Raw genomic sequence first — 132,431 nt, forward strand, 5'->3', positions numbered from 1 at the left:
CGGAGAAAAGTTTGAAAAATCTTTGATTTCATTTAGTGGAAATTAGACTTACAAAATTAGACCGAAGCTCGATTACAAATATCAAAGGCAAAACAAAAAATAAAAGAATACAAAAACAACAGAGCAGACACTCCGACTATTTGTCAAAATCGACTTTCTGCATCGGGAATAGTTCAGGAGCAACCAATGTACTCACTCGGGTCGGAGTGGGATCGGAGGTTGGAGCCACCTCACCTTCGGCAGCTCGTTCCACCGACCCAGGGTCGGCCTCCTCCGCAGCCGTTGGATCCTCCGGCATTGGGTCGGCCTCCTCCTCTGCGGCTTGGTCCTCCGACCCCAGAGGGACGACGCTGCTCTAGTCGAGCTCCGGGTGCAACCTCTGAATTGCATCCCGGGCGTCTTCATACACCACCCGGTAGGAAGCGAAGCCGCTCTTGAGAAGCTCCTCTTGGTACTCGTCCGAGCCGCGAAAGTCCTCCACCACCTGGCTCAGCGCCTCTTTGGCCGACTCCACCTCCGCCTTCGCTATGTCGGCGTCGGCTTGGGCGGTGGACAGGTTCTCCTCGGCCTTGGCTAGGTTTTTCAGGCTGACCCGAAGTTGTTCGTGCTCGGCCTCGAGCTCACTAATGCAACCGTCCCGCTCACGCCATAGCCGATGAACGGAACAGGTCTTGCACTTGACCTGCTCGCGGACTGACTGAAGTTCGACCTTCGAGGCAGCCAGACCGTTGGTGAGTCAGAAAATCTCCTTTTCGAGCCTGGCCTCACGGTCGACCGACAGCTTCAGTTGGTCCACCAGCATCGCCTTCTAGGCTTCGACTGTTTCGACCCTACTCTTCCAGGTCGTCCGAACGTCGTCGAACCTCCAGTACCCGACCTCCAACTCGGACACGTTGTAGATTAGCTGCAAGTAGAAGGCCGATCATCAGAAAAATAAAATGATAAAAATAATAATGAAGAAGAAAAAAAAAGAAGAAGAACTCACCTGGATCATGGTCGGATAAAAAAAAGAGAGCATCTCGATCATCGACCGACTCTTCAAGAGCTCCCGATCGGTCGGGAGAATGGTTGCCTGACACAACCTCCTAGCCAAATTATGGTTGGCCAGGGCCGACGCTCCTTCGAGAACCCGAATGTCGGACGACGCAATGTGGACCGCCGACCTTGTGTCGTCCGTCGGCGCCATCGGAGCCTTCCCCTGATCAGTCGTCCAGGCTTGGAGATCGGAGAAGGATGGGAAGCTTGAACTCGACTAAGTTCACCCCAAGGGCGCGACGGGAGCTACTGCGGGTCGTTCGGGCTCACGTGCTTCGACCCGAACCTCTTCAATAGGCGGGGGCACCGACACTCCTTCGGCTGTCCCCTCTGCTACCCCTTCCTCGGACGGCACCTCGGGTGGCACTGCCGGTGCCGACAGGGCGATGATCGGTTCAAAGCCCGACGCCCGTTCGGTGTCAGGCTACGCGGCCGCCCTCGCAACGACGGTCGGGGATGATGTCTGGGGCCTCTTGGGTGGCAGTGAAAGTCCGACCCCCGGTGCCGGTCTCTTTCTCGCCGCATGCTGCCGAATGTCGGCATCTGTCAGTCTTACTCTCGGCGGCATGCCTGCAATTTCAATGAAAAATTAGCACAAGTCCGAAGATGGATGAAAAAATCAAAAGATGATCGACGGACCGAACTGTACCTAAGCAGGGAATCGAACTCAGCCGGCATCATACAGAGCTTGCTTGGTGACAAGCTCTCTCTGCTTCGGCACCGACACATCCTTCAGTCAGTGAAAGTCCTCTCGATCTTCTGCCTCCATCCGACTATTTTCGTTCGCCTGAGTTCGAGGGTCGCCCAGCGAGAAGGAAACCCCCAGGGTAGTGAAGAAGAAGCAAAAAAAAATTGGTTCTTCCACCCGTAGATCGACGATGGAAGACCGGTAATGAATGAAAGGCCATTTCGGGGATTGAAGAACCACCACCCTCAGACTTTCGGGTGAGGTCAGAGGACGAAGAACGTCCGGAAGAGAGAGATACGGAGAAAGGTCGGTAAGAGCCGACACAACAAAGTAAAGCTGATTATTAACCGGATCGAGTTCGGCGCCAGTTGCACCGGACAAAGCCCATAATAATTCAGGACATTCCAGACGAACTCCAGAATCGAAAAGCGAAGACCTGCCCGAAGGTCCTCGACATAAAAGGCCACCTGGCCTGGAGGCGGGTTGTTAACCTGACCCTCAGCCCCAGGGGCGAAAAGTCCGAACTGCTCCGGGATACCATACTGCTCCCTAAGCCGTTCGACGTTCGGCCTCGAAAGTGAAGAAGCCTCCACCTCCGAGGTTGACCGAGAATCAACGGTCGAGTTCCCCGACTAACTTCCTCGAGGAGAGGTTCTAGCCATAACACTAGCCCCAAGAAAAGAAAATAAAAAGAAAAATGCAAAGGGAGTGAAGATGCAAGGGGACAAGAATGAAAAGCTTCGAGAAGAACTTTTAAAGAAGGAGGACAAAAACAGCTACCTGAAACTGGGAGACAACTCGACAGGGCCTCAGTGCCAGAAACAGGGCAGTAAAAAGTGAAGCTTTGGATGTGAGTGGCTGCATATCATAAGGCCCTTCAACGGTCGAGATGAAAGCACGCCGAACGAGGATTTCTCGAATGTTGACACGTGGCGATGCCTGGGTCCTTCCTCGTTCCGATGGTTCAATGTATCTGCCCCAGATCGAGCCACGTCGCCTCCATCCGCGCGAACGGTTCCGGCCCAATAGCTCCTTGATGCGTGGCGGAAAGACCGCGTCTCGGAATTAATTAACCGACGGTGGTTTGTGTTCCCAATGAGACGTTTGACACCGAATCGTCCATTGGTTTGATCGCCAGAGTCGGGGCATGACGTGATGGAAAACCACTCCTTTCGCCTGAGGCCATCGCCCATGTGTTAACGTGGCCAACACGACATCGGACTCAGGAGTGAGGGGGGTAACTATTGGGATATACCGACCGATCCCTATATGCTGACTTATCCTCAGAACGGTCCGACCGACGTTCGACTCTACCCATCAGACGGACAGACGACTCCGACAATGACTGGCAACGATATCCGACCGAAGGTATGCTGACCGAACAGACCAATACTGTTTCCAACCGACCGAGCGGTCGAATCCATATCATCGACTCACTGTCGGGGGTGGCGGCCGACGTCCGACTTTCACAAGGCACCAGATCAGCCGATGGTATTTTCGAGTCATCACCCGACATCCCGACAGCCGAATACCGACATATAGTCGGCCAGCCCATCTAAATGCCGTACAACCACTCTGGGCTATTGTCCTGTCAAGGACATGCTGTGCGACCGTCCTGGGGCATTGTCCTGCCAAGAACATGGGTTAATTCTGATGACTTGACAACTCACGTTGATTTGATAGCTTCCGACGATTTGACAACTCCTCAGTTGTCTGCACCATTAATAGCGGGATCATACTGTATTCTACTATAAAATGAGATAAGGCAACAGTTTTGGTAAGCTTTCAAAAAGCTCTCAAGCTCTCTCTCTCCCGCTGAGTCCCTGGGATTTTTCACTGTTGCCTAATTTCTTCTCTGACTTGAGCGTCGGAGGATTTTCATCGGAGACATTTTTAGTCAGTGAGAATTTTTTTTACAGATGTGCATCCCCGACGATCAGACGACGAAGTGATTGGCTGTAACAAATATTGATGCATTTAATGCTATCAATCACGGTGATCAGAAAAGGAATGGAGCTCTGATCCTAAGATACCCGGTGAGGCAAATATTAAAAGCTCTCTCCCTCTCTTCTAATACGCTTGTGATTAAATAAAGAGCGTAATCCAGGAGCACATATCTCATGCACGCATCCCCTATTAAAATATAAATAAAAAAAATAATCTATGAGCATATTTCTCAAAAATACGTTCAGACCCCGTTAACAAAAACAAAAAAAAAAAAATCCCAAAACACATTTCTCATTACAAATTTATATAACAATAATACCAGTTGTCCCAAAATGATAAGACTAAGGATCAAATGCACCTGGACAATCTACATGGCATCATGAAAGCTGACCTAAACCCATCAAAGCCCTCCACACATGTACATATATGGAGTAGAACTTGTATTCTCTTCACCGTTATACTACGCAGTAGGATGATTTTTTCGACCATGCTCATTCTGTAAAAATAAATAAATAATAAAATATAAAAAATATAATATAAATAAATATTTATTTTATTATCATAAAAAATTTTAGTAATGTAATTACATTGTTAGAAAAACTTTCAAGATATAATGATTATTTATTATCTTAAATTCATGTTTCTCAATTAAAATAATAGTTATTACAATATTCACTATTTTTCATTTTAATGGAACAGATAACCTAATAAAAAAACAACAAAAATTATATTACAAAATTATGAGTCACAAATTAAATTAGTATCTTAATAATCTTTTTTTTGATAAAAATTATTTGAAAAAAAAAAAGTATTTGAAAAATGCAAAACAGATGAAAATCAAAGTAAAATAATAGTCATTATCTTTATCATGCAGCTATCATTCCATATCTTCCGATGAGTATTATTTAGATCTCGACATATCCATCATATTCTAATGCTCACGGCACATTTGGAGTATGTAAGGCTCTCCTTGCCCCGAGCAACCCCAAAACAAACAAACTAATTGAGAAGCGAAAAAAAGACCTCTATTTGTAATAAGATTTTCATCGTAGGAGAAGAAGAGAAGACGGCGGTGCTATCCCTCAAATCTGATAGAGAGTTTGTTGGTTTTAAGGTTTCTCATCGATTGAGGTTCTCCTATAAAAAAAGAAAAAAGAAAAAAGAGGATTGCTAGTGTGGACGAGGAAAAAAATAAATTTGATGGAAAGTATATTTTAATTTTATATCATTTAATTTGAATTTATTGTATAGAAAGATATAATTAAGCTAGTTGTAGTATGACCATCATTGGTGGTACTTGATAAAAATAATAACTAAAAATATATTTCTAAACACTCCAGAATATGGTATTAAAGTTACTTATTGATAAGCCTACCTACCATTGTAACAAAATAGCTGTCAGATATTAATTTGCTTATTTGAATATTAATTACTAAAATATACAATAGCTCGCCGTTGAAACTTTTGTAATAGTGTTATCTCAAATTGATTTCTGAAATGGCAGCGGGAGGATCCTTTTGCACATTGAATTAGTAGATCTGTCCAAGTAATAAATATCGTTGTATTTAATGCTATCAATCACTGTAGTCAGAAAAGGAATGGAGCTCTGACCCTAAGGTCCCCGGTGAGGCAAATACTAAAACCTCTCTCTTTCCTAATACACTTGATAAAATACAGCGGGTAATCCAGGAGCACATATCTCATGCACACATCTCCTATTAAAATATAAATAAAATAAATTATAAAAATTTTTCAAAAATTAAATTGAAATTATATTTAAATTTAATAATTTTAAAAAATTATACCTATATTCTTTACGTTTATTTTAACTTTATAATTTAATTCAGACCGTTAAGCAGCCCATTAATCCAAAGTGGGACTTACGTGCCATATAACAAAATTTTTCTACAATGACCGAAATGGCTTTCAACAAAGGATGAGCAAAATAAAAATCCTTCTCCCTTTCGATTTTCCTTAACTCCATTGTTCTCTTGCTTCGGTGCTGTTGGACGCTCCATTATTCTCTTATTTTGGTGCTGTTGGATGACGATGGCCTCATACTCCAGTTGCTTGGAATCGTTTGCCAACTTGGACTCTGCTCAGGGATAGAGCATGGAGCTTCTAGCTGACTATCCAATCTGCAAGCTAGAGGATGAGTCGATGGAATGTGCCCTGCTTTTTTGCTTGAGGCATGTCTGATTTGGGGGATGGCTGGTGGTTAGGGTTGGAAGGCGAATACTGGCTTCTGGCTTTCTTTCTTCTTGGATACGATCTATTGGAGCCTAACCGCGAGAGCACTAGGGGGTGGTAGGATAGTGTACATTACCTACTAGATTTGGTTGTCCAAGAACAGTCTAATCTTCGAAGCCGAGGTTGTGCCTACGCATCGAGTTTTGGAGAGAACCTGCTATTTAGCTGAGGAGTATAGTCATTTTGATACTACCGACATATCTTTTATAATTCTGAGATCCTGGGACTCCTTTACTGTACTTGCATCCGAAAAGTTCTTTTGATTTTTTGGGAGCTCCTTCCCTCGGAATTTGTCAAAGTCAACTTTGATGGCAGTATTAGAAATGATAGAGGTGGTGCAGGCTATGTTATCCAAGGCTCAGATGCCAGGCTGTTTGCTGTAGGGGGCTTTTATATTTATAAGCCGTCTATCCCTCGTGTGGAACTCCTAGCTGCCTGGGCAGGCATCATTTGGGCAGAGAGGATCTTCGTTAAGGGTGACTCTACCACTATTGTCGGCTGGATCTGGGATGAGACGAGCTAGGCATCTGAGAGCTCATCCACTGCTCTGTGATATCTAGAGGTCCCTTCATATTTTCACCACAATGTTCGTTCGGCATGTCTTTCGAAAGACGAACAATACTGCGGATTGAGTAATATTCTTTATCGCCGAGCACATCGGTGACTAGATCTGGCGTCAAGACGATGACTACCTATGGGCACTACATGATATTTTGTATTCTGATTTTCTAGGTTGTACTCATCCTAGAACGATGTGATCGCCCATTTGTATCAAGAAAAAAAGACATCTTGCCAAGCTACCTGCACTTTCTCCCCTCCCATTGGAAACCTACTTTGCCCTCCCATATGCCAAACCCTTCTCCCCTCCCAATGGGCCCACCAAAGCCTTAGACTAGTGTCCTACATCGAAACCCTAGGACCGCTCCCTTTATGGAACTCTAACCCTTTGTTTTTTGACATGAAATATGTTAGAGCTCCACTTTGAATTTGTTAGAAATTTTCATATTTGTGTTGTTTGAAATCAATGTTACTATATATATAGTATGATTTAATAAATTTTATTGGGTCTAATTGAATGTATCATATGTTTAGTGTTTGAATTTAGCTGAATGTAGTAGAGCATGTCATGTTGATTTGAAATTAGTAGCTCTATTTTTTTTTTTAATTGACATGCAATGTATTAGAGCTCTACTATAAATTTTTTAGAGATTTATTAGATTTGTGCTGTTTGAAATTAATATTACTAATATATAGTATGATTTAATAAAATTTATTAGGTCTAATTGAATGTATCATATGTTTAGTATTTGAATGTAGCTGAATATAGTAGAACATGTTGTAATGATATGAAATTAATAGTACTTCATCTATCTAGTTTTCTTTCTAACTAATATTATCTCCCCAACTAACTTCCTAACTAATGTAATTTGTTTTGTTTTGTGCACGATATCCTAATATCTCAACTAAGTTCAAATTCTCAGAGTAGCTCATGTTGGCTCAATTATTCTAATAAGAGGTGCCATTGCAGTTGCATAGCATTAATAAAAATTTTAAATTCTCAAAAAAATTCAAATAAGTTATATTATAGTTGTAAAGAATATCGTTTTATAAATTGGTGTTTATCTACAAACAATCAATTAAGAACTCAATCATCAATATCTGTTGATGATTCGCTTCGAGATATAAGAAGAAAAATTAGTGATTTAAAGATGGAGTCAAATAAGTTGAATTGTAAAATTAAAAAATTAGATGAGAATAGTGCTATGGCAAATAGACTTATAGTTGGAATGATAGCACTACTTATTATTGTAGTCATGTTTATGTTAAAGTGAGCTATCATAGTTTTCAAAATCTTGTTATTGTAATAAATGTTAGACTTAAATTTGTATGGTATGATTTTAGTCATATTGTAATGAAGTGTGAATGTTAGGAAGTATTTAGCTCTTTTGTTATGCAAACAAAACACGATGACCAGTAATGTATCATATGCTCTATTCCTACTAACTTTTTCTAAAATTGGATCATAAATGAACAATGAATTTATGTATTATAAGAAATAGAATATATCATAAGAAGCAGAATTAGAATGCCTTGTCCCAATTCTAATTAAAAGCAAATAAGATGGTTCAAATACATCAACAAACTCATGTTTATATATACAAGCATGAGTTTATAGCAACCTGCATTACACAAATAAAATTTTATAACAACATGAATTACATGACATGGATTTTTAACTACCTAAAGCTCAGCAAATCTAGTTACATAATAAGAATTATCATATCACCTTTCACTATTTCAGACCATATCATCTTTCAATATTTTAGACCATAACAAGATGCATCATAACGAAAACCAACATGAATTACTTTTTTTTTTATAAGATGGTTCATTCAAATAAGTCATATATGAATACAACCAAGAGAATCAGATAACAAAATATCTTGAAGTCGCCTCGGAATAACCACCTCATAGTTCAAAGAGTTTCTTCAGTGTGCTCAGCTACAAATAAGACCATCCAATCGGCTATTGAGTTCACCTCACGGAAGACATGTCGGATGGTTAGCACAATTCACCCTCCCAGCAACCTAACAGCATCACCCTCCACAGTAAGCTAAGTCGCCCCCAAACTTCACCTAGCGAAGATAATCCCCATCCAAGCAACCCGAAGCTCTATCTCTGGGACTGAGGGTTTCAAGAGATGGTGCCCCCCATCTACTACAAATATAGAACCAGGCCCCCGTATGATAAAATCAGCCCCATCATACCTGTCTCTGATACTCTTATCAAAGTTGACTTTCAGATACAATAGAGGAGGGGGCTCCCAGGAGATGAACATTCGATGGATCGCTATACGAGCATGGTGGGAGCTCCAGATCTTCGAAGGTCTGACCAACACATCGATGATTTTCACTGTCATAACCAAGGCTTTCCCAAAAATGATCCTCATCGAGAACCGCTTGAAATAAACAATCAGGCTATTCCTGGGCAGCCAAATGTGAAGAGCCAAGTAGGCCACACAAATCCCTACCACCCTGGTCTGGTCGTCTCTGGTGTTGTGTTGCAAGAACTGCAGAAAGATCTAAGTAGGGTCCTTCGCCTGAGCAGCCTACAAGTCCAACCCAGCTAAGGACCAGATTGCTCTCGCTCTTATACATCTGAAAAAAGTGTGCTCCATGGTCTCCTCAGCCTCACAATAAGGGCACTCCACCTCGATATCTATGCCTTGACCACATAGGAGGGATCTAGTAGGAAGCCGACGTCAGGCCACCTTTCAGAGAAATAAGCTCATCCTTGGGTGCACTCCCATCCTTCAAATCCACTCAAGATCTCTGAGTCTACTAGGCTCACTCTTGTAAATCTGATAGAGATCAGCTATCACAACCTACAGAGTACAAGATCGACCTCATACCCTGACGTCCAGACTCCCAAAGATGGGAGTCGCAAGGGACAAAACCCACTCTCCCAGTTGCACGCCAAGTAGCTGAGACACTATCATTGGATCCCACCCCCCACCATCAGAGTGGTGAAGATCAGCCACTCTCATACTTTTCGTCACCTCTACACTGACGAAGGTCGGCCACTGATTGAGCGATAGATCTTCAATCCAAAGATCATGAAGGATCCCCATAGAACACCCATCTCCCAACAACCATCGCCTGGGGGAGGACATCAGGTGCATGAGTGCAAATCTCTCACCATAAGAAGGAGGCACCACGCCTCAGATAGCCCTCACCCCCCTTAAATAATGGGTCGTACTTGGCCAGCATGATGGAACTCCATAAAGAATCCAGACTGAGAAGAAGCCATGCCGTATGCTTCGCAATCAGGGCCTCTCTGCTGATAGCTAAGGGATGCCCAGGCCAGCCTCCCATCAGGGCTAGCAGACCACATCCCAGGCAAACAAGCGAGCCCTCCCCCTCCTCTCGGACGGGAACCCCATAAGAATCTATGAAAGTGCTGCTCCAATCTCACCACCATGGCTCTAGAAAGAACTATGTGTGAAAGCATGTAAACAGGGATGAAACTTAGAATGGACCTCATTAGGATGACTCGCCCCATCATAGACAGTGCCCGAGCCTGCCATCTCTCCAGCCACTCCTGGATCTTCTGCTCCACATCTACACACTCCACCCTCCTCAACCTGCAGTCGATGATAGGGATGCCCAGATACAACAAATTTCTACTATGCTCACCAATCCCAAGGATATCCTTAATCACAAGCCGCAATTGGACCGATATCCTCGGACTAAACACCACCGTCGATTTAAGGAGGTTGACTCTCTGGCCTAATGTTGCATAATACTCCCCCAAAATCCTTCAAAAGTCGATCGCATTCTAAGTAGAAGCCCAGTCAAGCAGTAAGCAATTATTTGTGAAGAGAAAATGCGAGATCGGTTGGACTTCAGATGCCGACAGATAGGGATCTAAGACTAGCCCCTGGGCCACAGCACAAATAGCTCGTGAGAGAGTGTCAGCATAAATAATGAATAGATATGGAGACAGAGGACAACTTTGGTGAAGCCCAATCCTAGAGTAGAAGAAATCTTAAGGCATCCCATTGAACAGGATGGTGAAGGAAGGACTTCGAACACAAGCTAATATCCAGCCAATCCAGGTGAGATGGAAATCAAAATCCATCAAGGCTCTCTCTATGAAGTCTCAGCTCATGCGATAATAAGCTCGCTCGATATCAAGCTTAACCGCCATGAGCCCTCGATGGGGAGTAGCTTGCCGAAAGTTGTGCATGAACTCTTGGGTAATAAGAATATTGTCGAAGATGTTGCATCCACCAACAAACCCCTCTGCTCTGGACATATCAATCGAGGAAGAATGAGCTTCATCCTACACACCATCAGCTTAGCATAAATTTTATAAAGAGTTATGCATAAACTGATCAGCCAGAAGTGACTAGGCTCCGAGGCATCCAACTTCTTCAGAACTAGGATGATAACTATTTGCTTCCAAGCACCTGGCATCTGACCAGTGGCAAAAAACTCCTACACCGTCACAACAATCTCAGGCTGAATGATCAGCTAGTATCTCCTGAAGAAAAATGGGGGAAAACTGTCCGAGCTTGGGGCTTTGTCCTCTACTATGGTCTAAAGAGTCCTCCACACCTTCTCATGGAAAACATCCTCCATCAGATGCCTATTCTGCTCCTCTGAGACCACTACCCGGGGGGGAGGGGGAGGTAGGCAGATGAAACCCCTCCCAGCAGCACTATCCAATCAAGTCTAAAGAACTGAACAACCTCCTATCTAATCTCCTCCTCAGTGATCCTCCACTGTCCTGCTGTGTCTCTGATAGCCTTGATCTGATTTCTATGTCACCGGATGATAGTGGATTGATGAAAGAATCTCATATTCTAATCCCCCTCTCTGATCCACCATATCCAAAATTTCTACCTGTAGAAGATCTCCTGCTACTGCAAAAAAGAATGATGGGTGGACATAAGTCAGTTAGCTCGGCCTTCTCAAGACCCCCTAGCGATCCTCCCATGCCTGGAGTTCTAAAATAGAGGCCTCAATTGCCTCGAGCCATCTGAAAATATCCCCCACCTTGATTTTGTTCTATCTTAATAGATGCCTCCTCATCAACTCTAGCCTCCTGATCACTTGATACCTGGCATCACCACAGACGGACAACCTCCAAACCTTCCTAACAATCTTTCAAGATCTGGGATGTACTAGCTAAAACTTCTTAAACTAAAATAGACTTCGATGAGAAGAGGAGGTATCGGTGACCAACAATAGTAGGTAATGGTCCGAAGCAATCCTCGAAATGTGGTGAACTTGGTAGGTAGAAAAGTCCTAAACCCAGCTAGTGGTAGCAAATATCCTGTCGATCCTCTCCCACACTCGAGCACCCCCCATACGATTATTATATCAAGTGAACCGCTGCCCAACATAACCAAGATCCATCAGGCCAGTTGAGTGGATAAACTCCCTAAACTCCCCAGGCCCCACATTGTCTACACAACGTCGGCCTCCCTCTTTTATCCTTCGGGTCTAGAACATAGTTAAAGTCACCGGCCATCACTGTAGGTATCCCCTGATCAATTAGGCTAGCCACCTCATGCCACATAATCCTTCTACCTCTGTACTCAGTGCTGGCATACACAGAAGACAAGAGCCAAGTAATCCCATTTATTTCAATGATAACCACACTAACATGCTAAGTACAATGATGGAACACATCAATAGTAGCAACCTTGATATGCCATACAATAATAATATCCCCCAACGGATCCTGAAAATCTATAGCATAGAACCCCCAATTTGTAGGAAAGTAGTGGCGAGCATGGGCCACACTCAGCCCCAACAGTCTGGTCTCCATCAGAACATATATTTTTGGATCATGTTGTTGAACAAGCCCCTAAAGATGGATCGAAAACAAGGATTCTCCGCTCCTCAAACATTTCAGATGAGAATCTTCATGAGTGCAAAAGATGGGAGGAGTGGGAAGCCAGCAAAGTTCTCCCCGATGACCCCATATCATCTCCACATCCCTCACAACCTTCCATGCTGCCTTCCAGTGACACTACTAACCACAAGGCCTTTTGGAGTTGACCCATCACCTCCTTGTGGTCTGACTGCGTTCCCACTTCCTTCTCTTCTCCCACCACATCCATCACGCTGGTCTCCCTGGTCCAATCCATCTAGAAGAAGGTTACTGGCATTCGTCGATCACTCCGAGTCCAGCATTGCCCCAGCTCTATCGCATGCCCGCTTTCAGCCTGCCCAGGCTCCATCCCACACAAACAAGAAACCCCCACCTTACCCCCAGCTCTTCTGTTGTCGAAGAATCTCCCCTCCATTGAAGACCCTTATTGTTGAGGTCTAGATCGCTCCACCTTCGGATCAGAAGCCCTCGATGCTAGAGAAATCATGGGGGTCAGAGCAGAGCCCTTCTCCTCATGGCCCAGCACCCAAGACACCATCCCGACCCTCATGCCCGCTACCATTGGAGATGCTCCCCTCCATCAAAGACCCCCCATCGATGAAGCTTAGCCCACTCCATCTTTGGAATAGGAGCCCCTAATGCCAGAGAGGTCACATGAGTTGGAGCGGATCCCTTCTCCCCACTCACAGGACCACAAACAAGAGGCCCACTATGTGGCCAGATCCCAAACTACCATCACGACCCTCATTGTCACCTCGAGCTAAGGCCTGGCTAGCATCCCAGATTAGGCTCCTGGCCTATTTTAACAAAAGCCTAGTAGACTCCACCATATATTAATCAGTCGGGCCTGGGCTTACCACCAGGCCCACCTCTATAGCTTTCTGACCTGGGCCCAACTCAGTTAACATAGTGAATGCTGATTCGGTTTCAACCATTTCGACTCGGTTGGCATCCGATTCACCCCTATGCTTCACCAGTGTGTTAGATGTATGACCTGAAAAGTCAATTATTGGCTGACCATTATATTAATTTTAAGACATATTCTTGTATTTGATTTATTAAAATTAATAATATAAATAATTATTTTTATTTTAGAGTAATATATCCTAAAATCATCCAAAAAATTAATGATCAATGATATATATTCTCAAGAGTTAAGAATTTGAGATATGTGTCATTATAGATTAACTCCTGCATTACTCTCAATCGTTAAATCATCATGAAGATGGTGATTGATCTATTATGATTGGTGCATAGATCATTTTTCTTTGGATAGATAAATCTTGAGTCTACAGTGTGGGGACACTGAAGTGAGAGTGCAGGTGATTTTTAGAGAACAACGATACTGAGCGTGATAAAGAACGAGAATTTATTTGGATGTCTACTCATTTGTCAATGACTATCTCGATGATGTAGTTGTGTGAGTAGTTCTTTGACCTACGATATTTCGATTGCTCACAGTAGGATTACTGTAGTTTGACAATATATAAACATGATCCCTAGCCATTTGGGGTCTTGCGGTGTTTGTTGGCTGCAGTAGGTTTGCTATAAGAGTAGGAGCACACTTATAGAAGATCTATCGATCTCAGTAGTTGAGGAGTAGTCCTATACGATCTAAAAAGAAGTTTTCATGAAATTCATGATTGGACTCAAGCTAATTAAGTCTGACATATGATAGATATCTAAGATTTGATGAGTTTTCATGACCTGCATCCTATCGAAACTCTCGATAGAAGAACTTGATCATATGGTAACTACACCTAGGGGTTCTTCTTTCTGTTCTGCTGGATTGCCACTATATACTGCTAGGTATCACTGGTGGATTGTGAAAATTCACTAAAAATATTTTTAGATCAATGATCTTATTGGACTGAGTTAAAAATATTACAGCTTTTTGAAAGAAGTTTCGATGATACTATGATGGAGATCACGGTATGTCTCACTACCAGACAGAATAGAATCTGAGGGGTCACACATAAAAAGAGCATGACCTGATCAATAGCTTAGATCATAATCAAGTTATCAATTGGATTGATAATCTAAATTAAGAAATTACTAATTATGTAAAGATTACATATTTAGTAATTGCTAATTATTTACAAAGAGACTTAATTGCAAGTATTACAATATAATTGGGCTTAATTAAATTATGGATCAAAACTTAATTAATTTAAATTAAATTAAATTAAATTATATTTAAATTAATTTAAAATTTATTAGATTTAATTTTTCAAGTTGGACTTGGATTTCAATCTTGATTAGATCAGGTTTGACAGTCTTTTCGAATGTAATTTGAATCGGGCTCGAATTGGATTCGAATCAAACCTAATTTGAAATCTAATCAAATTAGGAAGCCAACCACTAAATATTGATTTCTCTCTCTTCTTTCATACAGAAAGAGAGATAGCACGCATGAAGATGCGTGCCTCTTCTCCCTTGCATGCGTGAAAGGGGTGCCAACTATTGGTGCCCCTCCTCTCTGGGTCTCTCTTTCTTTATTGGACTTTAATTCTTTTTGAATTTAATTCAAATAAGAAATAAAATCCTATCCTTATTAGGTGGGGCATTGGGGTTGTTTGTGCGACAAAATAAAAGAAAGAAAAGAAGGCATGCGTGATGGTTATAGGTGTGAGTTTTTTTTCTTACTGCCTCTCCTTCTTAATACCACCCCTCCTTTTTTCTTCCATCTCCACGCCACGTCTCCTCCACATATCAGATTTAGAAAGAGAGATTAGAGAGAGAAAGAGAAGAAAAAGGTTTTTTTTTTTTTCTTTTTGGCATTCTGTTTAGATCCCAACAGATCAGCGTGAAGGATTCATGCTGTAAATTTTTTTTCTTTGAGTTCTAGAAGAAGATTCAGATTCAAGTCAAGGAGCGAGGTCTGTAAGGTGCTAGCACCTCGATGGCCTCAATGATTCGATCAGACCATCTTTATGTGGATACCAGTAAAGGTCGGGCACTTACGTGGCTCCGATAAAAATCTTAAAAATATTTATTTTATTCCTTCTCTGATTTTATTTTTAAATCTGAAATATTTATTTCATAGCATGTTTCAAACGATCCATAGGTGATTTTAGGATTAAATCCAAGCATGCTTTAGATTAAAATAATTTTAATCTTACCTTTCTACTACATAGTTTCATGAGATGAAAAATATGCATGTTAATCACCTAGAAATCCAACATGGTGACCATCGTCGGACAATCTTGGTCAGCTTTTGCCAACCATTGGAGTCTGATGGAGACCTCGGAGAGCTCTCTATTGACCGAGGAGAGCTGGGATGCGATGGGGAGGAGCTTAGGGCCGAGGAGTCCGAACTTGAGCTTCTTGCTTCGAAGGGCTTCATCGGAACCCCGACCGACTGTGGCACCTAAATCCGAGAGGTCACCACCCACGGGCCCATCCATGGATGAATGATGGTAGGCTCTTCATCACTCGATGCCACCTCCTCCACCATCGGGGAGGACATGAAATTCTTTGGCTACAGTGCTTGACTGCCATTCTTCTTCCTCTCTGATGAGAAGGTGCAGCTTTCATCAATGTGACCCATCCGGCCATAGCAGTAGCAAATGGTCGAAATATTCTCATACACAAAGGTTTGCCAAAAACTCCCCTAGTCTCATACATAATGGCAGTAACATGAACTACTTTTAATGAGAAATAGTCACTGAATGTCCATATATCCTAAACTAGCAATATGTGCTATACATTTTTAACAATCTGAACCAGACCATATAACATGTAACACAACGTGTTTCATAGAACATCTTTCGAAAAAAAGAAACATTAATTATATTGAAGATAAATAGTGTTCAACATCAACTATAATAATGGATTAATCACAGACAACCCACAATCATCATAGAGAAACATAAAGCATAGACATATTCTCCAACCTAGTGATTAACAAACAAAAAATATGATCATTACAGATAGCCCACATGACATCAAAAGTATTATCCATCCTTTACATGTAAAAAGATAAAAAAAAGTTAGAATTCCAATAGTGCACTTTAACATTCCACAATGCTACTCTGTTGGCTATGCAATAATTCTACACTCCTCCCTTTTAAAGCAAATCCAGCACTTTTACCACCCTCCCGAGGCCTCTCCCTTCTACCAACTCCATCCTTCGAAGTAGATGAACCCGTTGAAGCATATCCTCCTCTTGAAGTAGATCCACCTCTTCCTTGCAAAGCAGATACACTTTAGGTGTTCTATCACATGCTTGGGAGTGTTCTTGTGTTTTCTTTTGCAAAAATTATCAAAAAATAAGGTAAGTAATTTGATGCAATAATTTGTTTTAAAAAATCATAATCTATATTTTTTTCACCATAGGAGCATGCTAACCAGTCCTTCTATTATGGCCAAATCCTTTACAATTATTACACCTCATAGTAGTCGACCTCTTTCTCTAAACAGGTTCGTTTTCTTCCTGTCTCCTCTTTTTTCTTAGCCTTCTGGGCAATCTTTTGAGAGGTGGAGGTGGCAAATTCTCATTATTATTTCTTAGGCCAAAGTTGTTATTAGATAATTGATGAATCACCGAGCTATAGATTTTTAAATATTTTGTTACTATATAACAATCATCACATAATTTCTCTGAATTTTTTCTTGTATAACCAATACATAGCACAATATGTTTATATGATATTTTAGTGATCTCCCACTCACCACAAGTACAACTCTTTTTACTCAAACCTATAACAAATTTTCTATCCCCTTCTAGTACTTAGAACTCTTGTTTGCTTGCTGGTATCAACTTATAGACCCAGGAGGCTTATATGATTTTATCCAATCTAGATCTAGTATATGAAGTTAATTTGTCCTCTCAACTACATTCCTTAGTATAACCCTTCTATAACCTACTCATCAACTTCAGTCTCATATTCTTAAGCAATCCAAACATATGCTTGTTTCTAAACTTCTCCATCCATTAATTGAAAGATTCACATATATTATTTCTAATTTGGTCACTACAAGCTTTCAAATAAAAAGCATGCCTTGCCCACATTGATAGTGATATATTCATCATGTGTGCATGAGCCTCGATATTGTCCTCCTCCATTCTTTTTAATACATCTTCAAAGAATATCTGATCATATGCTTTTACAATATTCCAAAGTCAAACCTTAGCAATAACCCAAAAAGTTTTGCTTTGAAATTGTTCTATAGATACCTAGTACAGAATCGATGACTAGCATCTGAGAATGTTTCAAAAACTATCTCAACCAAATCCTACACATATATTAGGTAGCATGAGTAAAGCATTCAAATAATACAAATCAAAAAATTTATAAGCAACTTTAATGCCCTAGCACAAGTACTACTAGCACATGTGTTAGTTATTTATTAATTTTCATAGAAACTGAACATGTTTAAGATGTAGCTACAAGGATAGATTGATTATGCAAAGAATAAAAAAAATACAAAACTATAGGTGGGCATCGAACTAAAACATTCAAAATACAAGGATTGATTGATAATGCAACTTGGTACATTCAAATCCAAATGTATATAATGTTTACTTTCTTTAATATGAATTGAACTAAAACATGAAACAAATTGACTGTATATATTAATGTGAAAGATCTAAAACATAAACCAAATGATGAAAGCATATCTTTTGCTTATCGGTCATTATAATTAATGGGTTATCTATTGTACCAGCACCAATGCAAACATATAGATATTTCATAAAGAACTTCTAACTATCCTTACACTCAACCTCCACCATACCATAAACCACAGGGAGTAATCTCTTGTTCTCATCAATGGAAATTGCAAGTAGTATACCACTAAAGGCTCCCTTCAAATAACATTCATCTAACTCTATGGAGGCTCTGCATCCTCCTAAATAATTCTTCTTCATTGCATCAAAGCATAAAATATCCTTTTAAATATAGAGAGCTCTTTGGATTGCATAGACCTTTCATATAAATATATTTTCACTAATGTACCAAGATTCTTTGCCGAAGTAGTTCAACATTCTTAGATAGCTTAGAATAGGTCTTATAGGACACTATACTTTCTCTCAACCCCTTCTAGTGTCTCTTCTTTTGCTCTATATAGCTACATTATGTGAGGCTCAACATTATACTTCTCAGCCAAAATTTGATATATTAACTCATAACTCATATATGAATTAGCTTTTAAGTGATGCTCTAATACTATAGCAAACTATTTGGAGTTTGCATTGCTATTCTTCATAGGTCTCACACATGTATGTTATTCTTGTAAAATTTTTTATCATGAAGGTCCTACGATCAGCTATAGTAGATGCATGAATTCTCCAATTACATCCTTGATCAAGTAGTGGATAGTAATTCTCTTAGGTTTATTTTTAACTCTCTTAAGTTCATAACCACTCAAAACTGCATAATTTCTCAATGCAATTCTAAACCCATTCACATCTATAAATAGTTGTCCTTCCTCAAATACAATTTGCCCTCCCTCTGTAATCTTAAATGGTTTGCCCTTTATATTCAATGAGAAGAAGTTCTTTTTCTTTATCTTAAAATCAGACTCCTCATCACTATTCAAGGGATCAACTGATTCAATAGAGTTCACATCACTCAGTTGATCATCATGCCATTATACTTGGATTTCTCATCGTCACCCCCATCAGTTGAATCATTCCCATCCTCATCATTTGACTCGCCCTCCATCATCCAATCAGCATCATTTAAGTCATAAAAAGGATAAACCTCAACTGATAATCCAGACACATCATCATATTTTCTATCATCAACTTCTCCTCCTACTTGACCTCCAACATCCCCTTTAAGTTGCTCTCTTATTTGACATCCAACATCCCATTCAACTATCCTATTGTGCAAGATCCGGTACCACACATAGTAACAAGAAGAAAGAAGAAATAAAATAAGAACACAATTAAATATATGAATCAACCAAAAGACTTACCTCCATGGGACATGCAAGCTTCACTATGAGAAAAAAAAATTTACAAGAGGAGTTCATACCCTCAACTTTCATATACCAATCTCTCTCTGTCAACAAAAAGCTCTGCCTCACAAAAGCTCTCTTTCTAGGAGATCCCCCTGAAATGATCACTGTCTGTTGTCTAACAGTCTGCCTGAAGCTCTTGCTTTTGCTCTCTGCTGGCATCTCTCCAGGATCTGCCTGTCGAACTCTCTCTCGACTATTGGTGTCTCTCAGGTCCCTATTGAATGCTGCTACCATAGTTCGCTCCTCTGCTATCACAGCACCTTTTAAAGGCCTCAATCCGAGTCTGTATCAAAAATAGGATTGAATCAGGACTCTAATAACACCTCTACCATCTGATCAAGTATCTAGACCACGCTGATCAAGATCATTCACACCGACAGCCATCCGATCATGCAATTACCTTAAGAAATGCCCAAAAATAACCTTTAGTCCACGGTAGACTGTAAGAAGATGCGGTTTGCGCCCGAGATCGACCCGCACGCGATCGTGCACCAGGCCCACGCGCATGTTGGGCAGCGCTTGCATGTGGGCCGCGTGCCTGCTCCACCGTCGGGCCTAGTCTACTCCACTGCCGGCCTGCACCGACCCTCCGACAGCTTGTGGGCCGTACCAGCCTCTGTGCTGGCCTTTCATCGCACGTATCTCCTCTGTTTGGACTTTGTTTGGACTATTTTTGAGCTCATTGGACTCTACTCGTCATCCTGAATCTCATTTTGGGCTTATTATGGATCGAATCTCGAGATATTTTTTCAATAATTTTTACTTCGACTCGATATTCGATCTCCTTCTAACTTTGAGAGCTTCTGGATCTTCTCACCCCCATGCCCTAGGGCAAATGCTTGCTGATCATGGATGGATAAATATGAGAGTCGAGCCAAACTGCTCTATCCCATCTCGATCGTATGATGTGCTTTTCTTGATCTGAGATCTGTTCGAGGTAGCCTCCTACGATAATAGGAACTTCACCCTGCGATATCATCTCTCATTCTCTCGAGTCTTACATCTCGTGCTCGATCCACCTCGATCTAATGCTCCACCTTGCTTGGACTCCCCTTGACTCCTGAAGCTCCACCTCGTACTGGGATTCCTGCCAGATAGTAATTTTTTTGTCCTCTTTTGTCCCTCCAATATCACCTTATCATCACACAAAATCTTTAAGATTCCACTATCAGCTCTCTACCTATCTCTCTACCTGTCGGTTGAATCCATTCTGCTCAATAGGATAAGATTTCGTCTGAAATTGGATATATATCGAATCTCCCCTAATCTTCTCACCGCACCATCATGTATCCTCCAGCTGACCATTCCAACGCCTCTGATTGCACAGCTCGATTCATTCGATAGATGAACAGTGATATCATTGCTCTCCAGAGAGTCAAACAGTTTCTCTTTGTAATATACATAATAGGTACATGCAGAATCTAAAATTCACTACAGAGAAGAAGAAGAAATATCATCAGATATCTCCAAGATATTATCTTCGGACTCGCTACTGACTGTCACTGCAGTAGTCCTCATCTGATCTCTTCGTTGTGGGCAATCTCTGGCTAAATATCCTAACTCATCGCATCGATAACATCTGATCTTGCTCAAGTCCCTCATCCTGGACTTGAACCGTCCTCATCATGATCTCTTGTCACTCTGTCTGCCACCACCTGCTCCTTTAAAAACTACCAAAGCTGAGCTGCCACCGCCTAAGCTTGAAGCTAGGTTCTCTCTCTTGAGAATCTCGTTCTTGAGAATCACCATGGTGATCTCGTCTATCTTGATGGTACTTTTTCTCGCTAGAAGAGTAGTCACCAAGGACTCATATGAAGAAAAAAGTGATGCTAGCGAGACCAACATCCTAATCTTCTCAACTTTTTCACCAATACTGAAGAGGTCAGTGAGGATCCTCTAGAAATGATTGAGATACTCCAACACGTTCTGTCCCTCAATTATCCACAGTTGGTAAAACTACCTCTAGAGGAAAAGATGTTGGTAAGAGACTTCACCATATAAACTCCTCGAGCTTCGACCACCTCGCCATCCGAAAAGTCTCGCCAAGTAGATGGATCACCATGTCATCTGTTAGGTGCAAGCAGATCATACTCACCACTTGCATCTAGAGCTGCCTTCAATTCTGCACCTCTATGGTAGTTGGTTTATCCTTGCATAAGAAAGCATCGATTAATTCTTGCTGGATGAGTACGTCCTTCACCCTCGCTTGCCATAAGGAGAAATTATTCTTTTCATCAAATCTGTTGATTTTTATCTTAATTAAGTCAGTCTTCTCCATCCTCAATCTTGATCACCACCACCAGAACCTGTGCCCCTATTACCACCTAGCTCTGATACTATTTATTGTCCAAAATTTGGCACCACACATTGCAATAGGAAGAAAGAAGAAATAAAATAAGAACACAATCAAATATGTGGATCAGCCAAAGGCTCATCTCCACGGGATATACAAGCTTCACTATGAGAAAAAAAAAAATTTTACAAGAGGAGATCACACCCTTAACCCTTGTACACCAATCCCTCTCTGTTAACAAGAAGATCTCCCTCACAAAAGCTCTCCCTCTAGGAGACCCCCTGAAACAATCACTATCTGCTGTCTGATAGTCTGCCTAAAGCTCTCGCTTCTGCTCTCTATTGGCACCTCTCGAGGATCTGCCTGTCGAACTCTCTCTCGACTGTTGGCATCTCTCAAGTACCTACCGAATGTTGCTACCACAGTTCACTCCTCTGCAGTCACAGTGCCTTTTAAAGGCCTCAATTCGGGTCTGTATCAAAAATAGGGTTGAATCAGGACTCCAACAACATCTCTACCATCTGTTCAAGTACCTAGACCACGTTGATCAAGCCCACTCGCATCGCCAACCTTCCGATCATGCAATTGCCTCAAGAAATGCCCGAAAATGACCTTCGATCCATCGTGGACCGTGAGAAGACACGGGCCGCGCCCCACATGCGCTCGCATGCTGGGCTCGCTTGTGCGCTGGGCTGCGCCTGCATGTGGGCCGCATGCCTGCTCTGCCATCGGCTTGTGCTGGCTCGTGGGCCATACCAGCCTCTATGCTGGCCTTATATCACATGTATCTCCTCCATTTGGGCTTTGTTTGGGTTGTTCTTAGACTCGTTGGACTTTGTTCATCATCTAAGACCTCATTTTGAGCTTATCATGGATCGAATCTCGAGATATTTTTTTTACTAATCTTTATCTTGACTCGATATTCGGCCTCCTCCTAACTTTGAAAACTTTTGGATCTTCTTGCCCCCATGCCCTTGGGCAAACATCTACTAATCATGGATGGACAAACATGACAGTCGAACCAGGCTGCTTTATCCCATCTCCATCATATATTGAGCTTCTCCTGACCTAAGACCTACTCAGGGTAGCATCCTGTGGCAATAGAAACTTCACCCTGCAATATCGCCCCTCATCCTTTCTAGTCTTGTATCTTATATCCGATCCACCTCCACCTAATGCTCCACCTCGCTCTGGGCTTCTCCTGGCTCCTGAAGCTCCACCTCGTACTGGACTCCCCATCAGGTAGTAATGTCTTCTCGTCTTCTTCTTCTTCTCCATCAGCTCTCCACTTATAGTTGATTGAATCCAGTCTGCTCAGTGAGATAAGATTCCATCTGAAATCGAATATATATTGGACTTCTTCCAATTTTCTCACTGCACCATCATATATCCTCCAACTGACCATCTCGATACCTCTGATCGCACAGTTCGATTCATCCGATAGATGAACAGTGCCTTTACTGCTCTCTAGGGAGTCAAACAGCTCTCTCTGCAACATACATGATATGTGCATGCAGAATCTAAAATTCACTACTGAAAGAAAGTAAATACCTCATCAGATATCTTCCAAACATTATTCTCTAACTCACTACTAGCTATCGCTACAGTAGCCCTCATCCGATCTCTTCGTTGTGGGCAATCTTTGGTTAGATGCTCTAACTCATCGCACCGATAATATCTGATCTTGCTCAAGTTCCTCATCCTGGACTTAGACTGCTCTCATTGCGATCTCTTGTCACTCTGTCTGCCACCATCTGCTCCTTCAGAAATCGTCAAAGCTGAGCTACTGCCACTTGAGCTAAAAGCTAGGTACTTCCTCTTAAAAATTTTATTTTTTAGAATCACCACGGTGACCTCATCCATCTTGATGGTGCTTTTCTCTACTAGAAGAATAGTCATCAAGGACTCATATGAAGGAGAAAGCGATGCTAGCAAGACCAACGCTCTGGTCTTCTCAACTTTCTCACCAATACTAAAGAGGTCGGTGAGGATCCTCTGGAAGTGACTGAGATGCTCCTGCACGCTCTGTTCCTCAGTCATCTGCAGTTGGTAGAACTATTTTCAGAGAAAGAGAATATGGGTGAGGGACTTCGTCATGTACAACTCCTCAAGCTTCGATCATATCGCCATCAAAAAAGTTTTGCCAAGTATATGGATCACTACGTCATCTACTAGGTACAAATGGATCATACTCACCATCTGCATTTGGAGCCACCTTCAATTCTGCACTTCCATGGTAATCAGCTTCTCCTCACATAAGAGAGCATCGATCCATCCTTGTTGGATGAGCACATCCTTCATCCTCACTTGTCACAAGAAGAAATTGCTCTTTCCATCAAACCTATTGATCTCCATTTTGATTGAGTCTGTCTTCTCCATCCTCAATCTTGATTACCACCGTCGTAACTTGCACCCCTCGTACCATCTAGTTCTAATACTACTTGTTGTCTAAGATCCGGTACCATGTGTTGTAATAGAAAAAAAATAAAATAAAATAAAAATACAATCAAATATGTGGATCAGTCAAAAAGCTCACCTCCATGGGGCATACAAACTTGACTATGAGAAAAAAAAATTATAAAAAAAAATCACACCCTCAACCCTCGTACACCAATCTTTCTCTGTCAATAAGAAGCTCTTCCTCATAAAAGCTCTCTCTAGAAGACCCTCATGAAATGACCACTGTCTACTGTCTGACAATCTGCCTGAAGACCCTGATTTTGCTCTCTACTGGTGCCTCTCCAGGGTTTGCCTGCCAAACTCTCTCTCGATTGTTGGCATCTCTCAGATCCCTGTCGAACACTGCTACCACAGTTCGCTCCTCTACCGTCACAACACCTTTTGAAGGCCTCAATCTGGATTTGTAACGGAAATAGGGTTGAATCAGGACTCTAACAACACCTCTGCCATTCGATCAAGTACTTGGACCATCCGTCAGTCGTCCGATCATGCAATTACCTCAAGACATGCTCGAAAATGGCTTTCGATCCATGGTGGACCGCGAGAAGACACGGGCCACGCCCTATGCGCGCCCGCTAGGCCTCACCCACGGTCGGCCCACCTACACCTGCGCATTGTGCCGCTCTGCCGCTGGGCTTGGCTTGCTCCACCGTCGGCCTGCGCCGGCCTGTGGGCCTCTCCGACAGCCCATGGATCGTACCAGCCTCTGTGCTGGTCTTCTGTCGTGCATATCTCCCCCATCTGGGCTCCGTTTGGACTGTTCTTAGGCTCGTTAGATTTCGTTCGTCATCTTAGATCTCGTTCTAAGCTTATTATAGATCGAATTTTAAGGTATTTGTCGACATATCTTTCCTCTAACTTTTCTTCCAATATCTCCTTCAACTTGATCTTCAACTTCAACCTCACTTACATCCCATACAAAAGGCATGACTATAAAAGAAATCAAATTATTAACATTATCTTCAATAAATAAATAGATCTTCTCAACTCCTTGCTGTGTGTTAAACATACGCATCATATCATTATTATTTTTAATTAAAAAGCCACTACCACAAGAGATAATAAGACTGACATCCCTCTTATCAAAAGAATTTATACACATCAACCACCGTTTCTAGATATGAATAAAGATCTTCATATACATTGTCGATCCAATATTATCGATCCCCATAGTTCACAACCAAATTATGATAAGCCATTACATTTCTACCTAAATCAATCACTATATTAGTTCATATCAATTTAATCATTAGGCATTTAAAAGATGGTATTTCCTTACATTATAAATAATTTAAATAATTATGAATAGTATTAACAAATTCTCATTGAACTGATAAATCCCTTACATCCATGAGGAGAATTGATGTTATATGTTTAATATGTTGAAGCAAAATGTGAAGGTCATTCATTTAATTTGATCACAAAAAATTTTACTAGTGCATTATGCTTTATATCTAAACACCATTACCACTAACTAACAACTAACGTCATGGTCTTTTAATCTTCAGCATATCAATTACATAAATACAATTTGTCAGCAAAATCACTATTTTGGCTAAATGCATCAGCTCTTAATTTACCACAGTAAGTCGATAAAGTAATCAACAGGTAATCGACCCCCTACCTTGTATTTCAAAAAGAGAAGAGAAAAAAAATACTTGAAAGAATCTATTAGGGTAGACTCATGTTTTCCACATACGAGTGGTCAAAAAATATGGTTTAGGCCAATTAATCTGCGATATTGGATAACTATAGGGGGAAGGAGACCACAAATGGAGTTCATTTACAATACCAAGTTTTATTTTTATAAATACTTGGACTTTATTTGTCCATGTAATGAAGGGGACTACATGTAGCTAGATTTTAAAAAATGTTAACCAAAAATATTTTATTTCTACTACTAAAATAGCAAAATTGAAGAGAAAACTATAGCTCTCGAAAAGAATGACAAAATGTGTGCATGTATGCAGTTGGGGAAAATGCATGCATTATAATTGAAAGGAAAATTCACATAAAAAACCCCAAATAAAACCTACCATACACTAAAGACAAGAAGTCAACCCTCAATCACTTTCAAGGCCTTAATCAAACATGCTTCTGTGATTCTATGAGATTAATCACACGATATGGGTGGATTTGGCAAGGACAAACCCTATTCTTGGAGAAAAAGAGAAAGATGAGTTGGAAAAGGGGGAAGAAGATGATGAATAAAGATTCGGATAGATTCTTTTTACTGATTTATAATGGATGGCTATTTGGTCATTTCATATTTTTGAAACTGCTTGAGTATCGTCATTATATTTTGGGGCTGTAAGTCTAAGTTTTGAAAACTAATGGGTGTAATTGTAATAAACACAAATCTCATTGGGATTTTTATAATTTATCCTATAAATAAAAAAGTAATCTAGGAGTATATTTTTCATAAGCACATTTGGACCTCCCTAAAAAAAATAGCATATCTTGAAACATAGATTTCTCATTACAATTCATATAGTAATATTACTAGTTGCTCCAAAATGGTAAGATCGAGGATCATATGCATCTAGATGATCTAGATAGCATTATAAAAACTACTAACTCTAAAACTGAATCAGGAGACTATCTACAACCCACCACTTAAAGTAGTTGAACATATATGAAGCCTCCCACACATGCACATATATGAAGCAGAACCACCAAAAGTGCATAACCTAATCGGCTCACAACTATTTTGTATTCTCTTCATCCTCGTACTAAATAGTAGGGTGACCTCTTCGATCATGCTCATTCTATAAGAATAAATAAATAAATAAATATAAATAAATATTTATTCTATTTTTATAGAAAGTTTTAGTGATGTAATTATACTATTAGAAAGACTTTCAAGATATAATAGTGATTTATTATTTTAACTTCATTTTGCTTGATTACAATAACAGTTATTATAATAATATTCATTATTTTCCATTTAATGGAACAAATAACCTAATACAAAAAAACAATAAAGATTATATTACAAAATTATGAGTTACAAGCTACATTAGTATTTTAATAATCTTCTTTTTGATAAAAAATTATTTTTAAAAAATATGTAATTGAGAAAAATGCAAACAAGAATGAAAATCAAAAGTAAAATAATAGTCATTACCTCCATCATGCAGTCATTACTCCATACCTTCTAATGAGTGTTATTTAGATCATAGTACATCTACCACACTCTAATGCTCCCTGTACATTTGGAGTATGTAAGGCTCCCCCTGCCTTGAGCAGCTCCAAAACAAACTAACTAATTGAGAAGTAGAGAAAAGACCCCTATTTGCAATGAGGTTTTCATCCTCTATAGTAGAAGAGGAGAAGAAGAGAAGACAACAGTGCTATCCCCCAAATCTAATAGAGAGCTCGTTGGTTCTAGGCTTCTCGATCAAGGTTCTTCTAGGGTTCCCAAACATCTCTTCCCATCTGGATCTCACTTTAGAGAGCTGTTGATTGGTGGAGGAGGATGAGGGAAGGGAAGGGGATGGGGGGTCTCCTTCTAGGTCTTGAAAATCAGAACCAGATATTAGCCCAATGCAAAAATTATGCCAAAAGATTAGGATCATATCTCCTTCATTTCTTCTTCTTTTCTTTTTTCGTTGAGCGAGAGAGCTAGAGAGATAACGTAAGAGAAGAGAAGAGGGAGTAGAGGGAGGTGATCGGTTGGCTATGCTAACCACACTCAGGAGAGAGTCTTCTATCCCTACCCCTCTGTGTCTCTCTTTTTTTTCTTTTTTATTTAATGTAAATTCACTCTTTGCTTAGTTCATCACTCCTAAGTCTACCTTGTGATAATCCAGATTTTTGAGCTTATGAGCCAGCTTGAAGAGGTCCGGACCTGTGGATTCGCATGTGCATGGCACATGCTAGAGGGAAGAAGAATTCGATCAAAATTCTTCTTCCCTCTTGACTCTAGCGGAATTGAGAGTCCTAGAGTAAGCCAAAATCAAGCTAAAGTCCTAGGTTCTCATCTATAAAAGGCTCACTTCCTCTAAACTCCATCGATTTTTTAAGAGGTTTTCATTGATTTCCATATTTTTCTATGTTTTCCTTAGTTTTTCTATCAGAAAAGATCGCTGAAATCATCCTTTTGGTCTTGCCGAAGTTGGCTAAAGGGTCGGACCCTTGATTCCCTTTCTTTTCCAAGCTTATAACTATTGTTTGGAGCCAACAAGTTGCCAGATTGATCATGAATAGGGCCTCCCCTATTTCGTGCTTTCATTCTTTTGTTTTCTCCAACCCCCATTAGCTGTGGCCCCTGTTAAGGTCGTCATTTTGCTATGTTTGAAAGAAAGAGAGGAGAGAAGGAGAAGGTCCCTTATTTTGAAAAAGAGGAGGGGAAGAGAGTGTTGGTCTCTTCTCTGTCTTTTCTTTTCTCTCTCTCATCTCTCTCTACCTTTCTTTCTTCCTCTCTCTATTCTCTCTTTACATGATTTGCCAAACCCAGTAGAGAGTTCGAGACTTTTGCTTATGAATTCTAAGTTCACCCCTATAGAGGGTCCTAGATTGAAATCACGGTGATCTTCCTCTTGTATTGATCTCCATCTTGAATTTTATAGAACACCAATCATTGACAGTACTTATCATATCAGATTTGAACTTATTAGATTTTTGATTAACTGGGCGAGTCATTAGGATTTGATCTACAAGGACCGTCAAACATCATTATTTGAACAGTTGTGTCCTTTGTCTCTCCTAATCTTTTCGTCATGATTTAGTCATTTTATAATTTCCTCTAGTTATTGGTTTTGGCTATACATGGAAATGATCCACTAGATGATAAGATATTGAGCAAGAGATTTATGCTTTGATCCCTAAATCAAGATAAATTTTTAAATTTTTATTTATTAATTAATCATATATTAAGTAGGGTCAAGAAATTTGGGATTGAGAATAATTCGGATATTAGAATTTTGAAGATAGAAATCTAATAATAATTTATTATTTCTTATGCTGATGGTTGATCATGGAGAAGTTGAAATTATATTAATTGATTAGATATGCTAGGTTTGGACTAGTAAATAATTTGATTGAGTTTATCGTCAATAGAGATAAGAATCCATGTATATGATTATCATTATATATATTATTTATAGATTTATATATTAGATTTATATCATTGATTTTATATCATTGGATTCGTGTTGATAGATTTGGCTTTACATGATATGATATTATTCTTATATGATTTTTGTGTATGAGTGCATTATTTGTTGACAATATATATATATATATATATATATATATATATATATATATATATATATATATATATATATATATAAGTGATTGATGATATGGTTATATGGATATAATATGCTTATCTTGAATATCTTATTAAATTAAAATTGATTTGATAAAATTAACATATAATAATCTGATGGATAAGCAATAGTTTGGACTAACCTTATCATGTGGATAGTCTTCATAGGCTTACATATGGGACAGTCTCTAAAAGCTTATGTTTGGATAGTCTCCATGGACTTATATGTAGGATAGTCTTTAGAAGCTTATATTTGGGATAGCCTCCACGAGCTTATGCATAGGATAATCTCTAGGAGCTTATACTTGAGATAGCTTTTAAAGACTTATGCATGGAATAACTTTTAGGAGCTTATCATGTCTATAATAGCCTCCATAGTCTTACATATGAAAATTTGATCAAACATGGACTGGGGCATGATTTTGATTAGTCCAAAGTTGAAAAGAAAAGATGCTATCAAATCTGGATATATGATAAGATATATGAAATCAATATTGAATAAATGTTTCATTTGTTGACATATCATAATATATCTCTTTGATAGGACAGATATTTGATATATATTTATATAGATATTTGAATTATCCTGGATATTTGATGTGAGCTTTTATGCATTATATTTTTCACTCAGATATTATTTTCTACTATTTTCAAATTAGATTATTATATTGGTATGGATGTGTAAAGATTTCTACTAAGCTGTGAAACTCACAATCCTCCTTTTTCTTTTTTGGAGTTATAAGATGCATGTACTGGACTATGGTTGGGATTATGGTTAAATGGATTGAATACATAAAGCATACATCATCAACAATACCAATTGAGTGATTTAGTTTTATAAATTGAATAAGTTTTATTATTTGTTATTATAGAGTATTTTATTTTGAATTGAGATCGTCAGTGTTCATGAAAATTGGAGGATTATAATAGATTTTAAGATCTTGTGTATTCTTTAAGGCTTTGCCATAGGGAGTATACGATGGTGTTGCATGGCCAACTCAGACATTGGATTCGGAGTGTGACACATGTTATCTCCTTCTCCTTTTTCATCACTGCTGCCTCCTTTACTCACTTCCACCTCCTCTCCCTATCCCCAACCTAGATTCCCCATTAGAGTTGCAAAGAAGAGAAAGGGAGAGTAGGAGGTTTGTGGTGGCAATGGTGGTGTTCAATTAATTATGAGGAAGGAGAAGAGGGGGTGGAGGGCAGGGATGAGGAGGGCAAGAAGGAAAGAGAGTGAGAAGAGGAGAAATAGGAGAGGGAGACAGCCTTCTCCATCCCTTACTATGGCAACAGGATTATGGCCACATTGGCCATATCCAGCTTGATGTGAAGAGAGGAGGGACAAAAGACAAGATGAGGGAGGCATGTGAGCTTGATGCAGGTACTATCATCCATGTACAGAGGAATGAGGGAGGGGGTGATAAGCGGTGTACAGGGCTGGAATTGGCTAGACTGGGCTGGGCCACATCCCTATCCGAGCCCGATCTGAAATAATTTTTCAGACTTCGAACCGAGCTTAGACTACATTTTTTGAGAAAAAATCAGTTCGAGCCCAAATCCCAACCCAATTGGGCAAACCCGATGTCCTTACCTTTGCGTCGCTAACCTCCACTCTAAGGTCACTGCCTGCACCAGCCTCGATTCCATCTGTAATCATTGGGTCCTCCTCCACCTTGTCAGGTCCCTCTTCGACGATTGCCGCTATGTTGATGCCCTCCTCCATTCCCCCTCCATCAACAGCCTCTTCGCCCTCTCTCTCAACCCATGAAAGGCTGGCAAATCCATGAGGGCCATCTGATCCATGAGTCCCAAAATTTTGATCTCCTCCAATATCGCTGCCGCTTGGATGATGATTGCTGAGGTCTGGTATGGATCAGCTAGGGATCAGAGAAGTTGAACCCTAAGGCTGTGGTGTCGAAGGGGTGGGAGAGGAAGAGGAAGAAGAGAAGAACCAAACTCTAGCGCCCCTCCGCCCTCCTCCTTAATTCCATGGGTATTAGAGATTCTCGGATATGTTGAATCCGAGCGGACCGAGGAACAAATCTATAATCGGGCTCAGGCCAGACCAATAGTACATTTGAGCCCAACCTGAGAACATAATAGGTTATATATTCGATTTCAAATTCGATTTGATTTTGTTCAGATCTAACCAATAGTCTGATCCAAAGTTGGACTGATCCGACCCATTTCCCACCTTATGGGGTCAAGGTGGTGGAGGTTTTGACCTCTACCATCCTTCTCAATGGATGGTGGGTCCGAACCGATCAATGGATCCGGGTCTACATCTGGATACCACCATGGTGAAGCGTTAGTTAGGCGTCTGATATATTAAAATTTTGATATTTGACATGCTACGAGGAGAGCTGTCCTCTAATAAACAGATATTAATGCAGTACACTCGTGTTTTTTTTTTTTTTTTCTTTTTTGGGTGGAGAAAGAAGCTGAACGCTAAAATTAAAGACGGCACAAAGATAAGAAACAAAAGGTGTTTAATAGCACAATACCTACAAAGATAAATAGTGTACACATGGTAATCTCCATCGCCCATGTTCCATGTCCCTGCGCTCAATGGCATCTTCGTAATTTCATTAGAATATGGTGGCACTTCTAGAGCCATCCACTGTTTTATTTATATCGAAACATCGGTGCCTCTGGGCAGAGAGAGAGAAACAGGATGAAAAGATACGCAGACCTTCCCAGAGGAAAGAGGGAGTGTGGGAAAAAAAGGTAAAGAATTAGAAAAAGGAAAGAGAGACCTGCCATAGCCGGAGATGTGCCCGACGACGAAGAATCCCGGCGCCGAAGCGCCCACACCGGAGTCCGGGGAGGAGTCCTACGACTGGCGGGAGGAGGCCATCAACGGCGGATCTCTGCGCCACGTGGACCTCCACACGGGATCCAACGGCTGGGCGTCCCCGCCGGGCAACCTTTTCGCCCTCCGCGGCCCCCACTACTTCTCCCGCCGGCAAAAGATCCCCTCCGGCGACTGGCTCCTCAAGCCCGCTGGCGTCGACTGGCTCCGCTCCGCCTCCCGCCTTGACAACGTCCTCGGCCGCCCGGACAACCGCGTCGCCGCCGCCCTCCGACGGGCCCAGGCACTCGGTCTCTCCCGCAAGGTCTTCCTCTTCGCCGTGAACCTGCAGATCCCCGGCCGCGAGTGCCACTCCGCCGTCTTCTACTTCGCCACTGAGGACCCCATTTCCTCGGGCTCCCTCTTCTACCACTTCGTCCACGGCGACGACGCTTTCCGCAACGCCCGCTTCAAGATCGTCAACCGGATCGTCAAGGGCCCGTGGATCGTGAAGGCCACGGTGGGGAACTACGCCGCCTGCCTCCTGGGGAAGGCGCTTACTTGCAACTACCATCGCGGGGAGAACTACCTCGAGATCGACGTCGACATCGGGAGCTCGGCGATCGCCAACGCGATCCTCCACCTGGCGCTGGGCTACGTGACGGCGGTGACGATCGACATGGGATTCCTGGTGGAGGCGCAGGCGGAGGAGGAGCTGCCGGAGCGGCTGATCGGTGCGGTGAGGGTGGCGCAGATGGAGATGGGGTCGGCTACCTACGTGGAGACTCGGGGGAAGGCGGTGGAGGTCGGCAAGCCCGGGTTCCGGAGCGTGGCCAAGGTCAATCACCACAACCAGAGCCCGAGGGTGTCGATGTCGTCCAGATCGGGAGAGGCTAAGGAGAGCGAAGAGGAAGGCTAGGAAACTTTTTTCCTCTTCCTCTCGTTTGTTCGATTGAAAGGAAAAAAAAAAAATGTAAACTTTAGCCGCTCTGTTTTAAAAAGCCCCCATTTTTAGGGTTCGTAGATAATAACCTGTGTCGCATTGGGGAGAGAGATCGCTGGAGATTGATCACAGTTTGAGGGATGATTTATTTGTTTGCCTTGTGTTTGATCTCAACTTGGCATTTGCTGTTTGATTATCTCCTTCTCTCTCTCTCCAGTGGAGAAGTAAATTTTAATCATCTCTCTTTTCTTGATCATGTTTATGAATAATAATCGCACTAGATTATCATCCATGTTAGTATAATTGGTGTTTGTGTTGGAATCTTCTAGGTGAATCTATGATGATTATTTTCTTCTGTTTGGTGGGCTTCCTAATCCTTTGTCTCTGTGTACATTCTGAAACTTTCTTGAGATTTCATCTGCTGTTGAGGGCTTGTTGCCTTTTGAGCCTTCTGTAGGTGACTTGTTCGGTTGTTGGAAAATGTAGATTTTTCTCTGGTCCCAGAAGCCCACTCTTATGTTCAGGTATTGTGAGTTATGGTGTGCATCAGATCAGATGGGTAATGATGTTTACAGATAAATTGTTGTTATTATTATTATTGTTGTTGTTATTGCTATTATAGGCAGGTAAAGGTTTGAGAGATCGAGCTAATGGGTTCCTAGATTGGGAGGGTTCTCAAATAAAATGTCGAGGCAGGGAGAAGGGAAAAATTTATATCGCTAAATTAGGTTTTTTAAGGTGTTCTGAATGGTTTAGAGTATTGTAATACATATGCAATTACTCAAAACAAGTTTTACATGAGTGAGCCAAACAACTTTGCTCTTATTATCTTCTTTTAAAATTTCATTCTTAAGGTAGATCCATAGAACTTAAAACACATAGAATAGCCATAAAACATTGGCAGAAAGCCTCTATCCCATCAATAGTGTTAAATTTATAAAACCTGCCAGCATGGGATTGTATTAAGTTATAAATGTTGTAGAAAACAAGGAAAAAAGAAAATGAAATGCCTGGTGATGGCAGTAAAACTCAGTTCGGTTAACATTAGACAACCCTGTTGATTAAGGCAGTACTTGGATCAGATTTTACTCTGTTCTTTGGAACCACACATCAGTGTATTTGTGATAGATGAATTAACTGAGGATCATATGCTAGAAATCCAGATTTTTATCTTGCCTTTTTGTAGATAACAAGGAATGAGATCTGACACTGAATGAAAGATATGAGTAAGAGGTGCTATATTATAAAAGTTTCTTAAAGCTCTTGCTATGTGGGGTTTAGGAAGAGTTAAACGAATAAAGTTTTATTCTGCATGAGGCTAATTTTATATTTCACACCTGTGATGTCCAGATCATAATGGAGCAATCTTATCATTGCACCAAAAGGCCTGTCCTCTAAAATTTTTTCATGATTGAATAACTGGAACGTATGCTTTTGCGATAGAATACAACCTGGGTGCAAGGTTCGTCCAAAATGTGAAACATCCGGTCTCTCTTAATGTTTGATTAAAAGCAGGAACTGGGCCAGGCAAGGTGGCCATTGATTTTTTGGAACATCCATATCACGTCAAACATCAAAAATCAAACACAGGTACAAAGCCTTGTCACTTTCTTTCATCGGATCATTATGAAAATTCTTTTGTTTGAAATATCGGCAGGAAGTCATTTGTCTGTTATTGCAGTGTGCCTAACATTATTAGTCATCATTTCGGTTTTGAGAATCGTATGATTAACATCTTAGGCAAACATTTACTTCTACTTGCTCAGATTTTTTTTCCCCTTTAATTTAAGAATGATTTGGGAAGTTTTAATAATTCAGAGGGTTTCACTCCTTTTCGTTATGATTGCAATAGTCTTTGCATTAATTGCATAAGATAATGCGAGCCTTTTTCTTGGTGGTGGCTTGGAAGACACCTGATTTTTCAAAGACACTTCTTCAATGCCAGCCTTTCAGCTTTACCTCTCTCTTAATATTGGGAATTTTTATCCCTAAATTCTCTTTTCTTCTGACTTCCAAAGAAACTATTATATTCCTAAAAACAAAATGAAAAGGCGCCAAAATCTCTAACTTAAACTCTTTCCTACTTTTGCTTCGATACGTTTTGCTACAGTTTCTGGTGATTGCTTTCTACAAATTGCCCTTCTGCTTCCTAATAATGACATTTTTATCATTCTTTCCTCAGCCTCACCGACATAATACATGAAATATCTTTGGAGCTTTTTATTTTGTCCTATAGGTCCCTTGCACCATGAAAGTACTCTTTGGAATTGCCCTTAAAATCTTTTTAGTGTCAGTAAAGGGCATGGGTGTTGATCTGGTAGCAAGCTCGATGGTCCTTGAAGATGAGTTGGGTTTCTATCGAGAGCATCAATGCTGGGGGTCCTACTGGGCTGGACAATCCAATTAGATAGCCCCTCGACCAAATAAAAGAAGGGGAAGCCCAGGCTGGTTGGATAAACAACCTTAGTAGTGCAATCAGTGGACCTTACTGGCATTCAAGTTTAATCTGTATCCAAGCTATGCTGCACGTGTAGTAACGTCAGGCACGTGCGAAGCTTTATGTATAAATTAAGTTGCAGACTTTTGTCTAGGTTGGAAGCATCAAATTGTAGTTTGGAGTTAAGGTTTGGGAGTGCTTCGAGGTGTCATTTTGCACAAGAGTAGAGCATGTGTTTCATGCTTATGTACTGTTTGTGTGCAGGGGGGAACATGGGGGAGTCTGGATTTTTGTTTCCGGAAGTTCCCTAGGCAAGTGCTGCTGCAAGCTAATGCGTATGACTTGATCGAAAGGAGTCCCTGTGCCTGTGTCTAGGATATTGGAGCAGTAGCCCAGATCCTGTGGTTCTCGTTTCTTTGGTTAAACCAGGCTTGGCAGCTTGAATGAGCTCCCAAATTGATTTGATCACAGGGATTGGCCTTGTCTGGTCCGGCTGTATTTTGGTTCATCTTAGGCCCATTCATTGGAGCTTAAAAGCTTTTATACATTGGAAAATGAGTGGAGTCTATCACCTATATTCATTTGCGTCACTACTTTTTGGGTGAGTTGTTAAGATTCTACCCATATTTCCATATTATGCTTTATTATACAAATATTATTGTATTATGTTATATTATATATTATAATATATTACATTAAATTGTATTATGTTACAATGATATATTGAAATAATAACTACTTCATTTTAATATTGCAATCTATTATAAAATAAGATAATATCATATAATATAATAATATATTATAATAACAATAATATATTATATTATTATAATAAATTATACTATAATAAGTAGTAACATGTTATATTAGAATATTATATATATATATATATATTATCATTATTATGTTATTAAATTATTATATTATTATAGAGTTAGGGATGTTTTAGAAACAAAATAAAAAAAATTATTTTTTCAATTGATGAGAAATAATTTTTTTTATTTTATGGATAAATGCTGTTCATAGAAAAATAAGTTATTCATATAGAAAAATATAAGATAAATTGGTTAATGGAAAAGTAACAAACTTTTTTTTGATATTTATCTACAAGAATGGGCCCTCAGATGCCAAGATAAGGTTCTGAGAGAACTAACTTGGGCCTTTCTACTTGATGCAAATACATACATTTTACCTGTTCCAAGGTAGGTGCCATTGGGCACTGGCTTATTAGAATGGTAAAACCTTGGCTTATAGCGTCATATACCTATGTTACCATATGGTCTTTATATTTCTGAAGTATTGTTGATTGCATCCTTCTAAATTTGTTGGATATGTTCTAGCTGGACAATTTTTTTTTGGTAAGTTATAAAAAGGAAAGTTTTACAGCCTTAAACCTACAGTAATTATACATACACTGAAGAATTACACCTGTACACCCAACTGCAAAAGGAAAGGCCACCGGCCCAATACAAAATATTTCAGGGTTTTTCCGCATCCAACCAGGGCAAGGATATCTGAAGCCATTCAGAACGTTCTTCTTCACATCACCTATAGGCATCTCCATCTGGGACTCTTTGAGCATAAAGTCTGGTTGACCATGAAGCCAAATCAGCACATTCTCCTGAAATAGCATGCCTGCCACCATATCCATTGCCTATCCAGAACACCCCTTGCTGTAGTATGGCACAAATAATTCACCGGCCCCTTCATCCTTGCACACAAGATCCAGCTGGGAAGATATAGTATCATCCATTAGAGATAAATAACATAAAAAGTGTTCCTCCCATTCAATCATTATAACCTTCCTCTCCTTCCTCCAGAACTTTAAGTTATGACATTCTATTTTGTAGTCAGGCCCTTCCCAATATACTGGTATAGTGCAGTTAACACCCAAGAAAAAGGGGCCAAGGCACCAAGATATTATCTCACGTTCCCCACCCCATATGATAAGTCAGTTAACTGTGATACCCAACCCAGCTAAAACGGACCACATGACTCTTAAGGCGATGGGGAAAAAAAGAAAAAATTTGAGAGGAGATTCCCGTTGGAAGTTGTCTTCTTCCAATTGACTTTTAATCGGAATCAAAATCGATGTCAGGAAGGAGTTGAACTCCTCCCCTCTGATCCTATTTGAAGGGAAGAAGGTTTCCCTCTTCTTCTCGGCAAAGATCGACACCCCAAAAGAAGGAGATCGTGGAGTTTTCTTCATAAAAATCATCACTGTGCCCATCGCATTTCAGTCTAAACATCGCGAGAAAGCTAGGTAACGGCCAGCAATCTTTGACTGACCATCTTCTCCTTCTTCCTTAGTCATTGGACCTTAAATTCTAGTTGGTTATCGCTGGATTTTTCTTAAAAAAGATGAATCCCAAATTTTTCCTATTTTTCTATAATAATTTTAGATTTTTCAATGCCAATTGTCGCCATCATCCGTCGGTTAGACAGCTTCTGTTTGCACTATTATGGTCTACATCGCTGGCCATAGCTGCCGTCGATAAGGTGCACTCCTCTATTCGGGGGAAAATAGGGAGCAAGTGTCCTCTATTCTAGAAAGAAAAAAAATGAAAGGAAAAAAAAAAAAAAAAAAAAAATAAATAAATAAATAAAAGAGTCTCTCTCTTTTCTCTTTCTCTCACCGTCATCTCTCTTCCTACTTTCTCTCTCCATCTACTCTCTTTACTTTCTTTCTTTACTTTGTCTCTCTAGAAAATTTTACTTTTTTTTTCTACAAGTTTCTCTCTTTAAAATTGTTTCTTTATCTATGAAGGTTATCTCTCTAAGATTGATCTAATAAAAAAAAAATTTTGATGAGTTAGACCGATTTTAATGAAGAGATCCTGATCCATAGTCGGATAGTGTTCCGACACCTACCTTGATAAGATTGGTTACTATTAGATTAGATCATCCATGATTTTTATTGAACTATTTATATACTAATTTCATCATAATTTGATCATTTTGATTGGATCGATTAGGATGCCAGGCACTATCACTTGATCTACTTTATTCCATCTTATTAATTTCTTTCTTCTTTGACATTCTCTCTCTAGTTGATTTATGAACTTAGTGAAGGGACGTCGGCTCTATTTCTTTGAATTCGAGTTGATCTAATAGAGAGACTTCGATCACCTTATAGGTCAGACGGCTCCATACCATTTGAGCTTTTGTTAAATATCATAGGATCTAATTTTTGTTAGCCTCTATCGAATTCTTACAACTTAAGCGATCTTGATTAAATAATGTTATTTGATGGAATTGATTTTTGATCACCGGATGACATACCAATCTTCATATTGACTCTTGTTTGACATTATTGATTTGATCATGTTCGATCTCTATTGAACCACCTATATCCTAATTTGATTTCGATTGGATAAAGTTATAATGATCAAACTAACTTGGATCGTTAAATGTCACCACTATCAATCCTATCTTTCTATAGTTACTCATATTCTTTTTAATTATTGCGGCTCAATTCTATATAGGAGAATAGTCTCGATATGAAGATGTCCAAAGCAAAATATTACGATATGATCTATAAATTAAATATTTTGAAAGAAAAATTTTTAGAATTATGTAGATTTATTGAAATATGTGTAAGATTGTTTTACTTTTTCTAGATTTATTAGTAAATTATAAAATATTTTTAATATTGAATTATTTATGATTTACAAATTTGATGCATGATATTTTGGGTTGTCGAATATGTTTTTTTTTTATATGTCAAATGATTTATAATGGAATGCATTTAATTTGCTATAGATTATGTCGATTGATTTCGATGTCATTTGGTTTATGACTTTTTATATTGAAATAAAAAAAAATATTTGATTTGAGATGAATTTTAACTCGTAGCTTGACTATATAGCGGATCCTGCAAGAGTTAAATGCTAATATTTCAATATATTACTAATGAGGATTGTGCACTGATATTTTGATACTTTACCAATGGAAGTTGTATGCTGGTACTTCGATACCTTACTAGTTGAAGTTGTACGCTGGTATTTTGATATTTTACCAATGAAAATTATGTACTAATATTTTGATATCTTATGATTGAAAATTATATAATGGTACTTTAATTAAGTTCATGGCTGTCGAAATGAATGCGTTGTTTTAAAAGAAATCAACTTATGAATAAAATTGAATTTTGAAAAGATTGCATTCATATGCTTGTTCTTTGAAAAATGTCATATATATGAATCAGATTTTAAATTGATATACCTTGCATGCTTATTTTTACTATGTTATTATTACTTGATTTATCTAATCAAAATATTCATTGCTTATTAGATTGTCTAACTCATTATTTTATATTTTATTATTTTTACATATTCAGATGATTAACTTAATTTGGGGATCATTATTAGAGAGCAAATTAGAAATAGAATTTGATATCTTTATTTTGTAATAAAATTATTAAAATTGATAGTAAATTATAGAATATTATTTAATAAGATATTTGATTTTATTATTTAAATTATATTTGAACGTTAATTTATTGATTATTTGTTCTGCTATTGCTTTGTGATATCATGAAGAGATGCCTTATATATTTGTAGGAAGAGTTCTCCATGAGTGTACGATGGTTGCCGTAACTTCTAGCTCAAGATTTCGAATCAGGGGTGTGCCATTAATAAAGGAGTTCATTCCCAACCCCTTCAAGTAGAGGCTTTCAACATTCTCATAGAACCAGCAAATTGGGCTATAGAAGGACAAACTCCCATATGATACTAGAGTATAGTCCCTGCAATAGAAACCAAATACATGCTCCTAAGATATAATGCAAGTATAAGAGTAGCTGATTTCCAAAGATCCAGGTGTAAATACAAATATTTAAATATATAACACTTTCATGATTGATGTGGTATGATTATATCCTTTGTATCAAGGATAGATATATAGCAAGAGGTTTTGAAAAGATTTAAATTCAAAAATTGAATTCTTTGCAGGCTCCAAATAAGAAAGTAGATCACAATAGATTTGAACATAGATAAGGAGGCTACAGCAATTTCTTGATTTTTGTCTTTAAATCATGATGGATCTATGCTCCCTCCTCTATATAAATAGGACTAAGAAGACGCCAAAAAAAATAAGCTCTAAAAGAGAGAGACTTGCGTGGCCCAAGATCTCATGATGAGAGGCTCTCTAGCCTCCATCCATCATTTTGCTCCTTTTTCGTAGATCAATAAATCCATGAAGTGTCAAAACTGAGGTGTTGCCAAAGATCAAGCTATTAAGTTCGACGTCGAGATCAAGATGATGCCCGAGATCAAGTTACTAAGCCCAAGGCTGAGCCACCAAACTCGAGACCGAGATGAAGGCCGAATATGTAAAGGCCGAGATCCAAAAAGCTGAGCATCCAAAGGTCAAGCTCCTAAAGACCAGATCGGCCTAGAAAGCGACCAGATTCAAGCCAACCATTTCCACATTGACCAGACGTAGACCAGATCCAAACCGACTATCTCTAGATCGATCGAACGTCGATCAAACTCGATCATTTTCAGATTGGCTAGACATCAATCAAATCTGATTATTTTCAGATCGGTCGATGTTGATCAAATTCGATCATCTCTAGATTGATCAAACACTGATTAGATTGATGCCGACCATCTTCAGATCGGTCAGATGCAAATTAGATCCGAGCTGACATTCCTGATAAGGTAGGAGGTAACAAACATATCTCACCAGATAAAGCAGAAAATAACATGTATATCTTATCTGATAAGATAGGAGTAACAGCATTATTCTACTTTCTTCTTACGGCATCTTCGTCTCTGTTTATAAATAGAAGGCCAAAGGGGACTCCAGGATATGCTCTTAACTCTCTCTTGCTCATTTTTGCCCTCCTATTTTCTAGTTTTTTGTCTTGAATGCTAGAGGATCTCCATCGAAAGTAACTCCGAACAGAAACTTATTTTGCAGTTAAGCCATCAATGCCCAACACCAGCCATATCTCTTTTTCGACCGAGCGATTTTGATCAGAATACAAGTGGCAACAGTGACATAAATTTCTGAAGGTTCAGGTGCAAGCTACCTGGCCGACTGGCTCCTCTCTCTTCTTTGGAGAGGTTGCAAGTTCGACTCAAATCGGCAGAGCTCCCAACATGTTTAGTGTTTACAATGACCATCCAAGCTTTTGTTCGTATATGTCATCTCAATTACATACTAGTCAACATTCTCTGAAGTTTGGAGTTATGGTCACGGGCTGACATCTTACTCTCAAGTGTCTACAAGTAATATGAAGGTGAAACCGTGAAGAATTGAAGGGAAACTTGATTTGTACTCTGATAAAAAGTTAAAAACTTCACCGTTCTGCAAATATCCGTTTTGATGCACTTTTGATTTGCTTCGATAATTGCAAAAAACTTTAGACACATGTTTCGTGACTGAATCCAGAATGATAATAACACTTCTCTCAACGAAACATTTGGAATGGGAGCCACTTCTTCTCGTTATAGGGTCCAATTCTTTCCAACCAAATATACCTTAAAAATTTTTTAAAGCTCCAATGATATAATGACCTTAGGCATTTTTTGACTTTAAAATTTTATATTCAACGTCACCTCACCTTGCCCAATAGAGTCCAATACCCTATTTTCTCCTCCTACTCATCTATCTATCTTCAAGAAAAAGAATTGCGGTGAAATGGAGAGCTACGTGGGGTAAGGCCGGTGGAGAACCACGCCATGGCCTTGCTGCCAAATGTTGAGCTACTAAGTTTAGAATATTGGGCAGAATAACTCGAGTTCTCGCACTCACGATTCCGTTATCCAGCCATCGCCCTCACCTGTTTCCGATACTACCGTAACGGCAAAATTCTACGTTCCCATTTCACTTCTTCGTCACCCATCTCGCATTCCGCGACTTTGGACAAGTATCTCAAAGGACCCCTTGGGCCTAGAATGCAAGGCTCTAACGGCTAGGACTCTGCTATATTTTCTCAGAACATCATGATCGATTAATCCAAGAGGCACGTGATCTTGGGTTGTCCCAGTAATCGCACTCTTCAACGTAGAAACCAGAGAATTTAGATTCAAAGCAAGATCCACGAAGAAGTATTTTATTATTGTAAGACCTTTAACTAAATAAAAATGACCACACGTCAAACTCTTATCATGCTAGCCGGAGAAGCCGCCATTAGCCAACAAAACGAACTCCATCTAAAAGCATTCTATGACAATATATTTTACGAAGTAAAACGAGCTATACAGCTATTATTAACATTATTGCACCTGTCATAACAAAAATATATATAATATATACTGTATGTGAGCCATTATATATGATGTATTATACCATCATAAACTAAAAGCTATTTGATATGCCTTGAAACTGACAACAGCTGACATGACAAACCAATCAATAAAAACTTGTGAAATAGCCGCAAGCTGATAAAATTTCAAGTTCTCTTCTCTAATCGGTGACATTTAGATCTCGATATCGTGAATAATTTCCTTAACTGCATGATGTGAGCTGGAGATCCATGTGAATGAGATGCATAAGCATGATGTGTGGGGGCGATCCTCAGATGAAATATGTGATCCATTACCAAAACAGCCAATGTTGGTGCTTTTTTCCTTAGTGAAGAGCACCAATCCTTGCATATATGAACCACACCTGAAGGATCCTTCTTCTTGAAGTTTTCTAAGTGAAGTTTCGGTTCTATTAAAATGCATTTTGCCACACTCATAATGCTCTTGCTATTATCTAAGGGTTGAATCTGACTTAGATATCAAATGATTCTATATCGGATACTCTTGAATAATGAACTATCTTTGTCTCTGTTATTTCAGATTGGATCTTGTGAGAGCTATCACTTGAACACAGTTTTCCCCATCTCTTTTATCTTAGATGCATGCAATGACTCAGAGGCCGACTTTTTCAATGGTAGGCTGGCCGATCTCTCCAAGCATCTTGGCAGCTCGGTATCTAGGTCAATCTAAGCTACAATCTAAGCTACAGCACTATTAATTCTTCGCTGTAGTTGAGAGTTTTAAAAATTCAAACTTCTTTAATGTTAAACGCTATTGGTTCGTGTCACGGTTGAAAGATTTTTAAGCTCTAATTTCTCCAAGCCACGTCACCCATATTTTTCACATAGACGTCGTCAAAAAAAAAAAATATTAAAAAATATCATTTTGAATAGCATTTTTAAAAACACCATTCAAAATGGCGTTTTCTAATTTTTCCTCCAAAAAAAAATGAAAATAATGAAAAAAATAAATTTTAAAATTTTAAATTTATAAATAAATAAAAATTTTAATTTTGAATGAAATTTAAAATATAAAATTTTAAATTTTTAATTCAAATAAAAAAATAATTTTAGATGATTTTTTTCTTTTCAAATTAATTTTTTTAAAAAAATATCTAAACAAAAATCTTAAAAATTTAAAAAATTAAAAATATCATAGAAAAAGAAAAAAGAGAAAAAAATATCAAAGAAATAAAAATTATAAATTTGAATTTAAAAAAATAAAAATTTTAAATTTAATTCAAAAACATCATTTCAAATTCTTTCCAAAAATATTTAAAAAAATTAAAAATTAAAAAACAAAAAGTGCCATTAAAAAATCAAAAATTTAAAAAATTGAAAAAAAATAAGAATTATAATTTGAAATTTAAAAGAAATAAAATTTTTAAAATTAATTAAAATAAAAAATATCATTTCAAATTACTTTCCCAATTTCAAATTAATTTATTTAAAAAATATTCCAAACAAATAAAAAAAAATAGCCTAAAAAAATTTCATAAAAACAAAAAAAATGAAAAAAATAAAAAAATTATATAATTATAAATTTGAATTAAAAAAATTAAATTTTTAATTTGAATTAAATTTTCATAAAAAAATAAATGCCATAAAAAAGTGAAAAAAAGAGGGAAAAATGTGAAAAAAAAGAAATTTATAAATTAAAATTTAAAAAATAAGAATTTTAACTTTAATTCAAATAAAAAATATCATTTCAAATACCATAAACAAAAAAAAAAGAAAAAAAAATAGAATTGAAAAAAATAGAAATTGTAATTCTAATTCAAAAACAAAATTTATAATTTTGAATTTTAAGAAATAAAAATTTTAATTATAATTCAAATAAAAAATATTATTTTAAATAACTAAATTAATTTAAATTTAATTGTTTAAAAAATATTCTAAATAAAGGAAGAAAATATTGAAAAAATGACAAAAAAATAAAAAAGGAAAAAATGAGAAAAAAATATAAATTATAAATTTGAAATTTGAAAAATAAAAATTTTAATTTTAATTCAAATAAAAAAATAATTTCAAATTATTTTCTCCTTTTAAAATTTTTTCTTAAAAAAAATATTTCAAAGAAAATCTTAAAAAATTAAAAAAAATAAAATATACCATAAAAAAAGAAAAGATGAGAAAGAAATGATAAAAAAATATAAGGTATAATTTTGAATTTAAAAAAAATTCTAATTTTAATTCAAATAAAAAATATCATTTCAACTTACTTTTTCCATTTAAAATTAAATTTTTTTAAAAAAATATCAAAAAAATAATAAATTAAAAAAATAAAAAGTACTGTAAAGAAGCCATAAATATAAAAAATAGAAAAAAAAATTATAATTATAATTTTAAATTTAAAAAAATAAAATTTTTAATTTTAATTAAAATAAAAAATATAATATAATTCAAATAAGAAACATCATTTCAAATTATTTTCTTTATTTAAAATTAATTAATTTTTTTCCATACCACATCATACGTATCTGTTCGTGCTTGTATCAGATCGAGATGTACCAGTATGATTTGATTCATCTCATAATTAAATTATTCGATATATTATTATTATTTACGTTATATTTTTTATAGTCCTTTTAGCATAACTTTTTCTCTCCTAATGTTCTGAGACACATTCGAGTATGTGTATCCATATGCACAAAGCATAATATCCGATCACTTAAAATTAAATAATATAAAATAGAATCAATATTTAATATTATTAAATAGAATAAAAATATCAAACATACAAAAAATAGTACAATAAAAATATAAAAAATGCTAAGTACAAATATAACAAAGATTAAGTCCCACAAGGACGTCGCGGTGCCCGTGGTTGCTTGAACCTTCTCAGGAAGGTCCTCGCCAGCTGCTCCTGCTGTGATGGCTCCTCCCCTATATCAGTGGAGGAGATCTGCTGATCATGCTGCTCAGGAATAACTAATGCTGTCGGATCATCAACGGACTGAGAGATCCGTTCAACCCTCTCATCTGGATACACGGATGGACCTGAAAAGAAAGTATCATACTCATGTGGCCAACTGGTACCCGATGATGTCATCTGAGGGATGTAGGAAGAAGAAGACGCTGCCATCTGTGGATCAATAGGCGGTGGCATCTGTGCAGCATCTAATGATGACATATGCGGAATATGTGGTGATGGCATATGTGAAACATATGGTGACGGCGTATATCTCATATCTGGCGCCGAAGCTGCTCCATACCAAGGCGCACAGCTATATAGATCAACACCAATCGCCACCAATATTTCGGAACTTGTTATCTCTATCTCCTGCAGTATCCGAATCCGTTCGTCCTCATCAGTCATAGATAAAGCACGACGAGCGTCCAACACAAGATCCGACATAGAATCAGTCTACAAAATAAAAATAAAACAGTCAGTATAGTGTAAAATATAAAACAAAAATATAATACAAATAACATAAAGTAATTTTTGTAATCTTACCAAAAGACGCACAGTAGAACTCTCACCCTCGTATCCGGGAACTGCATACCGAGGCTGTCTAATGACTCACACCGTAATGCTAAAAAATCAAGCCATGTAGTCATCAGTATATGAACGGCCTCTCAAAATAGGATCACCATGAATAATGTGATCTCGACGTGTATCCCAAATATCGATGTACTCTGCATGTCTGATACGCCAGTCAATACGAGCTCTCCTTCATCGATCATACGATGAAGTCCCTGGCTGGTATCAAACTGCTCTGGGATGCCCTGAATCTGACCAAACTGCCGTAGGACACGATCCGAAAGATGCCACTCTACTACATCAAAACAAATAAGTGGCACCCTAGCAGTCCATATGTCGTGTCCAACTGTATACATCTGCGGCAGTATAGCCAATATCTCATCTGTATATGACTCCGACAAAAACTGATAGAGTTAAAATAAAAAAAAATTAGTAAACTAAAATTTTAATAGATTATGAATACTGTAAAATGATATTTGTAAAAAATTTAAAATTTATCCATCTATATGGATCAACTAATGTATCCAACTGGCACCTATAAACCCGTGCCACTCTCGTCGATACGTGATGAACATTGAATGCAACGTCTGTTTCACAATCTACTCATGTTAAATAAATTATATCAAATTTAAAACAGTAAATTTGAAATAAAAAAATAATATTAGATACCTATATCCTAATAGTCCGTCTAGTCTGAATGGAACATCAGGATTTTACTGCTCTGATGGCATTTCGAGCAATTGTCGTCGTAATGGACTGATAGTCGGCATACACTCCCATACCCAAATCTGTAAATTTCAAAAAAATCATACATGATATACCCAATATAAAATTTAATTAAATATTAAAAATAAAAATTTTTAATTCACATACCTGTAATAATACAAAATAACCATCAATCTCGCTCTGATCAGCATTAGAACCCCGACACATAGCTCTGTATAGGCAAGCTAGTACTGTACTGCCCCAACTGAGTCAACGAGCGAAGTCTAAATCCTCTAATAATGGCAAAAATATCAACTTCATCTTATTCGATGAAGTATCGGATAACAGGACACCACCTAACAATCGCAGCACCTGACCCCTAACATACTGCTGCACCATCTCCTCTGGTGCATCATCCGCAATATGAAAATATCGATAACGATCATCCAAACACTCCATCCTGAGTCATGAATGATCGAAAAAACATACGTCGGGCTCAAACCCTAGCAATCGCAAGCACAAAGCTGCCACTCCGAAATGGTAAGCGTGGGATCAACTCCGATAACTGGATCGCCATTAACTGGTAGTCCAGTAAGGATGCTGACATCCTGTAAAGTGATGGTCGCCTCATCAAATGGAAGATGAAATGTGTGTGTCTCTAGATGCCATCTCTCAAGCAAAGCAGTAATAAGACCAACATCCATCTGTATACGATCAATCCGATATACTCCATAAAATCTCAGATATCGTAAATAATCTAACACTCTATGTGGGATGTCCTCTGTCCTCCAGAAGTCAGCATCGGATCATCATAGACGAAGGTGTCTGGGCTCCTGCAATAAAATATAATAATTAGATAATGTATATGATTTTTAAAATAAAAATTTAAATAGTAAATAGGATTGGAATGCTTACGCCGCCATCTAAAATAGTCTGTGATCGATGGTGCTCCTGCAATGTCGGACTAATGTGCTAATCATCCTTCTACTGATATGTTTGTGGTCTCGACTCAATCCCGTAAACAAACAAGTATGAGGATCCTCATATTTTGTGATTTAAAAATATCCATATTTTTTCAACAATGCAGCACGAAGCCTCTATTTACAATTTTGAACATTATCTGATGATGCGCATCGTACGGACCATAATTTCGAATGCGACTGAACTACATTATATGTCCGATGCTTCATAATGTGATAAAGATCAACAGCTCTCCTTACATAATCTTTACTCTCAAACATTAACCTTTAGAAAATTCAGTCATCGAGGAGTCCCAAAATTGATTGTCAGAGTTCAATCTTCGACCAGCACTAACACAACCACCATCATCTAAATTTATATCATTAAAATATTATAGAGATTCGTGCAAACGAGGTTGAGGTTCTTTCACATTAATATTAGCTTGAACATCTTCATCATCATTCTCATCTTCACCATCATCATCATTACTGCTATTGTCCTCATCTATCCAACAGTCTTCATCTCCACTTTCATCTGACTCAAAGCCTAGACTATCAGAATTTATTCCACTGACTATCTAGTCATCGTTCCCTATATGAGTGTCGTCTCCCGCACTTACCACTACTTCTAGCAAAGGAGAAATCACCATAGCAGAAGACATAGGAGAAGTCACCATAGGACTCTGAATAATTAGACAACTAGGGCCGGCAGTAGTGGAATATTGTTCTGCAAAAACGGTCTCAACACTATCGGTTTGCACCATAGGAGTTACGAAAGGTGAGGAAGGCTCAACATTATTGTCCGCTTGAGTTAAAAGCCGACTATGGTATCCAAAGCTTGGTACATTTTCTTTTCAATATATAATTCTAAAAATCGATATTCTGAATATTTCAAAGAAAGGTCTGCATTTCTTCGACATCTTCATCGTCATCAATTGGAACTAAGATATATTTGCTCTGCATTAACTGTCCCAACAGATTAGGAGATTTTTATTTCAATTTTATTTCATATTTTTCTTTGTCTACAGGAATACTGCTGTATAAATTATCCAATAATTCTTGACGTGATAATGATGAAGATACTTTAATCATCCAATTTGCAAGGTGACTGTACTGCACACCAGTTTATCATTTTGTATCATGCCATCATAATATAATAGTACACGAACTCGAGTACTGGCCATTTTCTCAGAGAAACCTAAGATAAAATCAAAATATTTAATATTATTAATTATTTTATCGTTTCAAAAGATTTACATGATACATGCATCATATCATCAACAAATAGGTACAGATAGATCCTATCTCATTCAAAAATTATATTAATTCTATAGATTAATTACATTAATCAAACGATACGCAAAAAAGATCGAAAAAAATTTCGGCAGCATTTTTCCTTAGTTCTCCCACACGACTCAAAATGATTGAGGAGAACTAAAGAAAAATACCGTCCGAAATTTTTTTCAAACCCTCCGCATATCATTCGAATAATGTAATTATCTATAGAATTAAATACAATTCTCAAACTATCCAAACTGGACAATCAATTGATCAATGTATATATTTTACGATACCCATATAAAAATATATATTTAAATATATATTTTATACGAATATCGTAGAATATTCTACATTGATCAATTGACAGTCTACGTTTTCATGAAATACAATATATTTTAAAATTTTTAAATTACGATCGAATCGAATTTTAAAATACATCTGAATCTAATGAGATAAAAATAAAAATAAAAATAAAAAATAATGAGATAAAAAGAAAAAATAAAAAGATTGAAATAGACGGTCCGCCACGGGGGCAGCCGCCAGGGGCCGTCGCGGGGCCGCCACCGGGGGCCGTCGCAGAGCGATCGCCGGAGCCCGATGGGGCCCGCCGCCATCGCGACCCATCACGTGGGACTGCCGTATCCCACCGCCGGGCCCGCCGTCGGAGAAGGGGAGGGTTGGGGCCCACCACAGGGGGCCGCCGTCGTGCCCCGGTGGGGCCCGCCGCCCGACCCCCACGGGCCTCGCCCGTGGCCCATCGTCGAGGCCCGCCGTCGAGGCGCATGGGCCGCCGCCGGCCGTCTGTCGTCGGGCCAAAGAAAAAGAGGGGCAGAGAGAGGAAGAGAGAGAGAGAGGAAGAGGGAGAGGAGGGGCCGGCCAAGGGAAGGGGACCGTCGGGGCCCGCCGCGCCAGGCCGCGCCGGCCGTCTATCGCCGACGGCTAAGAAAAAAGAGGGAGAGAGAGAGAGAGGAAGAGGGAGAGGAGGGGCTGGCCAAGGGAAGGGGCCCGCCACGGGGAGCCGCCGTCGGGCCGCCGCTGGCCATCTGTGCCGGCGGCCAAGGAAAAAGAGGAAGAGAGAGAGAGAGGAAAAGAGAGAGAGAGGAAGAGGGAGAGGAGGGGCCGGCCAAGGGAAGGGGACCGTCGGGGCTCGCCGCCGGCCGTCAGTCGCCGGCGGCCAAGGAAAAGAGAGAGAGAGAGAGGAAGAGAGAGAGAGAGGAAGAGGGAGAGGAGGGGCCCGCCGTCGGGGCCCGGGGTCGACCGTCGGGGCGCGCGGCCCGCCGCCGGCCCTCTGACGCTGGCGGCCAAGGAAAAAGAGGGAGAGAGAGAGGAAGAGAGAGAGAGGAAGAGGGAAAGGAGGGGCCGGCCAAGGGAAGGGGACCGTCGGGGCCTCTGCGGGGGCTCGACGTCGGGGCGCGTGGGCCGCCGCCGGTCGTCTGTCGCCGGCGGCCAAGGAAAAAGAGGAGAGAGAGAGAGGAAGAGAGAGAGAGGAAGAGGGAGAGGAGGGGGTCGAGGGCTGCCGTTGGGGCGCGCGGCCCGTCGCCGGCCCTCTGACGCCGACGGCCAACGAAAAAGAGGGAGAGAGAGAGAGGAAGAGGGACAGAGAGGAGGCAACTCACCACCGTCGGGAGCTCGCCGCCGTGCCGCATGCCGTCGAAGAGACGCCGGAGAAGGGAGAAGAGGGAGAAGGGAGAAGGGAGAAGAGAAAAGGGAGAAGGGAGGGAAGAAGGGAGAAAACGCCATTCTCTTTGATGTTTTCTCTTTCTTTTTCTCTCTTTTTTTTTGATTTTTTTAATTTTTTTCTTAATTTCTTTAATTATTTTTTGTGAGTTTTTAATAAATAAAATTAATTAAAAATAAGATAGTAATTTGAATGATAATTTTTAATTTGAATTAAAGTTAAATTTTTTTAATTTATAATTATAATTTCTATTTTATTACCATTTTTTCCTCTTTTATTCACTTCTTTTATGGTATTTTTTTTGAAATTTAATTTAAAATTTTTATAATTTTAAATTATAATTTTAGTTTTCTTCCATTTTTATCTTTTGACATTCTATTACGTATTTTTTTTATTTAAAATATTTTTTAAATAATTAAATTTAAATTAATTTAGTTATTTAAAATGATATTTTTTATTTCAATTATAATTAAAATTTTTATTTCTTAAAATTGAAAATTATAATTTTTGTTTTTGAATTAGAATTACCATCCCTATTTTTTTTCAATTCTATTCTTTTCCTTTTTTTTTTTTTTATGATATTTTTTATTTTTTTACAATATTTTTTTTCTTTTCTTCAGATATTTTTTTAAAAAATAATTTGAAATGAAAAATAATTTGAAATGATATTTTTATTTGAATTAAATTTAAAATTCTTATTTTTTTTAAATTTAAATTTATAAATTTTTTTTTTCATATTTTTCCTCTTTTTTTTACTTTTTTATGCCATTTATTTTTCTTTTATCAAAATTGAATTCAAATTAAAATTTTAATTTTTTTAATTTAAAATTATAATTATATAATTATCTATTTTTTTCATTTTTTCTTATTTTTGTGAAATTTTTTAGGCTATTTTTTTATTGGTTTGGAATATTTTTTAAATAAATTAATTTGAAATGGGAAAAGTAATTTGAAATGATATTTTTTATTTTAATTAATTTTAAAAATTTTATTTCTTTTAAATTTTAAATTATAATTCTTATTTTTTTCAATCTTTTTAAATTTTTGACTTTTTAATGCCATTTTTAATTTTTTAATTTTTATTTTTTGAATATTTTTTTTAAAATTAATTTGAAATGGGAAAGAATTTGAAATGATGTTTTTGAATTAATTTAAAATTTTTATTTTTTTAAAATTTAAAATTATAATTATAATTTTTTTCATATTTCTTTCTCATTTTTTCTTTTTCTATGATATTTTTAATTTTTTAAATTTTTAAAATTTTTTTTAGATATTTTTTTAAAAAAATTAATTTGAAAAGAAAAAAATAATTTAAATTTTTTTTTATTTGAATTAAAAATTTAAATTTTTATATTTTAAATTTCATTCAAAATTAAAATTTTTATTTATTTATAAATTTAAATTTATAAATTTTATAATTTTTTTATTTTTTTTATTTTTTTTTAGGATGAAAAATTAGAAAACGTCATTTTGAATGACGTTTTTAAAAATACTATTTTGAATGATGTTTTCTAATTTTTTTTTTTTTTGGACAACGTCTACGTAAAAATTATGGGTGACGTGACTTGGATAAAATGTCATTCAAAATGATGATTTATCTCTTATACATTAGATTCGTAAATAAATTAAAATTTATATTATTTAAATAAATAATTTTTTTTAATATTATTTAAAAAAAATTTCTAATTTTTTGGACATCTTGGTGGTTGACTGATGTTGTTGGTCCCAAAAGAAAAGCCAAGCCAAAAAGATGTCACTCATGCAGTCATGATGGAGATGGAATGCGAATGCCTGTTGATATAGAGTAGCCGGTTGTGGCGTTTGTCAACTGCTGGCTTATGTCATTGCCCCTACTTTTTTAGCCTTCGTGTCTGTTGTACTTTTTTTTTCTTTTTTTTATTTTTTTCTCGCCATTATTTTTTCATTATCTCTTTTTTTTTTTTTTAGGGTTAAAAAACGTGTCGGGACAGCTACATTATTATAAAAAAAAAAAAATCGATTGCAGCCTGTTAGATATTTGTGCTTCCCACCACGGCCCCGCCTCACATCCCACCGGGCCCACGCTGCCTAAAAATCGGTGTCCTGTTGCCAGAAATATTATTGTATAGATCAGGTCCAAGTGGACCGGGGCAAATCTCCGAGCATATACGCGGTGGATGAGGCGCAATCGGGAATTGGTGAAAGACAAGGGGTAACGTGGCGTGTCATCTACCGTGGGATTTGGCATGGTCCATGAATCTGGTCCAAGTAATAATTAGACCTGGTTTTTTTTGGTAAAAATAATAATAATTAGAGCTGTTGCCATGACTTCTTCACGGTTGGGCCTCGTAGCGGTACTCGATACACTTGCGCTTCGTACGTCTTAACGGTAGCTGGGGATTATGGAATCTGACGATGGAATTGGGGCATTTTGGTCCACTCACCAGCACTAGCACTTACCGTATCGATTCCTAGCCAGCCAGCGTCGGCTCCCATCGCCCAACGCTTCTTGCGGAGGGAAGCCTGGAGCCAGCGAAAAATAGCAGCAGCCATGTCCATGGGTGAGCTCGGATCCGCCGTGGAGGCCACCGCGCCCTACGTGGTGATGACCTTGAGGCAGCTTGCTCTAGCCGTGCTCTTGGTCATCCTCCAGTCCGTCCTCGACCCCTCCCTCGGCGTCAGTGCCGTCGTCATTGTCGTCTACGAGCAGCTCGTCTCCATCCTCATCCTCTGCTCTCTCGCCCTCCTCTTCGACCGGTACTATCACCAATCAATTAACTAATGCCAGGCCCCCTCGCTTCTCTCTTCTTTCTTTATTTCTTTGTTTCATAACAATAATTACTCTTCCACCGACGCAGAGGCAGACGCCCCAAGCCCTCCTTTCAAATCCTCTCCTGGGCCTTCTTCATCGGCTTCTTACAGTTAATCAAAGCCCTCTCGTTTTTAATTTCGAAGGAAATTAAAAGACCACTTCTTTTTTCTTTTTTCCTGAGAAAGAAAATTTCTTTTTCTTGGGGGGCATTAATTAGGATCCCGGTGGGGGAGCTGATGTTCACGGCGAGCCTCCGTTATATAACGGCGACGTTCCAGAGCGTGGCGATGAACCTGATCCCGGCGGTGGTCTTCGTCCTGGCGGTGGCGTGTCGGCAGGAACGCTTCTCCGGCAGCGCGCGCAGCCTGGCCAAGCTCTGTGGGGTCCTCGTCTCCACCGCGGGCGCCATCCTGGTTGTCTTCTCGCTCTCGTCCAGCCAGAATGACGACCCCTCGGCCGGCAGCGGCGATGGCCGGTTCATCGGCTCGCTGATGGTGGGACTCGCAATTCTCGGCGTCGCGACCGCGAATCTTTTCGTGGTACGTGCCGGTATCCCGCCTTCCCCCTTTATCAAACGACGGCCGGTATTTGGTGCCGTATTAGGTAGTAGACAGCTCAGGCTATAAAGCTAAGAGAGGAACCATTCGTGAACACTATAATCGGATCTTTCAAAAGATTGCTAAGTAGAAACGCGCATGATTTTGGACTAGATTCTCTATAATCTTCCAAGAAGTGTGCATGTATATGGATTTAGTAAAATGGCTGAGAAGTATCACTTAGAAAATTCTCAATTAATACTAAACTAGGGGCAGAATCAGCAAGCATTAGTTGAGTAATTTATTTACGAGTTAGTAAAATGACCTTTGCTGAAACTTAATTCAATGTAACATGCATGATATCATGACATGTACAACACTCAATTGTATAAGATGCTCCATATGTAGAACTTATGTCGTTCTTGTTTTTGTCCATGGTAGATATCAGAAAGGTTTTGTAAGCAGGGCTTTCCTTGCAGGAAAGGGTGGCGGCGAAGTATCCAGCAGATCTTACATTGGCAGCTATGATGAACCTCTTCGGGACCTTCCAGACACTGATGGTGGCAGCTGTCGTGGAGAGAAACCCTTCATCATGGAGGATTAAGTGGGATGGAAGCCTGCAGCTCCTTGCAATCCTTTATGGGGCAAGTCATACCAAATCATATGACAAGACCTCTCACCAATAGAATTAGATGGATATCATCCAATTAAGAAAACCTACATGACCTTCAACATGTTCGCAAGAAAACCAAATCAGACCCCGAGAGAAGCCATCGTCATAGATTCCAATGAAACCTTCAAAGAGAAGAACCATGTTTCATTCTTTTATTCAAAGTTGTCGAGTTCTCTTCTTCTGTTTAAAAGATTGGGAGAAGCTATAGAGAAACTTAACATGATCGTGGTGCTGCAGGGAACGGTGGTAACAGGACTATCATACTTGGCTTTGAATTGGTGCATTCACAAGAAAGGCCCTGTTTTTGCGACAGCTTTCTCTCCTCTGCTCGTCATCTTCTCATTTCTTATTCAGACACTTGTCCTGGGAGTTGCAGCCAAGCATGAAAGGTTGGTTGGAGTTCTAGCTGTTGGCAAATCTCCTTGATACCCCATTTCTCATGGAATTGATTCCGACTAAATGTTATTTGCCTTTGGCAACTGTATTCTATATAGCATTATTGGAGCAGTATTGGTTGTTGGTGGTCTCTATCTTCTCCTGTGGGCAAAATCTAAAGATTATCAAATCCAAAAGATGGATGTGGGAGGCCAGACTCATCTAATTGAAGATTCAATTGCAGAACCGATGCTGCTGAACAAAGCTTGACAACAATGATGGGTGTTTGGAGGTCCCTGTGGATCTTCAAAGCACGTTTGCAGGTCATCAAAATGTGGCTTGCTTTTCTAGATGTATAACATTATTGTTATCGAGAATCCTGTCTAGTCCTAATAGCAACATGTCCGATATCATGGGGATTTGATCATTGTGAGCAACTATCCAGACCACTGATTGTTGTCTGTATTCTATTAGCGGCAATGTCTTCAGAGCTTGGGGCATAGAGGATCAGTTGCTAGAAAATTGGTCCTCATAGTGATTGACCTCACTCAAAGTTAATTAACCAATAGAGCATTCACACATCACTACAGAGATCTAACAAAAAAGTTACAAAAATAAATGCAGAATCCCTGTCAACATGTGAAATTAAAATATCAAAATAACTGCAATGCAAAGAGGGCAGATTAGTCCACCATTATTTGGATGGAGTCTCCATCCTACAATGGGACAAAATCCATATCCATCACCTTGTATTTTCTAGGGTGATTGTGACTTGCAAGGCATGTATTTTAACGAAGAGATTGAGCTCTTTTACTTCGATTCCGTTTCTCAAGATACCAACCAGAAGCGGCAGCAAGGTGACCCCAGCTTGGGAGAGATCATGTGGTCCAATGGGGAATTCTTTGTGCACTGCAGGTGGTATAAAAAATTCGACGTGGAGTGTATCATTTTGTCCGATTAATTCATATAGTCACTACTTTCCAATGGTATTTAATGTCTGATTTTATTTTTTCATTTAAAATTTTGAATGACGAAAATACTTCTATTTTTTGAAAAAATTATGACATCTATGTCCATATTATAACATTCTATGACCAAAAAGTCATAATTTTTATCCACAGGATGTCATAATATAAAACAAGATGTCATAATTTTTTTCAAAGAACATGGGTATTTTTATCATTCAAAATTTTAAACAAAAAAATGAAGCTACAAGCATTAAATGTGCGTTAAAAAGTGATTGGACAACCATATTATGACATTCTGGCCATATTATGACATCCTACATGCAGGAAGTCATAATTTGACAAGATGTCATAATATGCAAGGATGTCATAATTTTCTGAGCTATATTATGATATCATATGTATAGGAAGTCATAGTATGCTATGGAATGTCATAATTTTTTTTAAAGATAGGGTTATTTTCGTCATACAAAATTTTTAAACGAAAAAAAAACTATAGGTATTAAATGCGCATTGGAAAGCAGTGACTACGTGGACAATTACAAATGGTGTGCTCCACATCGGATTTTCTACACCACCTCCAATGCACAAAGAATTTCTTGTGGTCCAATATATATCTCCATTCCCCATTGGTATTTTAATGCAAAATTTCCACCTTGACTTGGGTAAGGGACTATAGGCATTCACATCTATCAATACCCTAAATCTTCTGAAAACACACAATAATTTTTTTAATTTAACTTCTCTATTTAAAAGAAAGAAATGAAAAGTGTGTAGCCAAAAGCAGTCGTTAATTCAACAGGATTTATAAAATAGAAAGCTTATTTTTATATTATTTTATACAAAAATAAAAAATTATCTTCTAGCCAGGAATAACATCACACATAATTATACACATCTACACAATATATATATTGCTGTGGAGGTATTCTGCCAACCGAGACAATTTGAGTTTAGGCAAGAAAAGAAAAAAAATATTAGTAAGGAGAGAAAAAAAAAAGAAAAAAAGAAAGTATATTTCTTTTCTCTTGATTGAGAGTTTAAAGAAAAAAAATATTTTTTTCTTCTTGGTTGAAGCAAAGAAGAAAAAAAAATGTTACAATCTTCTTTTACTATTATACCTTTGAACATAATACATACAGTACCAATTTATGAAAAAATAACAAAATTATATGCTAACTGCTATTAGACCGTGGTATATTTTACTTGAAAATATATATTGTGGTATGTTTTGGGGGTGTTAAACTAGGAAAAAAAATGAAACAAAATAAAAAAAAATAATAAGATCATCCAAAGCATATAAGTGTAAAATTAGGAAAAAAATCGTATCTTTCTTGGACATGCTTTGAATACAGTCAGACTTGTTTTGAAAGAATATACAAGAATTTAACAATAGTTGGATTTGCTTTTAGTGCATCCCTGAAGACAACCAAAGTCCAGAATTTATTGTTTTGATATTATATTTTGTTGCTGCAAGGCTTCAGTTGATAGTCGACGAAGTGGTGATGAACCGAACTGAGTTGCTTCTTGGTTGAACTTGATGGAGTTTGCGATGATTCTTGCAAAGAATCTCAAAACCAATGGGGTACCTTCCGTTCAAGATCCTCAATGGTTAAGTCAGATGAAGCCTTGAGAATAGGTGATAGAAATGAGAGAATAGAAGGATGAAAAAGAGATTGTAGGCAGAGTAGAGAGAGGACACTTGTTCTCTTCATGGGGAAGTTGAAAATGATTCAATAGAATCTTATCTCTCTTTCTCGACTTACCTCTAAAGGATACCTTGTTTCCTTTATATAGAGGGGGTGAAGAGCCTGCTTAAGTTGTTAGGCTATTAGGAGAGTTGTTAGCCGTTAGTTTATTATAATAGAATGATCAGCTGTATAGAGATCGTGGAGTATTTGTCCACATGATGATTAGCTGTAATATAGCTGAAAAATAACTGATGCTGAGCTAGATGGCAGTTGCTGGACAACCATCCATACTTTGATAGCACGTCGTAATATACCGATGTGACATAGCTGAGCTCAGTTTCTTACTGAACTGAGTATCATACCTCTTTGATATTAATAACTACATCAGCTAAAGACCGATATAACTCACTGAAGATCGGTTAATAGCCAAGATGAGCATCATACTTTAAGAATAGTCCTAGTCAAATTGGCTCAACCAGATACCAGATTGAGAAGTAGATCGAAAATTAATGGACGTGATCTGAAAGAGAATATCTGACTCAAATAATAATCTACTGCCACATATCTAGATGATGAGGTCAGATAACAATATCAACACATGCCCCCCACTTTTCAGATTGAAGTAAAGTTCTTACATCGGACGTGGAAAGTCTTTTCAGGAATCTCATCTGACTTATATTATCGTCATAAATGCTCCATACTATTGACGGTTGAGAATAATAATTTTTAATCATTCGAAGCGACATACTATTTCTCGAAAATGACTTCGTTGGACTTGGTAACGATGAGCACTTAGAAAATTGAGAATTCATAATTATTTGAACCACTATTCTCTGACGTGCACAAGCCAAATGTCATAATACGGTTAGCCACTTGAGCTATAATGCGGATCCCGCTTACACAGCTTAATCAGGAAGAGGTGCATCGAAACGGCTCTCTGCAAGATCGTCAGATGGTCGACAAATGGCATCAATCCAATGATGCATTAAATCAATCTGAGCTATTAATAGGCATTATAAATAGGCCTGTACTCCATTCAAAAATCACTTTACTGTTTCCTTTGTGTGGAAGCCTTGTCGAGATTTCTCCGAAATCCCTACATCACTGGCGTTGGAGAAGAGTTCCCTAAAAGTCACCAAAGCTGGAGAAGATAGAGTCAGAGAGATTCTTTAAAAGCTTCCTTAGATCTCTCTTTTCCCATTAGATATTTGTTTTCGGCCTCCATTTCGTGAAAACCTGAGATTTTGGATCTTTGCAATCCTTATTTTCCTTTTCCTTCAATAGCTTTTCCTCCTCTTTTTTCTTTTCCGTCCATCTTTGCTTTCATCTTTTCTTTCAAAGATGTCTTTCGATAGTAGCAACGAGATAAGCCAAGGCAACCAAATACTTAGTCGACTCAACTGCTGCTCAAGTTCGAGGTGAAAAGTTTATCTCGAATAGTAGCCATGTCAGTACTTCAGGTCGGGATAATCCAGAGTCTCTTATGAAGGGACTTCTGATTATCTAGGTCCGAGTACTGAACAATCTGTCCTAACCTATCTCACCTTCAGAAACTTAGGAAAAGTATCTGATACCTGAAGAATTTCAACTTATAGCTCTAGGTCGGGACGGTAGGGTTACCAACCTCCAAAAGATTATGTTGCATTTTATGATGAGACACTTCGGTTTGAACTTTAATTTCCTTACATACATTCTTCAGTAATATATTTGATTTCTATAGACTTCATCCAGCTAAACCACCCCCAATTTAATTAGGATGATCATAGTATTCATCATTTGCTGTAAATTTTTCGTTATAGACCTTAGGATTTCTCTTTTAGGGCACTGTTCATCCTAAAGAAACACCCTTATGGAAAGACTGATGGTATTTTTTACCTCAGTCTAAGTGCAAATTTGGCCTACTCTCTCCCTTCCTCAATATATAACTGAAAAAATTATTTCTTCTTTTTTCTTCCAATTTTCTATGGGGTTTTAGCTGTAAATGGTGCAATCCTAAAATCAAATGGAACTCAAATAATGAAGTCTTACCTGGGGACAAGAGATTTTTGCAGAGCTTCTGGGTATGAAAGTAACTAAGATGAGCTTATTGATGTCCGACTAATCCTCATTTGACACCCGCATTAGTCAGATCTCTCTCTAAGATAAGTCGGATGTTAATTCTCTTTCTTCATTGCTTTATTATTTTTCATCATTTTTCTTCTTTAAAAATTTTTGCCTTTGTCATATCAACAATAATGAAATTTAACCCACAAAGGCTAGCCGAATCGAAGAAGAGGAAGCAGGATCTACCTGACCAATCTACTCTCAAGAAGAATAAAGAGATTGTTCCCTCGAGATCGACTGCCTCCTGATAATCACCAAAAACTATATTGATCGATACAAATGCCATGCCGATCTCCACTGTCCCACCGGCAAAATCAACACACCAAACTATTGAGGTGGTTCATCCATTCTCAAAGGAACCTATTCGTCTTAAGCAGGTGACTTCTCCAACACCCCCTCTGATGTCGGTCAAGTCAGCTCAGCCAACCAACCAACGTTCCAAATTCCAGGCTCTCGATGCCAACCTACCATCCTCTTCATCGAACAAGATCGACCTAGTGAAGGCATCACTGTTAGAGACACCAAGACTGGATAGAGACTTGTTTAGCAAGATGATGCTGCAGAAAGATTTGAATGCTCGGAGGAGGGATCTCTCCCTAGATCAACTAATAAACTATGGATTTAACAACATCATGGATGTGAGTTTTTACTCTTTTTTTTTAACATCGGCTATTTGCTGACCTGACAATGTCCTTTCTTTTTTACAGTCAGCCATATATTTCAAGTTGCTCCATGAGCACTTGATATGCTTTTTTGAAAATAAGAAATCCCTGGAAGGGGGCTCAAGATCAAGAAGGAGGCCAAAAGGCGACGAGGAGGCCAAGAAGGTAGCAGAAAAGAAGGTTGCCAAAAAAATCGAAACAACAAAGGGCTGAAGAAATAGCTCCAAGAGAAGATGGAATCTATTTAAGAAAAGAATAAGCAATTTTTGAATAATCAACATCAGATGAATGACAAAGACAACAAGCTGCAGAAATAAATTAAAAAAATCTCAAAGCTAGAAACCAAGCTAAAGGAGGCTGAGGCAGAAATAAATTAAAAAAATCTCAAACCAGATTGGTGTCCGACAAGAATCCTCTGATGCTTAAGTCAGAGAGAGAAGTTGATGAACAGTAGTATTTTAGATATTCAGAGTAGCAGAGCTCTCCCCCAAATGGCCCGTGCTGTTCACTTATCTCCTTTTTTATAGATTAGATTATTGTCATCGTCGGACGTAGTCCCATATTTTATGGCACTAAATTATCGAGCCATAATCATGTAGTGGGTCATTAGTTCCCACTAATTGCGCCATGATATGCGGCGGGTAACCGTTCGTGACGGTTATGGCGTGTTGAGCGGATCAGTCGATCATACATTGATAGTAAATATGGTCGTCGGCTGATAGTTCTGTTGCACCGACAGCCCAAGTTGTTCGATATTTATCAGCATTAGCTGATCACTAGTCGGTAACCGACCATAAGTCGGTGAAGCTTATTCAATTGGTTGATGAAGAGTCGGTACTATTTGTTCAGCCGATGTCCAATCAGATTCGTATGTTCAATCGGTCGGCTATTGTCGAGTCAGAGTCGGGAGTTGGTTGGCCTAAGTCGGGGTCGGTCGATTTATCCCAACTGATGCATTTCAAGACAACCATGGAAGATAACATGGATTATCTTAAGGATAGATTGCCATCATTAAATTATCAGTAATATTGATTATTGTATTTGATATATATAGATAATGTTGCAGTAAAATTATTGAAAATCTTGATTTATATATTTGGTATGACAATCAGATTACCAGTAATGTGAAATCAAATTTCTAAGATATTTTCAATAATTTTGCTCTGATGCTTTTTTTTTCTAATGAAAAGTAACGGGAGTAATGTGGGTATGATGATAATGAGGAGAAGTGGCGAACTGAAGGATGTAGAGAATTGCGAGCACTGGGGGGTGAGGTGGGGAGGGGGCGGGTGCATGTAGAGCTGTGAGGATGGTAGAAACTGGCGTGAAGGAGCCACGAAGGGTGGTGGGGGATAAGGGTGGAAGAATCTCGGGCTGGCAAAGGGAGATGAGGAGCCGTGGGTTGGAGAAGCACGCAGAGAAGGAGGGTTAGGCAATGAGTTTGTGTGATTTTTTTGAGAAATAATTTTATCTAAAATTTTTATTATAATATTATCAAAAAAATAATAATTTAGATAGCCATCCTTCGTTAAGACAATTCAGATTGTCTTTCATAAGACAATTTGAATTATCAAAATAATTTAAATTATTATTTAAAAAATATATTTAATATAATAATTTAAATATTATATTAAATTATCAATAATCTAGATAAATTATCAACTATCAGATGTAACCTTGAGTATTTGGATCACATATCATGCGTGGTTATGACCCTACTTTGCCCATCACCGACATCATCCGCATCTGTTCTCTATTGCCGCTTTAAAAGCCATGAAGACCCTGCACACACAAACATAATTTAAGGAACCAACAGCACGAGAGCCTTGGCATTTCCTTGTCGGCTCCAGCTTTTTCAAATCATTATTTGTTAGCATTGCTAATTCATGTGTGCACCAGCGAAGAGCTTTTATGCGATCCTAGCCACAATTAAAGATAAATATAAAGAAGCATATATAATTTGCATATCTTCCCGCTAACTACCACACATGACGGTAACATTTGTATACCCACAAAAGACATAAAAGTATATTGTCTGCATTTCTAAAATGTAAGCACCAAATGTAGCACCACATCATTGCTCAAGAAAAAAAAAAAAAAAAAAAGGGACAACAAGGTAAAAAAAGACCATTCTTAATTCCCTTAGTTGAGCGTCTCTAGTTCTTTTTTTTTTTTGGTTAAACTAATTGAACGCCTCTAGTTAAAGAAAAGAAATGGAAAATTGTGTAGCCAAAAGCAGTCGTTAATTTTATAAAAAAGATTTATATGTAAAAAAAAAATGTTATTTCAGTATTAATTGTTCTATAAAAATAAAAAATTATCATCTCAAATTTCAAAAAAAAAAAAAAAAAAAAGTCCACCGGCCCAACCCAGTTTTCCGCTCGTACGTCGCATCGAATCCCCATCATCCAGCCTGGAATAACATAGCGTCAAATGTGATGGTCCTGCCGACACGTCCACACACGACGTATATCAATTCTCTTGGGACCCCAGACCGCAGCAGGCATCGATGGTATATGTATTGGTTTCAGCCATGGAGAGCTGCAATTCCTACGTCCTCATGATCCTCTCCCAGCTCAGCATCGCCGTGTTCATCATCCTACAGCAGTCGGTCGTCGCCTCCTCCGACGCTATCAGCCCCACCATCCTCGTCCTCTACGAACACCTCCTCTCCGCCACTCTCCTCTCCTCCCTCGCCCTCCTCCTCGATAGGTACGACCCCCCACATTTTCCCACGCATTCTATGGCTATTTATTCATCTCTTCAATTAACCCACTTCTCTAACCCCTTTTTTGCCTCTTCTCTCTTCTTCCACCCACTTCTCTAACCCCTTTTTTGCCTCTTCTCTCTTCTTCCACAGAGCCAATAGGCCCAAGGTTTCCCTCCCATTCCTCTTTTGGGCCTTCTTCGCCGGCTTCTTGCAGTTAAGTACCGGTTAACATGCGACTTATCTATTTCTCTCTCTTTTTTCCGCTATTTCTACGATCATGAACATTTACTGGGAGAATTGACCAATTAAATGACTTGGTTTGTTTATTTAAGGATAACGTTGGCTCAGTTGATGTTGACTATGAGTCTTCGTTACATAACGGCGTCGTTCCAGAGCGTGGCGATGAACACGACGCCGGTGGTGGTGTTCGTGCTGGCGGTGGCATGCGGGCGAGAGCCGTTCCGGTTCGGCGGTGTCCAGGGGCAGGCCAAGCTGTGGGGGTTCCTCGTCTCCGCCGCGGGCGCCACCGTCATGGTGGTCTTCCCGGATGCCGAGCCGCACCGCTTGACGGGATATCCGTGGACCGGCGACCGGTCCATCGGCTGCCTCATGGCGGGCCTGGGAATACTCGGCGCTGCCACAGGAGCCATTTTGGTGGTAGGTACCTCATCTCATCACTGTAGAAAAAATTATTGCATGCACCGCTCACGGGAAAATATTGCCTGGACCACGCCCAGGTAGACCACCCAAATCCCACGGTGGATAACACGCCACATTAATCCTTGAATGTCGCGAATTCCCGATTGCTCGTTATCCACCGTGCATCTGCTCCACGATTTGCGCTGATGTACCTACGCGTGGTCCAGGCGGGGCATGCACCGCACGCAATAATTTCTCATCACTTTTGTTATGCTGGATACCACCTGCCATCAGAAAATAGGTAAGTATTAATGAGCATAATCTTGCATGCTATGCATTATGCACTGCAATCCAAAGCTATTTACCATTCTATCCAAAAAAAAAAAAAAAAACTATTTATCATTGTTATAATATTTTTCGGTGCAAACTGTATGTCTTTGCTGCCACTAATTATGATCTATTTGGTTGAAAATAATTTAATATAAAAAAATAAATTTTATATCTAATTATTATATGTAATACAAAAAATTAAAAAAAATAAAAAAATTGATGAATCTATATTTATTTTTCGAAGAAAAAAGATAAAATAAGTATCATAGAGATTAGTAATTGATAAATTTTTGAGTGATGATAATTCATACTTGATAAAAATATCTCTAATAAAATTATACATGTAATCATTGAATTTGTTCTGATATCTTTCTAAATTTATTCAATAAAAATTTTTTATAAAATAAAATAAAGATGATATTGTGCAAAAAGTATATGATTATAATCATTATATAAAAGCTAATTGAACATGAAATATTATTTTAATATTAAAAAATTAATTTATATTGAAAGATATATTTATAAATTTTATTATATTTTTATATTAAATTATCATCAATAAAATGTAGTAATTTTTTCTTCATATTATTTTTTAAAATAATTTTTTATCAATTAAATTTAATAAAAATTATTTTTTATAATTATTTTTTAAATAAATAATTTTATAAATCATCAAATTATCTTATAATTTGACATATTCTATAATTTGACACCTAACGAAACGGACCCTTAAAGTCATTTGATGTTAATCTTTGGACCGTATATGAAAGCAATGTGCTAAACTCTTCATTATAAGTACAGCATCAATTTTCGCAACACTACAAGCAATAATGAGCGGGATTGGACCAACATATTTGTTACTGTGGTCCTTAAGCTATGCATTTTTTTTTTTTTTTTTTTTGGGTAAAGCTTAAGCTGTACTATTTGAACTAAGAAATGTCATAGGAAATTGTCATTCTGCTGACTTTGCCAGTTTTTGTAGACTTCTTGAATAATCTAAGACCTTGGTCCTATGCAAGAGTTTATACAAATGTTGCTTAAGTGTACATTTTTTCCAATCAAACAACATCATACTTGATTTGTTTATCACTATTCCGAGTCCCATTTGATCTTAACTTTGAGTCGAATCAAATAGCTTAATTAACAGTTTCAAAGTTTCTAAATTGAGCTTTAAATTAACCCAAGCTTGAAATAAGCCAGTTTCAAACTTGAATGAAAGCTTGATTCAAATATGAATTAATATTTTTTATATTCAAAAGGATAAATGAATGCTTAAGTTTAGAACAACCTTAAAAATGTGGACCACTGGAGCTAAGATCCAACAATCATGATCTAAAATATGCACATATGTATGCAACCTGTATGTATGTCTACTAGTTAGGCTAGGATGCACTAGTAGAAATTAAAGATGGACATTTTTTAAAATAGAAATCAACACTCTTAAATATGTACATAAAGAATATAGAAACAAAAAAATTATGTAATTTTGAGATCTATTTTTCTATATACCGAATCAATGAAAATAAATAATTTTAATAAAATGATGATCATCTTGATTTGATCTATAGTCTAGAAGTATCCAAATCATTCAAACTTGATATGTATACATTTAAAAATAGTTTGATCAAGGTCAATGGTTTATACATGTAAGTTATATTTGAGTGCTCCAGTTTTATGCACTTTTGATGAATAGAAGATAGATTTTTAAAATAAATAAATTTTACTTTGCAAGTATTTTATGTCATCCCTGATGGTAAGTATTTCCTTGTGTGTAGGAATACGTGGCAACAAAATATTCTGCAGATCTGACTTTGTCAGCAATGATGAATGTCTCTGGGACCATCCAAACGGCAATGATAGCAGCATTGACAGAGAAAGACCTCTCGTCATGGAGAGTCAGCTCGACTGGAAATCTTCTCACCATCTTATATGGGGTAATATTATTACCATCACCACTAAATATTTTAGAAAATGGTTTTTGCTATTTATAGACAAATAACTAAGTTGCATTAGCATGCAGATACAGAGAAAGTAGAGCAAAAATAATTGTTCATATAAGAACATTTACGAGCTTTTTTGGTCCAGAATAAACTCTAAGCTAATGGTGTTTTCTCCATAAAAAGATGGTCAGTATTTACTAGAGAAAAAATAATGGAAAATAAAAAAACGGGCATCAATGGAAGAGGACGCCCTTTTTGAAATAAAGTTACTTTTGTACTAATCCCTTGAAATTGGTATTTTTGGAATAAGGAGCTGCTTGGAGGATATTGGAATAGTTTATCCGTGTGAAAATAACAATATCGACGAGCCATAGGACAAAAAGGATAATTAATGAGAAAAGAGAAATCATTCTTTCAGTTTGAAATCTTCGAGAAATCTATCAAAGAGATGTTTGGATCACAAACGGAATCAAAATTAAAATATATTAAAATAAAAATTAAAATAATCAAATATTTCTATTAAGATAATTAAATTTATTTTTTCTGATTCATAATCGACAAATTTGACTTTCAATTAGAGCAATAAGTGAAACTTCCGACTATCAATCAATTACACTGACATATAGTTGGAGATTTTCGATCAACTTTTATCCAAGATCAAGTCAATCATGATGACTGCTGACTAATCGGTATTCCAGAATAATCAACTGACGATCAGCCAAAATATCAAATATATCGACATACAATCGATACATTGAGATTACTGATATACAATCGACGCACTCGGACTACCGACATAAAATCGATATATCAGAAACTGCCAGTGCAGAAAGTGTATAACGGCCACATATCATGATCATCAGAGGGTCTTAATTGCCCATCCCATAATCACATAGTACCGGAATAAGCGGGATCCATGTGTATAACCGTTACAAACGGTTATCAACAGATTATCTATAAAAGAAAAGAAAGAAAACAGCTTTGGTAAGACGCTTCTGGACTGATATTCTGCCACTTTGAATATTCTATCTGCTGTTCACTACTTCTCACTGATTTAAGCATCGAAGGATCTCTGTCGGACATAATTTCGATCTGTGGACTTCTTTTGCAGGTTGCACTTCGCCGAAACTAAGCGCAATAGGAGATTGGCCGCAATAGATTGATGTACCAGATAAAAAAACGGGTAATAAAATAAAAAAATAATAAATTATGATAAAAATAAGAGCTTAAAATAACTTCACCAACTTCGTCAGGCAATCTTTCCGTCAGAAAGATCTCCCTCCTCTCCTCCAATGGCAGAACCCAGTTCTTCACATCCCATTATCACTACAGACATCCAACTTGCTGCTTTAATGAAGCAAATGAAAGCATGATGACTACTGACTAATCAGTATTTCAGAATAATCAATCAATGACCAATCAAAATATCATATATATCGATATACAATCGGTACATCGAGATTACCGACATACAGTCGGTGCACTCGGACTATCAATATAAAGTCGGTATATCAGAAACTGTCAACGCAGAAAGTACATAACGGCCACATACCATGATCATCAGAGAGCCTTAACTATCCATCTCACAATCACATAGTGCCAGAATAAGCGGGATCCACATATATAACCGTTACAAATGATTACCAACAGATTATCTATAAAAGGGAGGTAAGTAAACAGCTTTGGTAAGACGCTTCTGGACTGATACTCTGTCACTTTGAATATTTTATCTGCTGTTCACCACTCCTCACTGACTTAAGCATCGAAAGATCTCCATCGGACATGACTTCGATCTGTGGATTTTTTTTGTAGGTTGCTCTTCGTCGGAGCTGGGCACAATAGGAGATTAGCTGCAACAACTCCGAAACATTGGATTCATGACCGAAATCGGAATCAGAATCAAAATAAAAATTTAAATCCTTGTGAGAGAGTAGGGATTGAGGAAGTATTTGGTTGGGAAGAGTTGGGGTCCGAAATCGCAATAAAAATGGATGACTCCCATTCCAATCGTTTGGTTGGGAGGAGGCCCATTTCGATTCTAATTATAGAGCTGAATGAGAATGGCCCAATCTAACTAAAATTCAATCCCTATTTTTTTCTAAAGATTCAAATTTTCATTCTGATTTCGATTTTGATTCTGATTATGAACCAAATGCTTCAAGAGATTTGGCCATTCCGATTGCGGTTGCGAACCAAACACCCTCTTTATTTTAGATAGATTTGGTCATTTTCATTCTGTCCTAGAATCAGAATCGAAATGGAATTCTTCTCAAGCAAATGGTTGGAATGAAAGTCACACATTTTCATTCCAATTTCATGTAGGGGTGTTTTCAAGATCATATGCAGAAGATTAGAATACAAAATCATAGATACGTACCTATATTCATCATTGATTTTCAAAATTCGATCAATAACAGATGCTCAGACGAACACTGAAGGCCAAATCCTTCTCCCCAGCTTCCTCTCAACAAACGGCTATTCGATGGGGCAAGCCTGATAACTAATCTCATGCTATTTATAAGAAATGGAGAAGAAATCTAGCCATCTAAAGCTCACCTAACAGGCCCTCCCATCATGAGCTCAAGTCGGGTTCAGGTCTACACTGTGCCGCCCCAACCACATCATCCAACATAAAACCCACATAGCTCAAAACACAAGGATCACTTAACAATATTGAGTTTACATGCATATTCATCAATCTAGATTATACAATCAGCCCATTTTTTTAATAAAATAAAATAAAATAATTAATTAATGATAGCCCATAATTAAAAAAATTCTCACATTCTTTCATTTGGACAACATTAATTATGATTTTAAAATTTTAAAAATATGTTATTTTAAAAATGACTCTCGGACTGAATAATAGAAAATACAGTATGTGGCTCACGATTTTTGAAAAACATATGATCCATAGATAGCACCTTGAAATTGATTCGGTCTAATAGTATCAATTATACTTAATCATAGAAGCCATTGCATCCTTTATTTGACACAAGACCTATCCATGGTTACGAACATTACTAATACTATTAACATGAGCCTTAATATGGTAGTGTAGCAAGAAAACAGCATCCAAAAAATGATCCTAACGTATGCTATTTTCATTGTCGGTACTCTAATTTTTCTTAAACATACTTGGATATAAAATAAGCAAAAAAATTTGAGCGGCTTCAACAATAAGACATTCTGTCTCACATACTCAATATAGTATCAAATGACGAAACAATACAACATATCTGAGACTTGACACCTGATCTCAGGTTTCATATAATAGGTACATAAATAAGAGATATCTCCAAGTGTACTAAAACAAATATATACACATAATGAAAAAAATTAAAATAAATATACTATCAATCTGTCATATCAATAATATATATTAATATTCATCATAAGCATATAAGATGAAAAAAGTCCATAACAATAAAATATCGATAAATCAAAATATAAAGTCATTTTCACTAACCAAGTACATCAAAAGAATTCAATATGCCCATATTTTCAACAAGTCTTGTAAAGCACATGGGTCTCAAAGCCTTAGTTAGAAGATCAGCCAACATAAACTCTATATTTATGTGCTCAACAGTTATGTCCCCTTTCTTCACAAGGTCTTTTATTATCAGGTACTTCAGCTCTAAATATTTAGATCCACTAAAACATTTATTGTTCTTTATAAAAAACATAACAGCTCCATTATCGTAATAGATTGTCAGTGGTCTAGTGGTAGAATAAATAATTCGAAGCCATGCAATATGATTTCTCAACCAAATAGTCTGAGCAGCAATCTCATAGCAGACAATAAATTCAGCTTGCATAGTGGAAGAAGCTGTCAGATTCTATTTAACACTCTTCTAGGATACTGCACCTCTAGCCAATATAGAAATATATCTTGAAGTTAATTTAAAATCATCAGAACACTCAACAAAATCTGAATCTGAATATATTATTAAGTTTAGATTATCAGATCTTCTATACACAAGCATATAGTCCTTTGTTTTCTATAAGTATCTCACCACTCTTTTTGTAGCAACCTAATGTTGGAAATCTAGGTTTAACAGATACCTTCCAAGAACTCCTACTATAAAGGCAATGTCAGGTCTGATGTAAATCTGAGCATACATCAAACTCTTTATAGCATTGGTATAAGGTACATTCTTCATCTGATATTTCTCAAGCTCATTCCTAGAGCATTGATCTTTACTAAACTTGTTACCCTTGGCAACAGGTATATCACATGGTTTATAATTGTATATTATTAAATCTTTCAAGAATTCTGTTAATATATGCCTTCTATGATAAATCCAATAAATGACGTGATTTGTCCCTATGAATTTCAATACCTAGGACAAAGATTGCCTCCTCAAGGTTTTTCATATCAAAAGTCCTAGATAGCATTTATTTAGTCTCATTAAGCAAACCAAAATTACAACTGGTAAGCAAGATATCATCAACATATGAAATAAAAAAGATAAACTTGCTCTCATTGATTTTAAGATAAATTCATTAATCAACTTTATTTTTCTCAAAGCCAAGAGAGATTACCACCTCATCAAATTTCAAGTACCATTGTCGAGATGCTTGTTTCAAGCCATAGATTGCATTTCCTCCTTCATAGCATCTATCCACAAATCAAATTGGAGACAACTCACAGTATCATAATATGTTATAAGATCAACCATATGTCCAATGTTATAGTCACTTTCCCCAAGATAGATAATGAAATCATCACAAATAGTAGGCCTCTTGTGTCTGACAGATCTCCTTAAGGGCACCTTCTCATCAGGCTGAACTGGTTGAAGATTCTCAATAGCAGCAAGAAGATCAAGGGCCTGAACATCCACTCTATCAATAGGTGCAGAAACTACATTCTCATGTAATATAGGCATAGGAATGGAGACAGTCTCAATCTGACTACTGTCAGTATTAACAGTTCGGAAAGATTCAACATCAGCCACATCAAGTTTTATAAATTTAGCAGTCAGTGACTCTACAATTCTGTTACCTCTCTTAAGACTATAGAACTTATATTCTTTAGCATGTTCTAGATATCCAATGAAATAACAACGACTGGTTCTAAGATCAATCTTTTTCTCTTTTGGGTTATATATTCTTACTTCTGCAGGATAACTCCAAATCCAGAAATGGTTTAAGCTAAGTTTCCTATCAATTCAAAGTTTGAATGGTGTTTTAGACACAAACATACTAAGAACTCTATTAAGAATATACAAGATAATTTTAAGAGCCTCACTTCATAGATATTCTGACGAGTTAGACCTACTCATCATGCTTCTCATCATATCCTAAAGGGTGTGATTATGCCTCTCAACCATACCATTCTGCTCTAGACTATCAGACATCGTATATTAGGCAACAATTCCACAATCCTATAAGTATTTGGCAAATAGATACATATGCTGTCCTGCCACATCATATTTGCCATAATACTCACCCCCATAGTAAGATCTTGTGATCTTAACGATCTTTTCCAATTATTTTTTAACTTTTGTTTTGAAGATTTTAAATTTCTCAAGAGCATTTGATTTTTCTTTAATTAAACAAAGATAATCATATCGAAAAAAATCATCAATAAACGTGATGAAGTATTTATTACCACAGATTGTAGAAGAATAAGATTCACTAATGTCAGTGTGAATTATTTCCAAAAGGCCTAAACTATGAGTTGCCCTTTTCTTTTTAGTCTTAGCCAATTTATCCCTAATACAATCAATGCAAGTCTCCAAATCATCAAAATCTAAGACAGATAGAATGTCATCCTTTATTAATCTATCAATTCTTTCCTTAGATATATATCCTAAGTGCTTGTGCCATAACATAGAGGATCTATCTGATCCTAGAATGCTTTGTAATTACATTCTCAATATTTAAATAAGCATAGAGATTATCACAAGTTAAACATAATTTATATAATCTATCATTCAAAATACCATAATCAATAATCTAAAACTTAAGTATCAAATTAATCTTTTCATCATAAAAATCAAAATCAAACCCAAGCCTATCTAAAGAGAAAATAGAAATCAATTTTTTTCTAAAAGAACGTATATAAAATGTATTCTCTAAAGAAATTTCAAAATCGGATCCTAAAAACAACTTGACAACTTCTATATATTATACTTCAACTTCAAAATCATTTTCTACTTTCAGTTTGACCTCATGCAGACTTGATTTCCACTTACTTATGAACCCCCACAAAGAAATAGCAATATGAGTTATGGCATCGCTATCAATCCATCAGGATTTATTCGGGGCATTGACTATGTTTGACTCATATCAAATAAGAGCTAGAGGCTTACTTTTCTATTTTTCTTTCTTTTCTATCCAAGACTTGAACTCATAGCATTGATTCCTTATATAGCTTTTCTTCTTATAGTAAAAATATTTGACATTTTTTCAATGACAGCTTTGGACCCTCTTATAGAGCAATTCTAACCGATGTTGTTATCATATCCTTTAGCATCCTGAGACTGTCTAGGAGCAGCAGGTTTATACTTTTTCTAATTCACAGAACCCTTACTAGAATGGAGTTTAGGTTGGAAGGAAAGAAAGATACTCTTACTCTTTTTTTGCTTAAGCTTTTCTTTTTCGACAATACATTTGGTGATCAAATCATTAGCACTCTAGATTTCATTCAGAGTATTATAAGCAGATTTGATCTGGGAGCATTTGGTAGATAAGAAATTCAAAGCATGAGGCATAAGAAAAGAATCAGGCAGATCAATTTTGAGACCCTTAAGCTTGGTTTGGAGATGAACCATTTTCATAATATATTCTCTAACACCCCCAATATTGTCATATCTCGTGGTTATCAGTTCTTTCATTAAGCATCCAGACTCAGCATTCCCAGACACAAGGTATCTCTATCCTATAGCATCTAATAGTTCTTTAGCATTATTGGTCTTTAATAGGCCACTCAGTAGATACTCAGAAATAGACCTCTTAATAGCAATCAAGCTACATCTATTAGACTTTTTTCATTTGATAAAATAATCCTTTTATTCAGATGTACTTTGATCATTGAGATCATCAGATTTATTCTCATGCAATATTAGGTCAATGTCAGCAATTCCAAGAGCAAATTCCATATCTTGCTTCCACCTCTTATAATTTGACTCAATCAAGGCTTTAACAATAATATTATTATTGTTCATATCGAATGAGACTGTACAATCAAATAACAAGAATGCGAAATATTAGTCAATGAGCATATACACAAACAATATAGATTATAAACAAGAGCCCAAACACAATATCGCATATTCTTCTTTGGGCAGAATATGCAATATGCATAAGTGCTCTTCACACGAAGCCACAAGAAGAAATACTCTAGCATTCAAAAGCCTATCCCCTTTAGACAGACAAATCTCGAAAGCTAGACCACCCTCACGACATAATGCTTCACGTAATTCTCAGTTAAAATACATAATAACCCTATTTTGGGCAGGTGATTGTATGCCATAACTAGAATATATCCCTCTCATGATGAAAAATTTCATAGATTGATATAAATAAACCACTTTAGTGATAAATATTCATGCCAACCCATAAAATTATCTATACAAAAAAATAAATACCTAAATAAATATAAGTCGGCATACTTTAACCACAAGTATGCTCATAAAGGATCAAGTCCAGAATAGGATATTAAATAATATGCACCCCACTGATCATATTATAGTATAATATAGCATTCCAAAGCCACAGTAACAAATTTGTACAGTTCAAATAAATAATTTAGATTTTAATCTATTTAACCTCTAAAAGGAAAGCTGAAAGTGTATACACAATTAGAAAAAATACATGCTATTAGAGGATCTGTTACGTGTCAAAATAATTTTTCAAGCTATTATACTTCAAAAAATATTTCAAAAAATGACATTATGTCACATAATTATAAAAATATCAAAAATTAATTTTTTAAGAACTATCATCACAAATAAATTTTTTTCAAGGACTAAACTAAAATTTTGAAGGATTATTATGAAACAATAAACTTCGATAGGGGCTAAACAGTAACACAGAAAATTTTGTACAATAAAATATATAATAGGGATTAAAATATAAATAATAGATAATTAAAATTAAATATTATATACTATAGGGATTAAAATGCAAAAGCGTCGTGAAACTTAAAACTAGCGAATCAGGTTCAGAATTCGGGTTGAAACCCGGAACCCAAAACCCGTTAAGGGGTTTCTCCCTTGGGATCGCACAGTGGAAAAAGGATGCCAAGAACCGATGGCGACGGGAGACCAACCATCGTCCTCTCCCTGGCCATCTCGGTCGGCCGCCGGTCCCGATTACGGCATGGAGGAGCCGACAGGCTCTTTCCTTCATCCTTTTTTTTTTTTTTGATGGGAGGAAGGGGAAGAACGGCACCTGACATCACCGCCGTCGCGGTCGCCGCCGCCTGCCCAGATGGTGCCATCGGCGTCATGGCCGCCTGCGGTGGCAGCAAGGGAGGAGGAGGAAAGCATGGCGGTGGGAACCGCCGCCCTCGATTTGCTTTTTTTTTTTTTTTTTTTGGATCCTCGGATCGGCACGGGAATCGCCACCGGCTCTCCTTCGGCTCCTCTTGGTCGCCGCTGGACCGGCTGGATCGCCGACGGCCTGCGCATGAGGATCCCCTGCGGTCACCTCATGGTAGGAGGAGGAGGGCACGGTGGTGGGAACCGCCGCCCCTCCCCTTTTCTTTTCTTTTCTTTTATTTTTTTTTAATTTTATGATCCGTCGGCCCCTTCACCACCGGCTGGTCTAGGTGATGGCCGGAACTTGATCCTGTCGGAGAGCCAGCGAGAAGAAAAAGGAGAAGAGGGCACGGCCACAGGAGATCCGTCCCTCTTCCTTTTTTTTTTTTTTTTTTTGATTTTTTTTGGATTGATTGTATCAAAATAAATTAATTATTTTATTTGCTTCTGATCCCAACAAAAAAATATTTTAGGCTAATATCAAATATATATTTTTTTTAAATCATATGCAAAAAATCAGAACATAAAATCATAAATATGTATATATATTCGTCATTAATTTTTAAAGCTCGATCATTAATTTTCAAAACTCGATCGATCATGACTGCTCAGTCGAACATCGAAAGTCAAATTTTTCTCACTAATTTTTTTAATAAATAATTATTTGATAAAATAAATCTGAAAATTAATCTCATGATATTCATAAAAAATAAAAAAAAAATTAATCATCTAAAAAAAATTTAATCATCTAAAACTAACCCTAACATATCCTTCCATCACAAACTCAAATCGAATTCAGACCTACATTATGTCGTCCGAACCATACCATCCAACATAAAATTTGCATAATTTATAACATAAGAATTACTTGATAATATTGAACTTACGTACATATCCATCCTGAGATCATATAATCAATTTATTTTTTAATAAAATAAAATAATTAATTAATTAATAATAATTTATAATTAAAAAAATTCTCACGTTTCAGACCCCAGTTCTTTCCCACCAAACGTCTCTCCAACCAAACGTCTCGCGGATAAATTAGTTTGCTGAACCACCATCTCTTCGTATCCTTGCGCATTTTTAATCTGTTTGACAGCTATGGGACTTACACCAAGCCTTCTTGCTATTTTATTGCCAAGAGACAATCTCAATTCCCCAGGCCTAGGTTTCCTCTGCTGAATAAAATTGTCACCGCAAGTCCACTAATCACAACTAATTCTTTGTTGACATTTTGGATGCGTGAAGTGGAAATTTACATGAGTTAGCTTCCAATAACGGCTCCAATGCTTCAAAATGAGCATCAACTAACACAGTTGGATGTTGACTTACATCACCTAATGGAAGTTGACGAAATTTAGTAATGGTAGCTCAGGTTGCTGTTATTTCTATTGCATTTAGCTCAAGTTAACGAACATGTTCAACTTCTAGCAATGCTAAATAGAGACAATAAGTAGCTTGCATGATGCAAAACATTTACCAGGATCTGTAGTTGAAGTTTCCACTGACATCGTTGTGTAGGGAACTGCGGTTACGGGATTAACATACCTAGCAACGAATTGGTGCATACACAAGGAAGGCCCTGTCTTCACATCAGCATTTTCTCCATTGCTGATTGTCTTCTCTTTCCTTCTGGAGATGCTCATCTTGCATCATGCTGCCCATCTTGCAAGGTTTGATAAAGATCTCTCCTAGGCGAATTCCATCGTTACCATGGTTTTTTTGGTTGCATATCATGAATCAAATTTCTATGCTTGCTAATGGTTTTGGTGTTGGGATTCTGCACAGCATTATTGGCGCCACACTTGTAGTTGGGGGTCTGTATCTCCTGTTGTGGGCAAAATCTAAAGACCACAAGATGATGAAAATTGTCATTGAAGGACAAAGCCATGCAATTGAGGGCTCAACTGCAGAACCATTGCTATTGAACAATGTTTAGCTGCATGCATTGCATATATAGCTAGGATCTTGTAGTATTTCGACATTTACCTGTCTCTTAGTTGTCACTTTGTATTTGATCGACATTTATACAATTTGAGATAGATGATTCCATAAGAATTGTACTCTCCTAGCGATCTAGTGATTTTCTTAATCACCATATGCTTGGTCAATCTTTTCCAATGTTGCAAAATTTGTTTGCAAGATGATTCTGTTACTGCAATACAATGGATTAGGCTCCATCCAGTTCGAAAACTTGGTATTCTTTCTCCGCTACAGGACATTCAAATTGGAGATCAAACCAGCTACTGGTAGAGATGCCTCACATTTCATGGAAGTAATACAGTAGCAGACTTGTTGGCTCGCCAAGCTATCCATGGAGACTTTCTACTGAGACCAGGTGATGAAATTTATGGTGATCTTCTTCAAATCTTAAAGACCAATGCATATGGCGTTGGTTTTCATCGACATATTTACCTGTTTGTTATCATTGGGTTTTGCATCTTCTTTCTATTTCTCTTGAGTTCTTATCTAGATGTACCAAAACAGAAACCTCTTAGAGCGAATTAGAATAAATCTCCAGGAAATAAAATTTTATCCGAAAGAAATCCGCAAAGAAAAGAAGAGTGAAAGTAATTTCCTTCCCAACATGAAACTCTCACCCGCCAATTACTCCTAAACTACTTGTGTGTTATCTACCGTCCAAATCTCATGCTTGGAACTCATAAATTGAGAACCCACAACTGCACTAGAGAATATGACTCTGCCATTAGGAAGGAGGCTGATGTGGATAAACCTTTGAAGTATTTGGATCACATAGCATGGTTATGACTCCATTTGTTCCGTCCACGACATCATCTGCATCTGTTCTTTATTGCCACTAAAAAGAGCCATGAAGAAACTGTACAGACCAACATAATTTAAGGAACCAACAGCACCAGTGTCTTGGCATTTCCTAGTTGGCTCGGGTTTTCTAAATCATTGTTTGTTACTGCTATTCAAGCATGCACAAGAGAAGAGCTTTTATGCGATCCTAGCCAAAAATTAAGGATAATTAGAAAAAATATATATAATTCACATATCTTCCCATTTGCTATCATACATGGCAGTAACATTGGTCCAAGTATATTGGAAAAAATCATTCTGTTGCTTATGATGAGGCCAATCAATCTGGTACTACTTATCAAACCCCATGTGATAATAACAGTATCACATATATAGAAACAAATCAATTCAACCAGTATTCCGTTACTTAACATCAAGGCTAATCAATCAACACCTAGGTCGCAAAGACCATTTGACAATAACAGTATCACACTGCATATACAGAAAGAAATCACTTCTAACATCTTTTATTTGACTAGTATTTTAGTGGAAAGCATTCCATTGCTTATACCAAGGCTTATTGATCAACTACTACCTCCCAAACACCATGCGAGAATAACAGTGTATGGAATGAAATCAGTTCTAACAGCATAATTTTACAAGTATTTTAATTGGAGCTGTACCTTCCAATAAGCATCCATATGGAATCAATCTTGACAGAGGGAAGAGAGAAATTGATCCATCTTTATGTATACCCTTAAGTCAGGTTTGGAATCCGGACCCAACACATTCATGCATCCCTGATCATGCTTGAAAAGTTGGCCTGTTCAAATCAACAATTTGCTCAGATAGATAATTCTGTGTGATCGTATACAAGAAATTACATAAAAAATCAACCACAGGCAAATGGGTTTCTCATCAAATTTTGCAGAACAAAAATGAACAAGGTTATATCAAGCATGCTTGTTCGCGATCTCGCTGGCGCAAACAAAATCACATACAAAAAACTCACCAATGCATTGAAGATTAACAAATAAAGTAGATATTGCTGCATGACGGATTCAATCATTTTTACGATTACATTTGTTTATCTATTTGATGATAAACACATTCCAAATGACTAGTTATATTCCAAGCCAGTGTGAATGCATTTCATGTAAAGATATTCATATCCTACTATGTGGGAAGGAATGTGTTCTAAATGAGCGTTTATTATTGGTGAATTATGGCTTCCACTACTTTTAGACAAAATAACATGAATGCTTTCTTCCCCACCCGAACAAGGTCCATGTGATTGTTCTTGTTTAATACATGCATAGGATAATCAACAAAGGAGATTACTGTAAGCAAGAAGCTTGTAGTAAAATAGCCATAATATCTCCTTTACCACACCAAAGAAAGAGGAGTTCCATTTTGTTACTCAGGAAAGAGTCTTGGTTGCACAACAACAATTAGCTATGAGCTCCAACAACAAAAAACCCAAACTGATGACACCATTCTGGTTACTCCAGTCAACAAAAAAGAAAGATGTGTTTCAATAAGTTTAGAATTTTCAATCGGCTGATCTTTCATCAAATGCACTATAAGTAAAAAATAGCATGTCATTACGAGGAGGCTTTTTTTTATTAAAAAAAATCAAGTAGTGCAGAACTTTGGCACCCGATCATCAAAAAAAAAAATGTTGCAAATTACAAAATACAGCTTTCTGCAGTTCTGTAAGCTAAACTCAAAGTTAGCTTACTTCATATGATCAACAAAAGGAATCAAAGGCTTTGAGCTAATTGACAGAGAGTCAAAACTAGTACATGACAATAAACATAAAAAACCTATTTCTCTTCATGCCCCACAACATTCTGATCTGAACTCAAGGACAGAATTGCTGTCATCCTTGTGCAAACCCTTTACAATGAGCACATGATTATGCGTTGGCATTATCAATCCGATGCATAATTTTCTAGTTGCAAAATGTGGAGGCAATCATACAATACTTGAAGAAGTAAAAGCCTTCCTAACAAAGGCATCACAATCTTCTTAACAGTAAACCAATAATAACAAAAAGAACTCCACCCATCATATTAAGAATTGCCATACTTAAGATCCACATATGCTAGTTAATTGAATTACATTGAAATAAAGATCATAATTGAAGGTTATATATTGAGTATTTTCTTAAGTCAGGTTGCAGTTATAGTTGTTACAGCCCAGTTTGTGAGACAGTTGGCTTTCGAGTCCTCTGGGATACTTTAATTTTAATTTTAGTTGAGAAGGGAAGCAAAGTTGTTTTTCTTTATCTATAAAATATAGTTTAGCTCTCTTAACCTTCTGTATAACATATGAATTCAAAAAGATAGTTATTGTACTCATTGCCTATGTTGTGAAATACTCATGTTCATAGAATCATTGCAAGATCGTGAAGTAATCTTGAACAGAGTGCATTCCAACCTCCAATCTTGGTCTTGCCTTGGCAATCAGATAAAAAAAACACAACATTTATCCTAATATATTAAAAACTACCCAATTACAAAACCATTGTGCGGCATCTTATGTTGAAGATAAGTTTACAGGAAAGTTTGAAAGTTTAATCCTACCATTCTCACCAACTTGATCGTTCTTCACTTAAGATCCATCAAATTAAAAAAAAAAAAAAATCGCCGATCTTATGTTCTCGCTTATGAATGAAAAAGGAACAACATGACAACTGTTTCGGAACTTTAAAAATGTACGGGACTAAAGAGACCCTCCTTATATGTGATAAATCCCAAACATAGAAAAATCAATGTCTAAAAATATCTCAACATCAAGGATCACTTTTTCTCGCCCTAATCACAAAAACGATTTTTCTGCATATTTTTGGCATAAATCAAGAAAGGAGACAGAAGTGATGCGATAGCTTACAGAGGTGATTCTAATGGATCTTCCTTCGCGGAGGTTGCTTCTGGGTAGCCAATTTATACATCCAAAAGGCCTAAAGCAGAGGCAACGAAGCTTAACTCCTTGATCCAATAGATGAAGATGGATCGCTTAAAAAAGATAGAGAAAGAGAAAGGGGATTCCATGGATCGAAGAAGAGGTACGCACCAAGGCCAAGACGTGGACAGCCAAGAGAACGATAACAAAGAGCGACGCGTTGTCCAGAATCCATGTTCCAGACGTCGTCGTCGGTCGCGCCTCCGCCATCGCCCAAATCTCCGAAGGTTTCCGGCGCTCGGTCGCTCGGTGCCGGCTAAACGAAACCAGACCTCGGCTCGTTGGGAGAAAACCTTGAGTCGGTGGCCCGATTGAAATACCCTGTTGCCCTTTTGGCCAAATACGTCCGTCCATCGGAGATCAAAAGGACACCAATTCCCAGAGCATACCTATCATACTAACGGGGTAATTTGGGTACGGCACTGATAGGAGGAAAGTAGGGCATACGCGTAAAAATCTATATTCAGTTTGAACTGGAGCCGGCACCTTGCCTGCCGGGACTAGTTTAAACTTGAGAGACGCACTCCTATATTTACATATGACGCCCCACTGGAAAAGGCTACTTGATTAGAGATCCATGTATATATATATATACAGAGGGGTTTGCACTAAATATTTAAAAGCCCTAAAAGGTTTTCTACCATGATGTTCTGTAATGACTGCAGCAAATAGTCAAACTATATGCAATTTTACATGAGACCATCTAAGAATATTTATCTATACAATTTAAATCTAGATTATACGTAAGTTCTACAATTTATATCGAGATTATATGTAAGTTCTGCAATGGTAAACTCATAAAGGGTACTCCACTTCCATGGAAAACTTCCTTCTATCCAATCTTTGAAATATAAATGATTAGCTCCATACGGTGACATGAAAGACATGAATAGTTTATGTTCTATAAGAAGTTTGATGAACAAGCACATATGTTGATTGTAAGAGTTTCAACAAGTCCCAACACTGATTATCCGGGCTAGTTTAAAGTGACATGTACAAATGATCACAATGAAAAAACAAAAATGAAATTGTGAGGAAATAACGCATGATAAAGTCCTATGGGAGAGATGTAAAAATGCATGTATAGAACTTGAACTAGTCCCAACAAGCCAAGTGCAAGGACTAAATTTAGCAACTTAGCTCGAACTGGTCTTGACGGGCCAAGTTCAGAGAAGAGACTAATTCAAAGTAAACATATGTATTCTTGTACATAACACCCTTATGTTCTTGTTATAGTTACAAGGTCATCTTTTTACTCTGTAAAGTCTTTTTGTTCTTTTGAATAAAAGCTTAGGAGGGGATTACCTTCTCCATTACTTTTCAGAAAAATATATAACACCCTTATGTATTCAGAAGCGACATCACCTATCTCTCTCTCTCTCTCTATCTATTTATTTATCTATCCATCTTATAATGATCAGCTCTCTCTACACTATTTTGCTGAAGATAGAACAGGATTCCTACATTGGCCTGCGGATCTCCACGTGATTCTCTTTCTTATCTTATAAATGAATGGATCTTTCAACTATATGCTGTAGCTTTTTATCTAATATCAATGCATTAAAAGACATCCTTTTCAAGGTTTCAACTTTCAAAAGATTGATGAGCTCAAAACATACCTTTTCCCTAGGTCAATGCTTGCTTTCTTGAATGACTTCCTTAGATCTAGCTTCTCAAGTAGCTTCCCATAGAAGAGGAAGGAATTGCTAGTAACGGACGAGTTTTGGAACTAGGCAGCATCTTGTCATTTTCCTCGTCAGAAGAACCATTGGCATTTTTAGTATTTTTTGATATGTTGCATTCTATATAGTTTTCTGATTCGCACGTTGTCATTGACATATCCTTTTTGATCTTAACATGAATAAGAGCACTTTTTTTTGTTATTTTTTCTATAAGAATTATGCATTTTTTTTTGCGTGACTATTAGGATTCTTAACATTTATTACCAATGCAGCATTTTTACAGCTTTTATGTTGAAATTATTTTAATCAGGATTTTAGTAGGTACTGGGGGTTTGGACAACAGGCAGCCCTTTTTCCTTCCCTTATGTTGAAGATAAGCTAAGAGCAAAAGAAATATTTGATCTTTAGATCTGTTGCAACCCACTAGTACTGTGCAACTTGTATGATAGTGATCCTTGAAAGTACCTATATCAGAATGTGAACACAGCAAGTTGCTGTAATATCTGCTGTCATGGCAAAAGATTGAGATACCGAAATGCTTCTATGTTACAGCTCTAAGACTTTTCTATACTCTGCACTTGTTGATCTTTGTTTTCGCCATTGTACTTATCTCTGCAACTTATGGTGGAACAAACATAGGCCTTTTGCACAACCAGTAAAATCATTTGTGTAAAACTAATCAAAAAAGCATGTAGAGGCCTTTGCAGCTTCGAACTAGATTAAGCCAACTGTAAGAACAGATTCTTTACAATGTAAATTAGGTGGATCAAACAGTTAATTTGGATGGACGACGGATGGCTAATGATGCTAAGTGCTTGTGACTGGATTTTAAACCACTCAGGGATCATCACATGGCCCAGACCCTATTTCAAGAATGAGTGCAACATGGCTACCTACACTAAATCCAGTCACCCCCACATCCTGTCCAGATGCTCATCTCATATTAGCTCTGCGTGTTTTTTTTTTTTAATGAAAAAATTGTTATTTTGTTGAAAAAATTGGCAAAACCCGATTGCATCCATTGAAATCATCTGCTTCAGGATTTAATTGCAGGGTTGTCATTCTCTACCCTTCTTGCCCTCCCCTGATCAAACTCTACCATGGTTCAAAGTAACAGCAGGGAAAATAAAAAAATATTACCTGGCCTTCTGTTATATATTGCTCCAAAATTATAGAGAGATCAAAGGGTTTTCTGCAAAATAATTATATATATATATATTCTTTCCTTGTTTATCTCCCGTGACAGCTTTGAATTCCTCTTCGGGTGAACCTCTATTTAAAGGGTGCGTGGTGGTTCCTGGTGTTCTTGCGCGGGCTTGGTTCTTGGCTTTCTCCCGCTGGTGTTCTTCCTGGCGTTCTTCCGCTGGTGTTCTGTTGGTGTTCTCCCTGGTGTGTCGTCTCTCTTTCTTCTTGAGTTCCTGTGGATGAAGGCTTTTGGTTGGTGTTCTACCTTTCTTCTTCTTCTCGGTTTCACGGATGTCCTGTGCTGATGACCGAATGCTTCTTCGGTTGGTAAGGAGGTATTCATCTTGATTTTTTGCCGAGGATTGAGAAAGGTATCTTCGTCTCAGGTATTCTCTTACCTTTGATCTATTGCCGAGGCTGAGATTGGTAGATCCGATTGGATCTTTGTTGCCTTCTATTCAATACTCTGTTGCCTTCTTATTGATTTCAATTTTGGGTATTTTATATCTCATATTGTACCTATTTTTTCGGAACGGATTTATAGTGGATTGCTCCTCCTCCCTGTAGATGTAGGCCCCTTGTGCCGAACCACGTAAATCTTGATTTCTTTGTCTTTGTTTATTTATGCCTGTAATGTGTTTGGCGAATTATCTCAAAGAGATTAGACATTAGATCAAAAGCCTAGGTCGATCCTATCCGGTGCGCGTGATCTCAATAATTGGTATCAGAGCACTTGGATGGCTGGTGACAAGAAACAAAGTTTTTCAATGGCTAATGATCCAACGTCTGTCTCTCACTCCACCACCATCAGGCATGAAGTGGCCGTCTTTGATGGCACGGGAAACTTTTCACTATGGAAGGTAAGGATGAAATATTTGTTGGTTAAAGAAGGTGTAGCAAAAGCCCTTAAGGGTATGGATTCAATCCCGAAGATAATGCGGCTGCTAAAGAAGAAATTAACGAGAGAGCCCTAGGAACCTTGTTTTCAGGTTTAAGTGATAAAGTCCTACGCAATGTTGTGGAACTAGATACAGCCAAAAGTGTATGAAAAAAACTAGACAGTTTATATATGGCAAAATCCCTGACTAATAGATTATATTTGAGGAGAAAATTACACACATTTCGCATGACAGAAGGAACTTCACTTAAGGATCACTTGGATGAGTATAATAAGCTCTGTTTGATCTAGTAAATGTTGGTGTCGATGTAGATGAAGAAGATAAGGCTTTGATTCTAATTTACTCTTTGCCTAAGTCCTTTGAGCATATTACCACTACCATGCTTTATGGAAGAGAAACAATAAGTCTTGAAGAAGTAGAAGCTACCTTGTTATCCAATGAACTTAGATTAAAAGTACAGCTTCAGCATCAGGCTCAGACTCCAGCTCAAGGTCTTACTGTTAAAGGTAGAGATGAACAGAAAAAGGAGGGACAGGGTAGAAGTAAGTCCAAAAATAGATCAAAGACTAGGCCCAAAAGATCAGGTATTTGTCACTATTGCAAAGGGCCAGGCCACTGAAAATCTGAATGTAGACTTCTACAATCTAAAAGGGAGAAGGAACAAAAGGATAAAGGAACAATCTTTGATACAGCATCAATTGCAGTTTCTTCAGGAAGTCATAGCAGTATACCAGATGATGCAGTGTTTATAGCTGCCTGCAGTGTTAGTCATGCTGACACTTGGATCGTGGATTCTGGAGCATCCTTCCACATGACACCTCACAAGGAATGGTTCTCTTCCTTTAGATCTTGTGAAGATGGTACTATTCTTCTTGGAGATGATGGTATCTGTAATATAGAAGGTATTGGAATGATATAAATTAAATCTAATTCAAATACCGTGGTCATATTGGATGATGTCGGATATGTTCCTAAATTAAAAAGGAACCTTCTCTCAATACATGCCTTTGACAGAGCAGGATATGAGGACAAATGGAGTAGAGGATCTATAACTATCAATAAAGGGGTATTAACTTTATTGAGAGATAAATTAAGTGGCACCCTTTACTACCTGGATGGCAACACAGTTGTTGGTCAGGCATCAGCAATACAATCTTCTATTGAGCAGTTGACATATTTATGGCACCAGAGACTATGACACATTTCAGACATAGGTCTACAGGAGCTGAGCAGACGTGGTCTGCTGAGTGGTCAGAAGATTGGTGCACTTGGATTCTGTGAGCACTGCATATTTGAAAAAAACACAGAGTCAGCTTCAGTACAAGCGTGCATAGGATAATTGGTATATTAGACTATATTCATTCTGACCTATGGGGACCTGCCCTAATTACATCCAAGGGTGGATCAAGATATATACTTACTTTTATTGATGATTACTCTCGAAAAGTCTGGATATACACCATTAAAAATAAGAGTGATGTATTTGAAACATTCAAAAGGTGGAAGTCTATGGTCGAGAGGCAAACTGAAAGGAAGGTGAAAACTTTTCGGACTGATAATGGTTTAGAATTTTGTTCTATAGAATTTGATAACTTTTGCAAGTCAGAAGGTATTATTAGACATAGAACAACAGTTGGTACACCTCAACAGAATGGTGTAGCAGAACGCATGAACCGCACACTATTAGAAAGAGTCAGATCTATGCTATCTAATTCTGGATTAAGTAGAGATTTTTGGGCAGAGACCGCTCACACAGCCTGCTATATTATAAACCGATCTCCAGCATCAGCATTAAGCATGAAGACTCCGGAAGAGATGTGGACAGGAAGACCTGCAGACTATTCAGTACTCAGAATCTTTGGGTGTCCAGCTTATGCACATGTAAGAGATGGAAAGTTGGACCCCCAGGCTAAAAAGTGCATATTTATTGGATATGCATATTGGGTAAAGGGCTATAGATTATAGTGCATAGAGCCTGGATCTCAAGGATTTCTAGTCAGCAGGGATGTGACATTTCATGAGACAACCACTGCTTCAAGGCAGCTACAGCCTAATTCTTCTCAGAGAGATCAGGATCGGGGTCAGCAGGATAGGACTGTTGTAGATATTGATCAGACTGTTAAATCACAGTAGCAGCAGTCAAGTGAAGATACTTATAATGAACAACAACAACAGACAGATGCAGAGATTCAGACTCAGGAGGAGGTGACATTACAAGATCAGGATCAAATTGATAGTATTGCCACTCGAAGACCCAGGCGTCAGATCAGAGCACCTCAAAGGTATGACTTTGAGATTCTGCTTGTGCTGAGTTAGTTATTATGCTCTGAGTGTTGCAGACACCATTGGTGATGAGCCGACCACATATCAGGAGGCTATTAGTAGTTCACGGGCTGATAAATGGACCATGGCTATGGTTGAAAAACTTCAGTCTCTAGAAAGAATCAGACTTGAGAGTTAGTCAAATTACCAAAAGGTAAGAAGGCAATTGGCTGCAAATGATCTTCAAAAGGAAAGAAGGAGCCACTCTTCAAGATTTTAGATATAAGGCCAGGTTAGTAGCAAAGGATACAGTCAACAGGAGGGTATTGATTACAAGGAGGTATTTTCTCCTGTAGTCAAATACTCTTCTATCCGTATGTTACTTGCTTTTGTTGTTTCTCAAAATTTGGAGCTGAACAACTAGATGTTAAGACAGCTTTTCTTCATGGTGATTTAGAGTAACAGATCTATATGCAACAACCACTTGGTTTTGAGGTTCCAAATAAAGAAGATCATGTATGCTTACTCAAGAGATCATTATATGGTCTCAAGCAGTCTCCAAGACAGTGGTACCGTAAATTTGACAGATTTATGGTCGATCATGGATACAGTAGATCTCCATATGACAGTTGTGTGTATCACCAGTAGCTTTCAGATGGATCCTTTTGTTATTTGTTATTATATGTGGATGATATGTTAATTGCAACCAAGGACATGTCAATCATCCAGAAACTGAAAGCCGAGCTCAGTACTGCATTTGATATGAAGGATCTTGGACCGGCAAAGAAGATACTTGGAATGGAGATTATTCGTGACAGGCAGTCAGGTAGATTTTTCCTTACTCGGCATAGTTATATTAAAAAAGTCTTGGACAGATTTGGTATGTCTACAGTTAAGCCTGTCACTACCCCCTTTGCCAGTCATTTTAGACTTTCTGCCAAAAACTCTCCTCAAACTGAGTATGAGGAGAGATATATGTCTAGAGTGCCATATGCGAGCACAGTTGGCAGCATCATGTACGCGATGTCTGCACTCGACCTGATATTTCACAGGCAGTAAGCGTTGTAAACAGATACATGGATAAGCCTGGAAAGGCTCACTGGTCAGCTGTGAAATGGATACTTAGATATCTAAAAGGCACTTCTAAATTGGGATTGATATTTACTGCACAGAGTAATTGCATAGTTACAGGATTTTGTGATTCAGATTATGCTTGTGACTTGGACATGAGAAGATCTTTGACCGGATATGTGTTTATTCTTTCTGAATGTGCAGTCAGTTGGAAGGCTACTTTGCAGTCTATAGTTGCTTTATCTACCACTGAAGCAGAATATATGGCATTGAAAGAGGCAGCAAAGGAAGCTATTTGGCTAAAAAGGTTGGTACAGGATTTGGGTCTCGAACAGGATTGTTTGGACATTCATTGTGACAGTCAGAGTGCTTTGCACCTTGCCAGAGACCAGATGTATCACGAACGAACAAAGCATGTAGATGTCAGGTATCACTTCATCAGAGATCTGGTAGAGAAAGGTGATGTCAGGCTTCAGAAAATTTACACTGCCTATAATTCGGCTGACATGTTCACTAAACTAATCCATGCAATTAAGTTTAGGAATTTCCTGAACTTGATTGGTATAAGCATTTGGTAATGCCCTGCGGGGCTTGTGGTGAGGAGGAGGTTATAAAATTTTTTTTTTTCCACATCTGATATAAAAGGTACAATATTTATCGCAAGGAGGAGGATTGTTATATATTGCTCCAAAATTATAGAGAGATCAAGGGGTTTTTGCAAAACGGTTATATATATATATTCTTTCCTTGTTTATCTCTCGTGACAGTTTAGAATTCCTCTTCGGATGAACCTCTATTTAAAGGGTGCGCGGTGGTTCCTGGTGTTCTTGCGTGGGCTTGGTTCTTGGCTTTCTCCCGCTGGTGTTCTTCCTGGCATTCTTCCGCTGGTGTTCTGTTGGTGTTCTCCCTGGTGTGTCGTCTCTCTTTCTTCTTGAGTTCCTAGTGGATGAAGGCTTTTGGTTGGTGTTCTACTTTTCTTCTTCCTTCTCGGTTTCACGGATGCCCTGTGCTGATGACCAAACGCTTCTTCGGTTGGTAAGGAGGTATTCATCTTGATTTTTTGCCAAGGATTGAGAAAGGTATCTTCGCCTCAGGTATTCTCTTACCTTTGATCTATTGCCGAGACTGAGATTGGTAGATCCGATTGGATCTTTGTTGCCTTCTATTCGATACTCTGTTGCCTTCTTGTTGATTTCGATTTTGGGTATTTTATACTTCATATTGTACCTATTTTTTCGAGACGGATTTATAGTGGATTGCTCCTCCTCCCCGTGGATGTAGGCCCCTTGTGCCGAACCACGTAAATCTTGGTTTCTTTATCTTTGTTTATTTATGCCTGTAATATGTTTGGCGAATTGTCTCAAAGAGATTAGACATTAGATCAAAAGCCTAGGTCTATCCTATCCGGTGCGTGTGATCTCAACACCTTGTTACGTATTAACATAGACAATAAAAAAAAAATCGAAATCAAAATAAAAAAAAAATATATTTTTTATTAACTTGAACATTGTCCAATGTCCACCCATCTCCACAAATATGATTGTGGATATTTGCTATATTACCATTATATTGAACATTGTCCACACATCTCCACAAATATGATTGTGGATATTTGTTATATTACCATTATAACAATGTTTGTGTAACATTATTAATGACTATAACACCTTAATTCTGTTTGTGGTAATTGATGAATTCAGTTTGATCTTCTATAAAAGAAGTAGCTGCCTGCTGTAATGGCAGCTTGAAAACTGCAGCCCATGAACAAAGTTGGTGAGCCATGACGGCAACAGTAGTTGCTTGAAAAGTTCTCCACAGGTTAGTCAATGCACAGAAATCAGCCCTTTGTTTTCTTCCTATCTAACTTGGACTTTGTCTTATTAATTTATAAGAAAGACTTGGTTTTCAGCAGACAGAAAACTAAATTTGTTCCCATCCATCTGAATCAGACTTTTTTTGCATGAAAATTCTGAGTATTTTACCCTCTATGTCTCATTCAATTATGTTCTTGACCAAACCTAGCTTCTTATCTTTAAAAATTAGTGATCGACTAGTAACTACAAACTATCTAGGAAATATACATTGCAAATAATTTTTGAAATTGGAATCTCCACATAACTACTCAAATTACATGGATTATGCATGTTCTCTTTGTCTAGCCATTCCCAAATAGTTGGGCAAAAGCCTGGATGGTTATGGTTAGTGCTTTTGTTTAGATCTGAACTATATATATTGGCTAGAGATCAGGGCAAAAATCATGTGCCTATTATCTAGGTGGTCCAAGAGATAAATGCTGTCATTGGCTAACAGTACTAATATAAGCAACAAACTTTTTTCCCTTGATCTAATTATATTTTATATTTTTAATGAAAAAGAAATAAAATTGAGGCTTCGATGGGGGAGTTGGGTGAGGTTTCAGACATAATTAGTTGTGACTGTGAGCAGTTATCTGTAGCTATCAGTGGCTGCTTGCTGCTTCTTTCATTGGTATCCCAAGTCAGCTTCACATTTACTACACTATGATTTTAGTGTTCAAGTATCAACTCCACTTATAGCATGACTCTAAGTACCTTGTCCAATTTAGCTTTGTGAAGTAGTTGAAAATTCTGGTCACTATCACTATAGAGACTCCTTGATTTTAGAATACATTTTTAATTTGGAGGAGAAGTGTAAAATCTGCATGCTGAGGCCTGAGTGTAGGTGAATGTGTAGATGTATATTTTCTCAGCTCTCCTGAGAATAACACTTGCTGGATAATCTGGTAATTACTTTTAAATTACAAGAGTGCCGCTTTAACTGATTATTTTGTTATTTTAAGCTTTTAAGCTTAAAGAAAGCTATGAGATGAGTCGCCCTTGCAGCACAAGCCCTGCACTTCTGGCCAAGCTACACCATTATTTTGTTATTTTGCAAGGGCTTCACCGGATCTGATTGACCACTGAATATTTCAATCTACTTGGGAATTTCCAAGTTCTCTTTGTATTGCCCTCAAAGTGGATGTAAGTTATTTATGAAGTCTTGTATTACTGGGGTTCTGTTCCATCAAAGGCTAGGGAAAGCTATCATATTCTCCCTTCTCTTCGAGGAAGGAAACAAGCTAGTTGTCAGATCATAAACGAACCTCATCTCAAAGTGACATCCGATGCAGGATGGTTGATTGAGACTTTGCTGCATTTCATTGCAGAATAAGCATTGATTCTTGACTTTAGCCATTAAATAGTATCTTTTGTGTTTTCAGCATTTGCTAACTTTTAATCTTCTTATCAGTAGTCTCCCTCATCATTTTGTATATATGTACTTTGAGATATATTTATACATGGCTACTTGCATGGAACCACTTCATATTGTTCGGAACATTGTTTGTAAATAAAGATGAATAGATGTGAACTATTGGAGAATAAATCAGTTATGACTCTCACTCTAATTGGTACTTGGTAGTTAGGTATTGCAGAAAATTCTATATAGCTGTGATACCATGTAAAAAATCTAACTAAGACCGATGAAATATCGAACAACCACAAATTCCAATAATCACTTAATATGGTACTTGCACCAATGAATTTGCATTGCCATTTCTTCTTGTGCCTGAAATCATGCATCTGCATCTGCCTGCACCCTAATTATCACTCTACTATTTTCTTCTGCTATGGTATCTATGCATTTTCACTCAGACACATGTGCACCTACACATAGCTGAATCAAGAAACGAACTGATGCTACATCATATATAGCATCCTCTAACTACTAAAATTTTTGGAGTAGCTTCAAGATTGTCTGTATAGCCATAGCAGGATCCAACTTCGAGTCCTAACCATCTAGCTTGTCAAGCAGAGATAACTAGAAAAATAATTGGCTCACCTTTCTTATGGTTCATAAACAAGAATACTCAAGCTTTCTTGGGCTCATCAACATCTCAAATACGAGTAAAGCTCCTCTCATCCACCATAACGAGAAGATAAAGTGTTGTTCTGGCAATTTCTTTTCCCTTTTTTGAGGAGAAGGGAGGTGAAACCACCCTGCATTTATCGAAAGTAAAAAGGACTATTTACAAGGTGAGGAAAGAAGTAATAACATACTCCCACAATTCTTGCTCCATCAATATGGCATGATGCAAGAACTCTAATTAGAATAATTGGTGCTGTTCTACTTTTCCATCGCAAAAACTACAGGTGTAGTAGTATAAGATTTAGCTGATAAGATCGGCTTACTCAAGGGCACAACAAATCGTAGATGGTGTTCAAATGCTTGCACATAAATAACGAGAATTACAAAAAGCTCAAGAACACTGCAAAGTTATAAATGCAATAAACCACCAAGCGCTCAAGATTCCTGTCAGAAAATTTCTGGCTCTAATACCATGTACAAAATTCCATCCGACTCTGATACCATGCAGAAAATTTTTGAACCATCTCGTAGTATACCAAATGGCATGGTTACTCGTCGAGTAGGAGCGACCAGCCTAGGATCACCAAGAACAAGCACCAACTATAATATATAGAAGGATAAATCCAGAGATAGAAGATAAATAAATTTCATTAATAAATGAAATATACAAAACTGGATCCAAAGTTTCGGCTTCTACTCCTAGAACATGTCATAAAATCTCTCTCCAATAACATGTGCATCAAAAACCAAAGCACTCCACTTCTGATCTTTTTAGAAGCTAAAGATTGCTCCTCCTTGAACTCAAGCAAGGATATTATTGGTTGTTTATTTAAAATAATTTTTTCTAAAGCCTATCTACACTTGGAAGCCAACTTTTGCTCCAGCTACTTTGTCGGAAAAAGAAAACTTTTGCTCCAGCTCAAATCCTAATCACTTCGATCTCAGCTAGAATAATTAACAAATTAGGATTGCATTCCTAGTATAACAAAGCCAAAGCAATGGTCTGTCAACAGGTATCAGGCGGCTCTGGAAAATAAATCATAGACAATCCTTCCGGATTACTCTGGTAAAGATGGGTTGACGTGGAACGGGTCAGCGGTGGTAGGGAGAGGGGATCCACTCTTTAAGGCCTCAAGTCTCAATCACAATTGGAGAGCAAACAAGCGTCGGGATGTGGGAAACCAATGTTTAATTTGAGAGGGATGGAGGAGGAATCACCTCGAGTGGGACCTGATGAAGATTGCGTCACACTTGAAAAGTTTATAATCGTATGATATTAAGGTTCCTGATTCTCTTTATTACCTGTGATCCTTGTAAATCTTGATCGCATGAATGATTGAATTGAATGGCTTCTTGTCAATTATAATCTCCCTAGCTTATATTTAGACTCTTAGAGGCTTTTTATTTCTAAACCATGTTTTTTCTTATATATTTCCATTTAGTCATTAAATAAGATTTCAATGTTGCAGGACATTTGCCTTGGCTGGACCTTGAACTTAAGTAGGTTTGTAATGGAAATCTATTGATATATAATCCTGTGATATGATTCCTCATAATTAGAATGCAATTAATATTTTCAAAGAAATAGTTGTGTCGGAAGAACAGGACAAAGAAACAAAAGAAACATCTCGAATATCTCAAAATTGCTTTCGCTGTAGTTGTTCTAGTAATCCACTGCCAGCACAAAATAAGGAAAGAATAACGAAAACATAGACACAAATGAGCCTATTCTTACTCCATAAGTCACGTCCTCAGTGTAGCACTTTACAGCTGGACGGTGAAATCTTTTCATATAAGGTGTATTTGGTTTGTGGCTGAAAATAAAATCGAAATTAAAATTAAAATCTAAATTATCATATTTTTCAATATATACATTTCATCATTGAAAATTTTTTATTTACTGGCACTTTAATGAGCTAACATTTTATTAGCTCATTAAACAACATCGAGTCAAATTATAGTTTAGTCTAATTTCAAACTTGGGCTGCAGGTTAATGCTTCAGACTTCAAATCCGGTCACTCATTCTTGAACCGGTCTGTCTTCCCCTCTCTCTCTCCATATTATGTGACTCCCACGTGTCGCACGACAAATATGTAACAGTGTGGGCCTGTACGAAGGAACCACCGGCCATTGGATGTACGTTTTTCTCGTACACAATATAATAAATTAATAATGGCACTTCACACGCAACGTTTAATCCGTCCAGCCCCAACCCTCACCACCCGCGCCACGTAACCCACCCGCATTAATATCCCAATTCTTTATTTTTTTTTTCAAAAATTCACGAAAAATGTTTTCTATTTGGGGAACCTTTTTTATATTTTAATAAACAGATGACGCTTCTCCTTTAAAAAAAATAATTAAAAAATTCCTTGTTGCCTCTTAAATCTCTTTTCTCTCCTTGATCTCTTTCTCATTGCCCGCAACCGCACGCCCAAACCAAGACCAGGTGTTCGTTCTCTCTCCTATCTCTCTCTTGGAGGCGGCCTGGGTTTGTTTTCTTCTTCCTTTCTCGGGGTTTCCTTTCTTCATTTCTTGATCCTTTGTTTATTTTTGGTTTGCGATCGTTTCTGGAGAATTGTTTCTTGGTTGCAGGTGGCGCAGTCAACGGGTTAGAATTTGGAATTTGGTTTAGTCGGGTGGTGTCGAAGGCGGAGAGGACGATGAGGAGATTCTTGGAGTCTCGCGATTTCTTTCCTGGCTAATCAGATCAGCTTTCTTCATTTCTTTAGATAGAATCTGCCTTTTTGATTCGATCTAATCGAGGAGGGTTTCAGAAAAAGAATTGGAATTTAGTAGGATGGGTTATTTGAATTCTATTGCTGGAATTCAGGCGGATGGCTCGCCCGTTAGCGGGGGTGGACTCAGGTCGCCTTCGTTCCTCTCTCTCCCCCTCTCCCCGCTCCCACCCTCTTAAACTCTTCTTAAATTCTTGGTTTTTTTCATAAAATGTTAAATTCTTCTTTGATTTAAGGTTCTGATCTTCTGTGGTTGTTGTGAGGTGAATATCTGATTTCTTGTTCTGATTCTGCGTAGATATGATATGAACCAAAAGAATTATTTGTTCTCTTCGTTCCCTGCTTTGTTAAATTAGATTTCTTCTATGAAATGCTTCTTTGATAATTTTCGGTTTATTTTTGAGTTTTTTTTTGACTCACTAAGAAGCTAAATAAATTTCTACTGGTTGATCTCTGAGGCAGCATTTTTACGAGAATATGGAGTGATATTTAACATATTATTGGGTATGTTTACAGGATAACGGGAATTTCTTCTTGAATGACAAAATTCTGAAGCCATCTCTATACCAGGAAAACAAAGAAAGTTCTGAAATATAGCATAAGTTCTTTTTTTGGTGGCACTAACGATTAGTTGTAACACAAATGATCTAGTTGATTAAAAATTCTGAGTGGTCATTAAATAGATTTTTTTTCCCCCCTTCGGTTTTGATTCTATGGATTATGAGACAGATTGCTTAAATTGGTAGATTTGCATGGTTACATAAAATATAAAACGTTCTGTCTGGATTTAGTTTGTTAAAGTTTTATAGCATGATGCTAAAAAGAAGTCATTGATCAGGCGCATGTATGCAAGTTTATTTGTCGACATATAATTAACTTTATGTTTGTTTTCTTTGTAACAGTCAGAATGGGAAGTTTAGCTATGGATATGCAAGCTCTCCGGGGAAAAGGGCATCTATGGAAGATTTCTATGAGACTAGAATCGATGGTGTTGATGGTGAAATTGTCGGCTTGTTTGGAGTGTTTGATGGTATGATTTTCTTTTGTTGCAGAGTACGATAGTTTATCTTTTTCCTTTAGATGCAAAGGTGGAGAACAAAACTGAGGTTATTGTGCCCCCATGGAAATTATACTGATTTTGCTGGCTTGCACCGTTATTGATGCCTTTGATTGTTCTTGAAAGGGTGGTCACATATTCCATACTCTTTTCTGATAACCCATTCTTGGTTGCATGTTTAGGCCATGGTGGTGCTCGAGCAGCAGAGTATGTTAAACAAAATCTATTCAGCAATTTGATCAGGCACCCAAAGTTTATTTCTGATACAAAGTCAGCTATAGGTGTTCTTTCTCTGTTCTCTTTACTTGCATGAGTCTTTTTGTGATGTTTCCATTTATTTAACATTTAGTTGCAGTTGATCATTTGGTTCCCATTCTAATTCTGCAGCTGATGCATACAACCATACAGACTCCGAGTTTCTGAAATCGGAGAATAATCAAAATCGAGATGCAGGGTCAACTGCTTCAACTGCTGTCCTCGTTGGTGACCGCCTGCTAGTTGCAAATGTTGGTGATTCCAGGGCTGTAATATGTAGGGGAGGGAATGGTAAGACCCATACGTGGATCACATCTTGATACAAAAATTATTTTCAATTAAACTTGCTGTTTTTGGATGGAATTTAATGTTCAATCAATTATAATTATTTCAACATAAATCACTGTACTCAGCTTACCAATCTTAGGCTTCAACAAATTATACTCTGGGAGCATTATGGGAATTCCAGTTTGTTGCACAAGCTCTTAATCCATATAATGACATTAATTGGGTCTTGATTGTGATTACGAATATGATTTTTCTATCCTGAAACGTGCGTATCTCATGGAGAAGTGAGTTCAATTCATCCTTTTCCCTCTGATGTTTAATTTTATTACAAACATGAACATAGAACAAATTTAAAGGAAATACATTAGATTAAAAGTAGTCAATCAGGGTTGGATCAAACCAAAAATATTGTTTAAATTTGACCATGATATTGCATAATTAACACCTTTGTGCTATGATCCCTGTCCATCTGGGCACTCTCATTCTTCAGTTATCCAGTGATGTCTTTAATTAATGCCTCTTTTTCCTCCTTGTTTTTTTTTGTCATTGGCGCTTGCCAGGCAATCTTAACCTATTTATCGGGGCACATATGTATTGCCTGAGAATTTATGGATATCTTTTGTTAAAAGCTTACGAGTGACAATGATGATGATCATTGGCCATTTAGACATTGAACTTCAATTGTGTTGCTCTTCCATACCTTTTTTTGGTTTCTTTTCATGTGACTGAGAATTTATTGATACCTTTTTTAGGTTTCTTTTCTCTTCCATTGAACTTCAATTATGTGTACTGCACCAATACATGACCGGACTGACATGATAGCCTATTTACTCTTGCCTAGAAATTAATGTTTGTCTAATAATATGTCAACAGTAAATTTTCAATGGGTCAATGAAATCTTTTTAGATGAACTTGTGCAGATTGGATATGTTGGCTAAATTTGAACGATGCAATAATGCAAACACAGTGATAGGAGACAACATGAAGGAGATGTTTTATGCCATCTTCTATTTTGCGTGCAGCATCTCTCTTTGTCCATTGTTTTACTTTTCTCTTTGGGACTAGTTTTGACATTTTCACAATTTGTTCCTTTGGAGCCACATTGGTTTTTACTTATGAATGTGAGGGTATGCATTAGATGTTGAAATTTTTTACCTGAGGCATATCTGCCATTTTGACAATTTGTTCCTTTGGAGCCATACTGATTTTTATTCATGAATGTGAGGGTATGCATTAGATGTGCAATTTTGTTATCTTAGGCATCTCTTTATGGTATGGTTGAAATTATTTTGGTGTAACTTGCTAATCTCTATGGTTTGCCTCTCTCAATCACTAGTTTGATTAGTCACCTTTCACCATTATATATATGACAACAACGTCTTTAGTTGAGTCAAAATCACATGTAGAAATGTTTCATCCACTTCATCAAGGTGAAAATCGCCTATATATTATTGTCTTTGTTTCAAAGGATATTGGATTTACTGATCTCCTATTAAATTCTGACACATTTTATCAGCCACTAGATGTGAAAACAAACTAATGACCTTGGACATGAAGGTCAGATATAAACTGCTCTGAAAATTCTATTTACCCTTTTTCAAGAATTTTGGTGTTTGTGCATTTACATTGAGAATTCATGTCAAAATTTGTGTAAAGTGGCTCCTGGGATATAATCGACAGACGAGAAAATTGTTCATGATGCTTGGTAGTTAAGCATTTGGCTTATTTGGGAAGACTGAATTTGCTCATTTTGGTGGTCATGTTAGGGCCTGAAATGAGCTCGGGCCGGTCCAAAGCCCATTGAGCTAGGCCAACTTCAGGTCGGGCTATAGGCTCAAAAGATTTCAGGTTGGATTTGGGCTTAAATATGAAGCTTGTTTGTTTTTCGGACCGAGCTCGAATATATCATTGGCCTGGTCCAAGCCCGAACAAGGCCCAACATGGAGCCCAAGCCCTAGCTTTAGCTTTCATTGGCCCCAGCTCCTAAAAACCACCAAACCACCCTCCCCTCTCCTTGGTCCATTAGAGATAGAACTTATTTTCGTTTCTCTAGAGCTATAGTCCATCGAAGACATCTCGCTCTCGCTCTCTGGCCAGTGATCGAATCCAGTTGCTCTCTCCACTTCGATCTTCTTGATATGGTAACCTATTCAAGTTTTTTCTTTCTTTTTTCATTCTTTGATCTGATTTAGATCTTATATGTAGATATTTTTCCCCATCCAATTTATGTTTATGACCTTGAATTCTATGAATTTAGGATTTTATAAGATCTATAAGTTTCTACATCTTTTCTATTTAGATCTTTAACCTTATTGGCATAATCATTGGAGGAATTCTAGATCTGGGGATTCTTAGCCAGATTTCTCTCGTTCTTGGTATCAAACGAACATGTAAACCCCAACATGTTTGATATTTCGAGATGAAAATAAGTTATTTTTAGGGGGATCGTGAAAGATCACTAGTCGGAGTATCTAGAATATTTGACTAGGCTTGTCATTGGAAGATATAGTGGAACAAGATCGAGAACTTGGAATTTTATGACATTTGTGGTTTTCATCTTTTTTATCTATTTGGATCTTAAAATTTATTAAGAAGCCTGATTGGGCTCAGGCCAAGGATTTCCAAAAATTTTCGGGCCTAATCCCGGCTTGAATAATTAGGGGTGTGGCTCGGCACAGCCCGGCCCATCTCGTTTCTAGCCCTAGTTATGTGGTAGCATGTGAAGCATGTTTCCCAATACCATTATTTAGCAGTCTAAGAAATGAGTTCATTAACTTTCCTAAGGTGTGATTTATCTCCCTAGATACTTTCCATGTTACTAGCGATAGTTGCGGCAAAACTATATTTATAGCCATGTACCATGCTTAGAGGGAAAAATTTTCAAGCTGGTTATTGAAGTTTTAAGATACATCAAGCATTTTTAGGAGTCGCACCAAATGCTTTCACTTGTTAATGATGTGTCACTAGCAGTTATGCAGAAAGGAGATTTGGTGTCTGAGTGAGTTGTTGGATCACTATCCCCATCTCTTTCTCTTTTTTTTTTTTTTTCCTTTTTTTCTTCTTTTTTTTTTTTTTTTGCCTTTTCTTGGTGTTTTTGCCATTGGTTTGCTAGCACACCTTATCTTAGTCCCAGTAAGCCAGTTACAAGTCTCACTAGTAGGTTATGTCCATTGTCCAACATTTTGTGGATGATTTATCACAAAAGTTGTTGATACCGTGTGACCATTTGGATTGATCAGTATTAAATCTTAATTCAAGGAAAAATGTGATTGTGCTAGTTAACATTACCAAGTTACAGTAAACAGGGCTCTAGGATGTGTCTTAAACGATCTCCTAATTTATCTTATTTTCCTTTCTTGAAATTTTTTATTTATGTTGGAAGTTGTTGGTTGTCTTTTGTATTTCTTTGATACAATCCACTGAGGTGAGGTGCTTGTAATATGCATAAGCACTATTCAATGCCCCAACCATCCACACATTGCACCCACCTATCGGCATATTGATGGGGATAAAAATCGGATTATTATTAATGTAATCCCTTCTCATATATGGATGAAAGGGTGTTTATTTTTTTTTGAGGTTTTGTTCAAAAGAACACTTGAGCACAAGGTTTGCACTATCGATTTTGATACCTGTACGGATACCATGTTGGTACATTGCTGGTATGGGTTGGCTTGTGGTACTGACAGTCGGTATCCCCCCAAATACCGAGTATCAATCACTACTGGTACAATATGGTACAGCCGATACAGGGTGGTATGGTCCAGTATAGCGAACCATGCTTGAGCACAAGAAAGTGTTCTTACGTGTCAATTATATAACATGTTGGTAGAGTTCGAGAATCATGTTATGTCTTATGCTCTCTGCATCTTTTTGTACAGCTTTGCTGATTGCAGTATATAATACTCTAGTGCTAAATATACATTGTTATAAAGGAAAACATTTGATGTCACTTTCAACAAAAAATTGTCCTGTAACCTAATACATCAGCCTCTTGAATGGCAGCTGATGATTTAGAACAACGGGTATCCCCATATTTTTTGAGCAAAGTTGGAAGAGAAGGAATGATAAGAGTTGATCTAGTGGTGTACAATAATCGTTTATTGCATAATTGTTAGAGGTGACTCTTAGAACACCAAATTCTTTAAGAGCAAGAAACATTAAAATCCCGTGCATTGACATGAATAGATGCTGGGATCATGTGCAGATTTTTTCTGATATGGTGTCATTAGTCTTATGGCTTAGTGGAAGCCTGGAAGGTCTGCATGCGTGCATGCACACCCACCCCCACCCACCCAATGCACACCCGACAGGCAGGCAGGCATGCATCCAAGCATATTTTGAAGAGCACATGGGAGAATGATAATGGTTTGACTAACGTTTTTGGGCAGAGAAATTAGGGAAGTGGTGATGGAGGAGAGGACAATATATTATGAAAAAATGTTCCTTAGACCATAGAAATATTTCAAATCAAGGGGTGCATTCTTCTTCTTTTTTTTTTTAAGATTTCTTTTCTCATTTAATTGTAAAGCTATACTTATTTAGTTTGGAGATATTTTTTCCTAAATCCTAGGTCACAGGAAGGAAAAAAACTACTACATGGTTATGAAATTTAGGCTGCTGTAGCTAAAGAACAGCTGCTTCTAGAGATAGACGACTAGGCAGTTGTATTCATCTCTAAGATCAATGACCATCTTCTCAAATTGCACATATTTTGGTTTTTCTTTTACTGTTCCTTTTCACTTTGACGGTATTTTGTCTAAACTCTAAACCCTATTGTTACATGAAGGAATAGCCATCTTATTGGTTGCGAAATATGAGTCTTCAGAACCAAGGAAATAGATTTATCTAGAGTTTAATGATCATGCAGTTGCATTCATCTCTAAGGCTATTGAACTAAACTGAAAGACAATCTTAAAGTGTGGATATTTGGTTGGCTTTACAAATGCTTAAACATTGTAGTTATGGTAGACATGATTTTGCTATTGGCAAGCAGATTGTAATTAGTACATGATTGTGAGAGCTTCTTTTAACCTGTTTGGATCTGTTTCTGGCCTTCATTTAGATATGGTTCTCCTCTGATGCATGCAGCTATAGCTGTTTCAAGGGATCACAAACCTGACCAAACGGATGAGCGACAACGAATTGAGGATGCAGGAGGGTTTGTAATGTGGGCTGGTACTTATTATCTTCTTCAGTAGGCATTTATCTCACAATTAGAGCTTTTCTATTATTCAATCCTGATCATCGAGCGCTTGCTCGGATTGTCTCAGCCCTTGCCACTTGGGCAAGGGCTGGGGGTTACTTTCCTGTTGGAGTCAGCCATCAAAATGTTGGTTGGGTGCAGGGTAGTAAGGTAGGGATTAGCCCTCTTAATCTCAAAAAAGAAAAAGTATAATTCAATTCTGACAAGCATGCAACTCCAGGGACATGGCGTGTTGGTGGTGTACTTGCTGTTTCTCGTGCATTTGGTGATAGGCTCTTGAAGCAATATGTTGTTGCAGACCCTGAAATTCAGGTACTGGTCTAGAATCAATAAGATTTGACCAACTTATTTGTTTCCAGTTTGTTCACAAGGCATATGATTTGCTTATTTATATATGTATTATTTCTTTCTTTCTTTATTTTTAACACAATCATGGCTTTACCTAAGGATTATTGAAATTTGAAGTTTCATTAAATGCTTTTTTGTAATAGGAGGAAGTGGTGGATGGCTCTCTTGAATTTCTCATCCTTGCAAGTGATGGACTCTGGGATGTCGTTTCAAATGAGGTGCATTTGGGAAAAAAGCTAATTTGTTTTGCATTCGCGTAACATTGATTTCTGTAAACTGAACATCTGAGCAATTGGTTTTAAAACCTTTCAGGAGGCTGTAGCCATGATCAAACCCATTGAGGACCCAGAGCAGGCAGCAAAGAAACTGATGGAGGAGGCTTATCAAAGAGGAAGTGCGGACAATATCACTTGTGTCGTTGTGCGTTTCTTAGGTGGCCAGGATAAGAATGTTTAAATTGCAGCAGGGGTAAAGCTCTCTGCTTGTTCTCGGTGAATGTTAGTTGTTTGTAATTTATAGTAGAGTATCAGGTTGGAAGCCAAATAAGAACTACCACTCCTGCCTTCTGAAAAATCAGCAGAGAACAGATTTCATGCAGGCTGCTGCAGTGTAGTTATCTTTGTTGGCTTTTAAAAGGGAAGTTGCACTGTCTTCTGAATCTCCTGGTAGCTAACCTAATGAAGTTTTGTGGGAGCAGCGATGGATGGACCTGTCAAGACTAGAACCTGTTTAAGTCTTTAGTCAAATGTTTGGCTGCATGTGGAGATCTTTGAGATGATATTGTTTAATCAATCTTTTAATGGCGTGCTCCTTCAAAATGTGGCCAACATTAGATTTGTTAGGATAAGCTTTATAGTTAGGCTAATTAGGAGCAGACTGCTTTCAGTTAGCTTGTTTTTGAAGTACACAGGTGCTGCCTTTCCACGCTCAACAATGATTCTTAGATACTAATACTAGCAATTTCATATAGCCGATTATTGTACAGGTTTATTTTGATCAGTTACCTGTTCAACTGCCGGTTTCTGCTGCACCGTTTAACATCAACCTTGGTCCTTGTTTAATGGTTATGCAGACGATTTCTGTGCTGCATGGTTAAAATAGTTAGAGCTGAGAGAATAAAATGATCGAGCGCAATGAAACATTTGAATAGATTGCGTATGGTACATTTCACAATTACTGAAATTAAGGATCTATAAAGCTAGCGTTGGTTGCACAATTTGATAATTGGCGAAACAAGATGCACGAACTACAACCTGCGGAGCTATGATCATCCTCCGTCGCTGCTTCAGAGATGGTTTGTGTGGAGGATAACCCACAACTCAGGATGAAATAGAAAGGAAGTTAAAAGCTAAAATTTAGATGTTGAGATCTATGGAACTTTAAAATGCACAGAAAATTGGCATATCCATTTTATTCCTTAAATGAGCTCACGGATCTGATTAAATCGAGAACCTCTATGTCGTACGTAATTGATTAATATGTTTGGACACCCAAAAACATATCAAAAAAAGCATTGATAATCTGTTAACAATCCACAAACTCTATATACACTCAAATTCATTTAAAGTATTTGACATCTCTCAAGGAGATGAAGAATGAACGCCATCATTAGTGTGCCTGGTTATATTAGGATTGTGGCTTTGGCAAGAGTTACATGGTACAATTTCCCATGCCTTGAATCCAAGGTCTTTTTATCAGAAAAGAGCGACAAGCGGAAACGTCTTCTTTCTCGAAAGATCATTCTGTGCTCATCTGCAAGAAATATGCAACAAAGAAAAAAAAAAAAAAACATGAATAATCAGACAAATGCAGAAAAGCATAAGGGGAAAAATTGATCATTCTGCTCATCTGTAAGAAATATGCAACAAAGAAGAACTAAAAACAAACATGAATAATAAGACAAATGCAGGGAAAAATTGATCGATGTACGGGAAAGTGGGAGCGTTGCTCAGGTAACCGCTCAGGAAAATCGTTTCCATCCCATCAAACATTTTCCGATCGGAAAATGCTTTCGACCGATTTGGGTTTCATCACCGCAACACAGTCATCCTCCCAAAGAATCTTAGGACAAAGAAAAAAAAAACAGTAATTTAAAAAAAAATCAAACCCGCCCGAATGAAACACGATAATCTAAGAACGAAAAAGCTAAATCCCTGTCGGCACGAAAGAAAATTAGTAGAAATAGGGGGGGGAAGAGAGAGAGAGAGAGAGAGGAGACGGCCAGCTCCAAGCCTCCGACTCTAAACAAAGCGAAACACAGAATCCCTAATGCGGAGAGGAGTTGATATGGTAGGAGTGTTTGGGAAAAGGGCCTCGAGCTCGTTGTATTTACAGGCATGCCCCCGAGGCAGCAAGGGTGCCTTTGTACGGACGTTTGCATAGAGATCTCTGTGCGGGCATTGATTTTTTTTTTTTTTTTTTTGTAGTGGGAAAAGGAATTGATCCGAAGGTGGAAATGGGACTGCTCTCACCTGTCACCCAAAGAAATTCTTTGTACACTGCCGCGGTGTGGAATGCCGTAATTGGCCAAGTAGTTATCATTTTTTAATATATATTTAATATTTATAATTTTATTTTTTTATTTAAAATTTTTTATAATAAAAATATTTTTTATTTTTATAATATTTTGTGAAAAAATTATGATATAAAAAATTATAATTTTAATATACGATGTCCATACAAAATATTATATTTTTTTAAAAAAATATTTTTATAAAAAAATTATAAATATTAAATATATTGTAAAAATTGATGATTACGTGGCCCAAACAGACGATGGTTACGTGGCCCAAACAGATGAAACGGTGCGCTCCATATTGAATTTTCCGCAGCGAAGACGGTGCACAAAGAATTGTTCCTGTTACCCATATTTCCCAGGCTAGAGAAAGAGAAAAATGGGTTTTAGAAATGATGCGGAAGGAAGGAGACTCAGATATGTATAGTTTTGTGATGGTCGTCAAGGCAGCATAAGACTACAACCATTACGATCGGCGAGCGATTCCATCATCTTTTATATCCTCACAGTCCCCGTCAACTACCACATCACCATTTTAATCCAAAACCAAATACCTTTCAAGTAAGAAAAAGATTAATAAAAAAAAAAAAAAAGTCAAACTAATCCCCTACTGCTACTACTGCAAGAACCTTAACAGAAAAACAGAATCCAAAACCAAATACCTTTCAAGTAAGAAAAAGATTAATTAAAAAAAAATTGTCAAACTAATCCCCTACTGCTACTACTGCAAGAACCTTAACAGAAAAGCAGAAGCAAGACTCGTGCACAAACACATATCAAGAAGTGGGAACGATAAGAAGCGCTCCTCCTCCGAGTCGCAATGGTTCCGACGAGCACACACTCCTTTGAGAGACGAAAGCCTGCGCCTCTTCGGGCTTTTTATGGACAAAGAAGCTTGTAAGGTAGGTCATGGTCTCTATATTGGTTTTTGACCGGAGCGCAGCAGTCGGTGAAGGTGCCAGCCTGGGACTGGGCGGTGCTGCCTTGGTCGCCAAGACAGCAACTACAAGTGCAAGCCATATTGCACGGAACAATCCTTTCAGCCACTAAGGAATCGACGCGTTGTAGAAATAGAGTTAAACGGCATGATCCGCTTGGTTAATCGTTTCTCTCCTGTTCTGGTATGCGAGACCTGATCCAACGGATAGTATGATTTCCATTTTCTAAGCTGGAGAACTTAAGAATTTAAAAAGATGGCGGTCTATGCTGCATTGCCTTTTCCTTTTTTTTTCTAAAGTAATAATTTAAATTTATTCATTTTATAAAATGGAAGAGTCATGCCCATTGCATGTGAACACATTCCCAAAAAATAAAATAAAATAAAATAAAATATGATACAACACCGCCGGAATGATAAAATTATTTATTTCACAACACCTCGGAGATGGAGTAAGCGGGCATCCCGATCTCTATTATGGCTTTGGGATGTGGGTCAACAACCAAGTTACAGGCTACGATCCATCTGCCCAGTTCCTTTCTCTCGATTTTTTTATCAAAAAAGATAGCGATCCACTTGAGTTATAATTATCCAAGTCTAAATAATTAAAATGAATCACATTCGTTTATGACGCCTTTGATTACTAGCTAGTTTAATTTCGAGCATAAACGTGACAAGTTTGAATATATTATTGTCATGGAAAATGGATAAGATAAAAGATGATGGTGCTAGTCTTCAGCATGTGTCATAAATCAACAATTTGATTAGCAAATATGGCAGGCTAATTGTATAACATGAATAATGCTATAAGGCTTTCGTTATATGCCCACAAACAGCTTCTTGCCATATGGCATAAGTGCTTATGTAAGGATACTGGTACAACTTGCTCATATTTTATAAGTTGCAGAATTTGCAGGTCCAATAAAACTTTCCATGTTCCATCTAAAAGGGCATCATTTTGGATAACATGTATATTTGATAATGACTTACTCAGAACCCAAAGTTTTTCACCTGGGTAAAATCAAATAAAATAATCAAAAAAAAAAGCTGTTGACCGTCTAGATTAGATTGGATGGCAATACTTTTTTTACCAAGTTACATGATAAATTAGTAACTTTTCTTAGTACAACTATAATTAAAATGAAATCTCGAGCCAAAGGAAATAAGAGTCCCTCCTTTGAAGTTCGGATGACCCAGCAAGGTCCAACCTTTATAGCCCATGAATTTTTAGCATTAATTTTTAACTTTTGTTGCTGATTTGGGGTGGAATTTATCATCCATAACCACGTTGGTAGGGTGCTAATGGCTGGATCTATTCCTCTTCATAGTAGCAATATTTTCAAATTGCATTTAGTAGCTGACTTCAGATTGTTAAAAATTTAATATAATTATCTGAATTATTATATTTGATATATTTTTTGGGTTCATAATCCAGATTGCCTTGGCAATCTAGCGATCCAGATTATCTCTTAGAAGATAATCTGGATTATCAAGAAAGGGATGGCTATCTAAATTATTACTACTTTGGTAATCTTATAATAAAATTTTTGAACATAATTATCCTTATAAAAAAATAATCAAACAAAACCCGAGAGCTGGCAGGTTGTCTTTGGAAGCCGATGCCGAAGCTAGATGATGCGATGTTGGGTGTGAGACTGGAAATGCCCTGGCAGCTCATAGGTGACGAACGAGAGCATTAACCGACGAATCCTGCAAGGTAGCCAGTGAAATCCATCGATGAAGGAGAGGGGATGGGTGCGGGTAAAATCGTGCTGGTACTCTCACAAATCACAGAGTACTGACGTGCCCTGTGATTTTTATTAGGAAGGGAAGGAAAGGGGACAATGACGGAGCCAGACCGCAGAGGGTGCAGGGGGCGGTCGCGTAGGGTGTGGGTGGTGCGGGAGGTGCTCGGGGTGGTGCCATAAGGGGTGGGGTGAAGGGGCGGGGGCTCGGATTCGCCAGAGCCGGAGGAGGGAAGGAGAGGGGACGGCGGCGGGGCGGAGCCACAAAGGGTTCAGGGGGTGGTCGTGCGGAGTGTCGGAGGTGCGAGAGGTGCTCAGGTGGTGCAGGAGGGTGGGAGGAGGCACGGACGGTCAGAGAATGGTGTCGGAGGAGTGACGGTAGGGGGGCGGTGCCAGACGACCGGGGGTGGGAGGAGGGGGAGGGTGGGGAGTGTGGTGTGCAGGGGAAGGAGAAAGAAGGAAAAAAATAAAAATAAAAATAATAAAAATAATAATAAGTATTAAAAAATAATAAAAAATTAAATAATTTGATTATTTAATTTAAAAATAAAATTTTCATATAATAATTTTTATTATTAAAAAAATAAAAAATAGTTTAAAATGCTACACTAATAAAAAGGATATTTTGAAAATTTGATGTTATATTATCAATAATTTGATTATCATACCAAACATATGAATCAAGATTCTTAGTAATTTTACTGCAACATTACCTACATATACCAAATACAGTAATCAACATTAGTATTAATCTATCTAGATTGCAGATAATTCAAATTATCAGATAATTCAGATTATCACTACGTGATAATGTATTAAATGCAACTTTAAAGTAGAGCTTACAATTGCCTGGTTTGGGATGCATTTTGCAATTCAATAAATATGGGATAGTGGGATTGTTCTTGAACATAACTCCAAAGTGGTAGTCCAGTGGATAAATAGCAGGACAAACTCCTCACATCTGCTGGTAAGAAGGGTGGGAGAGTTGTTCTCTACTATCCAAATATTCAATTACAGATTTTTTTTTTTTTTCCGAAAAGCCAATCAGCCGGCTGATTTTCTAACCAGACTTTTTGTAATTCTCTGATTAAGTCACTCTGGACTCAGGATCTTCCACTCAAGCTAGGCAAGCTGATTGATGCCAATGCCATTGGAATGATCTTCCAAATATTGTAACTAGTTTCCCCTCTCAGCAGCGGAAGAAAAAAAAAACCCTAAAAACCCGAGTCCAGTCCGAAGCTTGATTGGGTTAGCCCAGAGAACAGAACCAAGTACGATTCATGTTGTCGGTCGGACCCACCCGCACGTTCTGGTCTCCGCCGCCTTCTCAAGGCCGCCTCACGCCCTCCTTTACCTACCTAGCTCCAACCCAAAGGCCGGACACTGAAGTAACACCCAAATGTACCCCCGAGCGATTAACGTAATACCCGTCTCCTCTTGCCCATTTCTTCAGTCAAACCCGTCCCAGGTTAGGGGTATTCCAGTCTATCTACTCAGAACCGGCGCCCCCCTCACTGTTTCCCCCGATGACGGACCTCGACGACGGCCGGTCAAGATCTCCGCCGGCCGCCGAGGCGGGATCTCCGTCTCGGTGCCGGTCGCTTCGTTCCTCCGCGGCGATCGCTCCGCATCAGTAGGCTTCGATCATCTGCCCCATTCGTAGCTTTCCTTCATTCTCGATTGGGAATTTCTTGATCTCTTCTTGATTCGGGGCAGGTCGGTGTCTCGGCGGAGATGGCGGCGGTGGAGGCGGTGGGAAAGCGTGGCGCGGCGGTGATGGTGACTCTGGCAGCGGCGGCGGCGGCGGCGGCGGCCGCGGCGGTCGCTTTCTCCTTCGGCTCGGCCGTCAAGGCCTCCGCAATCGAGGAAGCATTCGTCAAGGATACCGTATCGTCCCACGATATCGTCATATTCTCCAAGTCCTATTGCCCGTAATCTCTCTCTCACACCTTTATCTATTGTTATCAGGAAGTAATTAAATTTTTCTAGAGAATTTAGGCTGCGATTTGTTCAAGAACAGGATAAAAATTTGGTTTTGATCCAGCCTTTACTATTTACTCTTGGAATTAGGGGGAAGAAGGTTCTTGATAGTTACCCATAGATCCATTTTGAACAGGTCCCGGTTCTCATATGATCTCATGGACAATGAAGCTGTTTCTTAGTGCGTCTCTATTAATTAATGCTTGAAGAGCTTTACTATAATGAATTATGAAAAAATTGTCCATGAGATGCTCTGGAAATATGATTGGGAAAAGTTGTTATCTTAGTTTAATATTCCATTGAAATTAAAAAAATGGTTTTGCAGTTGAATGCGATTGTCAATTTCTATTGGGATTTCGGACTCAGGGTTTCTAGGTAAAGTTTGTAAACATACAAGGCATAAAGTGTTGTATGGATCATTGGAACTAAAAAACGGATGGTGAGAGTATGTGGTATGGAAGTCTGAGATAAGTTTGGCAAAACTAGCAAGGATAGAATCATCATTCATATGCCAGAGGAAGCGTTGAGGATTGCATCTATTGTGAAATTGATGAGGAACTGAATGTCATGGTGTGGTCATGTGAGAAAATTTTGGACTTGTTTAAAAGTGTTGGAAAGGATTGAGAGAACCAAGAAACTTGGATATTTGCTGTAAGGATTTCAACAAGTTTGCTCTAATAGAGGATCAAATCCTTACTGGGAGTGAATGCTGCCGAACAGCTTCTAGAATTACCCAAGTGCATGTGATTAGGCTTCTCCATATTGATCATGAGAATGATTTTACTTAGACTAAAGAAAAATGGCACATTTGCATATAATTAACAACTACAATATTTCATAATCCAGCAAAGTTTCAAAAGAGAAATTGAGGAAAAATGTTGACCGTTAAGCCAATGTCTGAAGTATCTAGAGAGAAAGGCAGGATCCAAAGCAACTGGAATAAAAGTAACTTGATATAATTTTTGACTTTTTGAATAGTTCATGTTGTACTGGTAAATGTGCTTCAAATTCAAAATGCTATCTTTATGCTGGATGCAAGTAGATGGCAAATAAAATTAAATTTTAAACCACTGTTTTCTGATGCAATCATCTATTGTTTTACCATAATTTATCAAGATTACTTGAGAACATAATTTGATTTATTCGTGGTTTTGTTTGAGTTAAGAACTGGAACATATGTTTGGACCATTTGTTCAACAATTGTGTTAATGTTGCAATGTCCATGTTGCCTTGGAGGCACTCAAGTACTTGTGTTAAGCATCTGAGCTTGTTATCAAGGAGTGGTGTGCTACGTACAATTTTGTGCTGTGTTTTTCTAGCTGTAGAAGCTCTTACAGGATTCCCATTATCACTGGAAAATGTTCGTCTCATGGTTTCCTTGAAAAGTCATGTCCTACTTTTATTTATTTATTTTGATTCATTTATAGGGATCTGAATGTTATATTGCCCTTTTGTTACTTCAATGAGTGCCAGAGTACACCACCTGAACCTTCTTACTTACTGTTTACTGACACCCCCTCCTCTCTCTAAAAGAATTTTACAATCTTAGCACTTCAAAATCAGTGAACCTGATAAAATGCTCACTTGATAACTGTTTATGTTTATGCATTACTCCGATGCTTAGATTTTGGAAATATTTTCCCTGCTCCCATGCTACCACAGTTGTTGCCGTGCAATAGCCATATCCATGTGGTCATATGATAAATGTCAATATCTAGAAGCTTAGACATGCATGCTTCTCCATGCATGCTGCACCTGATAAGTTGCTCATGCTGCTGCCAATGAATCATACTTGCACCATCAAGTAGCACACATAAGTAGTTAGTTTTATCATTTTCAAAAATGACACTTTCCCTGATAATTTTCTGATTTAATTTTATCTTCTGCTCACCTCAATCTGTCTTAGTAGTTCCCTTTCATTTCCATTACTGTCGTTGGTTGTGGACAGGTATTGCAGAAGAGCAAAAGCTGTTTTCAGAGAATTGAACAAGGTACCACATGTTGTTGAGCTGGACCAGAGAGGTCTGTCTTTCATATCTTCAACAAAGCATGCCTATGGAACAAGTTTCTTTTAGACTAAATGGTTTTGTTGGGTTCCATCTAGTTTACTAATTGGTTACTTTTACAAATTAGAAATCACCCCTCAAAAAAAGGAGTTGCCTAAACAGCGGTAATAGACAAACAATGTGGTTTTGTTAATAATTAATGAAAATCTTGGTGCTTTTACTGTATTATTCCCTATTTCATTAACTTCTGGTGCTGGATCTCGATGCATACTACTGCAATCAAAATTGACTTGAGGAACATCAAACCACAATTCTGAAGAAAACTGTTACACCCATAGCTTTCAATTATACCTTTTCCTCTACACCACAACTGATAGCTTTGGTTGACTTATTTTGGAAAGGAAACATGGTGAGAAGAATTTTGAAGAACTCATGTTGTATGCATTACTAAATTTTTTTTTTGACAATTGTTGCTGTGAGATTTATCCTTTGTAGGTAACATAGGAACAAATTTCTTCAGATTATTGAGAATGTCGTAGTTGCTCTTAATTTTTTTTTCCTGTGCCGAATCACTTGCGAAGTAATTGTGGGGTTATCAAAGTAGCCAAGTCACTCAAATTTTACAATATATTCATGATTGATGCAAAAAACACTTGTACATTCAGATTAAATTGCTATTTCTTGTTGGCTGTGATGGTAATTTTACTGTTCTTTTTGTTCTTGCCCCTATGGTGCCTGTTTTCGACTGAATTAGAAACAAAAACTTTGCTTCTTAATTTGTAATTATCGCCATTCGTCCCAAATTTTTTGTGAAACTATCCAAACTGTTTCCAAACTCAGAATATTTTTTGCCTCTGGCTGAGTTGTTGCGGAAAACAAACTTGTGAACTGGTTGGTATATGATGTTCTAACCAATGCTCAAAGTAATAACATGATCTTGTAAGTCCCTGGTGCAGAGAAAGATTTCCTGTTTTTAGGCTTAAGAGTTTTAACATTTCCTTCTTTAGGTGGCACGGCAGAGATTGTAATAAAAGATATAACAAAGCTTAAATGTGCATCATAGGTGGCCCTAAACAGGAATTGTTGGTGAATGAGGATCTGTAAAGCTAACCTAAATAGTTGGAATAAGGCTTGATGGTTATGTTGTCGTTTAACATTTTGCCTACATTAGCTTTTTTAATATTTCTATGCTGCAAAGATTTATTATACTCTGTTAGCAAATAAATTTTGTATCCTTCCTAATTGTATTCTCGCTTCTTATATATTCTGCAGAAGATGGATCAAATATACAAGATGCCTTAGCTGTTATTGTCGGAAGGCGGACCGTTCCACAAGTGTTTATCAATGGAAAGCACTTGGGTGGCTCTGATGGTAACATACTAGGGTTTACGTCCGGTTTATCCTTTTCCTTTAGTGCACTAACATAGTATTCTAATTTTATTTACATTCTTACTGTGTCAGATACCGTAGAAGCATATGAAAACGGTAGGCTGCAAAGCTTCTAGGTATTGATGACCTCTGAATCCTCCAATCTGAGAGCATCTATCATTCTCTTTTCCAATTGTATTGTGTGTGATTGTAAGCTGAATGTTCTGCTGCATTTGATGTTGATATTTAAGTGTGTTGACTTAAATGCACACACTCAGTATTGGAAATGTATTTTCCTTTTAAGCAGACTCACGAAGCTACGTTCTTCCTCTGTCACAGTCTTGCCGGTTGGAACTTGAACCATCCGTAGATCCAACAACAGTAAACTGATTACTCTGATACCTTTCAGCTTCAATGCACCACCTCATAGATGGTGATTACATCTGGATTTAGAGAACGTTTGATTTGCTATTGGAATAGGAATCAGAATGTATTGAAACCAGAATGAAAATATCAAATCTTTCAAAATATTTGATTCATGATCAAAATCAAAATTAAAATTAGAATAAAAATTTGAATTTTAGATGAGATTAAAAATTGATTTTAGATAAATTAAATTATTTTTATTTTATTTTAAAATTAAAATTAAAATAAAATTTATTTTAATTAAATAGTTAAAATGATAGATATTATTTTCATTCTGATTTCAAATCTTAATTTTCTCCGATCAAACACTCTTTTTAGTTAAATTAGATCACTGGACTATTAAAGGAAAGAAGTATTATGCTGTTAAGGTTGGTCCTGTGCGATGGCCTTGGATGGAGTAGCTATAATGGAGGCGTGCGTTATAATGCTGGAATTTTTTTTTTTTTGGATATCAGCATTGTAATAATGCCTGCTGATGGTGCCTTGGTAACAGATGCTTTAGCTACAGTTACTGCAATGCATTATGCGACCGTCACTCTTGTCAGCTCAAAATGGTGTGGCGGTAATTCCGTGCTCGTACATGCTGATGAATACGTTATTGGTTCTGCCGTCTCGCCGATCGCCAAGATGGCATCATCAATGTGAAATTCGAATTTGATTCTCAAGGGGTCATCAGACGGACGGTCCTGATGATTCCTCATCTTTCCTAAATTTCCACAGTTTGCGGCGAACCAGTTTTAGTGGGTCAGGCCCGCCTGGGTTGAGCCCTCTCGCGTCCCAGCCCTCGCTTTTATTTATGCCATTCTCCCCGGAGCGGAGCGCCCGAAGCCGAAGAGAGGAGAGGGTGGGGCATGGAGGAAAACCGCAGCGGCAGCGCTGGTTGCCGAAAGAGGAGGAAGAGAGGGAACAAGTCTTCCCTCACGCCTCCACCTCCTCCTCTCGACCTCTCGTCCTTCGACCGCACCATGTTCCCCTTGCTCCTGGCTTCCGCAGCCAACCTCCGCAACCCTCAAGCCCGATCCATTATCAAACGATTCCTCCGCGCCCACCTCGCCCTCCTCACAACAAGAAGAACGGCCCCCTCTTCCCTACCACCCCTCCCCTTCCTCCTTCCCCAAAGCTTTCTCGCTTTCCTTCCTCTCCTCCTCGCGAGCAGGTATACTCTCTCTCTCTCTCTCTCTGTGTTGTGTGTATCTATCTATCTATCTCTCTCAATCCATGAGGATAATTATGATAAGGATTCCCTTTTGCTTTGGTTGATAAGATGCTCTTCTGTGGCTGCGCTGAGCGCAGAGGTGATCGGTGCCGCGGCACTCTGGTCTCTCGAGGCGAACACGATGATAGCATCCGATGATGAGGTCATTAAGTGTTTGGTGTGGGCACTGGGGAGCAGGAGCCATCGAGTGGCCGAGGCAGTCTGTAATGCTATCATGGATCTTTCTAGTTCTCCGATTGGGAGGGAGCGGCTCCGAAATTCGTTTGCTATTGAGAGGCTATTGTAAGGATCTCTGCTGCCACTGTGCACTGTGGTCTCTTATCTTCTTATCTTCTGGCATTTTCAATGTTACAAGATGACAGATTTTTCTCTCTCAGCTGACATAACATATTTTTCCGAATTTTTAGAGAATTGTAAAGAATTCAGATACTTTATACGATTGATTACTAAAGAATCGAACTCTCCACTGTGGTTCTGTTCTTTCATCGGATGTTTCTGAATAATGCTCCACTATGCTTGTAATTGCTGTGCTTACTTTCTGTGTGTGTGGGTCTGATGGACCACTTCATGATGAGTTCTTTTTCAAGTTCTTTCTTGATCTTTTTAGGCTTTTCCAAGTGGAAATCGAAATCCATCTGGAGCAGTGCTCATAGATTGCATAAATTCGATTTCTGGAATTTACTTTAATTTAGAAATGGATATGCACGCTGAACCTAGCATCTTGTAATCGAAGCTGTAAGGACTTTGGGGCATGGACCATAGCATATTGCTCATGCCAAGTTAAATTTTTCCCTGGAGAGTCACAAAGGCCTATGCCTACTGAGAGTGGAATTGGTTTTCACATTTAGGGACTTCTTGGGAAAACCCTGACTGGAGATAATGAAGAAAGAGACACAACAGGATAGAGGGAGGGAGATGTGGGGTGTCACAGGGCCTCATCCTTGCAGGATGAAAAGAAAGACCTCTCGAGGTCTTTTCTTTTTAAACCTCTAAGGATCGGGTCCATGATTCCCATGCTCTCCCTCTCCCTTCTCCCTTCTCCCTCTCACTCGAGGTCTTTTTTTTTTTCCCCATCTCACAGGGATCAAGCCTTTGATCCCCATCCTCTCCCTTCTCCCTCTCCCTCTATTCTTCCAATTCGATGCAATTTCTCCGCCCATCCCACCAGCTCTAGGATTTTGCCAAACAGCCCCTCATAATGTATTGGTGTTTTCTATGCAAGTTGCATCATTTACAAATTCAGTTCATGGATTTTTTTTCATAGCACCAATAAAAACTTTTTATTTTGCATTTCTATCTAGCAACCTCAGTCATGGTCCAGTCAAGCCTGACTTTTACATGCCAAAACATTTTATTGTATCACTTGTTGTTCTTGTTGTGGTTGTAGCTGTTGGTAACACTTTTTTTAAAAATGTGTTGATTTGACTTAACTTCTTGTAGATGTTCATTTTGTCAGATGGCAGCAACTCCTCTATATATTGATATTTTTCACATGGTAAAGAAAGAAAGCAGTGACTCTTCCAATATAGGGTCCATGAGAGATAGTATTCTAGTGTTAATCCTTGATGCAGCAGTACTCCTTATCAATACTTGCAGTGAGGAATTCTTGGACCAAATCCCGAAGGAATTAGTCAGACGATTTCTGCCTTTTTTGAGGGCACTGTGGGGCAAGATTCGATGTTTGGAATTACCAAGTAATTACAGTCAGCAGAAAAGCTTCTTGTGCATTACAAAGTATGATCTTGCTGTAACTATTTTTAGGCTTTCCATGAATCAAGCTGACCATGCAACTTGGGGATCTGATAAGGTCAGGATAAGTATATTTGGAGGAAAAGAATCTGACTTTGAAAATTTTGTCCTGAACTACTGGGAGAATTCACCGCTTATACTAAGTGGGGCATCCAAGAATTTGGAGAAGGATAATAATATTTTCAGTTCTTTGATCCATTCCTTTGTTCCTAAAATGACTGATGATGCCCTTGACTCAATTTTACCAGGGCTGGTTTCATGTCCGCCTATTGCTTCAGATGAAATAGACATTAATTGTTTTCTGAATGAGGTGAATGGTTCACTGGGTTCTCCAATTATGTACGGACAGGACATTAGGATTCTGAAAACACAGGAACTAACCGCTGGGTCCTTGAATAAAGATGTGAAAAAAGAGCTGCACCTTTTTAAGATTGATGCTGGTCCAATATTTATAGATGCAGACAATGTCCAGAAGAGTAAAGAGGCATTTAGGGATGGTTATACAATTGCCCTGAGGGGTATGGAGTTTCGGTCTGATAAAATTGCTGCTATTGCAGAAGGGTTAGCAGATCTGTTTGGTCAGCCATCTGTAGGGGCCAATTTGTATATGACGCCTCCTGGATCTCAAGGTCTGGCCAAACATTATGATGACCACTGCGTGTTTGTATGCCAACTTTTTGGGTGCAAGCAATGGATCATTTCACCTCGTCCAACTTCTATACTGCCCAGGTTATATGACCCTATTGGCAGCTCGCATGGTCCAGAGAGCAGCATGTGTGGAAGCATGCAGATTTTACTCAAAGAAGGGGACATTTTGTATATTCCTCGAGGTTATCCTCATGAAGCTCATACAGTCATTGATGAGTATGAATCTGGGAGTAAAGCATCTAATGACTTTTCCTTGCATTTGACACTTGCTGTTGAGGTTGAGCCTCCTTTTGAGTAAGTATTTTTTTGATTATGGTTTCAAATTCTTGTTGATATTGATTTAAGGCTCTAATCTCTTGTTGTAAGGCAGCAAGTTTAATGTTGATTGCTACTATTTGTAAACACCAACCAGGTAGTTCTATATAAGTGCAATCTTACCATTACAAATAAGCAGTATGCCCATAAATTAGGGTTGGCTTGTGGCTGCACATAAACATAAGTGACTATTATCACCCCATTAGTTTAGGCCGGCATGTGGATATCATCATTCTCCAGAATTGTTATTTGAATTAGAGAGAATTTCTCTGCATTGATCTGCATTGCATTGAATGCACGAACTCAGTTGGATGTCTCATATCAATGATTTATAGATAAAGGGTACTCGACCTCTTGAGAATTTCTATGTTGAGAACACGTTAGAAATGCAAAGAAGGGAGCTGCAAAATCTTTATCTTCCATTAGTATATAACATTTGATTTAACCACTAGTTAAAATGGATGTGGTAAAACAAGGAAGGATAGATTAAGAAATGAATATATTAGAGGAGCTGTAGGAATTGCATAAATTAAGGACAAAATGATGGAAAATTGATCAAGATGGTACAACGAAAATTTGAGGCTCCTTTAAGAAGTGATACTTTAGTTTGTGTTGAAGGTTGTAAAGCAAAGAAGAGGAAGATCCAAATTAATATGAATGATAGTAAGAATATGGAGAAACTTGGAATAACATCAAAGGAAGCCGAATTTAGGAATACTTGGCGAATGAGGATGCATAAATCTGACTCCAAATAGTTGGGAAAAGGTGAGATGATTATGATTACGGTTATGATTTAACTACTTCTAGTTGTTGTATGCCTAAGTAGATCATGCTTTATAATTATTAGTTCTCTATAGTTTTGCTAGCCAATTGGTGCCATTATGCATGTTTCCTTGTAGGTGCTGAGTCACCTTCCACTGTTCTTGTAATAATTAATTTGTACTTAGTCGCATCATGAGTTATAAGTGTTTTGGTTATTTGGATTGTTGTATACTCATGAGCAGCTTTGTTGCAGGTGGGAAGGTTTTGCTCATGTTGCTCTTCATGATTGGAATGAGAAGCAGAAGCAAGCATCATGTCAATGTTTTGATTCTAAACTAGAAATTTCAAGAACTATGCTTGCACTTCTGCTGCATGTTGCAATCAGGCTGATCTCTGATCATGATCCTATCTTCAGGAAGGCTTGCATGGTTGCTGCAAAACATTGGTCTGCTGATACTGATAAGGACTTTCATGTACAGATGCTTTTGTTGAGCCAAAGAGCTACATTTGGTTACATAATTAATAGAATTCATGCTAGCTCCAATTATATAGAGGCATTCAGGATCATAGAAACAGTTGTTCAGGAAAGAAACGATGATTCCTTGCAATGGATGAGATGGCTTCAGCATCTGCCTCAGCATGGAGATGTTGATGAAAAACTTGATTTCAATAATCTGTTGGGAGTGCTTGATGACCTTATTGTGTTGTATAATGAGGATAATAAGAAGGCTATGGTTGAATTTGCTCACTTCAAGTCCAAATTTTGTAGGTATGTCATATTTGAAGATGCATGTAAAAGCTTTGTTATACTGCTGGAGAAGTATAGAAAGACTAGGAAACAATATATGCAAGGGATGTGGTCACTCCATTCTAAAAACAGTTAGTGATAACTGTGATATTGTTCTCTGTGATCCAGGATTTCACATCTATTTATGTTAAATTAGTGACTTGTATATATGCGAGTGTAGGACCTGAGAAGTTCAATCATTCAACTTACGAATGTCCTCAATTGTTGGGCAGCTGTAAAACAATGACAGGCACCAATGTCATAAAAGAACTACATTTTTGGTTAACTTTTAAAGCTTGCTCAACTGCTGGAGTTGCATAGTTGCATTCGTTGTTCTAACATTGTATGGGGCACGCGACATGAGCTGAGGATGCGGTATCAGGATAATTTATTTGGATTTGGTAGTAGTTCTGGATATTGTGAGCTGGGTAAACACTCAAGTGGTTGAATCAGACAGTGGTTGCCCTTTCAATATCAGTATAATTTGGTTGGCTTGTGCTTTATCAGTGTTTCCCCATGAATCATGAGTAACAAAAATACTGAATCAACTCAGTTCTTTTAAGGCATCAGATTGAACATGATAAATTTGGCAACCATATATGCCTTGAATTTCTCTTAAAACCATAATTAGAAAAAAAGTGGCACAGATGCACAGAAAATGAGCATTGGTTTTGAAGGCTGCAAAGGCATCATGGCATACTGCTATTGGGTGTATGATTTGCTGGATCTGAAGAGTGAACTTTGAATATGTTGCTGTTACCGGAACTGTTGTTTTGTTCATGGGAGTGAGCAGTACTGTTTGCAGAGATGCCTACATTCATTAGGTGGCCATCCCAGCTCCAAGGTATGGAAAGCTTTATTATATGCCATTTAGTGTGCATCTATCTAGTTATGTGGATTGCAGATGTTTCAACTAAATATGTAATCATCAAACTGAAATATTTGAAGTAGCAAGTCTGAGCTTTAATTGCAGAAGTATTTGAAGCGAGAAGCACATAGAGATACATTTTTCGCTTGAATTGTTGATTATTCTAGTTCTAAGATAACTTTAGGAAAATATGAAATTTTGATTGGAGATGGGTATCTGCTTTTTGTGATGCTACAATCATAAGATGAGAGCTGTTGATTGGAAATTAAACTTTTGTTATACCTTTGATGACTCCAGTGAACTTTAAGTACATAAAGGTATTTTATTGGCAATGTTCATTTGCAAAATATATCCCAGAACAAATTCTTTTATTTGTCATGAAGTCTTGATTATGGCCAACTAGATTTTATCTGCTGTTCATTTGGATATACCAAAATTAAGGGAATTCATGTGGGCATTACTTATTTAAGTCATGATGAGGAAAGATATGGACCAGATATTATTGAATATTAGCATCATACTTTATAAGAGGTTAAAATATATATGTCTTAGGTATATTCATTTTTTCATCAGATTTGGGCAATTGGCACAAAGTCTTGAGGAGGTCATTATCTTTTATTTGGACTAGGTAATTCTACTGAGTGTGTCGCCCTCCCTTTTTCAATTTCTTTCTTCCTATTCTGCAATAATTGGTAAAATGCACAAATATGCTTCAGTTTTAACTGGATTAGGTTAAGATCCAATGTGGTTTAATCTGATGACAGAGAGACTAGTCAAAACTGTAATTGCAAGCTGCCATGATATACTCCCTGCAAGCCTGCAGGGTTTGCAACGAATTCAAGAGAATCTTTAGATAATTGATAAACCCAATTGCTGGTCAAACTCTACTTTTGTTGAGATCACAGCTTTATGCCCTGCTTTCTTGTGTAGTGAATTATCTGAAATGAGCAGGATGTCACAACCCAATTCCCGGACAGGATGGAGGTTTGTGTTTATGTTGGTTGAGGTATTTGGCAGGAAAGTCTCTGTCATTCTAAAAGATATTTCTTGCACAGAAACCTGCTGACTTTGAATTTTTTGCTCGGCTTGCGAAAGGTTCATGAGAATTATGATTTTGTCATATTCGGTTAGCGATTCTGTGAGCAAAGTTTTGCTATATTCTGCATGATTAACTTGGGTATGGTTTTGCTTCACCACAATCACATTATGCGGTTGTGTATGGCTAAGAGGCAATTCTCATGTTGGTGTTGAAAGGATGTTGTAGTTAAAGAGCATATGAGCTGGCTGGGTAATGCAGAGTCAGAATTTCTTTTATGAATTCCAAAATGTAAATGCTGTAGTCCTGCAGTGCTATAACCTTGCATTTTAAAAGTGCAGCCTTCAGCAGTACATATATCCTTGAAGAATGGTACATCAGAGGATCCATGAAGAATGGTACATCAGAGGAATGGTTCGTTACCCTTTTAGATGCACTTTTTATGTGGAAATGAGGCAAAGCAAGGGCTATGGTCTGGGATGCTTGGGCTTGGGCAGTGGAGAAGGATGTGTTGTCACTGCATGGTAATCTGCACTGTAAACTAGCCCTCCCTCGTCATCACCTTTGTGCTCTCCACCAGTAGAACCTTCCTTGGCTTCTGATTTCTTCATTCCATGAGGTATCTGTTACCAGTTGTAATTTTAAATTGTCTTTTTTTTTTTTTTGTGATAAAACTCAGAAACTCATCAACTAACCTTGGCTTTCCGTTCTTCTGATGGCTTTGATTCCAGAAAATCTAGCTCCTTCCCAAGCCGCCTGCTTAGAATTTGGTTTATTATGGTTGGAGATACAGAGGGTGGACTATCTGTGGATGGCTGGTGGGAATGATATATGGCCAGCATGAGAGCACACAAAATTACCACACACAGCAGCTGCTTCATGTTGGTGGCTTGAAGAACTCTTGGTGGGGTGGAAGAAATCGTTGAGTGGGCAATATCAACTGGATGGTGGAGAGATGTCAATTATTGAAGCAATGGGAAGAGAACATGATTGTGGGCATGTTCTGGATCCTGCTGTACCTATGAAATGGTGGCAGAACTAGGCCCCAAATTGACCTTTATCACTGTTGTCTGTCCTAGCCTCTGACCTCTACCTACTTTCCCCTATGCTGGTGGATAAGTTAAGCAAATGTATCCGGCTGATATCAGGACCCTGGCCCAACCCAAATTGGTTTCAGGTCTATCTTTCAGCTTCCATGTTCTTATTTATCTTCAGGTTTGTGTTAGGTCTGAATTTTATAAGTTAGGCACCACTTTTTGAAGCATACTTAACATGGAGCTTAATGTGTGGTTGGTGATATTATGCGTGGGTGTGTATGGTAAAGTTGATGACATTTCTCTTTTTTTCTTTCTTTTTTTTTTTGTGGTGATGACAGGGACTATGATGTATTATGGGTGGTGGAGACAACAAGACCACTCACAGAAGATGCCTTTGTCCATGTCTTTGTCTTCAACCAATCACAGAGGAGTTATCACAGACTGGCCAAACTTGATATTTTAATAATCGGTACAGACAGCAGTCTCTTAGGGAGTCTCATGAAGGAACGAAAATTGTGGAGTTTATTCTTCTTTCCTTTGGTTCCATATTCCGACTGTCCTATCCTTTTGCTCTGCTCAGAAAAAAATGTCCTTATCCTTGTCTTTTACAAATATTATGTTGAATGTTGGATTATTCTGCCTATAACATTATATTTTCGATAACTTCATTCAGAGTGTTGTATTTAGTTATCTGAAAAAAATGATTTTTCATTGTTTATCACATGGTTCAAATTTCAGGGTTGAAGAGAGAGATGACTTTGATGACCGTATGTTAGATTCAGAAAGTATACCCCATGGCGTTAAGTTGTTATCTTTTTGGATGAGGCAAATGTCTCTTTTTTGAGGGCATATGATCCGTCTACAAAATTTGGCATCATTTTTTAGCAGCACTAGATTACAAGCCCGGAGCACTCCAGTAAAAATTGTAACATTGAAGCATGTACTGCTGCTGCTGCTGCTTCTTCTTCTGTCATAGGGCTTAGTTGAATGCTTTAACGGAAGAGACTGAACCTCATCCTTTTTCACTCTATACCTCTTGGCTTTAACCAGAATCGAACCCTCAGCTTTTTGCCCAAGTGGTAAAAGATGACACCTGCTCAAGCGCTCATTGATCATATTGTATCACCTTGTAGGAAAGCAGATAAAGTGAACCTATATATAGATTCTTCAAATTCCGAATTGAATATGCTTAGTAAATGGTTTTAAAACTTGGAGGATGGAGTGGGTTTAGTCATACATTTAGAAAATTTAGAGTGGATTAGCTCAACTTGTATCAAATATACTACTCTTGATCTACAGGGAACAAATTTAATCAAGTTGGGCAGTTGATTTATCTTTATTTTTGTAATAAAAAAATGTGATCAAGTTGCATGCATGTTGTTAGGAGAATGAAAAGGAGATGAGGGAAAATCCCACAAGGTATAATTAACCTGTCCTTTTGACTCCAATTTTGTTTTTCTGAGAGAAAGGGAGAGATGCCCACCAGCACCAAGTTATTATCAAGGTCCCAATTCTTGGTGATACATATCGGGATAAGACCATTGGGACAAGTCCCTATCTTATTGGATTCGGTTCTCAACTCCTTAAATAGAACTTTGTTCCACTTGGTCTAATTTTATAAACTTCAGTCATTGGAGAAATAAAGGATTCGGATCATCTCCATTCTCGACTTGGACCAGAGAGGGTTCGTCTGCCAATTATAGCCGTCTATGATTGGCATGATGATCGTGATTGGAAGAGGCAGACAAGCCCTCTCCAGTCCAAGTCAGAACTATTGAGGAATTATCCTGATCGCCTGGGAGTTTGGTGTCGCTTGAGGAAGTCAATCCCAGTAAAATTAAATCACTAAGTGATTAATAGAGTCGTAATAGAAGCCTATTGTCACCAAAATGCTTGTGAAAGGAACTGAAATTGAGTGGTTTGAACTTTTGAATATTTACTCTTGGCTTATTTTTGGACAGGAGAAAAGGTACATGCAAACTCCAATGCTCGATAGCCAAAGACTTGGACCAAAAGAGCCTACCGAAGACCAGTCACATGTACACCAATTATGCCTTACATTCTACGCTATGAGGATGATTAATGTGTCAAACACTTAAAAACTTTGCCTTACACCAAGTTTTATCTGAATAAATGTAAATAGATAGAAACAAAGCTGCTTGCATGATGATACGTCCAGCTCAATTAATGCTTACATTGCCATATACGTTATATCGTACTCGTGTAAATGCTCATCAAAAGGCTGGAAAACGCAAGATATCGCAAATGCCGGGTTTCCCATCCTGGATTGCCGTGCGATTGGTGCCCCTCGAAGGACATGTAGCAGGTTAGGAAGCCGTCCACTACGCTGTTGATCGGTGCCAGGAAACTTCCATTTGGCTGGAAGGTGATTCCAATGACTGGCCAACTGGATCCTTTAATGTCACAGCATGACGTCCAGAGTGGGGGCTAACTCCTTGCTAGGTATTAGGATCGTTATAGTACGGGAAAAAAAACATCGTTAGTTTCGAATTGATTGAAGTAAAAAAAAAAAAATAATAATTTATATAATAAAAAATTATTTTTTTATATAAAATATTTTTTAAAAAATAAAATTATGAGATCCAAAAATAATCCATATCATCTCTAAACTATGAAGTCATAAATTAAAACGGACAATACCTTATATACCCAGTCATGATTTCTTGATCGCAATATTGGTGCTAGAAGGACGGTATCATCCTCAATAGACTGTGGGGTTTCTTTTACTTAAACATCATTTTGTGGAGATACATAGACTCGATCTATGGAGTACACAGATTCTCTATTCGAAAAGTTATGTTGTGGTGTAGAAGAAAGGACATCATTAGTTTAATATTGATTGGAGTCAAAAGAAAATCTAGTTTATATAGGAAGGGATTATTCTTTTTACGTGAGACTTCTTTTAAGAGACAATAGTGAGGCTCAAAAATGATCTATACAACCTCCGAACTATGGACCGTAGACTAAAACAGATAATATCTCACATATCGAGCTATGAGCTTCTGACCGCAATAAAGATGTTTCCTTCTAGATTATTAGTTATTCTCTTATCATGCATCGCATGCAGTTGGGCCAATTTGGGATTTTAGTCTTTCCCATCGTCTAACCGATTTTGTTCACAGGAACAACGTGTGCTTGGTACATTCCCTTGACCTTCTTTAGTGTTTTTCCACCAAAAGATAAGGACTGGAAAATTTAGCAATTCTTATATTCTGAAGTATATTATAATGCTAAACTATGTAGTTGCAAACATGATAGCTTTTTTTTTTCTCAGGTAAGAAAATGACTAATTTGAGCTTGTTCATACTACTATTATATATGTATTGACCAAGACAGCGAATCTTATGATAGATTGCCGGTGGCTCCTGGATAGAAGTAAAATAATATATTGGGCCGCTTTACCAGGTATGGAATCTACTCGTACTGTCTTGATCCTATGAAGCGAAGTATCTGGCGGACATGGTTGGGACAAAAAGTTACCCCATCTCTCCTTTTCACTGCCTTTCAATGTAGTCTTTTTGGGACTTTTAAAGTATCTAGAATTTGTATTCCAGTTTTCTTCTATCAAAATGTTCTTGCGAATAAACTTTTATCATGTATCCTCAGTATCTTCTTATTGGATCACATGCTTACTGATGCGGATAAAGTTAAAAAGCCATGACAAAAGCAAGTGGATCGAATGAAGCAATCAAAAGTAGGGATGAGTTCAACCCTATGATAGGAAGATTGGAGAAGCACGGAAGTTGGCAGATCATATCAAGCTTTTTCACAGCACAAGTTGAAACTTTGGGAGGTGAAGCCACAGGGAGATGGATCAATATTCGATGGAGTAACATGCCAAAAGAAGTATCCCTGTTCCCCTTGGCTTTTCACTTCAAGTCTGTCACGGCACCAATTATCTCCACCGTGATTTGACAAGATGAAGTGTTATCTTTATGACACTTAGGAACAAATTACTGCATCATCTTTAATCGGTATCTTTTGCTCTTTTTACCACCACAATAATGTGGTAATGTGGATAAGTAGAGCGGTAGCTCGCGCACCACGTTGTAGGCATTCTTCGAGGAGAAATCACACCATACATCATGCGCGTGCACCACGTTGGCAGTATACCACATAAAAACAAACCAAGATGGAATGAGTGGGGCAGCAATCCTATAGAAATCGAGATGTATGATTGATATGATGTACCGTCAAGTGGTGCACATGATGTACGTTATAATTTCTCTTTTTCGAGAGGCATAAAGGTTGGAGTTTTTGATATTGTCTCGACTCTAACCTTCCATCAGTAACAAAATGTGGCCAAAGTAATATAACATTTTTCACTGAGATGTAACACCCCGGTCCAGAATCAGCCACAGTCAAAAAAAAAAAAAAAAAAAAAAAAAAACAGAGGAGGAGGAAGACTCCTAGTCGGAGTTTTCTTCCTTCACGATTCCGGCAAAATCGGACTCAAAGAGTCCGACTAGGGTAGGAAACCTCCAGTATAAAGATCCCCCGTCCTCTCTTAGGAAATTACAACAAAAATTTTGAAGAAAATCGAGGGATTTGAGAAATTTTCTCAAAGGTTACCGTGGGTGGTTGATCGGAAGAAAGGGGGTCGTCGGAGCTTTCTTTGGACGGCGGAACAAGGTATTCCTCTTCTCCTTTTTATTCTCTGGTCATCGGTGTTTTTGGGAAGCCGGCGAGGTGCCGGTTCGGGCTCAAACAGGGATACCCTGTTTGTGTGATCTTTTTCCTTTTCTGCCGCCGGCAACAGGGACGGTGGCACTGCCACCGACAGGGTAGCACCGCCGGCGTCGGGATGTTGCCGGAAAGGGTGGCCGGAGGTGGCTCACCTGGCCGGATATGGGGGAGGCACTCGGAAAGAGCGCGGGTTCTCTGTTTTTGACCGCGGGAAGAAGGAAGAAGAAGAAGAAAAGAAAAGAAAAGAAAAAGGGAAAAGAAAAGAAAAGAAAAAGAAAAAAAAAGAAAGAAAAAGAGAAAGAAGAAAAAGAGAAAAAGAAAAATAAAGAAAAATAAAAATAAAGAAAATAAAAATAGAAAAAGAAGAAGAAGAAGAGAGAAAAATTTTCTCTCTCTCCTCTCCCCCTTTCTCTCTCTTTTCTCTCTCCTCTCTCTACCTTCTCTCTCTACATTTTCTCTCTCTAGATACTCTCTCTAGACTTCTCTCTCTCTTTACGGATTTTGTCTCTCTAGGATCTTTTCTTCCTCTCTGATTGCATCATGAACCCTAGGATATATTTGAATTAAAAATATGATGAATTGAGGTTGCTCCGAAATTCGTGCGGTAGGTCTGATTCCAGTCCGATCCTATTCGAAATTTGTAACACTTGATTCATATTGAGTCACCCTGATAGGACCTCTGATGATCTCGACCATGATTGCCTCATCGGAAGGATACGAAGGTTTCTCTCTCCACTTTCTCTCTCTACTTTCTCTCTCTATAATTTTCTCTCTCTTCATGAATTTTCTCTCTCTAAAAGTCTTATGGATCAGTGGAGGATCCAGATACATAGACAAGTCTTAATTTTGGTTAATCCTAAGAGAGATCCTCGATCTGTGTTATTAGGATCGATTATCGATAATTTTCTCTATATGTGATTTTTATATTGATCAGGGTTATGAAGAGATGATTGTCTGCATATGATATCGAGTGGAATATCTTGTTAGAGAAATTCATAAATCAAAGAAGAACATTGATTTCTGTGTTTGGATCAGTCATCGATAAAGGTAAGAATCCCTGTACATGATCACTATTATATATGCTATTTTACTGTTGGTCTTGCATCGTTGGTTTTGAATCGTCGGATTTGAGATCGATGAATTTATTATACCTGAGATACTGTTATTTGATTTTGAGCATGAGTATGTTATGTCAATATATATGTATCAAAGATTGATAGCATGATTATATGGATATGACATATCTGAATTGATTATAATGCAAGACAGAATTGATTGATGAAATCAACACATAATGATTAAATGAAAAGAAAGAGATATATGGTATGGACTAGCCTTGTCATGTGGAACAGCCGGACAGGAGCTTATGCCTGGGACAGCCCGTCAGGAGCTTATGCCTGGGACAGCCCCCACTGGCTTACAGGTGGATCAGCCGGCCAGGAGCTCATGCTTGGGACAGCCCGCCAGGAGCTTATGCCTGGGACAGCCTCTCACGGGCTTTGGTACGTGGGACAGCCGGCCAGGAGCTCATCCTGGGACAGTCTTGAAAGACTTTTTAAGTGGATTCGATCCGGATGATGACTGAGGTATAGAATTGGATAGTCCAGAGCCAGAAAGAAAATGTTAAAAGTCATGTGATTATGAAAAGAGAAATGAAAGATAAGGCATGAAACAATTGTTGAACAAAAGTGTTTCACCTGTTAACATATGATGATGCATCTATTTTGACAAGACAGCAAATTTATGAATGTTTGCATTATTCTGGACATTGAACATGAGATTTTATATTTTATTGCTATTCTTTATTTTCAGACTATATTACTATATCAGTGTGATATGGGAATTCTTACTGGGCTGTAAAGCTCACACCCCTTCATCTTTCTTTTCTTTTCAGAGATACAGGATGTTCATGATTGGCCATGGCTTAGATTTATGGGTGAGCAGATGGATAGATAGAGTGTTATAGTACCTAATCAGAAAACTGAAGAAATTTAATTTGTACCTATATAAAATTTTATGAATTATTATTGAAATTAATTGTTATGGATGTTAAGGTTGTAATATTTATTTTTGGCCTTGCATATTCTTTAGGGCTTGCTCTAAGGAGTGTGCGGCCATCACGTATCCGACCCGGGCGTTGGGTTCGGGGCGTGACAGGTGTTTTTGGGAAGCCGGCGAGGTGCCGGTTCGGGCTCAAACAGGGATACCCTGTTTGTGTGATCTTTTTCCTTTTCTGCCGCCGGCAACAGGGACGGTGGCACTGCCACCGACAGGGTAGCACCGCCGGCGTCGGGACGTTGCCGGAAAGGGTGGCCGGAGGTGGCTCACCTGGCCGGATATGGGGGAGGCGCTCGGAAAGAGCGCGGGTTCTCTGTTTTTGACCGCGGGAAGAAGGAAGAAGAAGAAGAAAAGAAAAGAAAAGAAAAGAAAAAGGGAAAAGAAAAGAAAAGAAAAAGAAAAAAAAAAGAAAGAAAAAGAGAAAGAAGAAAAAGAGAAAAAGAAAAATAAAGAAAAATAAAAATAAAGAAAATAAAAATAGAAAAAGAAGAAGAAGAAAAGAGAGAAATTTTCTCTCTCTCCTCTCCCTCCTTTCTCTCTCTTTTCTCTCTCCTCTCTACCTTCTCTCTCTACATTTTCTCTCTCTAGATTCTCTCTCTAGACTTCTCTCTCTTTACGAATTTTGTCTCTCTAGGATCTTTTCTTCCTCTCTGATTGCATCATGAACCCTAGGATATATTTGAATTAAAAATATGATGAATTGAGGTTGCTCCGAAATTCGTGCGGTAGGTCTGATTCCAGTCCGATCCTATTCAAAATTTGTAACACTTGATTCATATTGAGTCACCCTGATAGGACCTCTGATGATCTCGACCATGATTGCCTCATCGAAAGGATACGAAGGTTTCTCTCTCCACTTTCTCTCTCTACTTTCTCTCTCTATAATTTTCTCTCTCTTCATGAATTTTCTCTCTCTAAAAGTCTTATGGATCAGTGGAGGATCCAGATACATAGACAAGTCTTAATTTTGGTTAATCCTAAGAGAGATCCTCGATCTGTGTTATTAGGATCGATTATCGATAATTTTCTCTATATGTGATTTTTATATTGATCAGGGTTATGAAGAGATGATTGTCTGCATATGATATCGAGTGGAATATCTTGTTAGAGAAATTCATAAATCAAAGAAGAACATTGATTTCTGTGTTTGGATCAGTCATCGGTAAAGGTAAGAATCCCTGTACATGATCACTATTATATATGCTATTTTACTGTTGGTCTTGCATCGTTGGTTTTGAATCGTCGGATTTGAGATCGATGAATTTATTATACCTGAGATACTGTTATTTGATTTTGAGCATGAGTATGTTATGTCAATATATATGTATCAAAGATTGATAGCATGATTATATGGATATGACATATCTGAATTGATTATAATGCAAGACAGAATTGATTGATGAAATCAACACATAATGATTAAATGAAAAGAAAGAGATATATGGTATGGACTAGCCATGTCATGTGGAACAGCCGGCCAGGAGCTTATGCCTGGGACAGCCCGCCAGGAGCTTATGCCTGGGACAGCCCCACTGGCTTACAGGTGGATCAGCCGGCCAGGAGCTCATGCTTGGGACAGCCCGCCAGGAGCTTATGCCTGGGACAGCCTCTCACGGGCTTTGGTACGTGGGACAGCCGGCCAGGAGCTCATCCTGGGACAGTCTTGAAAGACTTTTTAAGTGGATTCGATCCGGATGATGACTGAGGTATAGAATTGGATAGTCCAGAGCCAGAAAGAAAATGTTAAAAGTCATGTGATTATGAAAAGAGAAATAAAAGATAAGGCATGAAACAATTGTTGAACAAAAGTGTTTCACCTGTTAACATATGATGATGCATCTATTTTGACAAGACAGCAAATTTATGAATGTTTGCATTATTCTGGACATTGAACATGAGATTTTATATTTTATTGCTATTCTTTATTTTCAGACTATATTACTATATCAGTGTGATATGGGAATTCTTACTGGGCTGTAAAGCTCACACCCCTTCATCTTTCTTTTCTTTTCAGAGATACAGGATGTTCATGATTGGCCATGGCTTAGATTTATGGGTGAGCAGATGGATAGATAGAGTGTTATAGTACCTGATCAGAAAACTGAAGAAATTTAATTTGTACCTATATAAAATTTTATGAATTATTGTTGAAATTAATTGTTATGGATGTTAAGGTTGTAATATTTATTTTTGGCCTTGCATATTCTTTAGGGCTTGCTCTAAGGAGTGTGCGGCCATCACGTATCCGACCCGGGTGTTGGGTTCGGGGCGTGACAGGTGTTTTTGGGAAGCCGGCGAGGTGCCGGTTCGGGCTCAAACAGAAATACCCTGTTTGTGTGATCTTTTTCCTTTTCTGTCGCCGGCAACAGGGATGGTGGCACTGCCACCGACAGGGTAGCACCGCCGGCGTCGGGACGTTGCCGGAAAGGGTGGCCGGAGGTGGCTCACCTGGCCGGATATGGGGGAGGCGCTCGGAAAGAGCGCGGGTTCTCTGTTTTTGACCGCGGGAAGAAGGAAGAAGAAGAAGAAAAGAAAAGAAAAGAAAAAGGGAAAAGAAAAGAAAAGAAAAAGAAAAAAAAAAGAAAGAAAAAGAGAAAGAAGAAAAAGAGAAAAAGAAAAATAAAGAAAAATAAAAATAAAGAAAATAAAAATAGAAAAAGAAGAAGAAGAAGAGAGAGAAATTTTCTCTCTCTCCTCTCCCTCCTTTCTCTCTCTTTTCTCTCTCCTCTCTCTACCTTCTCTCTCTACATTTTCTCTCTCTAGATTCTCTCTCTAGACTTCTCTCTCTTTACGGATTTTGTCTCTCTAGGATCTTTTCTTCCTCTCTGATTGCATCATGAACCCTAGGATATATTTGAATTAAAAATATGATGAATTGAGGTTGCTCCGAAATTCGTGCGGTAGGTCTGATTCCAGTCCGATCCTATTCGAAATTTGTAACACTTGATTCATATTGAGTCAGCCTGATAGGACCTCTGATGATCTCGACCATGATTGCCTCATCGGAAGGATACGATGGTTTCTCTCTCCACTTTCTCTCTCTACTTTCTCTCTCTATAATTTTCTCTCTCTTCATGAATTTTCTCTCTCTAAAAGTCTTATGGATCAGTGGAGGATCCAGATACATAGACAAGTCCTAATTTTGGTTAATCCTAAGAGAGATCCTCGATCTGTGTTATTAGGATCGATTATCGATAATTTTTTCTATATGTGATTTTTATATTGATCAGGGTTATGAAGAGATGATTGTCTGCATATGATATCGAGTGGAATATCTTGTTAGAGAAATTCATAAATCAAAGAAGAACATTGATTTCTGTGTTTGGATCAGTCATCGGTAAAGGTAAGAATCCCTGTACGTGATCACTATTATATATGCTATTTTACTGTTGGTCTTGCATCGTAGGTTTTGAATCGTCGGATTTGAGATCGATGAATTTATTATACCTGAGATACTGTTATTTGATTTTGAGCATGAGTATGTTATGTCAATATATATGTATCAAAGATTGATAGCATGATTATATGGATATGACATATCTGAATTGATTATAATGCAAGACAGAATTGATTGATGAAATCAACACATAATGATTAAATGAAAAGAAAGAGATATATGGTATGGACTAGCCTTGTCATGTGGAACAGCCGGCCAGGAGCTTATGCCTGGGACAGCCCGCCAGGAGCTTATGCCTGGGACAGCCTCTCACGGGCTTTGGTACGTGGGATAGCCGGCCAGGAGCTCATCCTGGGACAGTCTTGAAAGACTTTTTAAGTGGATTCGATCCGGATGATGACTGAGGTATAGAATTGGATAGTCCAGAGGCAGAAAGAAAATGTTAAAGTCATGTGATTATGAAAAGAGAAATGAAAGATAAGGCATGAAACAATTGTTGAACAAAAGTGTTTCACCTGTTAACATATGATGATGCATCTATTTTGATAAGACAGCAAATTTATGAATGTTTGCATTATTCTGGACATTGAACATGAGATTTTATATTTTATTGCTATTCTTTATTTTCAGACTATATTACTATATCAGTGTGATATGGGAATTCTTACTGGGCTGTAAAGCTCACACCCCTTCATCTTTCTTTTCTTTTCAGAGATACAGGATGTTCATGATTGGCCATGGCTTAGATTTATGGGTGAGCAGATGGATAGATAGAGTGTTATAGTACCTGATCAGAGAACTGAAGAAATTTAATTTGTACCTATACAAAATTTTATGAATTATTGTTGAAATTAATTGTTATGGATGTTAAGGTTGTAATATTTATTTTTGGCCTTGCATATTCTTTAGGGCTTGCTCTAAGGAGTGTGCGGCCATCACGTATCCGATCCGGGTGTTGGGTTCGGGGCGTGACAGAATGGTATCAGAGCATAGGTTATGATCATTAGGGATTATGATATAAGTGATTGGAATATTACAGAGTGATATCAGAGCTTAGGTTATGAACATTGGAGATTACGATATAAATGATTAGGATGTGATAGAATAATATCATAGCTCAGATTTAAGGTCACCCGAGATTATAAAGAAATATTAAAACTTTATGTAAGATCAGTAGGATATGACAGAGTGACATCTGAGCTTAGAGCTTAGGTTACGTTCATTTGGAGATAATGATACAAGTGATTAGGATATGACAGAACAGTACTAGAGCCCAAGTTTAAGGTCACTAGGGATTGTCATATAAGTGATATCAAAATTTTGAGATTATAATCGATAGAGTATGATAGATAATATCATAGTTTAAGGTTATAATCATTAAGGATGTAATAGACTGATATTACAATTTAGGTTATGATCATTAGAGAATATAATTTAAGTGGTATTTAAGCTTAAGCTTATAATTATTTGAAATTATGACTTTAGTGATATTTAAACTTAGG

At 37.9% G+C, this 132,431-nt stretch overlaps 6 protein-coding genes, 2 long non-coding RNA genes and 1 other non-coding gene across 21 annotated transcripts; 6 read left to right on the forward strand and 3 right to left on the reverse strand.

Annotated features, from left to right (window-relative positions):
- The first annotated feature begins 31,978 nt into the window (after nucleotides 1-31,978).
- Nucleotides 31,979-33,414, forward strand: LOC140859410 (protein ENHANCED DISEASE RESISTANCE 2-like). The gene has a single exon (XM_073261109.1). The coding sequence runs from the start codon at nucleotides 32,097-32,099 to the stop codon at nucleotides 33,033-33,035; it is 939 nt and encodes a 312-aa protein (XP_073117210.1). The 5' UTR covers nucleotides 31,979-32,096; the 3' UTR covers nucleotides 33,036-33,414.
- A 19,804-nt stretch (nucleotides 33,415-53,218) lies between these two features.
- On the forward strand, nucleotides 53,219-55,660 carry LOC105049176 (WAT1-related protein At4g08290). Of its 2 annotated transcripts, XM_010928744.4 has the most exons (6): nucleotides 53,224-53,594; nucleotides 53,696-53,758; nucleotides 53,867-54,188; nucleotides 54,665-54,829; nucleotides 55,096-55,247; nucleotides 55,353-55,660. In XM_010928744.4, exons 1-6 carry the CDS (start codon nucleotides 53,389-53,391, stop codon nucleotides 55,501-55,503), a joined length of 1,059 nt encoding a protein of 352 aa, XP_010927046.2. In that variant the 5' UTR covers nucleotides 53,224-53,388; the 3' UTR covers nucleotides 55,504-55,660. The 2 variants fall into 2 exon arrangements, with proteins under 2 accessions (XP_010927047.2, XP_010927046.2); XM_010928745.4 differs by lacking the exon at nucleotides 54,665-54,829 and having other exon boundaries at nucleotides 53,219-53,594.
- A 7,478-nt stretch (nucleotides 55,661-63,138) lies between these two features.
- On the forward strand, nucleotides 63,139-77,117 carry LOC105049179 (WAT1-related protein At1g68170). 2 transcript variants are annotated; one of them, XM_073260730.1, is made up of 7 exons: nucleotides 63,139-63,366; nucleotides 63,515-63,577; nucleotides 63,697-64,021; nucleotides 66,109-66,267; nucleotides 76,287-76,438; nucleotides 76,554-76,724; nucleotides 76,983-77,117. In XM_073260730.1, exons 1-6 carry the CDS (start codon nucleotides 63,164-63,166, stop codon nucleotides 76,702-76,704), a joined length of 1,053 nt encoding a protein of 350 aa, XP_073116831.1. In that variant the 5' UTR covers nucleotides 63,139-63,163; the 3' UTR covers nucleotides 76,705-76,724; nucleotides 76,983-77,117. The 2 variants fall into 2 exon arrangements, with proteins under 2 accessions (XP_073116831.1, XP_010927049.2); XM_010928747.4 differs by lacking the exon at nucleotides 76,983-77,117 and having other exon boundaries at nucleotides 76,554-76,823.
- Nucleotides 64,016-80,896, reverse strand: LOC105049177 (uncharacterized). 9 transcript variants are annotated; one of them, XR_012142628.1, is made up of 6 exons: nucleotides 80,607-80,871; nucleotides 80,424-80,493; nucleotides 77,366-78,351; nucleotides 77,181-77,234; nucleotides 76,755-77,090; nucleotides 74,796-76,609 (listed from the first exon to the last, which is right to left on the reverse strand). It is a non-coding gene; the product is annotated as an uncharacterized lncRNA (long non-coding RNA). The 9 variants fall into 9 exon arrangements; XR_012142629.1 differs by having other exon boundaries at nucleotides 76,755-77,093; XR_012142622.1 differs by adding an exon at nucleotides 64,016-64,287 and having other exon boundaries at nucleotides 74,674-76,609; nucleotides 76,755-78,351; nucleotides 80,607-80,896.
- Nucleotides 80,897-93,813: 12,917 nt separating this feature from the next.
- Nucleotides 93,814-102,030, forward strand: LOC105049180 (probable protein phosphatase 2C 59). The gene is made up of 9 exons (XM_019851901.3): nucleotides 93,814-93,971; nucleotides 94,076-94,348; nucleotides 95,121-95,248; nucleotides 95,458-95,556; nucleotides 95,663-95,821; nucleotides 100,910-100,996; nucleotides 101,245-101,336; nucleotides 101,516-101,590; nucleotides 101,685-102,030. The coding sequence occupies exons 2-9, from the start codon at nucleotides 94,281-94,283 to the stop codon at nucleotides 101,826-101,828; spliced, it is 852 nt and encodes a 283-aa protein (XP_019707460.1). The 5' UTR covers nucleotides 93,814-93,971; nucleotides 94,076-94,280; the 3' UTR covers nucleotides 101,829-102,030.
- Nucleotides 102,031-102,750: 720 nt separating this feature from the next.
- Nucleotides 102,751-104,615, reverse strand: LOC105049181 (uncharacterized). The gene is made up of 2 exons (XR_002165143.3): nucleotides 103,302-104,615; nucleotides 102,751-103,124 (listed from the first exon to the last, which is right to left on the reverse strand). It is a non-coding gene; the product is annotated as an uncharacterized lncRNA (long non-coding RNA).
- Nucleotides 103,317-103,411, reverse strand: LOC114914418 (small nucleolar RNA snoR128). The gene has a single exon (XR_003801468.1). It is a non-coding gene; the product is annotated as a small nucleolar RNA snoR128 (small nucleolar RNA).
- Nucleotides 104,616-107,885: 3,270 nt separating the features above from the next.
- On the forward strand, nucleotides 107,886-112,235 carry LOC140859443 (uncharacterized). Its single transcript, XM_073261244.1, has 5 exons — nucleotides 107,886-108,202; nucleotides 108,286-108,500; nucleotides 110,498-110,571; nucleotides 111,828-111,926; nucleotides 112,017-112,235. The coding sequence occupies exons 1-5, from the start codon at nucleotides 107,969-107,971 to the stop codon at nucleotides 112,058-112,060; spliced, it is 666 nt and encodes a 221-aa protein (XP_073117345.1). The 5' UTR covers nucleotides 107,886-107,968; the 3' UTR covers nucleotides 112,061-112,235.
- Nucleotides 112,236-112,700: 465 nt separating this feature from the next.
- LOC140859160 (uncharacterized) lies at nucleotides 112,701-121,483 on the forward strand. Of its 3 annotated transcripts, none has more exons than XM_073260741.1 (7): nucleotides 112,701-113,505; nucleotides 113,614-113,847; nucleotides 115,006-116,256; nucleotides 117,293-118,670; nucleotides 119,268-120,349; nucleotides 120,462-120,945; nucleotides 121,106-121,483. In XM_073260741.1, exons 1-4 carry the CDS (start codon nucleotides 113,201-113,203, stop codon nucleotides 117,921-117,923), a joined length of 2,421 nt encoding a protein of 806 aa, XP_073116842.1. In that variant the 5' UTR covers nucleotides 112,701-113,200; the 3' UTR covers nucleotides 117,924-118,670; nucleotides 119,268-120,349; nucleotides 120,462-120,945; nucleotides 121,106-121,483. The 3 variants fall into 3 exon arrangements, with proteins under 3 accessions (XP_073116842.1, XP_073116841.1, XP_073116843.1); XM_073260740.1 differs by having other exon boundaries at nucleotides 120,072-120,349; XM_073260742.1 differs by having other exon boundaries at nucleotides 120,072-120,349; nucleotides 120,462-120,907.
- Nucleotides 121,484-132,431: the final 10,948 nt, after the last annotated feature.

The sequence above is a fragment of the Elaeis guineensis genome, chromosome 7 (genome assembly GCF_000442705.2).
Source record: "Elaeis guineensis isolate ETL-2024a chromosome 7, EG11, whole genome shotgun sequence".
Taxonomy (NCBI): Eukaryota; Viridiplantae; Streptophyta; class Magnoliopsida; order Arecales; family Arecaceae; genus Elaeis; species Elaeis guineensis.

Excerpts from the sequence above, each read along its gene's own strand:
- LOC140859410 (XM_073261109.1), top strand. The coding sequence starts at position 32,097 with ATGTGCCCGACGACGAAGAATCCCGGCGCCGAAGCGCCCACACCGGAG.
- LOC105049176 (XM_010928744.4), top strand. The coding sequence starts at position 53,389 with ATGTCCATGGGTGAGCTCGGATCCGCCGTGGAGGCCACCGCGCCCTAC. Across the intron at positions 54,189-54,664 it reads CGACCGCGAATCTTTTCGTG|GAAAGGGTGGCGGCGAAGTA; the intron begins GTACGTGCCGGT and ends CTTTCCTTGCAG. Across the intron at positions 54,830-55,095 it reads TCCTTGCAATCCTTTATGGG|GGAACGGTGGTAACAGGACT; the intron begins GCAAGTCATACC and ends GTGGTGCTGCAG.
- LOC105049179 (XM_073260730.1), top strand. The coding sequence starts at position 63,164 with ATGGTATATGTATTGGTTTCAGCCATGGAGAGCTGCAATTCCTACGTC. Across the intron at positions 66,268-76,286 it reads TTCTCACCATCTTATATGGG|GGAACTGCGGTTACGGGATT; the intron begins GTAATATTATTA and ends ATCGTTGTGTAG. Across the intron at positions 76,439-76,553 it reads CATGCTGCCCATCTTGCAAG|CATTATTGGCGCCACACTTG; the intron begins GTTTGATAAAGA and ends GATTCTGCACAG.
- LOC105049180 (XM_019851901.3), top strand. The coding sequence starts at position 94,281 with ATGGGTTATTTGAATTCTATTGCTGGAATTCAGGCGGATGGCTCGCCC. Across the intron at positions 95,557-95,662 it reads TGATACAAAGTCAGCTATAG|CTGATGCATACAACCATACA; the intron begins GTGTTCTTTCTC and ends CTAATTCTGCAG. Across the intron at positions 101,337-101,515 it reads TTGCAGACCCTGAAATTCAG|GAGGAAGTGGTGGATGGCTC; the intron begins GTACTGGTCTAG and ends TTTTTGTAATAG.
- LOC140859443 (XM_073261244.1), top strand. The coding sequence starts at position 107,969 with ATGTACCCCCGAGCGATTAACGTAATACCCGTCTCCTCTTGCCCATTT. Across the intron at positions 108,203-108,285 it reads GCGGCGATCGCTCCGCATCA|GTCGGTGTCTCGGCGGAGAT; the intron begins GTAGGCTTCGAT and ends GATTCGGGGCAG. Across the intron at positions 110,572-111,827 it reads TGTTGAGCTGGACCAGAGAG|AAGATGGATCAAATATACAA; the intron begins GTCTGTCTTTCA and ends TATATTCTGCAG.
- LOC140859160 (XM_073260741.1), top strand. The coding sequence starts at position 113,201 with ATGGAGGAAAACCGCAGCGGCAGCGCTGGTTGCCGAAAGAGGAGGAAG. Across the intron at positions 113,506-113,613 it reads CCTCTCCTCCTCGCGAGCAG|ATGCTCTTCTGTGGCTGCGC; the intron begins GTATACTCTCTC and ends TTGGTTGATAAG. Across the intron at positions 116,257-117,292 it reads GAGGTTGAGCCTCCTTTTGA|GTGGGAAGGTTTTGCTCATG; the intron begins GTAAGTATTTTT and ends GCTTTGTTGCAG.